This window comes from Toxotes jaculatrix, chromosome 16 (assembly GCF_017976425.1).
Source record: "Toxotes jaculatrix isolate fToxJac2 chromosome 16, fToxJac2.pri, whole genome shotgun sequence".
NCBI lineage: Eukaryota > Metazoa > Chordata > Actinopteri > Toxotidae > Toxotes > Toxotes jaculatrix.
Window position 1 is genome coordinate 5,200,439 of NC_054409.1, and position 124,548 is coordinate 5,324,986.

Sequence of the window (124,548 nt, forward strand, 5' to 3'; positions counted from 1 at the left end):
ATTAAATATTATATTTATGTTGCAAAGGTCATGCACCATTGCTGCTACCACAGTCTGACCAGCCACACGTTGCAGTAAGTATTAGAAAAGCAGCCGGTTAAACAGCCTTTATAAACAATAAATCATAAACAATCATATTTAAGAAAAAAAAAAAGTAGCCATTATAAACTACCTGGAGATTCTCATCGGACTGTTGCGACCTGCTGGGCAAGGGTCACACTACTAACAAGGGGGAGGAACCCAAGCTAGCACTATTGCTAGCAAGCTAATCTGCCGACATGTGACTTGTTATTACAGTTATCCTACAGACTACAGTGGCTGCGGCTCTGTACAGGGGCATTTTACACATGAAAGAAACTTTTAAAGATTATTCTGTGGTTTGACAGTGTTTATGTTGACCACATTTATATCCCAGTTTCTCAGAACTAGCTGTGCCCTGCTTTTTCCCCTAATGCACAGAGTAACTCAGTTTTCATGTACAGTTGTGTTATGCACACCTTTGTTGAATGACTTTGCCTTTGCTGATTCTTACTTAGCAAGCCCAGCTCATAGTGGGCTGTCAAGAGTTTCCCATAAACTACCAGTCATACTAGACCAAGGCTGTTAATGGTGGATGGCACAAAAAGTCAGTTCCCTATGTGTTCAGGTGCTGTATTCCTATTAGCATGTTAGCTTAGCTACTGCTCAATGACATAAGGCCCCACATGTGTGGCATCTTTGTTTTTTTTGGGGGATTCTTACCGCAGATGCACTGGCAGAAAGAACATAATTTCGAGGCCTTGTCTCCTGAAAATCAGGTGCAGCCTACAAACAAGAGCAGGGAGGAGGAAACACATGTTGGCACAGTCATGCAGTTCCAAAACATTAAGCAGAACAAAAGTTAGAAGCCAAATGCAAACAAGCATAAAGAGCACCGAGCAGAAAAAAACACAAGTGCAGATCAAGTTCAAAGGTTCAAAGCAGGAGGCATGGTCAAATTGACAGCCAAAAGATTTAAATGGTAATTCAAAATAATCTATCATGTCTGCTGACATCCGTTACAAAGTGCTCACAGATGTGTTAACTCCAGACAAACAGCATCCAGGCAGCACCCTATCCCTGTGAATTGTGTATTTATGAATAATTGATTGCTATAAAACATGAGAACTGAAGCTTAGAGATGTTTAGTAATCACAGGGGAAGATAATGTTTTTAATAAAAAAAAAAAATTCTCTCAGGCTCATTGATTAATCTGAACCAGAACTAAAGCTCTGTACTTTCAAGTACAGCAATCAACACCCTGCTGTGAGTCGCCCCCTGCTGTTTCTGAAAGGCACAACCCTGTACTGAGCAGTGGCCTGTAACACAAAGCGAGATTGTTTTGTTGTCCATCTGTTTTTTTTTTGGGGGGGGGGGGCTTTCTGGTGTTATGCAGCAAAAGGAAAAAAAAATTACTAGAGAAAAGTAAGTGACCAGTGACCACATGCTGTATATAATAATACTTTTTTTGGTTGTTTTGACATGGCTGGACTGGAAAACTCAGGAAACCAGGTGACCTAAAGAGAGTTCAGACAAAGCTAAACCTGGTTTGTGATACAGGCCCATGCATGATTGATAGATGTGTATGTATGTCTCCAGTCCTCTACCTGAGTGCTATTACCTGACTTTTATCTGTTCTCTATATGTTTTAACAAGGGTGTGTACCATTAAAATACTGCATTTACAATTACATTTTTTTTCTAATACTGATATCAAAAACAGGAAAATCAAAATGGCCTTAAATTTAACATAAATATAGCAGATGTTGGCAGCAACTTTATTTTATGTTGATAGTAAGATTAAATGGCAACAGGGTGAAGAGAGCAGTTCACTGCAGTTCAAGTGTTTTAGTGCCTTTCAGCGCATTGTTTCGGTTTTATATCCCACAACTTCACTGTCTTCACTCTTTGCTATTCAGTATAATCACTGTTGCCTGAGAAGTGGAAGGCACTGCCAAACTATCGGTACAGTTTAGCTGCTGTGGCTCTCACGGTTACTGCAATTCAAATGCTATTACACAACAGAGGGGGAGGAGAAAGGCGAACAGAAGCGGCAACGTAAACAACAGCGACAAGATGAAACTCACGGCCGCCTTGGCTTCTGCCTGCTTGGCTTTTTTCAGACGCGCTTTGCAGATGTCAAGATCCAGCCGTCGATTCTCCAGGAGCCGCCTCTCTTTCTACACAGGACAAGAAGGATCCAGTCAGAAACAGAGAACAAACCTTGAAACACTGGGTTTCGATCTATTTAAGCACAATAAGGAAATTAGCTCTGTATGATGAGACATTTCACAAGACATTCATCTCTTACTTAAGATGGTGTTAATATGACTGAATGTCTCAAAGCACCAAGGACTTAGTAAGTCCATTTGTCCATCAGTCAGACTTACCGATATAGTCCTCCAGTCTCCTTCCAGGAAGTTGCGCAGTGGAGTGAGGAAGGTGGCGGCTGAGGTTTGGAGGAACTCGCGCTCTGCTCCTCCCAGTTTCTTTTGGTACTCTCCAACTGTGATCAGGGTGCTGCCTAAAATCAGCACAAAACACAAATACGCACATGTACAATGAGTTGTAGTTTTGCAGACAACTGCTGCCTGACTTTGAAAAGCTCACTCATCTGACTGATGATATTTCTTGCGTATAAGAGGATATTTTGGCCTGATGGTCAAGCGTCAAGGGGTCCAACCGACATGATCAATTGTTGCAGCTTTAAGTTTTCATTGCTGGTTGACTTGGTGTTGACTGTAGTTGCTGATGGTCATTGAGTGCATTTCAATAATACACAACCCACAATCAGCTGTTACTACTGTCACAACAGTAGACAGAAGCAGCTGTTGAGATGATCCCATCATATTGTTTTAATAAGGAAGACAGCCAACTGTGTCATCCCACAGAGCAACACCAAATAAACTCATGACTCGACGCTCAATGTTTCCTGTGACTTCTGAATCACGTCCATTACACTCTTGCATTGTTTCCTGTGGATCCCTACTGTGTGGTTAAGGTGGAGTCTGCCAATAATAACGAAAACGACAATTCCTGAAGGAAAACACTGAACAGTGAATCACTACAGCTGAATAAATCCGGTAAGTAAACAGAATCAAAAACAGAGTTTAACATAATGAAACTCTTCAGCATTCTAACTTTAAAGATCTTGTCCCAGAAAACTGAACCTGACCCCACATGGTTTTGGAAAACGTCAACACTTTCAGGTACAGACTGACGGGTTTTATGATTGTGATCATTACATCAACATAGGTGCTGTTTACTTCCATGAGAGCTTTTCAGAGGGCCTTTTAATGGTCTGTAAACTATATAATTACAATTGAATTCCTTCAGAATTACATCCCGGCCCCTTTAATACTTCATCAGGACCAACAAGAGACAGCAGCGGCAGCAGACAATGATAAGACAATAGCTCACAGTCTCACTGACTGAAGCAATATCAGTTTCAGGGACAGCTCCACTGACCATATGGCGTCGCTGGTCCAAATTCACTGGCAGCTTCCAGCATGTACTGGCCCAGCAGTTCTGCGTTGGTTATCTTGGAGGGAAGCTTCTTGTCCAGTTTGTCATAGATGAACTCTTCTATTCGAGCACCTGCATGACAAGTGATAAAGAGCTCAACTTTTGTACATATTAAATCAACAGGATGAGAAGCTTTTAGCTGCTTTTGGTTTGCTTTTAAACCTTTAATGTGAAAAATACAAAGGAAGCTTTCATTGACCTTCATTGACAGTAACTTAACAGTGACTGGAAGAAAAAGGCAACTGATAGGAGAGAATTAGTGTTTTAAATTGTGTGTCTGTTAAAAAGTGAAAATGAGTGCACCACAGTGCTGAGTATGACATTACTGCTGGTTGTTGTATAGATGAAATTAGCTGTTGCAGATATGTACATTATGCTAAGTCTGACACGTGAACCAATTTAGTACAGGTGATACAGTGTTCATTAATTTTTAATTACTTTATTGATCCCTCCTGGGGAAATTACTCTCTGCATTTTGCCCACACCAAGTGAACGGAACACACACACAAGCATGCACATGCACTAGAGACGCTGGGGCAGGGGGCTGCCTAGTGAGGTGCCCGGGGAGCTGGGGTGGATCGTTGCCTTGCCAACAACAACAACACTGTTACACTACCATACACACCACCCTCTGTCCTTCTAACTTTACTCTTACATATTGAATATCAGTGGATTATCTGTAAGAGGAACTAAATACGACATGTTTTATTGAGGTTATTATTGCTATAGAATTTTTAAGTCTACAGTTTTGTCATTATAATACATACACAATACAAAATGAGTTAAAATGAGTCTGGGTGTGACTCTGGTGGACTTTCACGATGCCTGAGCTGCTTCATTTCAGGTTTAATTGCTGCTATTTTAGCATATCCAGTACACCTGAAGGCAGCACTGGCTGTGTCCAATCAAGCAAATGCTGGTGGGTGTGGTCCTACATACAAGCTCATTAGTAATTCAACACCTGTCTGTATCTATCAGTCCGTACTGAGTGTGTATTCACTTTAGTTTCTACCTTAACCATATTGTTGCACTTGTGTGTGCTACACCACACACAGTAGGTCATTTGACTGAGCAGAGGGAGTTCACACAGTCTTCCCTTACACAGCACTTTGGCAAATGAGTCCAAGACTTACCTGTGTGGTCAACTGGAGCGTGGAAGGAGACAAATACACAGAGCAGACTTTAGACATTAACACCAGAGTTCATTCTGAACACGTGTAACTGTTTGTGTACAACCAAGAGAAGTGTTGTGCTTATATCACAGAACGTTTGTGCTGTGTCTGTGCTGCAGTTTATGCACACGTGGGTGGATCAATGAAAGACACAGGACATCCAAAATTATTTATATCCAAAACATCACCATCATCATCATTTGTTTAAGCTGCTGCAAAGAGGAATTATGAGACAAGTCATACAGATATTTATCATATATTTATAATATATATTTCTGCATGTATATGTGAAGTGGTGCATTTTACAATCACTTCAAATTAGATGATACTTTTTTTACATTTTCATAATTTTTGTTACTTATTCTGTTAAATATTTGACATAAAAGCTTGATGGTTCTGAGACTCCATATGGGATAATAATGACGGCGGTTGTGAGGAGATGTAACGTCTCGATGGGAGGTCATGTGTCTTTCTACAGACTGAGCAGGACTTACTCGGGTTGGGCTGCAGGAGCGCCTCTGTTTGTCTTAAGATCTTTTCGGTCCAGTTCTTGGTGCCATCGGCCCGAGTGATCAGGTTCTCTAAGTGAGGATCCAGCTCCGTTTTCTCAGCCTGGCCCAGCTTCTCCTCTGTGAACTAGGGGGACAAGTCAGGGCCATGAGTGCACAATCAGGAAGATAACTTCTGTTACAATGGACGTGTACGTGTACTGACTTGTTGGGGAACATGTAGACATATGTAGGTTTGAGAGTGCTACTTTAATATGTTGGTATATAGATACAGATTATAGCCAAAAACACATTACATAAAAAAAATACTTAAGTTTGTCTTTGTCTTTAGCCATGCTAGCAGCCAGCAATATTTGTGGTTTTACTGATGAAATAGTTTCAACAACCACTGGATGAATTGTGATGAAATTTGGTTCAGACTCAGGATGAATTGTAATCACTCTGGTGATCCTCTGACCTTTCACCCAGTACCACCCTACCCTACAAAACTAACAAGATTCCCATCAGCTCGAGCTGTATGCTGTTTAATGCTAATTAGCAAATGCTAGCATGCTAACATCCTAAACTAAGATGGTCATGTCATCGTCTACCACTTACCTGGGCCCAGGTCACGGGGGTGACTCCCACCAAGTCCACAATGCAACCCCGAGAGACTGAGTCTCTTGCTCTATCAACTGTGCTAACCAAGCAGCTAAACTAAGATGGTGAACATGGTAAACATTACACCCACTTCAAATCACCATGTTAGCACTGTCACTGTTAGCATGTTAGCAGGCTGATGTTTGCACTGACTCAAATCACCACTGTGCCTGTGTACGGCCTCACAGAGCTGCTAGCATGGCTGTGGGCAAACATGTCCACTGAGTGGGACACTTTACAGAAGAAGAGACTTGTCAGTGTTCTCTGGGGGACAAATAAACCTCCTTAAAAAAATTTTTAAGCTACAAATAAACAAATAGTTCAAACAAGTAAAAGCAAAAATAGCCTTTTGGCTAACTCTGTGACCTTTACAGAAGTATTAATGTATACTGTCCATGTTAAATAAACTGATGAATAAATAAATTAAGTACCCTCTACATGTAGATGGTGGGAAGATACACATGCATGTCTCTTATGTTTACCATTGTTATGTCTTCCCCTTTGAGTGGTAATGGTGGGTTAAGTGTGACGGTTTGGGAACTGGATAGACCACCAGGATGGTCTGGCTCTGTCTAAGAGGGTGACTGAATTTCTCTCTGGCTGCCATGTCTGACTGACAGAAGGCAGCAGCCAGCTGGACTTTAAAGAGACAGATGACTGATGAATTCACCATCACTGTCATATACCAGCTGCCAAGAAGTCCCTGACTGACAGTAGCTTTGTGGACCACATCAAGTGACTAACACCCCAGAACTTCTCAGATGGCTTATAAATTCTGTCACTATGAACATATAACTAATGTTTTCTTTTATTGGTATACAACTCAAACTTTAAAAATAAGCTGTCTGCCTAACTTCTAACACTCTACCACTCAAACCCTTAAGCTGCGTCTGTGATGGTGAGCATTTTCCAAACAGTATCCTGTACAGAGCTGTCACAAATGACAGCTCTGTACAGGATGTGCTTTTGCACACACTGTGCCTCAGCATGTCTCGCCTGTACTTCCTCTTCAGGCACTGGTTTCACGGCAAATGCCTTTGGACAACCTCTAGACAGTCAATCTGAACTTTTTGCATTGATGGATTCGTCCATGGTTGATTTGGATCTTCAGATTCAAACTGTTTCTGCTATGACACCAATGAATCAACAATGCACTGGCTTCCCTGCTGTGTGAGCTTTTGGATCCTTTTAAGAGATTAATCTGAGTGGGTGATAACACTTTTCTGATTAAACACCCCTCTTGCAAAAAGTGAATACTGTTATTATTAATGATTTTATTTTATGCTTGTACAGCTGTGTCTCAGATCTAACCAACGCCGTTCCAGCTGTCATAACAGTCCTGCATTTCTTTAATACAGGCTGTCAGCCTAAAATGGGAATTTGTTGCATGCCCTTGCAAGAACTCCCTTGAAAAATCGTGTATTTCAAAGCTTTCTTGCTAATTGGCACAAATATGTTAATGATACAACATGACCGTAGACTGTTTACTTATATATGGGGAGTTTAGATGAATTCGGTATATAAATGGTCAACCTATGAACCCTAATGATTCGTAAGAGGGTGTAGTTCTGTTTTTACTAGTTATACGAAAACAAAAAATTAATTGACAGTTTTTTATGTATGTATGAAACAATAAAATGCCTAATGCTCCTGCTGTACCCATGAAGAAGCCTGTCCCTGTTGTTGAAGGAGAGTAGGGTCAGCTTGTGTCACATGGGTAATACACTCGATCACAGCCATCAATAATGGATCGAGGCTTGACGAGCCTTTATCGGTTTACACCGCAGGGCCGCGCTCATCCAGATCCTCCACAAAAAATACACAGTAATAACATCATACACTGCTTTGAGTGTGTGTCTGTTTGTTGAACAAATCGATCATCATGGCCCCACAGCTATTTTATTTCATCCACGCAGGATGCAGTTGCAGTGTGACGGGGGATCAATCTACGTTACAGCCGGAGGATGCTCGGTCTCTGCGGGGATCTGAGCCTTACCTGCACAGCCCGGGTGAAGAAGACCCCTGCATCGGATGCCAGTTTTTTGACGTTGAAATCCATGGTGCCGCGCTGAGCTGGGCATACAGGCAGGGCTTGTTTGTTTCCCCGTAGAGGAAATCCTCTGGATCAGCTGAGATGATGTAGCAGCAGCGGACGCAGGACTGGAGCCGTATAATCCGCTTCGTGGACAATCGGAAATCTGCTCTCCGCCCTGCGTTTAAAGAGCCCACAACACCGAGCTGCAAGTCACGACTCCACCACCGCCCCCACCGTCACCCTGCAGCGTGTCCTGTACCTCCACCATGACCACTGGGTTATGGGTACATCCATTTTCTGTCAGCTCTTCTCATATACACTATATCCTCAGTGCAACAAACAGTCCTTTGTTGCACATTCTTGTGTTCATTCCACATTGTTTCTCTCCTAAAATATAAATAAATAAAAATATATATACTGCATGACCACATAGATACATATACATAGCACACACTTATATACTTTTTAAATAAAACGTTTAACCATGGTTATGTTTGCCTCTGTCGTATTTGTGTTGTTCAGTGGTGACCCTTTGTAATAGTAGGCTCAATTGGGTCTTTTGTTATGAGTAAAATATATATATGTGTATTGTATGTAGCTTAAGCTGCATTCAGTTGCCAATTTTATCCTGCTATCATCAGAATAATGTTCCTCAGTAAAACAGGTCTTGTGTGTTTGTTGATGTCTACAGTTAGAGCCTACTTGTAACCTAAGAAGGCAAACCCAGGGAAAAACAAACAAACAAACAAACAAACAAACAAACAAAAGTGTCAAGTTCAAGCACCTGAAGTGCACTGATGTTGCACTGGGAGATGTATTTTCCTCACCGCTCACCACTGACTTCATTAGTTAGTATACACAGTTTAACAGCCTGCAGTGAAAAGAGGAAAAAACAAGTCAAGAGAGCCATTTTTTTCTTCTCTTTTTTTTTTTTAACCACTCCATTTTTATTGCTTATTCATACCTTTACACTAATGGCCTGGTTCTATTTAGATCAGGAAAAAATGGAATTCCACACTGTTTTGGATCAAATGTTCTTCACTCAGTTTTGGATTACACTTATTAGCAGTTACAAAAGAAAATCAATAACAGAGTGCTGACAGAGCTCAGAAACAATACCAAATTAGAAGCTGAAACTCGTTTGTGTCACAGCAGTTCTCCCGAAGCAGTATCTCCACTTTTAACATTTTTTTTTTAATTTCAGCACATACATTTTTTATAAATAATCAGGAACAGTCAACACTCCACAGTAGCTACCTGCTGTCACTGAAGACATTATTTCTTCAAGAAAAGCACAGATTGAAACAATGACTTCAAATCAGAGAGAATAAGTGTCAGAGATTGTGATGAAGATGTGTTGTTAGTTTTTAGAACATAAAAACTAACAACAGATTTAGTTTGGACCATATTTGAAATCATGGTAAATCCTCGTTATGCTCACACACATCTGAATCCCAGACAGAAACACTGAGTGAGTCTCTAAATAAAGCTCTTCATCTCATACCTACGTGAACATTAATTTTCACCATGACTGTGAAATAGCAATAAAAACAGAACTGTACCAATCAGATTCCCATAAATCACACAAAGAAAAAAAAAAACTGTACATGACAACCAGGAAATCAGGTCAGTGAATAAAACCCAACACAACTGATATGAAACAGCTTAAAAAAAACAACAAAACAAAACAAAAAAAACAAAAGCAACAACAAAAAAAAAACATCAGTTAGGCATCACTCATGAACATAAACTTGAACTGCTTTTATGTAGGAGACGCAGAGCGACACACTGTACAAGAGGCTGATACTGGGAACCAGCTGGAGCTACACACTGTGGTGCCAGTGTATTATCATTATTATTAGAAACCACTGTGCAATACGTCGGAGCTGTTTCATATAAACCAACACATTTTTTTTTTACAGCTAATGGGGAAAATGACTGTCAATGTACGATCCTTCACTGGAAGGAACTTTAAGGTCTCAGAAATCCGTGGACCAGGAGCACAATGAAACATCACCACCAACCAAATCCTGTAAATCAGCATCAATCAGCTCTGTGAAGCGAGTCATTAATCCCTGCTCAAACCGTTCATTCAGATCCATTTAGGTCGTTTTTGACAAAACAAACTGAAGATAGGTATTGTTAACATATTTTTAAACAATTAATAGTTAAAAAAGGAATAGATGAACAACAAAAATAACAATTGCTCAAAACATGTAATGAGAACTGTCAGTGCAATTAAAGAAGCCCATTTTATGTTTTTAATTTTTTTTTTTTTGTTCCTGAAGTGGAGTCACCTCAGCCTCCCTCATAAAGAGAGCTTAATACATGTGGGACATCAGGGCCAAGACACAGACTCTCCACCCCATGTGCCAACTACCACCTGTGGGGGAGCTCACCTTCCATACCATCTGGTATAATTTGCTGTTATTTGGACATAATATCCAAATAATAGCATTGAGTCAGTCCCTCCAATCTTTAATCTTATGAATGAAACTCCTGAAAGGAAAGGTGGTGGTGTTGCTGTAATATTTAAAGCCTCGTTTTAGTGTGTGCAGTTGAATGAGTGATCTTTAAAGACAAATACTGATTCAGTTTCTGTTATTCAACTTGTACATGCTCCTTATGTGTCAAATCATACACAACAATGACGCTACGCAGATGACACTCCGATTTACTCATTCACCAAGTGACTATGGTCCCTTGGATTCACTCTATCAGTGCTTAGAACAAGTTAACAGCATGATTCAATTTAATGGCCTTTAATTAGATAAAGATCAGGAAATCATTGTATTTGGCGACAAAAAGGAAAGAATGAAAGTTATTGTTCAGGTTCATTGCAGAGCTATCAAGATGATTTCCAGGTTAGAGTGTTTTTATTGACTCAGCTCTGAGATTCAAGGCAATAACTACATCCGTATTTTACCATCTCATGACCAGACAAAAACTCATACATGTTGTCACCTGCAGCAGGACCTGACTATTGTAACGGTCTCTTGTCTGGTTTTCAGAAAAAGACTGTTCATTCAGAGCGCTGCTGCCAGAGTTTTAACAAGGAACCTGGAGAACCGAGCACATTACCGCTGTTCTTAAATCTTTACAATGGTCACTTTGTCATTTTAAAGTGTTGCTGCTAGTCTATAAATCAATTCATAACATGGGGCCAAAATACACGTGAGTTAAGAGAGTTCTGTAAATTTAACTTGGAACATATTGTACAAGCAAATCTCAAAAAGGTAGAGAAGTTAAGGATAAGACTACGAAAATGTATTTGAGTGACGCCAAACATGTTTTGGTAATATGCATGTAAACATATGTGTAAACAAATGAGCTTGCGTACAAGAACATACCTGTAAGGTCACAAATGAAGTGAATGGAGTTAGATATTGATTTGGGTTAATAAAAGGATGGAGTCAAGTTAAGCTTAAACAGGTTGGGTAAAAGGAAGAATGAGAGCTGTGATAGCTTGAGCAGAAATCGGACCTGCTAGCAAAACGCTGAGTACGGATTCCTCCAATATTCACAGTCAAACCACTGAAGCTGTTCATCGCTCTCCCTCCATGTGAGGATGGCAGCTTATTTTCTGAATTACTTCCTGAACAGATCATCCCAGTTTCTTTTTTTTTTTTTTTAAACATACACGTGAATGCACTATTTTATTTTTCTCCCATCAGCTTTTCAAGAGAAAGGTGTTTGATTTATGTGAAGCAGTTACTTAGCAGCATGTTGACCTACCAGTAAAAATGATGGGCCATCAGGTGATGTTAAAGGATCATTGTTTCTTTCAACCTTGTCTGTTTTATTATCTAGCATCATACCTGACCCCCCCGGAAACACATCAAAGTGTGTTTCCAGGTCCAGGTGTTGGGGAACCTGCTTCTCATCTGCGAATAAGGTGAGAGGCTAGGGCTGTCACGGTGTGGGAACTTCCCCTGTGGTGAATTACGGTGGTTCAACAATGCGATGTTTAGTATTAGCGCCTGTTTTTTGTTTGTTCTTCATATGTCCTGATTTTTGAGCTTTATAAGTACGTTTTATTGTTATGCTATTTTTAGGTACGTGGTTGCTTGAAAATAACAAAGATGACACAGTTTTAAAACAAATTAAATACTTGTTTATTGTGCACTCGTCTTTCCAGAGGTGCCATGCTGCCAAGCAGTTTCTGTTCGGGATAAGGCAGAGTGCGACACAACACACACAACTGTTAGATTACTATCTTTACAGATTATTTCATCTCTGGAGGGTGCTTTCGTGCTGCACTCGATTTCCAAAGGCTAGAGAAAACGGCACGGACTTCTCCAGTTATGTTTGTAAATTGGCAATCTGCCATTTTGTGACTCTCACTGGCTCAGCTCAGTACGCGGGGTTCGACAACACAGCTTATTTTTGGTAGAGAAAGAGTCAAAATGGCTGCCATCAATTTCATTCATCAGAACATGAGAACATGATTTCATTCTAGAAATATTAATCAAAGTATCAGATGTCTAAGGGGTTAATATTCAATACGCACACACACACACACACACACACACAAGTGTAAACCAAGAAGGGCCTAGCCTCAAACATCAACATAGCGGTTGCAGTGGTTGCTTGCCACCTCCTGTAGCTGGTTTGTCAACAGCGCTTCAATATTGCAGTTATTGTGACAGCCCTACTCAATGCACCAGGCTACATTAGCCTCTGCTAGCATAACACATCTAAATCTCTGAATGAGCCATCCGTGATTAAGTTGAATTGTGGGTAATGTAGGTGCAAGGTTTTTGACAAGGAAGAGAACTGCGTGGAATAAAAAAAAGAAAATATCGCTGCTTTTGCTGCATCGATTCTGAACCTGGCTCCAGGGATTTACTCCCATTCAGACACCAGAGCATCGGTGAGGTACAAATGATATCAGGTGATAAGGTCTGGCTCAGTGTGAATTCCTCTTCATCCCACAGGTGTTGGATGGGATTAAGGTTGTGCTGGGTTCTGTGAAGGTCTGTCAGGTTCTTCCGAATCAAACTTGGAAAACCATTTTTTTTTATGGAGCTGGCTTCGTGCAGTGGGGGCGTATAGTGTCCCCATACTTTTGGCCATATTGTGTGTTTTCTTTGGGGGTTTTGGCCTCTTTCATAGCTGAAGCTCAGTACTGCTTCCAGTTAGAAGAATCAACAGAATCAGGTTAAAATGCCAGATAATTCAAACTAAAAGCAAGGTTGAACTTAATCTAAATGATCCTTTAAAGAACAAAGAGTCTGCAGGATTTCTTAGACAATATCTGAATGATTGGGTATTCTGTATATAGTTTCTTAGCACTGACCATGTATCAGTCAAAGCTAAACAAATTTAAATAAAGAGTAAAGTCATGAGTGTTTACAGTTATAAAACATAGAGTAAAAGGATGAGACAAACAGATTATTTACATATTTAACAAAGAAGTCCATCATTGTGCCACAAGGTTTGGGAAGACTCCCCTCCCGTCAACATCGGTGTGATGCTTCTCTGCAGCCTACACACGTAAATGGCTAATATTCACTGTACATCCGTCCGCAGCTCAGTGGCCTCCATGAGCATGAATGAGTGTGAAAGAGCAGTGTGAGAGCTGAGACCTCTAATGGCGGTGCGGGACACTACGCGGCCTTTGAGCCTTTCGTTCCAAGTTAACAGTTTACGGTAAGTGAGCTCAGGAGGGCTTTAATTTCCTTCCACTGAGAATTAAGCATCACTCCGACTGCTTTGTTCTGTCGTTAAATTTGTGATACACACACACACACACACGCACGCACACACACACTGAGTCACCCACCCCCGCACACCCGTCCTAACAGAAGAGATGCTCATTTGCAGCCAAGGTAAAGCACCCTCACAACAAAACACCATGCACCACATCTTAAATCCTATGTGTCATATATTAAAGTTTTGTCCAAACTGCTGCGGAGAGGGTCAAAGACACAGTTCTGCTCTACGAAATAATAAGAATGATAAGAGAAAGAATAATGCACACAGATTGACCCATGTGGTGATGACAGAAGGCAGGGCCTTAGGATAGGTTTGCTTGATGTTTGCTGGGAATCACGGCTCCTGTGAGGTCAACCTCTTTGTCCATAGTTTACCTCCTGTCCATGATTCGTTTCCATGGGGTCTTCTTTGAAGTTTGCACACTGCTCCATTACTTTCCTAAAATAATGAAAACATTTTACAAGTTAGTTAAAGATTCAGATGAACTGGTTTAGTTCACTTAGGCGGGTGTGAAAGCTGTTAGTTACTGGACTGAAACACCAGGCTTAGAGCATATGAAGAGGTGAGTCTTCTTCTAGTTACTCTTCCAGTTTTCAAAACTCACAGCAGTATCATAAAACCTGCCAGTGGTCCAACAAACATTGTTACTCATTTAAGAAGGCCATGTGTGTGCTGGCAGTAAAATAACAGAGAGGAGCTGTCAACACCAGACAAGTAACACTAGTGTAAGAAGCACATGCTACTCCTAACTGCCCCCTAACCCCTGCTGTTACTGAAGAGGGGGGGTGCAGATTAATAGATATACCTTTGAATATAAAGATCCCGGGGCTAAAACAATTGAATTAACATCTCTGTGACTGGCTTGGGCCTAAGACTTTTAATCATTCCCTTTGCTAAATGAAACAGAGAGAACCTGAAACCAGGAAACTCACATCTTCTCACTGCTGGATGACTGGCCTATGACTAAATCATCAGCACTAGAATTAGTCTTATTTATGTATAAGAGAGAGCTGTCGGTCATACCTGGCCATCTCCTTGGTCTCTGGATGAGAGCTGTCCAGTTCCAGGACTTTCTCAAGAAGATTTATCCCTCCTTCTTTTATCAGCAGGGGACAATACTTGCTTGCTGCATGCAAAAAATGAATGGAAAGACAAAGAGTGAGAATTACACATAAGGAAATTAGGAAGAACAGTAGTAAAGAACTAGTAAAGAAAGGCAACACGTGTAACTGATTAAAAGAAAAAAACAACAATTATAAACTATAAACTATTATAAATCTGTCAAATTATGGCTTGAAAATTATGATTTAATTGATACAGAAACATAAGCTTTATACAAATGACCAGTACTGGTATCAGAGTCTTAAGAACACCTCTGAGGATGTGAAAACTAAATGTGGAGCCCTGGTTGGAAAGCCCTCAGAGCAGCAGATACTCACGGTAAACTGACACCAGGTTGTAGAGAGCCCATGTGGCCCAGTGTTGACTGACTGGGGAGATGCCCTGGGGCAGCAGTCGCAGGATGGGCTCGAATGACCTGAGAGACCAAGCTCAGTTTAAAAATTCAGATCGTCACAGTACTTATACGAACATTCAGATGAAACAGTAACTCCTTAATAATATGTGACATGTGACACAACATCTTTATCAAAAATATTACAGCCTATACTAGTGTGATTAAAAATGTCACCTGGTCCGTCCACCATTTTGGTTCAGTTCTTCATGGATCCCAGAAGATGAACCGTACAGACTTTAGTTATCCCCTGACTTTTTGTCTAAAGCCAACTGTTGGATGGTTTGCAAGTCAAAAACTGACTTGATAACATGCTAAAATAATATGGTGAACATGGTAAACATGATATCTGCTTTACTTCAGTAAAGTTAGCATTGTCCTTGTGAGCATGTGATAGTAGAGCCTCACAAAGTCACCAGTGTGGCTGTAGACTCTTACGAACTGATCACTGGCGTTTGATACAACTTTAATAAAGACACACTGTAAAACCGAACCTGTAGTTGATGTTGCGGCGTGAGCTGACATCCCAGCTCTGGATGGCATCCCACATCTTGTCCATCACCGTGTCTCTTTTTGGCTCTTCCATCGACCAAACCTCCGGCCCGTCGAACATGATGTGTGACAGCACGCCGCATGCGTTGTACGACACCTCGATCCCGTCTGCCTTGCTGTCCAGCAGGTTACTGTCAAAGCATCAAAGAGTTATCGGACGAGAGGTCTCACTGTTAAACAGTCCTCACAAAAAAAGCAGAGCAAAAACTTCCGGTTCAACTACAAACACTGAATTCAGGAAAGCTGTTGATGTTTAAAAATAATTTAGAGGCATTTCACAGTTTATCTGTCTCTTGTTTGTTTGCTTCATTTAATTTAACACAGCATTATCGTGTGTGGGCGAGGCTGTGGTGGGGCTCTGTGCTCCAGTGATGTGACAAAGGCGCAATTATTATGTGTCTTGCTCTGTCAGCCCGTTGTCATGGAGTCATTGCTACGGTACAGTATGTAACAGTATGTGATCTTTACTGAGGGTTTGCTAATTAGATCAGATCTGTTTAAAGCCCAGACCCTTTAGTGTTCCATGGTTTGCTCAGCTGTGTGTGTGTGTGTGTGTTTGAGTCTGCAGGAAAAGTAAAACACGAGCTCTGTGTCAAACAGAGCTTCTGCTGGGTCCTTAGTGTTTTATAAATGACAGGTACATCAGAAAGGTCGAGCAGAATCATTCACTGGTGTCAACCATTCTCTTACCTGAATACAGTGATGAACTGCGGGGTGAGCAGCTGTGGCCTCAGAGCTCTGACTTCAGCAACATTTCCCAGAAGGCCAAGCATGTTGCGGTGAAGCTCCTGCTTGTCTGGAAACTCCTGGATTAAAATCATACAGCAAGGTCATCACACAGTGGAATGATGTCTAAACTCGTACAAACCAACATTTTTTTTTTTTTCAAACAACTGAATATATTCAGGTCCAGAAAAGGACACCACCAGGACTGTGGACTCACCTGTAGACACTCCAGAAAGAGGCTCATTCCCCGACAGTTGAGGAACATCTGGCAGTTGTCGGGTGTCTCATCAGTGATGTTCCACAGGGCGCTCCAGGAAAACTCCATCACCTGGTCACACTGAGGGGAAACAAGCACACACAGCGTTTGTAGAAAGAATCTCCTTACATCCCATTTTAACCACGTACATTGCAATCATCATTATTCTGCATTTCAACAGTGAATAGACTCTGAGACAATGTCAAATGAGATATGTCCTAGAACTCTCCAAAATAAAGTGCTCCTCAGTACTTAATATGAGATTTATGTCTGTAAAGCATTAAAATTTAAAACTGAAAAGATGCAGCGGAGCAAAACTCACCGTTCTATCTTGTAGCTTCTTCTGAATTAAATTCAACATTGTCTGAAAATGAGAAAAAAAGAATAACGTCAATTATGAAACAAAACTATAATCAGCAGCTGAGAATTGTCTGAGGGTGTTTTCAGACAGACAGCAACACTACAGCAAAACAAGGAAGAGTCTCCATCCGGACGCACCTGCCACAAACAGTATGTTTATACAGTCCCACATGGTATGAGTGCTTGTACAGATCTGACCGAGCAGCACAATGCATAGCACAGCTGCAATATCAGTGCATGAAGCATATTTGGTGGGTTATACTGCATCTGCATTATTCTGCACTTTTTGAGTCCTCTGCAGCCAAACACACACACACACACATACACATTCCACTGCACCACCACTGTGGTCTCACTGAGCCTGAAAGCTCCCTAACACAGTGAAATAAAAGCAACAACCATTGCAACAACATGAAACCTGAAATTTCCAACTAAGGCTAACTGCATGAACAAGGATGTAAAAGACTCTGTGACCCATCACAGCGTCCTCAGTTTTGTTCTGGGTTGTGTCTAATGCAACATGGCTCCACATGGTGAGGTGAACAAGAAAGACACCAGATCACGAGACTTCATCAAGATGGAAGAGAGGACAAGAGTAGAACGTGAGTCTAAATACAGTAGCAGCAGTGGTCAGGAGGTACAGGAAGAGCCATACTACCTCTAACAGAAGCCGTCCTCTGCCTGACGCCACGCAACTATTCACTGTTTACACAAGCTTGCATTGAAAAACAGATGAGTAAGAGCGTCTGACTTGGCACAAGGATCATCAGTGAAAACTAGGGTAGGGTTGCCATTACCTTAACAAATCCCATCTTCCCCACAGCCTCCTTATGATGGTTGTCCACCTGACAGACCAAAGCATTGCAGAGGTGAACAGCGATTCTCTGGATGGACTCATCCTGCCTGGCTGGCTCCAGGATTTTCAGCAGCAGCTGGTTGACCCGACTGTACTGGAACTCCAGCTCCTCTGGAATACTGAAGTTACACAGGGTCAAGCAGCAGTTCCTCTGGACCTGGTGTGGATCACGGAGCGGATGTGAGGTGAGAGAGAGGACGGTGAATAACTCTGAGTCTGACGATCAGAACGGTGTAGATCAAACAGGCCCAAAGAGCTGATCTGATCATAATTATCTGATAAGCTTTGATTAAGCAGTGAGAAAACTTCATCCATCAACTATATAATAAGCTAATGTGTTATATTTTTCATAACACCATTTTAAGATTTCAACATTAAAGAACTACACTTTGTGAAGCAAAGAAAAAAGAAGCCAAACCTCCCAAATGTTAAATGTGGTGTAGATACCAAGCAGGTAATGAGGTCATAGAGTACTTACAGTGACCTCCTGGTACTGCTCCATTCCATTTAGTACCACTTGAATGACCTCTCTGCGCAACCTCATGCTCTGGTCACTGCGGTACTCTGTGTTGGTCAGGTAGAACAGAGCGGCGCTGCCGGTCACCTGGATGCTCTTATCATATTTATGGCACTTCAAAGCTGCTATGACGAGCTGGAACGAGGACAGAGAGGTCGTCAGAGAGCTGTGACAAAGTGTTACAGGCATAACATGCAGAATCGTTTTTTTTAAGGCAGTCGAGGATACCGCCTCCCGCGAAGAAACCAACTTCAACTTAAACTCATCGTACTTGCAAAGCTCGAAGCAGCTGGCTGCAGTGCTGTATCCTGGCAATGTCAAACAGCTGATTGATGGCTCTGTGGGCCAGCTCAGGGCGAAACTCTGTGTAAGCCTCGATAGCATTCAGGACCTGGTCTTCATTCTTTGATCCAGTCACCTGAAAAAGGTCAGCAACACAGATTGAACCCACAAAACTGAAGCTTAGCACTTAGCACTTTTTAGTTACTTTTAAATCATTGTTTCTCCAACTCACACCTTTGACACTGCAGGTCATGTTTCTAAATATGAGAATAAAATACTGTAATGCAACAGCAACAATAGGAATAACTGGCAACATCTGTATCGAGTTGCAAATTATACTTACAACAAGTCCAAAAGTCCAGGAATGGACTCCAAAATAAATATTAACAGCCTAAAGACTGAACTGTGTGTCCGGCCTGTTAGACCATCAGTACCTTATAAGCAGGGATGTGTGTCACATTACAGAGGGTGGTGTCATATAAGCCCAGAAACTGCAGAGGCCTCTTCAGCTCCTGGAAAGGATAGATGCTGCTCTTACACGGCTCAATGCTGAAAGAAAGACAAAAACAACGTGGCTTATTAGTAAGTTCACCTGATTCTAATTATTATTTGATACGTCCAATGTACGCTCTACAGTTGGTTACCCACCTCGGTCGCCCCATAGCTTCGTCAAAGTGTGGCACTGTGCAATTGTCCAGCATAATATGACCTGAGATGTCCAGTGACACCAGATTGACCAGACGCTGTACGACTGCCGTCAGGATTTTCCTGGTCATCTTACACTTGGAGGTCCGCCTGCTCTCCCGCGAGATGTCAAGATGCCTGAAGAACAGAGTGTGTTTTTAAATTATCGATGATTATTCAGTTTTGCCAGATATAAAACCTGGTTTTGTCCAAGAAGTTGAAAATCAACAAAACGTAAAAAGTGGGTGAAAGTGGAGTTTCTTACATGCTTAAAGGATCTGACTCAAACCCCATATTTTACACTGACCGTACAATTTGAGGCAGCATGAAGTTGTACATAATTCTTGCAGAACAACAACCACATCATCATATATAAAGTGTCTATTGTGACTGCTTACATTGCAATGTAATGTGGTGCTTTGTAGGATTCTAATGCTCTATGTAATATGCTTCATCCTGTGCTCTCCCTCATGCAAACGTATGAATGTTCTGCTGACTGGTGTTAAAGATGGGTTACGGAACCAGGACACTGCACTCTGACACTGCAGTGGCTGCTGTGAGCTAATCTACAGCAAACATAAAGGAAGGAGGCCACTGTACAAGAAGAAAGCGAGAAATGTATTGTTTTCTACTTGCTTTTCTTTTTAACTTTCTGATAACCAGTGTGTTTTTGAAGGAGACAGGAAAAGGAAGTGATTAGGTTAGGGGGTAGGACAGAGCAACCAGCCCACTGTTGACAGGCGGTTGAGCACAGTCGGGACAGGCTGCAGTGTTGCAAATTTTGGCTCCTGGTCAATAACAGGACACAACAACAGGCCCTCCTATCCTGACATCCACTCCCAAGTGGATTCTCACCATTTCTCAGTGACTTTTATGGTCCTCACTAAACTGAATCATTTCATTTTAACTTGGGTGAATGACAAAGCTACAAAGAACTAAAAGCCAGGACATCCTTACCTGAGATTAACAAGCTCCACCACTGTACTGACCAAATCCTCTGACAGGTCCACATTGTAGAGGACAAGAGAGGCCAGTCTGTCTTTCCACTGGGTGAGAAAAGCTGTTCCCAGCAACTGTACATTAGACAGATCTAGTGAGGTGAGTGACTTCAGGGGTTTGAGCAGGGTCTCGGCGTCCACCTCGTCAGGCAGGCCACCCAGGTTGAGCAATCTGAGGCGGTTGAACCCCTGGAAGTTAAAGTCCGTCTCTAAAGCTTGCCTAGAAGCGGGGCTCTCCTCCTCCTCGTCATCGGTGTCTTCGTTGCAGGCGAGTGGGGCGCCGCCCTTCCTGTAGAAGATGTGGCTGCAGCCAAAAAGACAGAGAGACACCAAGGTCTCGCGGAAGCAGGTCAGCGTTTTCAAGCTGCGGGATGACAGGCTGTTGCAGTAGGTGAGGTGGAGCTCAATCAGGTCCTGGTAAAACACACAAACGAAACAATTACTGAACATCGAGGGTTAACCTACACTTAATCGCAATCTCTGTGAATGATATGATTATAATGATAACAAAATTAGTTATGGCTGCATTAGTTGCAGAAAGCAATAAGAAAGACATGCTCTTGTTTTTGGGGATGGCAAATTCCTGCACACACTGGATTTATCTTCCCACAGAGCAAAGGACAGGGGATTTGACAAAGCCACAATTCAGCATCACACGTGAAGATGTGCTGACAACCTGCCATTTTGTCTTTCTCCATGGTACATCAAGGGACTTCTTCACAACCAGCAAAAGCAATTTGTGCACCTTCCTTCAAATAAGTTATAGAAATGCAAACCCATGCTGATGCTTGGGAGCAAAACATTTGGTTGTGTGGTGATAGGTGATTTTGTACTAATTAAATCTCTGGACTAGATGTCTCTGTCTCCTAGGTGGACAGGACCGTTCCAGGTGCTGGTGAGAAAGGTAACAACATAAAGCACCAACAGCAAATGCAGCAAATTCATTTGTGTATGTACAAATGTATGTGAAATGTAAGTGAAACTAGGATTTGAGTACAGTAACTTTCAAGTAACTTAGTAAATATTACTTGATATTTATATATTTACATAAGATAACACTTTATTGATCCCACAGCGGGGAAATTCACTTGTTAGGCAGCTCACAAGCAAAACATATATATCTATATTATACAGCTTCATATATATGTCTTCACACTTGTTTTATCTTGTCTTGGTTATGATGGTAGTTAGTGTCATGACCAAAAAGGTGCAATCTGCATGGAAATGTTTTCTTCTTTAAGTCTTAAACTAGTATTAGGCTGGGTTTCCACAGGTCACTTGCAAGCTGACCCAAAAAAACACAAACAAAGGAAAAAACAAACTGTCCCTAGGAAAGCTGTGAAGACACTGATAGGGTCTAGCTGGCCCAGTCTCCAGAGCCAGTTGCCATATCAACCAAGGTCATAAAGATATCATGGAACAGGACTCTGGTCTAGGGAGGGAACAGTCATAACACAGGGGCCCTTCAGCTCTGGGACAAACTGTTTCCTTTTGAGACTCTTTATATATATGTCGTGATTTAGGTGAATGTATTTCACTGTTTAGGGTTTGGTATCCAATAGAATCTTCACACATATATGGCTAAGTGATGTGGTCACAAAAGAATATCCTTATTTGGACATGTACTAAGTTTTTTTATGAGCTCCCCATGGATTTAATATCTCCTGCAAGGAAGATTACTAACTGCTAAATAAAAGCTCAAGGAGGAATTCAAAGGTCTGTTTTGTGAACAAGGAGGTTATTTTATGCCAGAACAACTTACAGAGATGTAGTTTAATGAATTTTGCTGAATGCTGACATTAAAATATTCTATAAAATATAATAATAGCCATTATATGTTGGCTAGCGAGATTACTGTGACAAACCTAAACTGTCCATTATAATCAACCACTGCACTGTAAATCTCTGTGTATTCACACCTGTAGTAAGTAAAGCAGGTCAACACTCAACCATGAAGTTAGAAGATTTCATACATTCATAAAAACATTTACAGTTTGGTTGATAACTTGAAAATTCTCCTTTGTTTTCATTTTCAAACATAAGATTTTGATAATATGATTGTTTGTGCTATGTTGTCTCACACAGACCACTTGAGTTACTGTGTCTCTGTTGTTTAGTCAGTACGTAGATCATTATTATAACCTGAAAGGTTGTAAAAAAAATTAAATAAAATTAAAGGTTTCTTTCATTTTTTTTAAGTGAATGTGATGTACTTTGAATGTTCAAGTTTTCTAGCTGAGATTCTCCACAGAGGTGAACTGGAAAGGAAAAATATCCTGCTAAGGGTGTCCTCAGCTTATTCTGAAAAATTAGTAGGACTAATTTGTGGAATCCTACCTGTTTCCTAATGGCCTCCAGATCTCTGTCACGCACAAAGTCTTCTCTCAGCTGTACCCTGGTCAGTCTGGTGCTTCGAGGGTCTGAGAATAGCTGGAAGAAGCTCTCCTCTGGTTCAAAGTTACTGTCTGTGTGGACCAACTCCATATATCTGTTTCAACAACCAAAAAAAAGTACAGACTCAAAAGCCCCTTTTCAGACTGCAATGTGCAACATCTTAACACAGAAAAGATGAAAAAGACTGAAAACTCAGAAATTAAGGTAAATATTACGTACGTGTTGACCAACTTGTCACAGATTTCGCTGGGAAGGAAGATGTCTGAGCGTAGGCAGACCTTGTTCCTGAAGCCCTGGTAGCACATGGTCTTCCTGAGGTTCCTCAGGCAGAAGACCGTTGCTAGAGTCATGAGGCTCTCTGGGTTGTCTCCTGCTTTGGTTGCCATGTTAGCCTCTTCTTCTCCGGCTCAGATCAAAGACAGGGCAGTGCAGGGGACCTTAAGAGGCAAGCACTAAACACAGTCAAGAGTTAGGAGCAATTTGTTTTCAGAACAAATGTGAATAAAAACAGTGCACATGTAGTCCCTGTAATCATAAATGCTGCTAAGCTAATGTCTCCTCCATTTCTCCACTATCTCTGACAATCACTGCAGGTAAACATTGATGTTTTAGACTTAGACTTGTTTCAATTGTCATTCAACAGACACACCGACAGTGTATATATTACACGAAATATCAATACCTTGGCTCACAGTGTGGTGGACATACAAAATACAAATATATTCACAGAATATAGAGTATAAAATGTAAGATGCTGATATAAGAGTTAAAGTGTCAAAAAGAAAGAGTAAAGACAGGTTAATATATCCCCTTTTAGCTAGGGACAACATGACAAAGAAAAATAAATAAACCCACTACACTGAGGCTCATACAATGAGTAAGAGACTTAGCAATTAAAGAAAAGATGTTCAATCCAAAAAAATCTGTGAAACGCCAAAGACATTAACTGGACGTTGCAGATAACTTATAATCTATAATGCATTTCCTGTGCCAGCTTTATTTTTTAGTTAACTGATGAACATACAGCGGTTGAAAGGCCTTACTGCCACCAGAAACCAGTCCATATTTCCATTTTTGATCACCTATTTGCAGGTATTGCAGACCTTTGCATACTTAGCCAAGTTAGCTGTCATGCCTATGGCTGCCTACTGTTAGCAACTATTGTTACCTATTTTACAACAACTTCTTTCAACATTAATAACAAAATTATTTTATAGTGCTAATATTACTCTGAATGGCTCCAGCTGACAAGCCGAAGCTAGTAACCCAGGTTGCTCTGTGTTTTGGTTGATACTACGTTAGTTTGTTAGCTAACCACATAGCAATGTATCCTGAGGGAGACATCAGACTGTTACTAAGTTAGCAACCTAGCTAGCTAGCTAGCTACACTGTACAATAATTTACTTTAACAATACTAACGCTTCATAGCTACTAACAAGCAGAGAACAACTGTTAGCCTACTCACTCACAACAACCCAAAATTCCAAAGAGCCACACTTGTTACTCTAAATTAAGCCTTCATTTGCCGATACGGTGTCAGCAGTGCACTTCAGCGTCTAAATTAGGTTGTGGCTAACGTTGACTTTCCCTGCTATGATGTTAGCTAAGTTAGCTAGAGGGGCTAGCGCTAGCTAAAAGCTGCGTGTGCAAATGCAGGCTACAAACAGTGGTCAGCGTTGTTTGAATGCATGGCTCCTCAGCCATTACACTACCTTAGCTTTCGCCAAGGCTATGTGTCCCGATGACGGCGAGAAATTGAGTTATTATCACCAGTCTTCACTCATCTGATTTTCCTTTTCGTCCGATGTCAACAAACAGACTCCTCCTCCTCCTACTTCTTCTACTCCTCCTCCCCTTTTCCTTCTTTTCCTCCTGTCTTCCTCTTCCTCTTCAACTCTCATCCCAAGTTGCTATTTTTACACTCCAGCAGTACAATCTTATTATTCCGTTCTTTGAGTCACCGATAAGAAAAACTCTTACTCTAGTTTAATTATCCCATACATTAGCCTATTGCTATTATTAGTGGTAGTGGTAGAAGTAGTGTATGAATAACTTAACTGTGATACTAATAAAGTAAATGGATGCAGACTTTTTTCCCCCAAAGCCACACATACAAAAGATTAGTGCCTTTGTAACATTTGTCTTTAGACAACCTTTATTAAAGTCTTTTTTTTTTTTAGTCAAACCTGCTTACAAGAAGCTCAAGTGGGTTCTAGTTGTTCTCAACATGTTTTATCCTCTTTGTCTAACTGTGAATTTGTTCCAGATGTTACACAGTATGATATCAATTACTAATCATGTGGACCTGTCTTGCAGATGTGTCAAAATCTGTAGGTAGGGGCCCCAGCAAGCACACTGAGCTCCCCTTATCCAGCCACGTCAGTGTCCTCACCAGAACCTTTGTGACATACACTTTACGGGCAAGGGTATAAATGCTAAAAATGGAGAATCACATTTATGACAACCATGCAGACACACATGGTAAAAGGTCTCTTACTCACAGCACTGCAATACGAGAAGCATCAGACAGTTATATCACACGTAGTGCATGGATATTTATGACTATGTGTTTTCAGGCAGTGTGGCATGCAAATGGCACTGCAGCTGTCGAGGGGAGAAAGAAAGTGTTAGCTGGACTGTACTTATGTCTGCTGTGTGCCAGCAGATAATCAGTAAATAATGAGTTACAGAAAAACCATTTAGATATGAGGCAATGTCATTAATTAGACCTGCAGGGATAAATTAATGACAGAGTTTCAGATCAATCAGCTAAATATGCACAGCCTCAGATGCAAAGCAGTGCATATACAGTAGACAGTAACTGACTCATATATTCCTTCCTTCCTTCCTCCTCTTCATTCATCACACAGGGTGACTTACTTGCAGCAGCAGACTGACTCACTGTACAGCATAGTGACACTGCTCAGGTGATGCAGTTTTTTTCTTTTTAGAAATACAATAACACAAATAAAATGAATTCATCAACATCTGCCTGTTTGGGAAAAGTTCACGTAGAACTGCACATTTACTTGAATTCTCCAAATGTTTCATGTATATTTTGAAAATCTTCGAAATAAGGAAGACTTTAAATGAAACCTGCGTTACTAAGTGGTCCCTGAGGAATGGATTAAAGGAAAGATATGATAAGAGAACGATCTGAACACACTGAGCCCACTCACTGACGGGCAGGTTGACTCTGGATCCAAACAGCGGCGTGGTATCTGCCCACAGTGTTGTGGTGAAGACGGAAGTGATAGGAGGACTTCCCTCTGGCCAACAATTCATTCCTTTTGGAAACAGTTAAAGGAATACACCGCCGCCTGCCTAGACATGTCTACTGCGTACAGAAACAGGTGAGACATGGCTAAATCTTCGTTCTTTCCTGAGAAGCAGGACGCACGGACGGTCAAAAAAACTTGTGGTACATCATTTATTGCAGTGGCTAGCTTGCACCCTAACCGCAAAACTGACAGTAACTTCAGTGTTAGCTAGCAGCAACAGCAGCTCAGCTAACTAAACACAAGCTAAGTTAAGGTTTTGGTTGCAAAAGCATACACTGTGTACATGCTACTATGGTGTTGCTGAGTTTAAGGTGTAACATTTAATGTCTAAAACCGCGAGCCTTCAGGCGCTTTACAGGCTAACTAATTCACTAACTTTATCGTTTTAACTAGGTGCGTTAGCTCCCTGTTAGCACATCAGCTGACACATCATACTCTCTCATACTTCCTCAAGCCTTCGCTGGCTAACAATTAGCTATCACCCAGTTAGCTGGATGGGCTGACAGTGTGTTTTGTCAATGCAAGGATGAAATTAAATAAGCATTATTTAACAGTTGGACTGTCATCCTGACGATAAATTAGCTAATGACAAATTAGCCAGACTGTGCTTCTTTGGGATAAAAAACGTCCAGGGCTCAGTTTATAAAGACACGACTATAACTTGTTATTTCAACCCACAATGCAAACCTGAAATGTTAATTACAAGTAAGAGCAATGGAAAATGGTTAGCTGCATGTTTTGCAGTGTCATTTCCCCCCCCTCATGTATTTACCATCCCATACTGTCTTCCATCTCAGCCCGTGATAAACAGGTTTTGTTCTGGCTCGTCATCAAGCCAATAGGCGGTGATCTGTCTAAGTGTAATTTATGTTTTAATAGGTAAATGAATGTAAACAGGCTGCAGGTCCTTTGCAAATGGCCGACGACACACAAGACATACAGTAACTGAAAAAACTATAGTTTTTGTGGTAGAACAAAGTTTAAAGTTTAAATTACACAGACTATAAATCAGGGGTTTCTAATATTTTGTCCACTGTGGTTAAAGTATTGGCTGAACAGGTTGTTATATTCTTAGAATTACAAAATGATCTCTGTCAAGTCAGTGAATAGAGAGGTCACAGCGAGTTGTAGTTGCAGTGTGTGCTGTTGTCTTATTTGTTTTCAGCTGGTAGTTACAAAGCAGCATAAAGCAAAGCAAAGTATACTAAAATGGTATTCCCTAAAAACTATTCCTTTAAACTTTCCATCACTAAAGCTTTGGGACTTTAATCCAGAGAAAACGTCTTTTCTTTCAGAACATGAGTCAACAATAATGACTTGACATTATTGGCGTATTAGTTTAAGAGGTGTTTTGTTACAGAGCAGTAATGCAGTAATTGTCTTGATTCTTGTTTCAGGATACAGGAGTTCAAAGTAGCCTTGAGTGAAGAAAACATAAACTTGAAGGCACTGAGGGAGCTGTGCTTCAATGGTAATTTTCACACCATGATGTATTTTGTGCTGATAATGTTAGTGTAGTATGATATTTTTACTGTCCTGTGCTTGACTCTCCTTTCCTGTATTCTACTCAGGAGTCCCATTTGAAGGAGGCATACGAGCGCTTTGCTGGAAAGTAAGTTGAAAGCAAAGAGCACAGGATGAAATATAAGGTGGTAGGAAATCAGAAAGCTATGAAGGGGGCATGTCTATAGATAGGATTGTGTATGACATGAGACGCACCTTAAAGTCTGTTCTGACATGGTTAGAAAACCAGTGAAGGGAATCTAAAACTGGTGTCATGTGGTCAAATTTTCTGGGTTTAATTACAGTTCTTCTTTTCTTGTAATCAGGACCAAAATTCAGCTTTGCCACATAGATGAGAAAAGTGGGAATGGATACCATGGCTTCATATAATTTGGCTAAGACATGAAATATAAAGAGAGAAAACCTCTTGGGGTATTCCATATTTCACATGAGAAAAAAAAACTGATGTAGGATTATTGTAGGAAACAGTGTTCTTTAAGATAAGTAACACTTATATTATCTATTGTACATTTAACTGTATGGGCTTGTAAAATGTTTTGATTTGTGTTTTTCACGCATGGTTTTTCCAGATTCTTCTTAATTACCTACCTCTGGATCAGACATTATGGGAGTCTTTCCTCAAAAAGCAGAGGTAAGTGGAACACGTAAACATCTGATCTGTATGCAGTATGCAGTATACAGCTTGTATCCATACTGCTCTTCTTTTATTTTCTCTTTTTTTTGCTACTAATAATTGTTACAGATGAGTGTTTTTAGATCCAGAATTTTCCTGGATATGAACAAGTGTTTTATTGATTAATGGATTAAATGTTTGGTCAATAAAAGTTTGGAAAAAAGTAAAAAAACAAAACAAAACTTTGTCCCGTGTTTCTCACAGGGACGTGTACTCCCAGTTCTTGAAAGAAATGATCATCCAGCCTGGTATTGCCAAAGCCAACTTGGGCCTTTCCAGAGAAGACGTGACTATGGAGGACCACGTGAGTGAAGTCTCTCTTGAATAAAATGAGGCCTCATTGAATAAAAGATACATACTGTGTGAAGTCGAGTGTAGGTCAGGAGTTTGTTTATGAGGCAGGTTTTAAAGAGGCAGTGGGTGGACGGTCAGTGGCCCGGGGACACTCAGCACGAACACACAGAGCAGAAAGTGTCGACTGTGTTTAATAGTAAAGGTCAAATATACACTTGTGTGATTTGACAGTAACTGTTTAATGTTTGTTTGGGTAAATGTTTAACCGTGTTTCACTACACTACATCACTACATTCATTTCCGTTTTTTTTTTCCTTCTCAGTAGCTCAAGCACTCCTTCTCACACTGTTTAAACTCTCATAAACCACAGCCACCAGCAGAATTTATACAGTGCAGCACAAGCCTTCAGCAGTTAGTACCACCAGAAGTCCATAAATCACTCAAACCAATCAGCCAGCGTCATCAGAATTTGTCAAGACAAGTCGGTTTTATTTATTTAGCACTGAGTCATAACAGACGTTATCTCAGGACACTTTCACTTTTCACAATTTAGTTTCTCTTTTTGGTTGTTTTTCTTGCACAAACCTTTGCATTTGTTTGTGCTATAAATACCATTCAAACGTCAAATCTTTTTTTTTTTTGTGTTTGTGGTTATATTACAGTGGTTGTATGATAATTTTTAAAGAGCCTAATTTTTGTAATTGAAGTCTACGAGAGGAAGGATCCAGCTCAGTTCAAACCCACTCGCCTTTCACAGCCTCTGACATACGTACTGCTACAGATTTCATTCCAACTGTAAAATGCTCACCACACTTTGAGCTTTCAAAGCCCAAAAGTCTGAGACCACATTGAAAATCTCTCATATTTTCTCATAAACCTTGAAATAATCAGAAAGTCTGAGGATTCAGAAACATTTAAAAACACAAGAAGTTATGTCCTGTAAAATGAAGAAGGAATATTTAAGATTGTGCTCTATTTTTAGGTCAGCAATCTAATTTAAGCTAGTTTGGGGCATAAACCTCCTTTGGATCAAAGGTTTCCTTCAGTCGAAGCGTGACTCTCAGATGGGTTGATTTGATTTACTCATCAAAGGCTCATTCAAGTTACTCCACTTGGAGCCAGTGTTCACCTGTTATAAATAACTCACTAAGGAGCACTGTGACGGTGGAAAATGGCATCAGAACAAAGTGATGGTGTCCGAGGTCAAATTGGATTCATACTGCAGCAGGATAAAGACGCAAACACACCTCAAAGCTTTTCAAGGACTACTGGAAGACCACAGAAGACAGAGGACTGTCATGGACTTTCCTCCACAGTCACCAGACCTCAACCCTCAAAAATGGAAAAAATGCAAAATAGAAGTATTTTGACTAGTGATCTCAGACTTTTGGACCCTGCTGTAAACAAACTTGTTCTCTGTTTTCTGTGCATCTGCCCCAGTATGTCTTCTATTCAAAGTAAGCATCTTAAGTAAAGTGTAACAAAGGAACATAAATAATCTAATTAGAGTTTTTTTTTTTTTCAGCCTCTAAATCCAAACCCAGACAGCAGGTGGAACACCTACTTCAAAGATAACGAAATTCTGCTTCAGATCGACAAGGATGTAAGGTATTACTCTTCCTTTACTTCTGTGAGTTTATTCTAGGTATGTGATGATAAAAAAATACCACAGCCCGACACTGTGAGACTGTACACTCTGCATAAGACCAGGCAGTTTTTTCCATAAAGAAAAAGAAAAAAAACCCAGTAGAGTGTGTGCTTGTTTCTAGGCGGCTGTACCCAGACATGGCGTTCTTCCAGCGTCCCACCGAATACCCTTGCCAACTTATCTTGGACCCTCAGAATGATTACGAGACGCTGCGTCGACGCGTCGAACAGACCACGCTGAAAGCACAAACTGTAAACCGCAACCGCAGTGGAGTCACCAACGTAAGTGACCATTCATATACATATTGGTTTCTTGGTGGCACCACTTTCTGGTATAAATGAATCTGCTGTCTCAGGTCAGCTCTCCTGGAAAGGCCTTGAACCTGTATCCATCTAATGAATACGAGGTGCTGCCCAATGGGAGCGAGGCACACTGGGAGGTGGTGGAGCGGATCCTCTTCATCTACGCCAAGCTCAACCCGGGGATTGCCTACGTACAGGGCATGAACGAGATCGTCGGACCCATTTACTACACCTTTGCCACCGATCCCAACAGTCAGTGGAAAGGTCGGTAACATCCGAACAGCAAATTTCGAACATTCGTGACGTTTCACCCGCAGGAAATAAATCGCATCCCTTTCATGATTCCCGTCTGCTTCACTGTCCAGAGCACGCTGAGGCAGATACGTTCTTCTGTTTCACCAACCTGATGTCGGAGAACAGAGACAACTTCATCAAGAGCCTGGATGACTCTCAGTGTGGCATCACCTACAAGATGGAGAGTGTGTACTCCATGCTCAAAGACAAAGACCTGGAGCTCTATCTCAAGCTGGTGAGGTCAAGCCCACTTCCTGCTCCTTCTCTTCTGTTTCGATTTTTTTGTTTTGTCTATAAATCCAGAGCCCAGTGTGGTGTCTCCAAATGTCTTGTTTTGTCTCAATAGTCCAAAACCCGAAGATAAACTGTATAGTTGAGACAAACAATTAATCCATTGTTAAAATAGTTTTTTAAGGCATTTTTATTCTGTAAACATTTAGTATATCAGATAAAGGAATAAAGGGAGAGATGGAGGGAGGTAGTCTGACTGCATTGGCTTTGCTATTTCCTCTTCATCCCCCCCTCATTCTTTTTTCTTTCTGTCCACACAGGAAGAGCAGAACATCAAACCCCAGTATTTCACGTTCCGCTGGCTGACCCTGTTGTTATCGCAGGAGTTCCTCCTTCCAGATGTCATCCGCATCTGGGACACCCTGTTTTCTGACGAGGACCGATTCCACTTCCTCATCCTGGTCTGCTGCGCCATGCTCATGTGAGCGTTTCAGATCGTGCCCCCTGTATTTTCGCCCTCTGACTCTCCCTGTGAATCACGGTTTGTGTTGCTTTTGTGTGTTTTCAGACTCATCAGAGAGAACTTACTGGCAGGAGACTTCACAGTGAATATGAGATTACTGCAGGTAAGCCTTCTGCGATACACAGTGAAAGCTTCATGTTCACACAGCTGACATAAACTGACTTACACAGACAGATTTAGTTTTTATTTTTTGGTGTCCCTGGTCTTCCTGTCAGGATTACCCTATCTCAGATGTCCACACCATCTTGACCAAGGCCAAAGAGCTGCAGGAGAACTCCTAACCTGTTTCGGGTCTTGTCCTCCTGCTTTCTCCGTCTCCTCTCAGATGTGGTAGGTGGGAGCTCAAACATTAGAAACATTGTCATGTCAAACATGTATCGTGTGAGGACTTGATCAGTGAAGAGCCTGGACAGATGTGTTGGGGGAGGGGGAGGGGACCAGCACACTGTTTTTTTTTTTTTTTTAACTTGACGTCTGATGTTCTGTGAGTGGGGACTGCTGCGAAAACCTGGAGGACATGCCGGAACTAGGGGCCACTCGCTTCTCTGCGCATTATGGGAAAAGGCCGCCTTGGTACACGGCCCCCCTGCTCCTCCTCCTCCTCCTCCTCCTCTCACAGCCACCTCTCCCACGGAAACGCGTCGCGCTCAGATAACGGTGTTCGCACCGAACATCCCAGGGAGAGGGAGCTTCATTAAACCTACACTACCGGTGATAGTTTGAGTTTAACGGAAAATCCCACTGCGATCATGTATGAAGTCAGATTGAGCGTTTATAATTGGGATGAGCAATAGTGCATGTTTGTTCTCTAAGGGTTTATTATTATTATTATTATTATTATTTTTTTTTTTTTTAATTTTTAAAATCTGAACCTTTTTAATGTAATAAAACATGTATGCCTTAGCTGTTTAATGATGTGAAACACGAGACAGTATTTCTGGGTATATATTCTGTCTGGTAAAGTAAATATGAAGTGAAGGGCCTGACCTGTTGAATATTTTATAAGTAACTTTCTGGGAAAAAAAAAAAAAAAATCATTATTTTGCTTGTTGGGCCCATTGGAAATGTTGATGAATTTCATTCATTCAAATGTTGAATGTCATTTGACTCCGACAGAACAAAATTCCTATTGAAAGAAAGGCGACAGCCATCAGAGGAAACTGTGGTGCTTTTCACAATGAACATTATTTGCTGAGCTTTTTCCAACCTGATTCCGCACATGTCTCTATAGTAGTTTAAGTACAATACTTTGTTACTGACCAATGTGTTTTTACTTTTTTTTTTTTTAATCCTTTGAGAAATACAAGCATGTTTTTCTACATTAGCTGAAGAAGCTGAAGTTTTAAACATGAAATGATTTTTAAACACAAACACTTATAAAAATAATCTAAAATTGGATTAACCTTTCAGATTAACCTTTAAGTTAAGGCTGATAATGTTCAGTGTGAAACACCAGCACAGAGCTGACAGAAAGCACTGATTCCCATCTCTAATATCCACACGCTGCGCACGCACCATATGACCTATGTGGAAGATTGATCACGGCTCGATTAAGCTTAGATTTTGACATCGATGTAAATTTGTGTCTCCGAAACTTAAATCTCCCACTGCTGTCATATCCAGTAACCAGCCTGTAACACAAGGTGGTCTCAGAAAGCAGTTAATGCATATGAAGGCATTTTAATGTAAACATTAACCTGAACAGGGACGAGAGAGAGGTCACGGTAACTCACTCAGCTACGTACATCTTCCAAACATGACCTGAAATGTACAGAACAGTACGAGACGCCATTTCCAGGGCAACTCAAAAGTAAAGTATTTCTGTATTGTATATATTTTTTTTTAATTTTATATGCACTCCTTTGAAGTGGGATGGGGCATTAAAAAAAAAAAAAGTCTTGAATTTCCCCCCCCCCCCCATCTGGTTTTTCTGCTACAGAAGATCACATCAAATCTTACTTGACCATCTGACTTGTCAAAACACACTATTGAAGCATTGTCTTTAATATCATTGAGAGTTGTGTGTGTGTGTGTGTGTGTGTGTGGAAGCTCTGTTTACATTTAACATACAGTATGTAACAACACAGTGCTTTGAAAATGTTTTAATAAGCTGCTTAAAGAACATTGATTTGTGGCGAGTTTGCGTTAGAAGTGCTCTTTGATTGAAAACTGAGAGGGACAGTTTTCTGAATCGGGTCGAGTTAAAACCTTGTTCAGCGTCTTATAACCAATCAGAAGAGCTGATGCTGTGTGGTGCCATCATTGGCTCTAATGGCACATCAAACCAAAAATGTCCTTTTGATCCTGTTGTATTAAAAAAAAGAAATCTGAAATCTCTCATTTCCAAACATTCAGACCCTTTGCTGTGTCACTTCCTAACTGCGCTCAGGTGTTTTGCTTTAACTTTCCTTGTGATGTGTCTAGAACTTGACTGGACTCCACCTGTGGAAAACTGGACTGATTGGACACAGTTTTTTAGAAAGGCACACACCTGTGTATGTGAATTCCCATAATTCTCATTGCATATCAGGACAAAAAACCAAGCCATGCAGTCTGAGGGGCTCGCCGTAGACCTGTGTGATAAAATTGTGGCGAGGCATCAGGATCTGGGCAAGAAGAGTCACAGAGGTGATGATGATGATGATGATGACAGTCACTCTGATAGAGCAGCATCCTCTTAACTGGCTTTTCATAGAAATCTAAATCCAAACAGTGATAACTTTCTCAGAATATTCTATTCAGTTTGAAGAGAGAACGAGCAAACATTCTATTTTTTTTTTTTTTTGAGGGACTGTTTAATGACACATGCTTCTCTTTTTAATGTGTATTTATTTCTATCCTGATGGCTGTGTGTGCGTGTGCGTGTGTGTGTGTTTGGGGGGTGGGGGTTCACTATACTCTGTGTCTTATGTCAGTTATTTGCATGGTTCCAATTTTGTAAGCACATTTTTTTTGTAATGTCTCCAGTGTTAAGACTTGTATAATATGTTTTTACATGTTTGCAAACGTGCATTAAAATGAATGATTGTATAAATCAAACGTCTTTCACGGTGTGAAGTGGTGTGATTGAACTCAGAGGAAATACTCCTGACTCAGTAGTTTTACTTCTGTTACTCTGTTTATGTTCTGTTTAAAGTGGAACAGGCTCGTCGTCGCCCCTTGTGGTCTTTGTGGGGGTTACTGCAACCCCAGTACCTGTGGGCGTCTGCTCTCTCTAGCATCATGATAACACCATGCAGATGCTGCACTATAGCAATTAAAACAAACAATCCAGCAAAAGCAAGAAACACATGCAAGGCTGGGGAAATAGTTTGTAAAAGAAGAAACATGATTGAGTCTTAATAAAAACTCATAAACAGTTACACAAGCACACCCACACAATTTTTACCCACATACAAGTATACCTCTTTACCAACCAAGCCCAAAACATACCATGATTAAATCTGTATTTGCACAAGTATTTGTAGAGCATATCTCATGAATGTACCAGCACTGTTTCAATGTTTCACAACGCAATATATAAGTGAAGATTATGTAGGGTTACAATCAGCCATGCCAAATAACAAACATGGTTTTCTATTATCATTATTCTTATAAATAATTCAGCATCTTTTAAGCTATGGAGTATTTAGACTTGTTTTAGGATCGCTTACGATTCATAACACAAAATATCAGGCCAAGTATATCGCTGTTTCCTACAACAATCAGACGTGTCAAATAATATAGCCTATGTATTTAATATATATATTTAATATTTGTTTTTCATTGTGTCAGCTTGAAACCATACAAACATGTAGTGTAGTCGGACAAGAATGTGCATGGCGAATCAAATCCCAAACAATTCATGAACCACTAAATGACACATCTTGATTGCACTTCATTTTATTGACCACTAGATGTCCTACTCGAGTACTTTGTCATTGAAGCCTCGGGTAATGAACCATTTTTTTTTTTTTTTGAAGCAGGTGTCGAAGCTTCAACAAAGTAGTGATGTGTCGGTCGCGAATGAAACGGCTCTTAGAGTCGGCTCCTACGGAGCCCCTCTGGTGACATTGGATAAAAAAAAAATAATGCGTGGCCACGAGATAGTAACGCGTGGCCACGAGATAGTAATGCGTGGCCACGAGATAATAACGCTATCTCGTGGCCACGCATTAAATATCTCGTGGCCACGCATTAAATATCTCGTGGCCTCGCGTTATTTTTTTTTTTATCCAATGTCACCAGAGGGGCTCCGTAGACTCCTGATTGGGAGCCCTGTTTTGTTTTTTTTTCTCTCCTCTCTCTGGTTCGTCATTCACGATGTCATTCACGCTGCAATAGCCCGGTTACGGACTCAGCATTCATTGCTATCTCGGGTTATAAAATAAACATATATAAATAAAAAATACATTAGTAATTAGTAATTAATTTAATCAACAAAAAATCTGAAGAGCAGATTGGGAGCCGAAAGAGCCGGAATTTCCATCACTAACACAAAGCCCCGATCAGCCATCACTAACAGACTCAGTGCTGGAGAGGTTTATAACCCACTGCAAGGTAAACTGGTAAACTTAAGTCTTTAAAGCTGAAATAATTAAACCTATATTGGTACTGTGTCAAATAAAGTAATAGTTCAACAACCTAATATTGAAATAGAAAGCAGTTTCTATTACTTGCTTTAACCATTAAACTTAAGCCCCCAGAAAGCAGCTGGCCACTAAGGCTGCCCGTAAGAGCGCCCCGGCCACCGGCGGTGTCAAGAAGCCTCACCGTTACAGGCCCGGTACCGTGGCTCTTCGTGAGATCCGTCGTTACCAGAAATCCACGGAGCTGCTCATCCGCAAGCTGCCCTTCCAGCGCCTAGTCCGTGAAATCGCTCAGGACTTCAAGACCGATCTGCGCTTCCAGAGCTCCGCTGTCATGGCTCTGCAGGAGGCTAGCGAGGCTTACCTGGTCGGTCTGTTTGAGGACACCAACCTGTGCGCCATCCACGCTAAGAGAGTCACCATCATGCCCAAAGACATCCAGCTGGCTCGCCGCATCCGCGGAGAGAGAGCTTAAATTCGTCTACTCCACTCACCACAACAAAGGCTCTTTTAAGAGCCACTTCACTCTGCACTAAAAAGCAAACTTCTCTGCAGCTGCTGTTTCATTTTAATAATTTTAGTTCAGTGTTGTGATAATGCTTAAGTTTAAGGTCTTTTAAGAGCCACACACTCATTTCTGATAAAGGCACAGCTCCTCATGTCTCCCATTTGTCTTGAAAGTACATTAACTACAAGTAACATTTCGCACGCATAAATAAATAAGTAAGTGTGGGTAAAATATAAGTGCAGTAAATCTAGCTAGTGAAAAGCTAATTTGTAATACTGTTCTTCTATGTAACCCCCCCTTATTTCCTCTTGTTGAGGAGCACTTCTCAATTATAGTAATATATTATTGTTTCATCATTATTGTTTTTATGTGTAACTTGCATTTTATAATTGCTGGTATAAAACAAGACTGAGAACAAAAAAATAAATAAACTTACTTTTACTTTACTTTAAAAATGAACTTACTGTACTTATTGCAACCAAACTACTACCTGAACCTACTGGTCCTGTGTTTTAGGAATTTTTTTTTTCTTGTTATTCAAGTTCATACTTCGGTATCTGTATTTCTGACCTGAATGAAAATAGTGATTTTCACACAAATGTGTTGCACTTGAAGGTTTCTTTGCTTTCACCTCATCATGTGAAGTCTATGTCTGGTTTTTGTCTACCAACCACTGTCTTTTTCTGTTCTTGCCTTTGCAAAAGTGGCAATCATTATTTTCTGTAGCTCTGTTACTCTCCCTTATTAAAGCAATAGAGAATTATTTCTGGAAATTGACTGCTATCATCACAGATTATTAGTATCAATATTACAAATTAAAAACAAAACCATTACAGGAGGAATCAGCTCTTCGTGGACAGATGTGTGGCTCTTAAAAGAGCCTTTTAGCAGGATTTTAGAGAGTGAGAACAGTTCACTTCTTCTTGGGTGCTGCGGCCTTCTTAGCTTTGGGTTTGGCTGCCTTCTTGGCGGGGGCTTTCTTGGCTGCAGGAGCCTTCTTGACCACCTTCTTGGGGCTCTTAGCAGCCTTCTTGGGGCTCTTGGCTACTTTCTTGGCTGCGGCAGGTTTCTTAACCTTCTTGGGGGATTTCTTAGCAGCTGCTGGCTTCTTGGCTGCCGCTTTCTTGGGCTTTTTGGCCGCTGCGGGTTTCTTGGCGGCGGGCTTCTTGGCTTTAGGAGCGGCTTTCTTGACCGGCTTCTTAACCTTAGGTTCAGCCTTCTTGTTCATCTTGAAGGAGCCGGAGGCGCCGGTGCCCTTGGTCTGGACCAGAGTGCCCTTAGCCACCAGGGCCTTGATGGCGGTCTTAACGCGGGCCTTGTTCTTCTCCACATCGTAGCCTCCGGCAGCCAGAGCCTTCTTGAGAGCGGCCGCTGACACGCCGCTGCGCTCTTTGGATGCGGCCACGGTTTTAACGATCAGCTCGCCGACGCTGGGGCCGGCCTTCTTCGGCTTGGAGACCTTCTTCTTTGCTGCTTTAGCCGGCGCGGCGGCTGGAGCGGGAGCTGGAGCAACTTCTGCCATTATTTTCTCTGAACTTAGTGTCGACAAAGCAGTCACAGTCACTGAGTGAACTATTGAAGAGCTCGGAGCAGGAGGCGGTACTTAAACACACCATGAGAACCGTGGAGACTCAATCCAGCCCTGGCTCCTCTGTGCAGTCTGATCCCCGCGACACTTGTGTTTTCTCTTCCCCGATAAAACATTCAAAAATCGCTGTTGGAGAGGAGCTGAAGGCTGACAGTGAATGGAGCCGATAGCGGACTTGTTTCTCTTCACATTGAAGTCATGAAGAGCTCTGATGCTCTCTGCATTTTCTTTGTGGAGCCTCCAAACCTCACCTGCTCACCGTAGAGTCCAGCGCTGTTCACCGGCTTTTCCCACTCATTTCTCCTCTAAAACGATTTAAAATGAACCAGAGTTTCACCAAAATCCGTTTTCCAGCTGCTCCACATGTTTGTTCAGAGAACCGAGATAAAAACAACCACCTGCTGATGATCAGTTTATAAGAAACTGACGTTATTCTGCGAGCAGCAAACACACAGCTGACGGCCGAATACATAATACAAAGTCCAGCATCACACTGTTGGTTCTCTTTCTTTTTTAAAAAAATAAAAAAACAAAAATTTTTATGTCTCACTTCCAGTGTTTGATCATGTGTATTGAGGTTCAGTGTCTTCACTGTGATCACTGTACATTATGTAAGTTCAACAGTCAGTCTAACAAAGACTGGATCCAGATGTTGCTGGGATACAGCTGTGTGTCAGCGGAACAGGTCAGTTTTACTCATCTGAAAATACTTCAGAGAAAAGGAAAAGTAAAGAGTAAAGTTCAGACTGATCTTTGCTGAGTGTTATGAATATTTCACAGCAATGATTTAGTGTCATAAACATATCACTCAGTGTGTAGCAGTGTTGTATTGAGTAAGATTTAAAGGATCTGACATCCAATCATTCATCAAATATGCTGAGTTCACATGAGCTCATTTTCATAGAAAACACTGATGTGAACTAATAGATGTCAAATTAAAAGATTTATTATTCTTATTTATTATTATATAAGATTTATCATTTTTCACTGATGTGAATTTTTTTTTTTTTATAAATAACTGTTTCAAAACATCAACATTAAATGTATTCAAGTAAACTATAAATAATCAAACATCAGTGTCAATAGATATTAATTATCCATTTAAAGCACATTTTGTGTGTGTGTATCATTCACTGTCCCTCATGTTGTGTCATGTTGGTATAGATAGATAATTCATTCATTACTGGGCAAAAAGATTGACTCTCCTGATACTGTTTGCAACCATTATCACAAACTGACCAACTTGTTGTGATTCCACCTCACTCAACATCCAAATATATCAGTATTAACATCACAGAAATAAGCTGTATGAGTGTGACACTATTTCTCTGAGCTTCTCATTGTGTGTTGTAAATGTGTAAATAGAATTTAATAAAAGGTAGTATTGGGACAGAAAAAGTTTGGTTCATAAAACATTCAGTTGAGAATGAATTTCTCAGACTGAGACATTCAGTCTTAGTCTAATAAACTTTGCAACTACAGTTCTGAGGCAACTGGACAGCGATGAAGAGTTTGCACTTTCAGATAAAGTGTGTGGCTCTTAAAAGAGCCGTTGGATTGATGAGAGTGAAGCAGCACAGCTGTTTACTTGGAGCTGGTGTACTTGGTGACAGCCTTGGTGCCCTCGGACACAGCGTGCTTGGCCAGCTCACCGGGTAGCAGGAGACGCACGGCGGTCTGAATCTCCCTGGAAGTGATGGTGGAGCGCTTGTTGTAGTGAGCCAGACGAGACGCCTCAGCGGCGATGCGCTCAAAGATGTCGTTAACAAACGAGTTCATGATGCTCATGGCCTTGGAGGAGATACCGGTGTCGGGGTGGACCTGCTTCAACACCTTGTAGACGTAGATGGCGTAGCTCTCCTTCCTGGTCTTTCTTCTCTTCTTGCCTCCCTTGCTGGCCGTCTTGGTCACGGCTTTCTTGGAGCCCTTCTTGGGCGCGGACTTCGCGGGTTCTGGCATTCTACTGACTTCACGTTACAGCAAACGATGAATAAGTGAGTATCGTAGGGAACGACTCTTCTTATACAGGCTCCATGCAAACACTACTGTGTCATTCCCCTCCTGTGATTGGTTGGGCTGCTTACTGGATGGCGCGCGCGCGGGGAGGCAGGGGCGGGCGGTTGTGCTACAATACCGATTTTATTTCCTGTCATCTCGTCACGTTCATAAAGGGAGTCTTTGCATTGTGTTGACTTTGTAGCGTGATTGTGTCCACACAGCCTCTAATGTGAAGAACCAACAGTGAGTTTGAATAATGGGATTTTATACCAATAAAATGCATCTGACTCATGTAGATCCGGCACCACTTGAATATCTATATCAATAAACTCAGTCTATTAATTTTACTCATTTATTTTTTTACATTATAGTTTAACAGTTGCATTTCAATAAACCAATTCATCACCCTCTGAGGACAGTGATATAGATTGGAGTGGGTAAATTAGCATAAAAAAAATCAGTGATTTTAATATAAAAACCCAACAAATGGCAGAAGAATACATGTTATAATAATAACAGTATCTCTTCTGTATAATAATTACAATTACTATTATTCAGAGCATTAGAGATTTGCTGTGGCTGATCTGTTGGTAGACTTTCTGTGAGAGCTGTAGATTCATGGAGTTGTTATATAACAGAAAAAAAAAGATGTAAGTGGTGAATGTCCTGTGATTGACTGTACTGACAGTGAAACACAACAGCATCTCATGATGGACTGTTACAGAGCTCAGAAGGTCTGGGACACATTCAAACGTCTCTATATCACGTTGGAGCAGATGCACCATTATTATGAGAGACTGTGATTGACAGTGATATGTTGATGAAACACATTGTTGACATGTGGAGCATAAGATCCAAATCATCAGCTTCCCTAATGGTACATTGTGATGAACCACAGATAGTTTATCAGCAGTTTATTATTACTGATGCATTCATTTTTAAATAGCATTTTAATGTAGCTGGTGGAGATGGAGCTCATGAATTAAAAACTACTGTACTAACTACCATAGATATTTGTCTAATAATGCTGTTACCAAATATGAAGAAGTTACGCCATCTCTAATGTCATGTACCAGTTTTACAGAGGGCAATGGCCTAATTTTTTTCAGGAGATATAGACTAGCTGCAGCTTCATTACGTACAACCCTTGCAGCAGACACCCTGTCTAATTTTGAAACTAGGCTTAAAACCTTTTTTGTTTGACAAAGCTTACAATTAGTTGTAGTTACAGTTTTTTGCTATTATGACTAAACCTATAGTTAGTCACTATTATTTCTATAGACACTGTTACAGTTAAGGATAAAGCCCTATTTATGCTGCTATAGGCCTAGGCTGCTGGGGGATTTCCCATGATCCTCTGCACACAACCTCTCTTATTTCTCTCTCTCCTCAGACCCACTCTTACATTTCTTAACCTTTATTCCATGTCATTAACTCTGTGTCCTCTCTTCTAACACATTACTATGTTTAATGTTCCACTCTGCTACAGATAAATTTTGGATTAATATTCTGTGCAGACAGTAATGTAAATAATTACCAATCATGACAGCTTTTTGCTTCTGTGCTGTGTTTCCTATCATAACTGTAATCTGCTGAGCACACAGTATCCACTAACTGCTCTGTAATCTGAATGCTGGCCCTCTAACATTGTCCACTGCCAACCCTGTTTGTATCATGTTTTATATGCTGCACGTCCTTCTCCTCCTCTCCTCCATTCCCAGCTGTCCTGTCTTTCTCCTTTTCAAGACACAAGATCAATGTGTTGAAGCAAACTGAGTTTGGAAGGAAAAGTCTGATCTAAATTTCATATTTTCCTCAGTCAAACTGTGAAATCACGTCTTGTTGCATGTTTAAAATTCTTCCAGAACCACTTTTCAGCTCTGACTGAAGCCATGTTGGATGTTTGCTGTTGTGATCATGAACAAAATACACACAATCATTGCTGTGAAATATTCTCACTCAGTCAATCTGAACTTTACTCTTTACTTGTTTCTGTTCTCTACAGGAGAGCATATAGCATGTTGATATCATGTTTTTCTCCCTTGAAGTCTGTTGCAAGAAGTAGATCATTTCTGTTACTTTTTCTCTCTGTCTATTGCAGGAAGTGAATTTATGTTCAAAGTAAAATTAGGATTGATAACTCATTGTTTCAAAGAATTGTGCTACTACCATGTTTGCATTTGTAATTTGTGCAGTTAGTGACTTCATGCAGATCAACTGAAGACATGAGGAGCTGTGTCTTTAACAGAAATGAGTGTGTGGCTCTTAAAAGAGCCTTTGTGTTTGTGGTTGGCAGGAGCCGCAGCTTTACTTGGCCTTGGCGGGCTTCTCGGTCTTCTTGGGCAGCAGCACAGCCTGGATGTTGGGCAGCACACCTCCCTGAGCGATGGTCACTCCGCCCAGGAGCTTGTTGAGCTCCTCGTCGTTACGGACGGCCAGCTGCAGGTGGCGGGGAATGATACGGGTCTTCTTGTTGTCGCGGGCAGCGTTTCCAGCCAACTCCAGGATCTCAGCGGTCAGATACTCCAGCACAGCAGCAAGGTACACGGGGGCGCCGGCACCCACACGCTCGGCATAGTTGCCTTTGCGCAGCAGCCTGTGGACACGACCCACTGGGAACTGGAGCCCAGCGCGAGAAGAGCGGGTCTTTGCCTTGGCTCTGGCTTTTCCACCGGTTTTGCCGCGTCCACTCATTTTTACTATAACGTATTCTCTACTTTTATAGAAAATGTGCTGCAAACGGAGAAAACTCTCCTTTATATATCCGCAGAGCACGCGGGAGGTTGGTGCTAGACCAATCAGAAAAGAGGCTCTCAACAGAGAAACAGAGGGCGGCCTGCTATGAATTTGAGCGGCACTTTTCTCTAATAAGCAGCGGCTGCTCGCTCCTATAGGCGGTGCTGAGCTCCACGAGGAGCCCCTCACCAATCAGGAGCCGCGGCTCTGAAGCAGCGTCACTATTTCGCAGCCGGTCCCACAGCTTAAAAGCAGAGACTCGCTTCTACTCGCTACTACATTTTTTCTGTCCACAGAAAGAAAAGGAAGAAGCGAAAATGGCAAGAACCAAGCAAACCGCTCGTAAATCTACTGGAGGCAAAGCCCCCAGAAAGCAGCTGGCCACCAAGGCTGCCCGTAAGAGCGCCCCGGCTACCGGCGGTGTCAAGAAGCCTCACCGTTACAGGCCCGGTACCGTGGCTCTTCGTGAGATCCGTCGTTACCAGAAATCCACGGAGCTGCTCATCCGCAAGCTGCCCTTCCAGCGCCTGGTCCGTGAAATCGCTCAGGATTTCAAGACCGACCTGCGCTTCCAGAGCTCCGCTGTCATGGCTCTGCAGGAGGCCAGTGAGGCTTACCTGGTCGGTCTGTTTGAGGACACCAATCTGTGCGCCATCCACGCCAAGCGAGTCACCATCATGCCCAAAGACATCCAGCTGGCTCGCCGCATCCGCGGAGAGAGAGCTTAAGTCCTGCCCTTCACCTCACCACAATAACGGCTCTTTTAAGAGCCACCTCAACTGGCATTTAAGAGCAAAGTTTTCTGCTTTTGCTGTTACATTTCCTTTCAATCTTGCAAGTGAAATGAAAAAAGAAAATATAAAAATAATTTAATAAGTAAAAGGCGAAGTGCAGTCTAATCAGATAAACTTGATTTTCAGGGATTTCCTAAAGTTGTTAAAAGTAGCAGAGTAAAATACTCTGAATCAACACATCTTTGATTGCTGTTTGACACAATGTTCTTACTGTGGAGTGGATCTACTGCATCACCAGTAAACTGTTAGAGAGGAGATGCTGCAGCATGTGCTCCTGAAAAAACAATGGTTCAAGTATGTTGGTAACATTAAAATGTGAGGCCTTTTCCATATCACATGTACACAGCTCTCTAAGTCCTACTCCATCTCCACCTCAGTTACCTTTGATCTTGTCATGCTTGGTCAGCATCACTGTGGTGGTGGGGGCAGGGGAACATGAAGCTTTCATAGTAAGTCTTTTTCATTGTGACAGGTTGGTATGGTCCTGGATATAACTGCATCAGTCTGATCATGTTTTCACTCAATGCACAGCTCTGTCTCCTGTCTGCACAACAAATTTGCTTTTGGGGACCAATTTGAAACTTTGGCTTTTAAATCAAACTCACCACTGAGTGTTGGTCGGTTGGTCCTCAGGAGCAACAAAGGAAAGAACCTCATTCTACATTCTTTATTTTGTTCATTATTTTTGTTGAATGTTGGAAAATCTATAAAGGGGTCCTTCACAGATCTGGATCTACTTCAGTATATTTTAATTCCAATGAAAGAACTGAATTATATATGTTATGTGCAATATTTGAGTACACTGGAAAGCACATATCAAAAAAAAAAAAGTTGTAGCCAACTGTCTGTCTGCCAGTGCTGATGGTAAACCAAAGATCTATTCATGAAATGTAGTGAACTTATGTCCTTATGTCCTTATGTTATTCCTGCTCAGCCAGAACCATCTGACTTCCATACTGCAGAGCTGCATGAAGAATGGGTTGTGCCACACACAAGGTCACAGGACGTCTGAATGACTCCTCGTTTGACATGGACCACATTCAATGGTCTGCAGTACTATCAGCTAGATAATCTATATCTGCTGGAGAAAAATTTAGGCCATTGCCCTCTGTAAAACGTGTACATGGCATTAGAGATGGCGTAACTTCTTTATATTTGGTGACAACATTATTAGACAAATATCTATGGTAGTTAGTACAGTAGTTTTTAATTCATCTCCACCAGCTACATTAAAATGCAGTTTTAAAATGAATGCACCAGTAATAATAAACTGCTGATAAACTATCTGTGGTTCTAAGAGATGATTCACAGCTCTCCTTCTGGATTTTACTTCAGTGACAGTGTGACTGCAGGACTTTGACTTGTATTTACAGTGTTTGTTCTGTTAGTTTTTTATTGAAGTCAAATATAGAAACACTTTTTCATTTCCACCCCTGGATAAAACTCCTGTGGAGCTCAGACAGTCTGACAGGAGTCCTGCTGTCCCTGATTCATGCTCTGGTTCAGGTGGCGCTAATGCACCAAGCAAGTTGATTTTCAACGGCCACCTCTGTTTTCTATCACGTCCTCAGTCATGCTTTGAATACTGCGGCTGTTAGCGTTAACTTGTACATTTTTACTGAGCAGTGAAAATGAGCGGAAGAGGCAAAGGAGGAAAAGGACTCGGTAAAGGAGGCGCTAAGCGTCACCGTAAAGTTCTCCGTGATAACATCCAGGGTATCACCAAGCCCGCTATCCGCCGTCTGGCTCGTCGTGGTGGTGTCAAGCGTATCTCCGGCCTCATCTACGAGGAGACCCGCGGTGTGTTGAAGGTTTTCCTGGAGAACGTTATCCGTGATGCCGTCACCTACACCGAGCACGCCAAGAGAAAGACCGTGACCGCCATGGACGTGGTGTATGCCCTGAAGAGGCAGGGCCGCACTCTGTACGGCTTCGGTGGTTAGACTCATTCATCGTCAGCAAAACAACCCAACGGCTCTTTTAAGAGCCAAACACTCAGTTATTAAGAGTTCACATTTTCAAAACGTTGTTTAACGGTTCTGTTGTTTTTCAATGTTTCATTTTAATACTTCAGAGTCATAAACTGCCTTCGTGAACATAATATCAACTTACATCATATCAACAAGGTGACACACACTCATCCATGGTTTAGCTCTGTACGTAGTGTGTTTATTCAAATTCTGTTCTCACGTCACAACACACCATTTGGGATGACTTGGATCTTATCTTCTGCTCCACATGTCAACAATGTGTTTCATTAACATACCACTGTAAATCATAGTCTTTTTCATGATAATATCTGCTCTCACACATATCACAGTGAGTTGTTTCACTTCTTTGGTTTGGATTGAATCTTTTCGTATACAAAACATGTCAGTTATTGTTCAGCTCTGTGATATCTGAATATGCCCCAGTCCTCAGCTCTGTAACAGTCCATCAAGAGATGCTGTCCAATCACAGGACATTCACCACTTACATGCTTTATTTCTGTTATGTAAGAACTCCATGAATCTACAGCTCTCACAGAAAGTCTACATACAGATCAGCCACAGAAAATCGCTAATGCCATGAATAATAGTAATTGTAATTATTATACAGAAGAGATACTGTTATTATTATAACATCTATTCTTCTGCTATTTGTTGGGTTTTTATATTAATGTTTTAATGTTTTCACATTTATGCTAATTAACTCACTCCAATCTATGCAGAGATGATGATGTTTTTTAACAAAATCTCCACGTGTCAGTTTGTAAAACTGACCGAGAGCTATAAGCACAGAAAGGCTATTTTTAACCTGCTCCCAGGCTCAACTTTTTATTAATTAATTTATTTACTTACTTTTTACATCTCTGCTCTGATCCAAACTCCTGTTTTATTGGGATTTTACTTTTTAGTCCTGAAGCTCGTTGACAAAGAAGGATGAACAGAAACACGACCCTCCACTTTCAGACGTTAAGCAGCTCAACCAATCACAGGAGGGGGATCGCACAGTATAATTTGCATGGAGCCTGTATAAGAGGGGTCGTTCCCTTCTAGAGTTACTCATTCGTCGCTTTAATATTTGCAATCAGCAGAATGCCTGAACCCGCAAAGTCCGCGCCCAAGAAGGGCTCCAAGAAAGCCGTGACCAAGACGGCCAGCAAGGGAGGCAAGAAGAGGAGAAAGACCAGGAAGGAGAGCTACGCCATCTATGTCTACAAGGTGTTGAAGCAGGTCCACCCCGACACCGGCATCTCTTCCAAGGCCATGAGCATCATGAACTCGTTTGTTAACGACATCTTTGAGCGCATCGCCGCTGAGGCGTCTCGTCTGGCTCACTACAACAAGCGCTCCACCATCACTTCCAGGGAGATTCAGACCGCCGTGCGTCTCCTGCTACCCGGTGAGCTGGCCAAGCACGCCGTGTCTGAGGGCACCAAGGCTGTCACCAAGTACACCAGCTCCAAGTAAACAGCTGTGCTGCTGCACTCTCATCAATCCAACGGCTCTTTTAAGAGCCACACACTTTATCTGAAAGTGCAAACTCTTCATCAGTGTCCAGTAACCTCAGAACTGTAGTTGCAAAGTTTGTTACAGACTGTAAAGTTAAACTATCGTAGAAAGCCTTTAATGTTTTAAGAACCAAATGATGGGTCATATCACATAATCACAGCAAGTCGGTCAGTTTGTGATTGCAAACAGTATCAGAAGTAGAGTCAATCTCCAAGTCATAAATGCTTCACTGTCTGTTCTCAGGACTGTGATGAAGTTAATAGAGGATATGGAATATGATCTGGATATGACTTGTCCAGACCATATTAGTCATTATCTAGGAGGTAATGAACAGTTCATCAGTGTCTGATTTTATTTCCTGACAAATTTCTTGATTAATTGTTCATTAACCCTAAATTCACAGCTGAGCTGCCCAAACAGAAACTACTCATGTATAACTGACTGAAACAACAAAGACACAGTAGTTGACAAAGTCGTCTGTCATTTCTTTATCATCATATCACAATAAGTTCCTTAACAGCAAATCAGAGACAGCAGCTTTCCAATTGTAACATTTAACATTTTAATCACATTATTCAGGCCATACACACACATCAATATGTACCATGTTCTTTTCTGATGCATTAATGATGCAGATGACTTCAAAAGATTTAACCATCTAATCTGTGTGGAAACTTTTCAATTTCAAATTTCAATGAACACAAACTACTTTTTACTAAACTCACTGAGTATTTACACATTTACAAAACACTCCCAATGTGAAGCTCGGAGGAACAATGTCCTGCTCATACAGTCTATTGCTGTGATGTTAATACTGTTTGGATGCTGAAATATAAATGTGGAACATTAATGTTGATGTTTTGCTCAATACAACACTGCTACACACTGAGTGATACATTTATGACACTTAATCATTGCTGTGAAATATTCATGACACTCAGCAAAGATCAGTCTGAACTTTACTCTTTCCTTTTCCTTTTCTCTGGAGTATTTTCAGATGAGTAAACACTGACCTGTTACACTGACACACAGCTGTATCCCAGCAACATCTGGATCCAGTCTTTGTTAGACTGTTGAACTTTTGTTTTCTTACATCATTTACAGTGCTCACAGTGAAGACACTGAACCTCAACACACATGATCAAACACTGTAACATGTAAACACGTATTTCTAAATATGTCCAATAAGCTCCAGCATCATCAACGTCAAATGTTCCCAGCTCTGATGGGGAGTCTGGCTAAACTGCACCATAAGCCTCGGCCGTCAACTGTGTGTTTGCTGCTCGCAGAATAACGTCAGTTTCTTACAAACTGATCGTCAGCAGGTGGTTGTTTTTATCTTGGTTCTCTGAACAAACATGTGGAGCAACTGGAAAACGGATTTTGGTGAAACTCTGGTTCATTTTAAATCGTTTTCGAGGAGAAATGAGTGGGAAAAGCCGGTGAGCAGCGCTGGACTCTACGGTGAGCAGGTGAGGTTTGGAGGCTCCACAAAGAAAATGCAGAGAGCATCAGAGCTCTTCATGACTTTAATATGAAGAGAAACAAGTTCGCTATCGGCTCCATTCACTGTCAGCCTTCAGCTCCTCTCCAACAGCGATTTTTGAGTGTTTTATTGAGGAAGAGAAAACACAAGTGTCGCGGGGATCAGACTGCACAGAGGAGCCAGGGCTGGATTGAGTCTCCACGGTTCTCATGGTGTGTTTAAGTACCGCCTCCTGCTCCGAGCTCTTCAATAGTTCACTCAGTGACTGTGACTGCTGTGTCGACACTAAGTTCAGAGGAAATAATGGCAGAAGTTGCTCCAGCTCCCGCTCCAGCCGCCGCGCCGGCTAAAGCAGCCAAGAAGAAGGTGTCCAGGCCGAAGAAGGCCGGCCCCAGCGTCGGTGAGCTGATCGTTAAAACCGTGGCCGCATCCAAAGAGCGCAGCGGCGTGTCAGCGGCCGCTCTCAAGAAGGCTCTGGCTGCCGGAGGCTACGATGTGGAGAAGAATAAGGCCCGCGTTAAGACCGCCATCAAGGCCCTGGTGGCTAAGGGCACTCTGGTCCAGACCAAGGGCACCGGCGCCTCCGGCTCCTTCAAGATGAACAAGAAGGCTGAACCTAAGGTTAAGAAGCCCGTCAAGAAAGCCGCTCCTAAAGCCAAGAAGCCCGCCGCCAAGAAACCCGCAGCGGCCAAAAAGCCCAAGAAAGCGGCAGCCAAGAAGCCAGCAGCTGCTAAGAAATCCCCCAAGAAGGTTAAGAAACCTGCCGCAGCCAAGAAAGTAGCCAAGAGCCCCAAGAAGGCTGCTAAGAGCCCCAAGAAGGTGGTCAAGAAGGCTCCTGCAGCTAAGAAAGCCCCCGCCAAGAAGGCAGCCAAACCCAAAGCTAAGAAGGCCGCAGCACCCAAGAAGAAGTGAACTGTCCTCACTCTCTAAAATCCTGCTAAAAGGCTCTTTTAAGAGCCACACATCTGTCCACGAAGAGCTCATTCCTCCTGTAATGGTTTTGTTTTTAATTTGTAATATTGATACTAATAATCTGTGATGATAGCAGTCAATTTCCAGAAATAATTCTCTATTGCTTTAATAAGGGAGAGTAACAGAGCTACAGAAAATAATGATTGCCACTTTTGCAAAGGCAAGAACAGAAAAAGACAGTGGTTGGTAGACAAAAACCAGACATAGACTTCACATGATGAGGTGAAAGCAAAGAAACCTTCAAGTGCAACACATTTGTGTGAAAATCACTATTTTCATTCAGGTCAGAAATACAGATACTGAAGTATGAACTTGAATGAATAACAAGAAAAAAAAAATTCCTAAAACACAGGACCAGTAGGCCTAGTAATAATGATGAATATTAAAATGTGCAATTGTACAATATAAGTAGCCTCTACTGTGCATTTCTCTTCCCACTTTGCCTTTACTTTCATTAGACTTTTCTTTTTATTTTACATCTCACGCTCTCCAACGTGAATAAAATAGTCTCCCTATCATGATTTATATCACTGCTTGAATGACATTATGATTATGTAAATATTTACAGCGACTGATGAACAGTCAAATGAGATGTTGAATGAATGTCTCTTGCTGAAAAGAAAATCTGATGCAGTACTCTCTGCAGCTGACATGAAAACATCAGGATCATGAGGAGTAAATAAGATGTAAAGTGTATTCACACTTCAGCACACTGACTTTGTATCACTCAGTGTGTAGCAGTGTGGTAGGAAGATGTCTGATGTCCAATCATTCAGCATATATGGTGAGTTCACATGCTGAGTGTATTTTACAATGATGCCAAAGATCCAGATCCTCTGAGTAGGACCATGCTACCAAGACTAACTGTATATCCACTGATATTTACTCTGAAATTTCAGTAAACAGTTAATGCTGAGTGATTCAGGGAAGAAATTATGCTCTCATTACCTGGATGTGCACATCCCTCTGACTAATCTAATAAATAGGACTGTTATAACAAAGTCCAATAAAGTACTGTCACAGTCAAGATGAATAATTTACTGGTGTAAAGAAATTAATCAAACTGTAAACACTGGTGCTTTTATTGAAAAGGAAACCTCAGGCAGCAAGTGTAGTGGCATGTAGTTTCTGTTGCTAAGCTTTGTATGTTTCATTTTAAAAATCATTTACACGTACATTGCAAAATGACTGTTGGTCAGTCAATCTTTGTTCCTCTCTTTCTCTTCTCCCTCTTCCTCAGTCATTCACAAGGTGAAGCCATCAGTTGTTGTTTCTGACAGTCCCTAAAAAAGAGAGAACGTTGTAATGCCAACTTTTAAAATCTCTGCAATAAAAATAATCTTTTCCACTTATATCTGATCCACAAATGTGAATTTTTATCTGCAGCCACTGTGGACCATGAGGTTCTATACATAAAGCAGCCTCAGTGGGCCCACTTTGACTTATAACACATCCATTGTCAAAAATGTGCAAAGGATTATAGGGTAATCAGTAATCCTATCAGATCATTGTCTAATTACTTTTTTGGTGTCTTTGATTGACCAGTGAGATGTGAAGAAAAAAAAAAGAAATTCATCCAAATCTTGTCTCTGCATCAAGAACTAATAAGGATTAGAGAAACCCATGTCTTCTCATTATAACCCTAAGAACGAAATTAATACACATCAACTGTGCATTACTGATTTTGTATTTTAATTTTGTTATATTAACTAAAGGTAATAAAGTACAAGAGCAGGAGCAAAGGATTTTGCTTTTTAGTGCAGAGTGAGGTGGCTCTTAAAAGAGCCGTTATTGTGGTGAGTTGAAGAGCAGGACTTAAGCTCTCTCTCCGCGGATGCGGCGAGCCAGCTGGATGTCTTTGGGCATGATGGTGACTCTCTTAGCGTGGATGGCGCACAGGTTGGTGTCCTCAAACAGACCGACCAGATAAGCCTCGCTAGCCTCCTGCAGAGCCATAACAGCGGAGCTCTGGAAGCGAAGGTCGGTCTTGAAATCCTGAGCGATTTCACGGACCAGGCGCTGGAAGGGCAGCTTGCGGATGAGCAGCTCCGTGGATTTCTGGTAACGACGGATCTCACGAAGAGCCACGGTACCGGGCCTGTAACGATGAGGCTTCTTGACTCCACCGGTGGCCGGGGCGCTCTTACGGGCAGCCTTGGTGGCCAGCTGCTTTCTGGGGGCTTTGCCTCCAGTAGATTTACGAGCGGTTTGCTTGGTTCTTGCCATTTTATTTCTTGCTCTTCTTTCTCTGAACAGAAGAAAAGTATAAACAAGCGAACATGAGTCTCTGCTTTTAAACTGTGGGACTGGCAACGAAATGGTGACGCTGCTTCAGACCTGCAGCTGCTGATTGGTGAGGGGCTCCTCGTGGAGCTCAGCACCGCCTACAGGCGCGAGCAGCCGCTGCTTATTGGAGAAAAGTGCCGCTAAAATTCAGAGCAAATCATCCCGCGCGCTCCGCGGATATATAAAGGAGTGTTTTGTCTGTTTGCGGCACAGTTTCTCTGAGTACAGACAGTAGAAATTTAATTCGAGTTAAAATGAGCGGACGCGGTAAAACCGGTGGAAAAGCCAGAGCCAAGGCAAAGACCCGCTCTTCTCGCGCTGGACTCCAGTTCCCAGTGGGTCGTGTCCACAGGCTGCTGCGCAAAGGCAACTATGCCGAGCGTGTGGGTGCCGGCGCCCCCGTCTACCTGGCTGCTGTGCTGGAGTATCTGACCGCTGAGATCCTGGAGTTGGCTGGAAACGCCGCCCGTGACAACAAGAAGACCCGTATCATTCCCCGCCACCTGCAGCTGGCCGTCCGCAACGACGAGGAGCTTAACAAGCTGCTTGGTGGAGTGACCATCGCTCAGGGAGGTGTGCTGCCCAACATCCAGGCTGTTCTGTTGCCCAAGAAGACTGAGAAGCCCGCCAAGGCCAAGTAAAGCTACTGTTGCCAACCACAAATACAAAGGTTCTTTTAAGAGCCACACACTCATCTCTGATAAAGATGCAGTTTTTCTTGTTTCATGTTTATCTAGATAAAAGAATTAACTGCAGAAATTATGCAATTATATATTGTTCAAAGAGTAACAAACTTGTAAAGTTTCAGATTTAGAAAACTTAGCTCTGTGTCAGAGGTAAGACAATGTGTCTAAGGAGGGAGGGAGTGTTGAAAGAATGCACAAATTCTAATTATATTAATTAGTATGTTGATGATTAAGAAATATTACTCAGCCAACGTGTATATAAGAAACTTCTTTTCAGTTTCTGTAAATAATACATGTTTGTTCACACACAGCTCCATGCTTGCTTGGTTCAATATTGTATATACTGCTCACACTGTGTATATTGTCTTTTTGTTTATAGTATTTATTTTCCTAAGGTAGATCTTGAGTGTTTATATTTTTGATTTTTTTTGTGTATTCTGGGTGCCTGTGTCTGTCCCTTTGCTGCTGTGACAGATGCAATTTCACCATTGTGGGTCTAATAAAGATGTATCCTTCATCTATTGAGTGGTTAAGGAGAACAAAATAAATAAATACATAGATTAATAAAAACAATTGCAGGAGAGTATCAGCAATACTATCAAAATGTTTTTCTCACTAGAATAGCTCCCCTTTTGTATTTGCCCCCCCATCCTGGCATTATTGCTGAGATGGTCCTCATAACTAGTTTCGTATTGTGATATGTAGTATTGTTTTCTGCGACCTCCTTCCTTGCATTAAAACTGCAGACGCATACATATCATGCCCATTAGAGACATACAGAAAAAAAACATTTTTCCATAGTCAGGTGTCAGCTGTCATTCCTAATAAAGTCATCATCTGTCCTACTGCTTGTAGCAGTGCCGCTTTACTTACTCGCTCCAAGTGAGAGGGTGCCACTGATATGCTCCCCTGGGATACAGCTCTCCCCAGACATTCAACTTGAGGCTGGCATTATTGCCATTTAATCTGGGTGACTTTATGTCCCCCCTTGGCTTAATCTCTGCAATGATAATCATCTAACGTTGGAGAACAGATCAACAAGTCAACTAACATACTGTATCAGTGTGTTGTTTATCATTAGGCCTTCAAGATACTGTCTTAGGATCAGGTTAAACACATGAGGACCGTGTCGAAAGCCTTGAGAGAGCCTGGTATAGCAATACTGCTGGTTTCTGTAAGTGGAAGCAAACAAATGTTTGGTTTCTGCAGCCAGTGGAATACTAACTTTGCCAGTCTCCAATTATGTCATTTACAGTACATGGGTCATGAACCAAGTGGTATTTAGCATATAGCAACTTGATAAACAAAGCCAGAACATCACAAAACTTGATATAACATGATATAACACAGCGCATTCAAATCATAGCTTTTATTACTAGAAGGAACATTCAGCCATCAAGGTTTAGCTGTATTCTAATTACAACCAATTAAACAATGTTCAGTTTCCTACCTAATGATTTAATACTACAGATTTTGTTTTTGTAAACAGGCTCCTTTTCAGAGTTGACTTTCTTACTTTTATCAGCAATTTCAACATTACTCTGCCTTGCTCAGTGTTTGGCTCTTAAAAGATCTGTTGTGTTGTTATTTTGTTGATGGCAAATAAGTTCAGTGAGACATCTGTTTGATATATGCCTTCAACAAATCCAGTTTTCTGCACCATCTGCTGAGTCAAACCTCTACAATGTGGTGACCATCAAACACAAAAAGGAAACTGTTGGAGTAAGAGTATTTTCAAGTCCACACAGTCTCTAATGTGAAGAACCAACAATGAGTTTGAATAATGAAATGTTATACCAATCAGAAATTTTATACATGAGGCAGAATGCATCTGTTATTTTGTTGATGACAAATAAGTTCAGTGAGACATCTGTCTCATGTAGATCCAGCACCAGTTGCACATCTCAAGTGCAGTCTAATGACAGCACCATGTCTTTACCCACAGTGAACAGTAAAATTACATCACATTTTACTGAACCAACTGATAACCCTCTGACAACAGTAATGTGATGGTGGTGATGTGAGAACAGCAACTAAACAATAGATGTGTATGTGGATAGAGTTCACAACGGGAGTTAAGGCACTGTTTGTGGCTGTGCAGTGTTTTTATGAAACACTGTAACAACGTAACATTCTGAGAGCTTGTTTATTATGAAATATTGTAAGAAAACACATAACGTTCTAAAAATCTATAGAACAAGCGAATGTGAGCTCTTTCTGATCGAGTGTTTGGCTCTTAAAAGAGCCGTTGGGTTGTGTTCGATTGCTGACAGTAAATAAGTTTAACCACCGAAGCCGTACAGAGTGCGGCCCTGCCTCTTCAGAGCATACACCACGTCCATGGCGGTCACGGTCTTCCTCTTAGCGTGCTCGGTGTAGGTGACGGCATCACGGATAACGTTCTCCAGGAAAACCTTCAACACACCGCGGGTCTCCTCGTAGATGAGACCGGAGATACGCTTGACACCGCCACGACGAGCCAGGCGGCGGATAGCGGGCTTGGTGATACCCTGGATGTTGTCACGGAGAACTTTACGGTGACGCTTAGCGCCTCCTTTACCGAGTCCTTTTCCTCCTTTGCCTCTTCCGCTCATTTTCACTGCTCAGTAGAAATCTACTCAATGTTTCTAACTGTTAGAGTCACAGCTATTCAAAGCCTGACTGAGGACGTGATAGAAGACAGAGGCCGGTGATGATAAACTGTTTGGTGCTTTTTGGTGCTTTAGCGCCACCATCTGATCCAGAGCATGAATCAGGGACAGCAGGACTCCTGTCAGACTGTCAGAGCTCCACAGGAGTTTTATCCAGGGGTGTTTTGACTTCAGTGAAAGTAGCAGAACAACACTAAAAAAAAAAAAAAAAAAAAAAATACAAGTCGAAGTCCTGCAGCCACAGTGTCACTGAAGAAAAAACCAGGAGGAGAACTGTGAAAAGTTTAAGTACTCATTATCCATAATGGTCCTTTTTCAGTCTTATAAAACTGTTTTAGACATTGTTGCAATATCAAATCAGAAACTTATATCTAACTAACATACCCCTGTAAAAAATTGACAGCAATACAATGTTCCTGGTGCAGGCCAATACCTCAAAGTTCTTGCAAATCATGCATATAAAATTAGTCTGCTGCACCACATGCTTATCAAACAAGAATACAGAGGGTGCAGAGTCCTGCAAAGAATATAAACATAAACAAATGCCAACATGTCTCTTATGTCTTGGAATTGCAGGGATCCAGTCTGCTTTTGATTGTGGATACAGGGTCAATTTTGAGGCCCAATCTGTTGCAAGTGGGGCAAGTCCTGCTTGCACCTTTGCTGTGGGCAGATTTGTGATGGGTCACAGCCATGCTACTGTCATTAGAAACAGGTCTGGGAACCACCTAGACCTGTTTCCCCCTCTATGATGGACAGACAGAGTAGATGATTTTTTTCTCTGCTGCCATCGCCAAGGACAAGCGCATCATTCAGTCCGCTGAGTGGGTGATCAGCTGCAATCTGCCATCCCTTCAGGACCTGTATACCAGCTACCCTAATGAACAAGGCCCAAGACCCCCACTGACATGGACCCCGCCCCCTGAAAGAAAAGAGAAGCTATACTACACAGCTGTTCATGTTGTACAAAGATATTCTGTATACAGACACACAGTCCATCAGAAAACCCATTTACACATGTCAAATAGAAAAGGATTTGTCTTTAAAGGAAGTGAGCGGGGACAGCTCAGGACAAACAAACGTGTCTGAACTACATTATTACTTTATTGTGACATTTGAACATGTTGCTAACACATTTTAAAATGACCCAGTAACATTTCTATACCTCTTCCTATGTGGATACAGTCTGAATACACACAGGTGTGTGCTGTATCTACATTAATGGATACAGCACACATAATTAAGAAAAAAAACAAAACAACCTTGATTCATGTCACATATCTAATAAAATATTTTTACTCCAAAATCAACAGCCTGTGAGCAAAATTTCAACAGGCACAAAGATCCGACATGTCAGATTCAATGCAGTGTTTTCCTCACATCACAGTGATTGTAAACTGATGGAGGGCCACGTCCTTATGACAGCAGGCTCTCCCTCTGATTCAGTTTAAATGTCCTCATCTCCTACTGGCCTCTCCTAATGCCTTTCTGCATAAACCACCCTATACTGTTTAAAGCTAAAGCATTTAAACCTATGTTATTGTGTCATATCAAATTCTTGTTAATTTAACAATTACATACAAAACTGAAAAAGAAAGGATCAAGGATCAAGGATCAAGGAACTTTATTGTCATACCAGGACATTTACATGTTATGGTACGAAATTAGTACTCAGGTCCCAGTTTAAGCCATTCAGAGCCGTGAACAAAACACGGCTCTGAAAGGGTTATAATAAAGGGCTTAGCTCTAATTATAATTAAAAAAAAGGACATTTTTTTATTTACAACACCATGTAATATTTAAGTCATCAACTGTGCATCACTAGTGTTGTATTTTGATTTTGTTATATTAAGTAAAGTTAATAAAGTACAAGAGCAGGAGCAAAGGATTTTGCTTTTTAGCGCAGAATGAAGTGGCTCTTAAAAGAGCCGTTGTTGTGGTAGAGTAGAGCAGCAGCAGTTTAAGCTCTCTCTCCGCGGATGCGGCGAGCCAGCTGGATGTCTTTGGGCATGATGGTGACTCTCTTGGCGTGGATGGCGCACAGGTTGGTGTCCTCAAACAGACCGACCAGGTAAGCCTCACTGGCCTCCTGCAGAGCCATGACAGCGGAGCTCTGGAAGCGAAGGTCGGTCTTGAAATCCTGAGCGATTTCACGGACCAGGCGCTGGAAGGGCAGCTTGCGGATGAGCAGCTCCGTGGATTTCTGGTAACGACGGATCTCACGAAGAGCCACGGTACCGGGCCTGTAACGGTGAGGCTTCTTGACACCGCCGGTGGCCGGGGCGCTCTTACGGGCAGCCTTGGTGGCCAGCTGCTTTCTGGGGGCTTTGCCTCCAGTAGATTTACGAGCGGTTTGCTTGGTTCTTGCCATTTTCGCTTCTTCCTTTTCTTTTTCTGAACAGAAAAAATATAGATAAAGACGAAGCGAGTCTCTGCTTTTAAACTGTGGGACTGGCCGCGAAATGGTGACGCTGCTTCAGAGCTGCGGCTCCTGATTGGTGAGGGGCTCCTCGTGGAGCTCAGCACCGCCTACGGGAGCGAGCAGCCGCTGCTTATTGGGGAAAAGTGCCGCTCAAATTCAGAGCAGGCCGCCCTCTGCTGCTCTGCTGGGAGCCTCTCTTCTGGTTGGTCCATCACCAACCTTCCCGCGCGCTCCGCTGATATATATAAAGGAGGGTTCTGTCCTTTTGAGACATAGTTTCTATGAAACTAGAAGACAAGTGAAAATCAAAATGAGCGGACGAGGCAAAACCGGTGGAAAAGCCAGAGCCAAGGCAAAGACCCGCTCTTCCCGTGCTGGACTCCAGTTCCCAGTGGGTCGTGTCCACAGGCTGCTGCGCAAAGGCAACTATGCGGAGCGTGTGGGTGCCGGCGCCCCTGTCTACCTGGCTGCTGTGCTGGAGTATCTGACCGCTGAGATCCTGGAGTTGGCTGGAAACGCCGCCCGCGACAACAAGAAGACCCGTATCATTCCCCGCCACCTGCAGCTGGCCGTCCGTAACGACGAGGAGCTCAACAAGCTGCTTGGTGGAGTGACCATCGCTCAGGGAGGTGTGCTGCCCAACATCCAGGCTGTTCTGCTGCCCAAGAAGACCGAGAAACCCGCCAAGGCCAAGTAAAGTTGCGGCTCCTGCCAACCACAAATACAAAGGCTCTTTTAAGAGCCACACACTTATTTCTAAAGACGCAGCTCCTTATTTTAATTTTTTTCTTCAGTATTGCTGGTGAGTTTAGAAAGTACTGTAACAACAATAAATCTAAATGGTGTTTGACTAAAAATATGTTTTGTGTAAAATTTAGCAAGGTAAGAGGGAAAAGGAGTGAGGAAAAGTTGGTTTGGTCTGGTTCTAGAAAAAAGGCTAAGGTCCCTGTGCTTAAAGGTAGATCAGTTCTACTTGAGCACAGGAGGTGATGATTTTTTTCATGAAAGAAGCTCATGAACTGAGAGCTATGACTCTTTCATCCTGGCTACAGTGCTGAAGAGAAACCTGGGGTTGTTTTCTATTTTCCTCCATTAATGAAGAGTAACAGGCTGCTCTGGCATCACAGAGGGCTCAACTATTATGTTCTAGGCCAGGCTAAGCAGGATTCTTCCAGTTTGGTGGAACCAGGTGGAGGATGTAGTTAAGACAGTGAGTGGGTTTATTTACACTCTGAGAGAAGACAGTTAAGTCTAATACTGAGATAAGCACAGTGCTAAGACTTACTGTCAGTGTCCACATGAATATTGAAATCACCTACTATAATTTCTTTATCTGTACTGAGAACTAAACTAAAACTCAGAGGATTCACATAGAAACTCAGAGTATGGTCCAGGAGCATGGTTACGCTATAGCAAATAAAATTGTAATGTTTTGAGTTATAACTGAGTTTAGCTTTAGGGTTGATTAAAAGACTTGAGCTGAATGGCTGCCACCCCACCTCCCCAACCAGAGCCTCCAGGAATGTGAGCATTACAGTGACTGGGAGGAGTGGATTCATTTAAACTAACACAATCTCATGCCACAGCCTGGATTCAGTGACACAGAATAAGTCAAACTGATAATCTGAAATGAAATCCTTTACTAAAACAGATAAGGATGACAGAGATCTAATGTTCAGTAGTCCACATTTAATCCTTAATTGCCTTAGTAGTGATTTTAATTTTTATTAAGTTTTTATGACTAACTTCTCTGATTGCTTTTGATTTAATAAATTTAGGTGGTCGGGGGACAGACAGTGACTGCTCTAAGGGAAGCACAGAGAAGTGTGTACGACTGCAGCTCTGCCTCCTGGTCTCAGCTCTGGGTTGTTGTTGTGGACTAATAATAAACTAATAAGTGTAATGTCCATCTTTCTGATGTTAATGGAAGAAACTAACAATTAGATATTTAAAAGAAATAAATCATTATTTTAAATTTTGACTCATTCAGCAGCTGAACACACTCCACTTACAGCGGAAATCAAATATTGTTCAGAGAGTTTGTCCCACACAAATGTGTTGCACTTCTTTGCTTTCACTTTCTGTCCAGTTCATCTCAAAGCAGCTCCATGAGGTTTAGGTCTGTAGGCTGTGCTGGTCTTCATCATGTGAAGCATCTATCTGGTTCTGTTATCTTGTTGTAAGATGAAGCTCTGACCAACCAGTCTTATCTTTTTCTCTGTTCTTATATTTCCACCAGAAAGAAGAGAAAATGTCCTAACTTAGCTGATGACTTCCAAACCCTCTGTACAAAGACAGTGTTGGTCAAGTCATCAGCTAAAGTTGGGACAGCTGTAGGAACTGTTTACATTAACTTTGAAGGCTTCATTTACTTCCATTGCTGTGGGAAGTAAAGCAACTGTTTAGTACCTGGACAAGGTCTGTTTTCTATGAAATTATTCAACTCTATTCTCCATTCGATTTTCCTTGTAATAATACCACAACTGTAGATTTATTACTTTTATTATTGTTTTGCATGTATTTCTATATTTATGGATGTGTAAAGTGTCTTGTACATAATACATAAGTTGTTCTTCAATATAACTTTTCCCCTCTTATTTCATTTTCTCTTGTTAAAAGGGGCACTTCTCAATTATCTTTAATAAATGATTTTCATCAAAAAAGGCAAAAGCAAGTAAGTTTGTAAGTTGGGACAGCTGTAGGAATTGTTTAAATTTGAAGGCTTTATTTATTTCCATTGCTGCAGGAAGTTAACTCTTTTTTTATTTAAAAAAAATAAATTTATTTTTATTGTTGTTTCTATATATTTATGGATGTGTAAAGTTTCTTGTATGTGCAACTTTCATTTTATTCTTGCTGGTGAAACGATTGAGAACTAAAAAAAAAAAAAAAAAAAAAACCTCAAAAGGAAAACTAAAAGCCCATTCATGTGGATTTATATATTTATGAATGTCTTGTCTTGTATGTCTAATTCACTTTTTTTTTCTAGTGCAAAACACAAAAAAATGTAAGTTCATTTCTTTAAAAAAATGAACTTACTGTACTTATTGCATCCAAATTATAGTAAACAAAAATAGTAATGTTTTGTATTCAACTTACTTTTATTTAATTATTGAACATTATGATCCCAAGTGACTAGTACTGATATTTGTGATAATATTCAATAAGGAGGAATCAGCTCTTTGTGGACAGATGTGTGGCTCTTAAAAGAGCCTTTTAGCAGGATTTTAGAGAGTGAGGACAGTTCACTTCTTCTTGGGAGCTGCTGCCTTCTTAGCTTTGGGTTTGGCGGCCTTCTTGGCGGGGGCTTTCTTGGCTGCGGGGGCTTTCTTAGCTGCAGGAGCCTTCTTGACCACCTTCTTGGGGCTCTTAGCAGCCTTCTTAGGGCTCTTGGCTACTTTCTTGGCTGCGGCAGGTTTCTTAGCCTTCTTGGGGGATTTCTTAGCAGCTGCTGGCTTCTTGGCTGCCGCTTTCTTGGGCTTTTTGGCCGCTGCGGGTTTCTTAGCGGCGGGCTTCTTGGCTTTAGGCGCGGCTTTCTTGACCGGCTTCTTAACCTTAGGTTCAGCCTTCTTGTTTATCTTGAAGGAGCCGGAGGCGCCAGTGCCCTTGGTCTGGACCAGAGTGCCCTTAGCCACCAGAGCCTTGATGGCGGTCTTAACGCGGGCCTTGTTCTTCTCCACATCGTAGCCTCCGGCAGCCAGAACCTTCTTGAGAGCGGCCGCTGACACGCCGCTGCGCTCTTTGGATGCGGCCACGGCTTTAACGATCAGCTCGCCGACGCTGGGGCCGGCCTTCTTCGGCCTGGACACCTTCTTCTTTGCTGCTTTAGCCGGCGCGGCGGCTGGAGCGGGAGCTGGAGCAACTTCTGCCATTATTTTCTCAGAGCTACGTTTCGACTAAGAGCGGTCTGTGTCACTGAGTGAACTATTGAAAAGCTCAAAGCAGGAGGCGGTACTTAAACACACCATGAGAACCGTGGAGACTCAATGCAGCCCTGGCTCCTCTGTGCAGTCTGATCCCCGCGACACTTGTGTTTTCTCTTCCTCAATAAAACACTCAAAAATCGCTGTTGGAGAGGAGCTGAAGGCTGACAGTGAATGGAGCCGATAGCGAACTTGTTTCTCTTCATATTGAAGTCATGAAGAGCTCTGATGCTCTCTGCATTTTCTTTGTGGAGCCTCCAAACCTCACCTGCTCACCGTAGAGTCCAGCGCTGCTCACCGGCTTTTCCCACTCATTTCTCCTCTAAAACGATTTAAAATGAACCAGAGTTTCACCAAAATCCGTTTTCCAGCTGCTCCACATGTTTGTTCAGAGAACCAAGATAAAAACAACCACATACTGATGACCCGTTTGTAAGAATCTGACGTTATTCTGCGAGCAGCAAACACACAGCTGACGGCCGAGGCTTATGGTGCAGTTTAGCCAGACTCCCCATCAGAGCTGGGAACATTTGATGTTGATGATGCTGGAGCTTATTGGACATATTTAGAAATACATGTTTACATGTTACAGTGTTTGATCATGTGTGTTGAGGTTCAGTGTCTTCACTGTGAGCACTGTAAATGATGTAAGAAAACAGTTCAACAGTCAAACAAAGACTGGATCCAGATGTTGCTGGGATACAGCTGTGTGTCAGTGCAACAGGTCAGTGTTTACTCATCTGAAAATACTCCAGAGAAAAGGAAAAGTAGAGTAATGTTCAGAGTGATTTTTGCTGTCATGAATATTTCACAGCAATGATTGAGTGTAATTTGTTCATGATCAAAACAGTAAACATTTAACATGGCTTCGGTCAGAGCTGAAAAGTGGAAATTTAAACATGGAACAAGAAGTGATTTCATAATTTCACAGAGTTTTGTCACTCAGTGCGTAGCAGTGTTGTAGTGAGCAAGATTTAAAAGATCACATGTTGAGCTCATTTTAATAGACAACACAGCATGTCATATATTTAATATATAATAATATATTTTATTTAAAATAAGTTTCAAAAAACAATGTTGCCAAAACATCAACATTCAATTTATTCAAATTACAAGAACAATCAAAAAAACATCAAGATCAGTGTCAATACATATTTTAATTATCTGTTTAAAGTACAGTTTGTGTGTGTGTGTGTGTGTGCCAGGGTCATTCACTGTCCCACAGGTTGTCATGTTGATATTGGGCAGAGATTCACTTCACTATTAACCACTAACAAACATTTTACATCAGTTTCATCATATTAATCCACACTGTACAGAGCAGAGTGGAGACTCACCCACTGACAGAGCTAATGAGAACAGCTCTTCCTCCTACAATCTGTGAAAATCTGTTGTAATCATTTGTTAAATTTATATTTATAATGCAGGCTGAGACAAGTTCTGCATTTATTCCCCTGATCTAACCTAAAAGCTCTAAGGGATCTATACAGTGATGAAGAGTTTCCACTTTCAGATAAAGTGTGTGGCTCTTAAAAGAGCCGTTGGATTGATGAGAGTGCAGCAGCACAGCTGTTTACTTGGAGCTGGTGTACTTGGTGACAGCCTTGGTGCCCTCGGACACAGCGTGCTTGGCCAGCTCACCGGGCAGCAGGAGACGCACGGCGGTCTGAATCTCCCTGGAAGTGATGGTGGAGCGCTTGTTGTAGTGAGCCAGACGAGACGCCTCAGCGGCGATGCGCTCAAAGATGTCGTTAACAAACGAGTTCATGATGCTCATGGCCTTGGAGGAGATGCCGGTGTCGGGGTGGACCTGCTTCAACACCTTGTAGACATAGATGGCGTAACTCTCCTTCCTGGTCTTTCTCCTCTTCTTGCCTCCCTTGCTGGCCGTCTTGGTCACGGCTTTCTTGGAGCCCTTCTTGGGCGCGGACTTTGCGGGTTCAGGCATTCTACTGACTCTGGATGTTACAGCAATGAATGAGTTACTGTAGAAGGGAGCCACTCTTCTCATGCAGACTGCATGCAAACGCAACTGTGTGACCCCCCCTCTTGTGATTGGTTGAGCTGCTCACTGGCTGAAGGTGGAGGGCTGTGTTTCTGTTCATCTTTCATTATGAATGAGCCTCAGGAGTAAAATTAGAATCCCAATAAAACAAGAGTTTGGTTCAGAGCAGAGAACGACAATTGAAATACTCATATTCATCTCAAATAGGAAACTACAGAATAGATAACATAGGTTTAAAAAAAATGGAAAAGAGTTAACATTAACATTGTCTAAAATCTTCATCTTATCCAAACAAATATTCTCCATTTACCCAACAAAATTAAATTCAAACTAAACAATGTGTAAACTTGATTTGAGACACAAGCAGAGAAGTGACTACAAGAAAAAGAATGTATGAAAGTAAAGAATATGGGGGTTTAGATGCAGTAGAGTTTGGTAGCGGGTTAAAAGTAGCATTTGTCAAATATGCAATCATATCTCTTGAAATGTTCTCTGGGTTGGAGAAAAAAAAAGACGATGCACATCAAGCAGCCTAAACATAATTTTTGTTAATTATTATTATTATTATTATACAAGAGGATCCTGTGAAGTTTTTTGTTACAGGTGAAACGGACTAATGAGGGAAAGATTAGAGCGTCAAGGTGAGGCTTCACCTGTGAGGAAACTACAAAGATCATGGTCCTTCTTACAAACAGACCCATGGAGATTTTGTTACAAAACATCAGCATCTATGCATAGACTGGAGTGGAATAACTGGCATTTAAAAAGAATAATTGTAAATAATTTTAATATATATAAATACACATTATAATTATATAATTATATATATATATATATATATATATATATATATATATATATATATATATATATTATCTCTGTTGGTGGACTTTCTTTGAGAGCTGTAGATTCCTGGAGTTGGATGTAAGTGATGAATGTCCTGTGAAAATAAAACGCAACACAACAAACTCTTGATGGACTGTCAGAGAGCTCAGGAAGTCTGGCACATATTCAAACTCCACATGAAGTTCAAACTGTAACTCAGTGTGATATGTGTGAGAGTGGAAAAACAGATGCATCATGATTATAACAGTGATGTGTTGATGAAACACATTGCGAGGAGGAAAAGGTTTAGATTTAAATGATCAGCTTCCCTGACAAAAAAACTAATGATAGTGATGTGAGAGCAGCACTTACAGAACACAGACTGTGTACAGAGATAAGCTATAGATGTGTGACACCCTCTGGATGAGTTGAGACGTTAATAAAAGGAGTTCTGACAACATTACAATTTGTGACTGTAATGTTATTATGAAACAAAATTATTGTTTATTATACACATTGTAACAACTTGTTTAAGAAAAAAGGATGTGAACTCTTCTTGAATAAGTGTTTGGCTCTTAAAAGAGCCGTTGTGTTTGATTGATAACGATAAATGAGTTTAACCACCGAAGCCGTACAGAGTGCGGCCCTGCCTCTTCAGAGCATACACCACGTCCATGGCGGTCACGGTCTTTCTCTTAGCGTGCTCGGTGTAGGTGACGGCGTCACGGATAACATTCTCCAGGAAAACCTTCAACACACCGCGGGTCTCCTCGTAGATCAGGCCGGAGATACGCTTGACACCACCACGACGAGCCAGGCGGCGGATAGCGGGCTTGGTGATACCCTGGATGTTATCACGGAGAACTTTACGGTGACGCTTAGCGCCTCCTTTACCGAGTCCTTTTCCTCCTTTGCCTCTTCCGCTCATTTTCACTGCTTAGTAGAAATCTACTCAATGATTCTAACTGCGATAGTCACAGCTATTCAAAGCCTGACTGAGGACGTGATAGAAGACAGAGGCGGCCATTGATAATGAACTGTTTGGTGCTTTAGCGCCACCATCTGATCCAGAGCATGAATCAGGGACAGCAGGACTCCTGTCAGACTGTCTGAGCTCCACAGGAGTTTTATCCAGGGGTGGAAATGAAAAAATGTTTCTATTTTTGACTTCAGTGAAAGTAGCAGAACAACACTGTAAAAAATACAAGTCTCATTGTGCTGAGGACCAGTCTACATTCTCATATAGGGAGATTTGACATACTGGACAATAACTATTTATGTTATAAGTGGATTATCAAGTGTCTCTACTTAAACGATCAGACTCTTTTTCTTTGTCGTTTTTAAACTTGCTGAACTGTATGAATGTTATTCAACATGTTACACAGCCAAGGCCACATTTTAGATCCTGTTAACAGTAAACTAAGGTCAACTTGAACAACCCCAAAAACCTTCTTCTCAACCATCTCATTTATCCTGCATTTATGAAGGCTAGCAATATGTCTAAGAATCTCCATTCATTCATGCATCCATCCTCCCTCCATCCATCCAGTCATTCATTCATTTATTTGAAATGAAGACTTAGTTAACATTGCAAATTATTCTCTACCGATCAGGCATTTGGACCAATCACAGAACTGAGACCGCGCTAGTCACACACACTTGTTTGTTAATGTGCATCATGTTACAGTATCACACTGGCCAATTCCACCTCAGCTGTTCTTACATGGGAATTAATGTAACAGTAAAATGTTGTATATGCTGATGGCTACATGTGGTTTCAGATGTGAGTGGTCTTTTGCATCTACAGTAACAGATATTGTCTGAGTCAACTTTCAACATTAATTTCCTCAGTATTTCAAAGGAAATGGGAGAAGCACAAAGATTTATTCACATTTGAAACATGAACCCAAACTGCTGTTTGTTTGTTTTTTTTTTAGTTGATCCTTGAGATATAGATGCTCTGAAAAGTCTGGGATAAAGGTAGTAAACTGTCAGTAGGTGAGTTTACACTCCATTTACTACAACTAGTGAATGCCCTGCCATTTACTTACATAAAAGAATATACAAAACATAACTTGTTTTTGTATTTGTACAGTTAGAATACTTTACAGGTGTAGACATGAGGAGCTGTGCCTTTATCAGACATAATTGTGTGGCTCTTAAAAGAGCCTTTTCTATTTCTGGTTGGCAGGAGCCGCAACTTTACTTGGCCTTGGCGGGTTTCTCGGTCTTCTTGGGCAGCAGAACAGCCTGGATGTTGGGCAGCACACCTCCCTGAGCGATGGTCACTCCGCCCAGGAGCTTGTTGAGCTCCTCGTCGTTGCGGACGGCCAGCTGCAGGTGGCGGGGAATGATACGGGTCTTCTTGTTGTCGCGGGCGGCGTTTCCAGCCAACTCCAGGATCTCAGCGGTCAGATACTCCAGCACAGCAGCCAGGTAGACGGGGGCGCCGGCACCCACACGCTGCGCATAGTTGCCTTTACGCAGCAGCCTGTGGACACGACCCACTGGGAACTGGAGTCCAGCGCGAGAAGAGCGGGACTTTGCCTTGGCTCTGGCTTTTCCACCGGTTTTGCCGCGTCCACTCATTTTAATTAATATTAATTTTTTGCACTCTGAAGTCAAAGAAACTGTGTCTCAACCAGACGAAAGCCTCCTTTATATATCCGCAGAGCGCGCGGGAAGGTTGGTGCTAGACCAATCAGAAAAGAGGCTCCCAGCAGAGCAGCAGAGGGCGGCCTGCTCTGAATTTGAGCGGCACTTTTCTCCAATAAGCAGCGGCTGCTCGCTCCTATAGGCGGTGCTGAGCTCCACGAGGAGCCCCTCACCAATCAGGAGCCGCAGCTCTGAAGCAGCGTCACTATTTCGCAGCCAGTCCCACAGTTTAAGAGCAGAGAGTCGCTTTCATTTAACTATACATTTATTCTGTTCAGAGAAAGAGAAGGAATAAGCAAAGATGGCAAGAACCAAGCAAACCGCTCGTAAATCTACTGGAGGCAAAGCCCCCAGAAAGCAGCTGGCCACCAAGGCTGCCCGTAAGAGCGCCCCGGCCACCGGCGGTGTCAAGAAGCCTCACCGTTACAGGCCCGGTACCGTGGCTCTTCGTGAGATCCGTCGTTACCAGAAATCCACGGAGCTGCTCATCCGCAAGCTGCCCTTCCAGCGCCTGGTCCGCGAAATCGCTCAGGATTTCAAGACCGATCTGCGCTTCCAGAGCTCCGCTGTCATGGCTCTGCAGGAGGCCAGTGAGGCTTACCTGGTCGGTCTGTTTGAGGACACCAACCTGTGCGCCATCCACGCCAAAAGAGTGACCATCATGCCTAAGGACATCCAGCTGGCTCGCCGCATCCGCGGAGAGAGAGCTTAAACTGCTGCTGCTCTACTCACCACAATAACGGCTCTTTTAAGAGCCACCTCACTCTGCACTAAAAAGCAAAATCCTTTGCTCCTGCTCTTGTACTTTATTAACTTTAGTTAATATAACAAAATTAAAATACAAAATCAGTAATGCACAGTTTGATGACTTTTCTAGCAAAAACAATAGTTTACACACAAGTAATGTGTATTAATTTCGTTCTTAGGGTTATAATGAGGAGACATGGGTTTCTCTAATCCTTACTCCCTTATTAGTTCTTGATGCAGAGACAAGATTTGGATGAATTTCTTTTTTTTTTCTTCACATCTCACTGGTCAATCAAAGACACCCAAAAAGTAATTAGACAATGATCTGATAGGATTACTGATTACCTTATAATCCTTTGCACATTTTTGACAATGGTTGTGTTATAAGTCGAAGTGGGCCCACTGAGGCTGCTTTATGTATAGAACCTCATGGTCCACAGTGGCTGCAGATAAAAATTCACATTTGTGGATCAGATATAAGTGGAAAAGATTATTTTTATTGCAGAGATTTTAAAAGTTGGCATTACAACGTTCTCTCTTTTTAAGGGACTGTCAGAAACAACAGACTCACAGCAACAACAACTGATGGCTTCACCTTGTGAATGACTGAGGAAGAGGGAGAAGAGAAAGAGAGGAACAAAGATTGACTGACCAACAGTCATTTTGCAATGTACGTGTAAATGATTTTTAAAATGAAACATACAAAGCTTAACAACAGAAACTACATGCCACTACACTTGCTGCCTGAGGTTTCCTTTTCAATAAAAGCACCAGTGTTTACAGTTTGATTAATTTCTTTACACCAGTAAATTATTCATCTTGACTGTGACAGTACTTTATTGGACTTTGTTATAACAGTCTTATTTATTAGATTAGTCAGAGGGATGTGCACATCCAGGTAATGAGAGCATAATTTCTTCCCTGAATCACTCAGCATTAACTGTTTACTGAAATTTCAAAATAAATATTAGTGGATATACAGTTAGTCTTGGTAGCATGGTCCTACTCAGAGGATCTGGATCTTTGGCATCATTGTAAAATACACTCAGCATGTGAACTCACCATATATGCTGAATGATTGGACATCAGACATCTTCCTACCACACTGCTACACACTGAGTGATACAAAGTCAGTGTGCTGAAGTGTGAATACACTTTACATCTTATTTACTCCTCATGATCCTGATGTTTTCATGTCAGCTGCAGAGAGTACTGCATCAGATTTTCTTTTCAGCAAGAGACATTCATTCAACATCTCATTTGACTGTTCATCAATCGCTGTAAATATTTACATAATCATAATGTCATTCAAGCAGTGATATAAATCATGATAGGGAGACTATTTTATTCACATTGGAGAGCGTGAGATGTAAAATAAAAAGAAAAGTCTAATGAAAGTAAAGGCAAAGTGGGAAGAGAAATGCACAGTAGAGGCTACTTATATTGTACAATTGCACATTTCAATATTCATCATTATTACTAGGCCTACTGGTCCTGTGTTTTAGGAATTTTTTTTTTCTTGTTATTCATTCAAGTTCATACTTCGGTATCTGTATTTCTGACCTGAATGAAAATAGTGATTTTCACACAAATGTGTTGCATTTGAAGGTTTCTTTGCTTTCACCTCATCATGTGAAGTCTATGTCTGGTTTTTGTCTACCAACCACTGTCTTTTTCTGTTCTTGCCTTTGCAAAAGTGGCAATCATTATTTTCTGTAGCTCTGTTACTCTCCCTTATTAAAGCAATAGAGAATTATTTCTGGAAATTGACTGCTATCATCACAGATTATTAGTATCAATATTACAAATTAAAAACAAAACCATTACAGGAGGAATGAGCTCTTCGTGGACAGATGTGTGGCTCTTAAAAGAGCCTTTTAGCAGGATTTTAGAGAGTGAGGACAGTTCACTTCTTCTTGGGTGCTGCGGCCTTCTTAGCTTTGGGTTTGGCTGCCTTCTTGGCGGGGGCTTTCTTGGCTGCAGGAGCCTTCTTGACCACCTTCTTGGGGCTCTTAGCAGCCTTCTTGGGGCTCTTGGCTACTTTCTTGGCTGCGGCAGGTTTCTTAACCTTCTTGGGGGATTTCTTAGCAGCTGCTGGCTTCTTGGCTGCCGCTTTCTTGGGCTTTTTGGCCGCTGCGGGTTTCTTAGCGGCGGGCTTCTTGGCTTTAGGAGCGGCTTTCTTGACGGGCTTCTTAACCTTAGGTTCAGCCTTCTTGTTCATCTTGAAGGAGCCGGAGGCGCCGGTGCCCTTGGTCTGGACCAGAGTGCCCTTAGCCACCAGGGCCTTGATGGCGGTCTTAACGCGGGCCTTGTTCTTCTCCACATCGTAGCCTCCGGCAGCCAGAGCCTTCTTGAGAGCGGCCGCTGACACGCCGCTGCGCTCTTTGGATGCGGCCACGGTTTTAACGATCAGCTCGCCGACACTGGGGCCGGCCTTCTTCGGCTTGGAGACCTTCTTCTTTGCTGCTTTAGCCGGCGCGGCGGCTGGAGCGGGAGCTGGAGCAACTTCTGCCATTATTTTCTCTGAACTTAGTGTCGACAAAGCAGTCACAGTCACTGAGTGAACTATTGAAGAGCTCGGAGCAGGAGGCGGCACTTAAACACACCATGAGAACCGTGGAGACTCAATGCAGCCCTGGCTCCTCTGTGCAGTCTGATCCCCGCGACACTTGTGTTTTCTCTTCCCCGATAAAACATTCAAAAATCGCTGTTGGAGAGGAGCTGAAGGCTGACAGTGAATGGAGCCGATAGCGGACTTGTTTCTCTTCATATTGAAGTCATGAAGAGCTCTGATGCTCTCTGCATTTTCTTTGTGGAGCCTCCAAACCTCACCTGCTCACCGTGGAGTCCAGCGCTGCTCACCGGCTTTTCCCACTCATTTCTCCTCTAAAACGATTTAAAATGAAGCAGAGTTTCACCAAAATCCGTTTTCCAGTTGCTCCACATGTTTGTTCAGAGAACCGAGATAAAAACAACCACCTGCTGACGATCAGTTTGTAAGAAACTGACGTTATTCTGCGAGCAGCAAACACACAGTTGACGGCCGAGGCTTATGGTGCAGTTTAGCCAGACTCACCATCAGAGCTGGGAACATTTGACGTTGATGATGCTGGAGCTTATTGGACATATTTAGAAATACGTGTTTACATGTTACAGTGTTTGATCATGTGTGTTGAGGTTCAGTGTCTTCACTGTGAGCACTGTAAATGATGTAAGTATCAGTTGAACAGTCTAACAAAGACTGGATCCAGATGTTGCTGGGATACAGCTGTGTGTCAGTGTAACAGGTCAGTGTTTACTCATCTGAAAATACTCCAGAGAAAAGGAAAAGTAAAGAGTAAAGTTCAGACTGATCTTTGCTGAGTGTCATTAATATTTCACAGCAATGATTGAGTGTCATAAATGTATCACTCAGTGTGTAGCAGTGTTGTATTGAGCAAGATTTAAAAGATCTGGCGTCCAATCATTTATCAAATACAGTCCCTGACAAAAGTGTTGTCGCTTATCCAAGTTGTAGGAACAACAAATAATGACTTGTAGTTGATCAGTTGGAATCAGAAATGGCTTATTTGAAAGGCAAAGCCCTCTTGATTATGCTTATTATACCAAAATAAAGTTTTGTGTCATGCATTGAGTTTTACCATTTAATTAGAATTAGGACAGAAAGGTTAGATTTTGCTTGTCGCATACAAAAATAAAGTGCACTAGAAATGTTACTTTATTTTGAACATACAAACATGCTACAATAACATCACAACATAAAGTCATGGTGCCTTGAAAAAAAAGAATATCGTGTATGACTCCAATGAGCTTGGAGGTCTGCATCCATACATCTCAGCAATGACTCAAATAACTTATTGATAATGTCATCTGGAATGGCAAAGAAAGCAGTCTAGTAGGACTCCCAGAGTTCATCAGGTTTAATGAGTTACATCTTCCAAGCCTCCTCCTTCATCTTACCCCAGACATGCTCAATAATTTTCGCATCTGGTGGCTGGGCTGGCCAGGAACTTTGATGTGGAGGCTTAAGTATGAGAAGGAGCGCCATCCTGCTGAAGAATTTGCCCTCTCTTGTGATTTGGAATGTGATGGGCAGCAAGAATTTCTTGATAGTTCAGGCTGTTGATGTTGCCATCCACTCTGCAGATCTCTCGCACACCTTTACTGGATGTAACCCCAAACCACGATTTTTCCTCCACCAAACTGTTTTCTGGTTGAATCTTCGGTCCATGCGGGTTCCAACAGGTCTTCTGCAATATTTGCAGCTATCGGGATGCAGTTCAATGGATAATTCATCAGAAAAATCAACCTTCTGCCACTTTTCCACTGTCCATCCTTTCTGCAAGCTGTGGGCCTTGGCAAATGCAACATAATTTTTTTGTTGTCTTCTGTTTAATGCTGGTTTGTGAGCACTAATTCAGCCATGGAGACTACTGACTGTCAAAGCAACAAACAGTCCTCATGAACAGTTGTCATATAGAGTGCCTTGACCTGGGCTTGTCATGAGAGTCACAAGTTTCTTTTCCTTATCATCTCCACTTGACGTTTGGATACATTAAACATGTCTGCCACCTCAGCAGCAGGCTTAGTTTTCAGGCTCTTGATGATCAGCACTTTGGTCTGTGGTTGAAATTTTGGCATGTTGTCAGGTCAAGTTGCACTTCACATTTCTTGTAACAATTGATTGATTAGAAATAAAGTTATATGCCATTTTAAGTTACTATGTCCTTATGCAACAAGACTTCTGTCAATGACTGTATGATGAGTTTGCATTTTGAGCTCATTTTCATAGACAACACTAATGTGAACTTATAGGTGTCAAATTAAATCTCTGCTTTAGTATATTTAAATTCAATGCAATTCAATACTTTTTTATTGCTATGAACTTTTCAAAAAACAATTTTGCCAAAACATCGACAAGAATTCCACTTCACATAAGTTCAGTTCATCTGGATCTTAAGGATTCACACTGATGTGAAATATTCCACATTTATATTTCAGCACCTCAATATATCAGTACTAACATCACAGCAAAAGACATAACTAATATAACTTAACTATAACATAACTTATCAGCTAATTATTCTTGACTACACCCTATGCAATTTTGAGTTTAGCAAGTTATGTTTTTTCTTTTACATGACTCAGCATTAAACATCTGTATTTAACTTAAGAGGTCTAAAGCATCTCAACAATGATGAAATGTTTGCACTTTCAGATAAAGTGTGTGGCTCTTAAAAGAGCCGTTGGATTGATGAGAGTGCAGCAGCACAGCTGTTTACTTGGAGCTGGTGTACTTGGTGACAGCCTTAGTGCCCTCAGACACGGCGTGCTTGGCCAGCTCACCGGGCAGCAGCAGACGCACGGCGGTCTGAATCTCCCTGGAAGTGATGGTGGAGCGCTTGTTGTAGTGAGCCAGACGAGACGCCTCAGCGGCGATGCGCTCAAAGATGTCGTTAACAAACGAGTTCATGATGCTCATGGCCTTGGAGGAGATGCCGGTGTCGGGGTGGACCTGCTTCAACACCTTGTAGACATAGATGGCGTAACTCTCCCTCCTGGTCTTCCTCTTCTTCTTGCCTCCCTTGCTGGCCGTCTTGGTCACGGCTTTCTTGGAGCCCTTCTTGGGCGCAGACTTTGCGGGTTCAGGCATTCTACTGATTGCGAATATTACAGCGACGAATGAGGTACTCTAGAAGGGAACGACCCCTCTTATACAGGCTCCATGCAAATTGTACTGTGTGATCCCCCTCCTGTGATTGGTTGAGCTGCTCACTGGCTGGAGAGGGAGGGTCGTGTTCCTGTTCATCCTTCATTATGAACAAGCCTCAGGCGCGAAGCTAACGCAATTAAAAGAAGCACCACGTCAAAACGAAGAAAGGGTAAAAAAACGAGAAACAAAAATACTAATTATGAGGTGAAAGTTAACAATTTCAAAGATTTTCATTTTTTTCCAAACTTCTCTTCCTATGAAATATTCTCCATCTATGCAACAAAATAAAAACCTAACAACTACACTGTGTAAACATAACTTCGGACACAACCAGACAAGTGACAAAAACTAAAATTAAATAAAATTGGGGTTCATGTGCAGTAGAGTTTGGTAGCAGGTTAAAAGTAGCCTTTGTCTGTGTTTCTGTGGTCATATCTCTTGAAATGTTCTCTGGATTGGAGGAAAAGAAAAAGCAAAACAGTCTGACAAATTGAGAGATTTTGTTACAAAACATCAGCAATGGAGTGAATTAACAAACAATCAAAAAATTTTAGTGAATTTAATAGAAACCCCAACCAAACCAAACGGAATAAATGAAAATCTTTCAGAGAGCATTAGAGATGTTCTGTGGCTGATCTCTGTTGGTAGACTTTCTGTGACAGCTTTAGATTCATGGAGTTGCTATAAAACAACAGAACTACGGGATGTAAGTGGTGAATGTCCTGTGATTGACTGTACTGTTACAGAGCTCAGGAAGTCTGGGACATAGTTTAATGTTTTCACATCACATTGGGCCTGAACTATATTGCAATGTTTTGTCTATGAGAAGATTCAACCCAGAGAAATGAAGCAACTCAGTGTGTGAGAGTGGAAAAAGTAGCATGATTATATAACGGATTGTGATAGTAACATGATGATAGAGTTGGATCAGCTTAACTATTTGAGAAGACATTAATAAAATGAGTCTTGAAATGTTAATGTGAAACATTTTCACAGTGTAACAATTAAGTGACGTTTTGAGAACATGAGCTCTTTCTGAATAAGTGTTTGGCTCTTAAAAGAGCCGTTGTGTTCGATTGATGACGGTAAATAAGTTTAACCACCGAAGCCGTACAGAGTGCGGCCCTGCCTCTTCAGGGCATACACCACGTCCATGGCGGTCACGGTCTTTCTCTTGGCGTGCTCGGTGTAGGTGACGGCGTCACGGATAACATTCTCCAGGAAAACCTTCAACACACCGCGGGTCTCCTCGTAGATCAGGCCGGAGATACGCTTGACACCGCCACGACGAGCCAGGCGGCGGATAGCGGGCTTGGTGATGCCCTGGATGTTATCACGGAGAACTTTACGGTGACGCTTAGCGCCTCCTTTACCGAGTCCTTTTCCTCCTTTGCCTCTTCCGCTCATTTTCACTGCTCAGTAGAAATCTACTCAATGTTTCTAACTGCGACAGTCACAGCTATTCAAAGCCTGACTGAGGACGTGATAGAAAACAGAGGCGGTCATTGACAATGAACTGTTTGGTGTATTGGCGCCACCAGAGGGACAGCAGGACTCCTGTCAGACTGTCTGAGCTCCACAGGAGTTTTATCCAGGGGTGGAAATGAAAAAGTGATGCTATATTTGACTTCAGAGAAAGTAGCAGAACAACACTGTAAAAAAATACAAGTCAAAGTCCTGCAGCCACAGTGTCACTGAAGTAAAATCCAGAAGGAGAACTGTGAAAAGTTTAAGTACTCATTATCCATAAAAACATTCTGATTTTTTTGTTTTCATTCTTAATCTGAACTCGCAATTGTAAAAATGTGGCATTTCATCCATCCCAGACTCAAATGCACTTTGCACTCCTGTGTGCTTTGTAAGCCTTGATGCAGACTCTGTTGGAGAGGAAAGATAGTCGAAGTGGTAAAGAGATAGATCAGATGTTCTTGAGTAGATTCACCATGTTCATGTGCAACAATCCTCTGCCTTGTTAAAGGGCTTGACTGTATTCCTTTCCAGTTTTAGATGCCAGAGAATTCAGCATTCAGCCATATTTCTTATTTAAACCACACAAGGGAACCAAACTACACAGAAAAACTCACGTCCCCTCTCTCTTTTTCTGCCTGTTTGTAAAGTGATGCATGTTCAACACAGTTATTTCACGTGGCCAATCCGTGAAACTATGTTATGATGAATGCAACAGAAGACGTCCCGTCCACAGCCTTTGGAGCCAATAGGAAGACGTGTCGGCGCACTGGGTCGTCCAGTCCCCGCCTTCCCTCCGCCCGTAGCCTGGTCAGTGCTGCTTGGCCACCGCTGACTGACGGAGGTAAGCTAGGAGTCGCTCAGAACTACGAAAAAAATAAAACGATAAAGTGATGGCGCAGTCTTCTTTTTTAATATCACCAGACCACACACAAAAGCTTATTCGGTTTTTTCAGAGTTGTAACGATACGCTGACGAGGTTGTGCCTGTATTTCAACAGATTCACCACAACATAAACACACTAGCAAAGAGTGCAGTGGCTGAGCTAGCTGACGTGAAGTTTGATACTTGAGACTCTGCTTCAATCTTCACAGCTTCGTAGGCCTCCTCTGCCTCATATAACGGTCCGTTACCAGGAGCTCCAGAGAGTTTACCAGGCTCCCAGGAGGAGGCGGAAGAGTGGGTGAGCTGTGTCCACACATGAACGAAACGAGGCCATAGGTAATAAGAGATTGGTGGCACAGCAGAAAATCTGAGTTATGTAATAGTGTTTTATTTACTTCTTATAAAGAGCTCCTAAGTTGTCCCCATGTGTTGTTGAAAGTAACTATTCACATATTGTACTTGCTACTTTAGACTTTGACTCCACTACATTTATCTGACAGCTGTGGTTAGCAGATTTAGATTTTACACAAAACATACAAACAGTAAGACTGTTTGATGCAACTGTAATAGTAATCCAATATCTTCACAAATAATAATATTACACTGACAGGAGTGACTCTGCTGCATGATGTGATACTTAAAGTAAATTTGGTTCTGTACTGCGTTTTCTATGAAAGAGAAAACCAGGGAAAAGTAAGCCAGTTACGCCGACTTTATTGTAAGCAGTTCCTCAGGCGGGTTGTTCCAAAGTTCAAGTTCAACGTTAACTTTCTTGGGACGGTCAGCAGCTGGTTAACAGATCTGTACCTTTAGTGTAGAGAGAATTAGTTTCTTTGAAAGAGACTGAAGAGGAAAGAATCCTGTTGAGATCCTTTTTACTACAGAGTGATAAGTAAGTACTGTGCATGCTTTGTGTGCTAGTATGACTGGTAGAGTAGCACATGTAGTGTTTGCTGACTTAGCAGGTTGGATAGCTGTCATAAGTCATGAGCTCTAACAGGTGCATTTGATATGTTAACAGTGTTGACCATTTATTTAGTGTTTTAAATTGTGGCTCTGTCTGAAATTGTCATCACCTTTTGATGAGGGAAGGTAAATACGACGTAGTGATGACAGCACAGACCTCATGAATGTTGCAGCATGCTTCAAACTAAATACTGCTCTGATTAATGAACAGTTTTCTAGGTACTCTAATCTTGGATTAAAGTTTAAAATAAAGTATTTTTAAAAATATTTTCCGTTTTTTGAATCTGCTTAATCTGGGGTATGACAAAAATGCAAATGTATTTATACAGCATATTTCAAAATAAAGTTACAAGATGCCTTGAGCCAGGATTAAAGCATTTCAGGATTACAATGAGGCAGATAACACTCAATTAAAAACACTTCAAAAATAACATTTTTAGCAATAATATCTGATAAAGACAACAATAATAAAGCAGATAAGATAGGTAGGTGATAAACTGTGTGCTACCTTTAATTAAAAAAAGTCTTTTTAAAGATAACTTTTGAGAACTTTCTGATCTTTCTGGAAAGATGTTACTAATTCTGCAGCCTCAGATCTTCAGGTAGGGAACTCCAGAGCTGAGGGAACCTTGACTGCAAAAGCTTAGCCTCCTTTAGTTGGGGACTTAGAAACAGCCTGAAGGGTCCTGCCCGAGGATCTGAGGCTGCGCTCTTGACTTGTACGGGAGCAGTTACTTATCAATATAACTGGGAGCTAAACCGTGAAGAGCTTAAAGCATAAAGTAGGACTACACAAAAAAAGTTAATTCCTATGGTGTACCAGTTTTATGCTCTTCTGTTGTATCTTGTATTATGTAAGATTGTGTAACGTTCTCCCTTCACAGGTTTGTACGATGCAGTACTGCAGTACTCGGGGTGGGGTCCATGGATGGGACTTCCGGGATGTGCTGTTTTCGGGTTACGCTCCAGATGGGGGGATGTTTATGCCAGAGAGCGTGCCTCTGCTGAGCCCAGACACCCTAAGGTGCTGGAGGGGGCTGCCCTACACCAAACTGGTGGTGGAGGTTGCCTCGCTGTTCATCCCCACTCAGCTCATCCCCAGACAGGACCTGGAGGGTGAGCTGGAGAAATGTTCACTATGATCATTACATGTAGTTGAATATTAAGATGTATATGAAGGAACACCATGATATGACTTCTGGCTTTGGTTCAGCTTGTTTTAGCTCATTAACTACACATCGCATTTTAGAAAATGTCTTTTTTTCTACCATGAAAGAAAAATATTCAGTTGCATAACATGCAAATTGAAGTCAAAGGAAAAGAAGTGTGTTAAAATAAACACGTTTACAAGGAGAAAAGTCAGAATAAATACAATAAATGGAAATGAAGTGAAAGTGTTTTATCCTCCCTTTCATCTTTCTCCCTGTCCCAGTCCTGGTGGCAGAAGCCCTGTCTAGTTTCTCAGTGCCTGAGGTGGTCAGAATCGCCCGACTGAAGGGGGGTCTGTCAGTCCTAGAGCTCTTCCATGGAGAAACTTTGGCCTTTAAGGACCTGGCTATGACCTGCACAGTGCGTTTCCTTGACTACTTCCTGCGAAAAGAGAATTGCAGAGCTGTCGTTCTTGTAGGTAAGACCTCTCGTGCTCAGTTGTCTTTGGTCTATTCAGCTCTAATGTTAATCATCTTTTGTCATTAATTTTTGATCGCACCCATAAAGAGAAATGGCAAACGGTACATGCATCATCAAAGATCAAGGAAATTTTACTGTCATATCAGTACATTTACATGTTATGGCACCAAAAGCCATGTTATGGCTGAAGGTAAAGAGGCTGACAGTCATCACTGTAGTAATCATGACGTTTATTAGCACATTCATGCTCCCTAGAGGATGAACCCCTTTGACTTAGGTGATTATATGACCTAAGCACCAAATGTAAATTCAGACTTTATACAAAATATGATCCGCACTATCATAGATAATAAATGTAATGAATCTGATTCAGTCCATATGTGGCTTCCCTCTTCAGGTACATCAGGTGACACAGGTGGCTCAGCCATCCAAAGCGCTAAAGGTCTGTCTGGGTTGGACGTGGTGGTGGTTTACCCCCAAGGACGCATCACCCCAGTGCAAGAGAAACACATGATCACCTGTATGGAAGATAACGTCCACGTGTTTGCAGGTAAACCTAAAGAGGCCAAAAAGCCACAGTTGTGTTCTCGTAAGAATTGTTCTCAGTGAAATCTGGTGGTTTTTCTTTTTTTTCTTTTTACTGTCCTGCCTCTGTAGCGGATGGCAGCTCGGATGACATAGACCAGCCTCTGCGCCATCTGTTTGCTGACCAGGAGCTGGTTAAGTCTCACGGCCTCATGAGCCTCAACTCAGTCAACTGGTCTAGAGTCATGATCCAGCTCGCCCACTTCATCTATGCTTACCTGGAGCTCAGTGGTATGGAGCAGAATGAGGCAGATGCTGCCTTGCCTGAGCTGGAGGTGGTGGTGCCCACTGGAGGGGCAGGAAACATTGCAGGTAGGATAATTGCTGACTAACATTAAGTCTGTGAGCTGGTTTGGGAGTTAGACAGAATCTAACAGTTGATTATTTGAGTAACTGCTTCAACACTAATTTCTAATGGATCCATATAATAAATGTTCCAGAAACAAGGACGTCAGTCTGAACATGGATCTGTTCAGTTATATGCGCTCATGTATTACTTTTGTCCAAATGATTTTACCCTGTGAAGACACTCTCCTCGCTCAGCTAAAGGCTTAATGTAATATTTTGTTATTATGGTGGTGTGATCAGCTGGAAACGTTTGTCTCGAGCCCTGATCTTTCTTCTTCTCTCTCTCTCTGTTTCTCAGCTGGGTTCATTGTAAAGCAGATGGGATTACCCCTGAAGCTGGTGGCCATGGTCAATTCTAATGACATAGTTCACAGGACGGTAACCAGAGGTGACTTTTCCATGGCAGCTGATGTCACTCGAACTTTGGCCCCTGCTATAGACATCCAGGTACTACAGTTCCACAACTTTCTAATTGTAACAGCTGCGTATATCAGTGAGATTTTTAGAGACGTCACTTTTAATTGTTCATCCACACATGAATTTCTATACTAACAGTCTGGCTAATGGTTGGTGAGATATCTTGTTCTGGACCAAAGTGTTGGGCAGACAGTTGACTGACCCATACGACCACATAGGTCTGGGCATAAACTCATTATGGCCACTGTGTGTGTGAGGCCATTACAAGTTAAAAGTTGCATGCTGTATCCCTCTGCTTGACTTCTGGCCTGCAGGACCCGTACAACATGGAGCGAGTGTTCTGGCTGCTGTTGGACAGAGATGGAGCTTCAGTCAAGAACATGATGGAAGAGTTTCAACATACACATAGACACACTCTGCCTGAAAACCTCCGCAAGCTGGTATCAGTCATTCAACATTTACTGCACCTCATGTATACATCCAGATGTGCTCACCTTCTGTGTGTCTATCCCCATCTACCATCGTACATACTTTTATGTTCTTTCCATTTGTTTTATTTCTAGTTATCACACGTTCTATCAAGTGGAACAGTGACTGATGAAGGGATCCTTGAGACCATGAGGAGGTGCTGGGAGGAAAACCAGTATGTGCTGTGTCCTCACACAGCTGTGGCTGTGTGGCTTCACTACCACTGTCCTCCCAGCCCTGGACTCAACAGGTCAGACATACTCTATTCATTTACTTAGCCACACACACACATAAGACATTTCTAGCTTCAGTGTAAGACGTGAACCGGCAGGGTTCCTCAGGTCATCTAACCCAGTGAAGGGAATAAAGCTGATGACATACCTTAAAGAAACAGGTGCACACTTGCTGCATTTGTCTTAAATGTCAGCTGAAATTGTGCTGACCAAAACAACAAACGCTACAATAGAGGTGATGTAGCTAATGTAGCATGTCAGCATACTTGCAGTGGTTACTGTCTTAAAAACTAGACAGATGATCTAAGAGTTCCCTCAACACTTACAGTACCTTCAAACATCATTTCTATCTCTATGAGTAAAACAAAAATTCTAATCTAAGAGATATTTTAGTATCAAAGTGACCTTTCACACTGTATTTGCAGGTGTTACATTGCGACAGCATCTCCAGCCAAGTTTCAAGCAGCGGTGCAGAAGGCTGGACTGACCTTTGACCTACCTGAGGCGGTGCGGGCGTTGGACAAGTTAGCCACTCGTTGCCAGAACCTGGAGCGGAGTCCGGACTGGTGCAAAGACTGGGAGGAAAGACTGAGAGAGAAAATCCAGTCTGTGAGCTCATCCAAGAACAACACAGGGACTCACTAGAGCTGATTATGACAGATGTTATTATACTGGAATACAGGGTTTTACTTCAGAAATCCTCAAACTGTGCATGAGTGAGGTCAGGTGACTCAGCAGCTTGTCCTTGATCAGTGCATTTCCTTATCTGTATGTGGTAAATGATCTTGATGGCCAAGGCGTTTTTTTCGGTCTCTTTGATGGACTTTGGTCTGTGTAGCTGTTTTTACAATGAGGGTAACAGAGCAAGGAGCTTGTTTCCTACATCTACCACAAGTTACAAGAAACCACAAAGTAATGTAACAGAAGCACTGAGAACAAGGATGTTTTACGCACTTGTGGATATCTTATCTTAAAAGTTATTAGATGCCCTTTTGTGCAGCGTTGGTTAGTTTGACCCAGATCCATGTAAAAAATGCACCCTCAGCAAAATTAGATGTTTCTTTTTTTTCCAAAACAAAACATAAAGTCATCAGACAAATTTTCTTTTTGTGGACAACCATTGCACTGAGGTTCGTAAACCTCTTCTTATCTCAAAGGTAACGTTGAGATTATGGATGCGTTTGTTTAGGTAAATTCTAAAACGTACAGAGACCTCTGTCAGTCATGAAAGCCTGGGCTGCTGCTCTCAGTACCAACACAATGCACAAGGCCTTTTCCGCAGCAGACACTGACTTGCCATAGTGGAAAAAGCAAGTAAGCTGTGGCAGGGAGTCACATGCACAATACCCGAGCCCTACCTATGAGTTACTTTCCAGCACTGATGTTATAGATGTTTTTAGCTACGTCTGTGCCGATCCTGCTATGACAGGTCAAATTGTCTGCCGTTCATAAGGTCTGTTGTGTGTAATATAAATTACTGATACAATGATTTAAAGTTGCTGTTTAACTTTCAGGAGGCTGAGTGTGTTAATTATTGACTGCTGTTATCTGCACCTTTGGTGATGACACTATCCTTTGATCAAACTACCAGCAGAAGTTGAAACTTTGTGGTTTTGGTGTCAGTCAGATTCTGCTCTGCCCAAAATATAATCTGGCAATACATTTAGATTGTGTTATATATGTGTTGAATTTACCTCAAATGTTTATGTGATAAATTTTAAAGTCTAGAGTAATTTAACATGTTCAACTTATGTAGTAACTGGTTTCTGCCTTGAGGTGGCACCCAGCTCACACAAGGCATCATTACGTAAGACAGGAGGTTTTACTGACTGCCGATGCCGGCAGTACCACGTCCAACAGAATGTAACCAATATCACTGCTACCCTTTATTTAGATTGTAATGATATTAGTAAACTTCTAAATAAGTGTCTGAGTTATACAAGCAAATAAGCAAAAGTAAAGAAAAATAATTAATCAAAAACTGTAATGCGTTTTATTACGTGACCGTCTGTCCCATTGTTGACCAGTTCTCCCAAACTGAATTGTTGGATTTCCGAGGAATCCTGAACGCAGCACGAGGTTTGACAGCTAGGCAGCCAAAAAACATGGCGACTGCTAGCTAGAGCAACCAGGCTACACCTGCGTCTTTTATTACTATTGTCAGCAGCCAGGAAATAACCAGGGCCGGGGAGGATTCACAGAAACACACGGTGGACCTCGCTCATTTTTTGCCATTACGGTTTTTGTTTATCCCAGCTGTTGTCCGGTATGTGAAGGCGGTTTGTGGAGGCAGACCTGGAGTGAGCGGAGACAACAACAGTGGGCTGAGGGTGGACTCTTTCTGTTTGGTTTCTTCACCTGTCCGTCGATATGTCTCACAGGTAAGACATTGTTCCACTCTTAGACATGTTATTCCTGCGTCTGCTCATTTCTCCGTGTCTGTTCTCAGCGTTGTTTTAACATACGCCTGTGTGACCGTCAGCTGACACGTCGCTCCTGGCTGAATTTAAATGGCACTCAGAGATAAATGATACGAGACGCTTTTGTTGTGATAAAAGACAAGGACATGAGTTAGCTTAGGTGTCCTCCTTAGAGAGACTCGGGGCTGCTGAGACTCCGGACAAACAGCCATAACGTGGAGTTTATATTTTGACCCATACACATTTGTTTCTCAGAGGTCTCTCACAGTAATTGTATTTTTCAAACACAAAGAGCCAGGCTTGAATATCATGAGAAAGCCACTGGCATTCGCAGCATCCTTTGTTTTGTTTACAGTGACCTGTACACAGACTGGAATTGTGGCTCCACCCATGGGTGATTGATTTGACATAATCCCCTTCTATTCATATTCGTAATCTCATGCAAAACAGGAGACAAAATTACATTATGAGCTCGACAAAGGTGTAGCATTCAAGGTAGTGGACTCTGCACTGCGGAACAGGGAAAGTTTGGAAGCAGTTCTCTGCTTCAGTCATTGATTAAACTTGTTAATTGCAGATTCCAAAAAAGCCAGAGGTGTCTGTGAATTTCAGAGTCTCTCTTCAGAGATGGACCGTTGGGGGGACCACTGGGTGGGAAAAACAGATGGGCTCTGCAAAATTGCGATGGACATCAGTACCAGTTTTGTACCAGTTGAGGCTCGTCACAGAGAATGCTAGGGATGCTTCTCATCGGTAGGAGCTTTGAGACACTGTCGAACTTTAAGGAATTATGAAAAGAGCCAAATACAGAGGTCCTCAAAGAAAAACCTGCTCCCACAGAACCTAACTTCACACAGAGTGATGAAACTTGCTGTAACATCACGATAAGAATGTGAATGTACTTTGCCCAGGCTCGAACTCCACTGTCTATGAATCTTTGAAGACCTGCGGGTCACAGTTCACCACCATTTCCCATCCAATCCAGTAGCATGGATTGGAAATTCATGAATTCAGATTTAGCACAGGCAGATCCTAGATGATGATTGATACTGAGAGAGAGAAAAAGACGGGGGAGGAAAGAGAACATAGGACAATGCAGGTTTCATGATGACAGCAAGATTAAAAGTAATAAAAGGACAATAGTATGATTAGTAATAGGACTAATAATAACAATTAATAGGACCAGTAATGGGGGCAGTAGGTGGCCCACAGCAGCAGATCCAGAGACTACAGCTCTGAGGGCAGATGAACCTGCAGAGAGCAACAGCAGAAGAGAAGAGGGTCGAGACATACCCCATTTTCTGAGTAAAAAAAAATGAAATATATTTGTAAAAAAATACATATACTGAAGATTGAACTTATATTTTACATCCCTACTGTACATGAAAGACCAGTAGAAGCTTGGAACTGTTTTGCAAGCGTGTGCCTCCATCTCCTTTTCTGTCGAAACATGAATGAACCGGTGAGGTTCCTGCAGGTCGTCCTATCTGAACAGATCGAGTCTGTTGCAGCTGTTCAACACACTCCGTGGCATCTGGGCGGAGACCAACATTCCACAGTGAAATACCAGGCATGTTGCAGGTTCCTAGACCAGGCCGATGAAGGAAATGTTGTGTAGAGACAGGAAGTGCTGTGGCCCCTGAGATTGTGGTTCATGGTGAAATATGCTTTTTTTTCTGGTTTATAATGTCAGAATCATTTCAAACATGAATCTTGCTTCCTTCAGCCTCTTCATGTGACCTCTCTGCAGGTAATCTCAGGCCTCTCTGTGAACCAGCCCCTCACTCTCTCCTAATCCCCACCCTCTGCTGATGATGTCATCACCACCACCAGCGAAGCCCTCCGCTACCTCCCTGTCCCCTGGGTCACACCTGCAACCCTCAATGGCCCTGGACTCCCTGTCCGTGTCTTCCCTCCTGTCTGGGGATTTGGACGATGAAGGAGATGGAGGGAGAGGAGAAGGGGGCGAGGAAGGACTCGGAGACCTAGAAGTGAACCCATACGATGGTTTGCCCTTTTCTTCACGCTACTATGCTCTGCTGGAAGAGAGGCGGCAGTTTCCTGTGTGGAGGCTCAGGCAGAGCCTGCTGGAGCACCTGGAGAGCCACAACATGGTGCTGCTCAGTGCGCCTAGTGGAAACGGGAAAAGCACCCAGGTAACCAGGGATCACCATCAGGGCTACAAGTCAAATCACATGTAATCACTAATAGCTGAAGTTCAGTACGTGGGAAAAGTTAGATTCTTAGAATTAGAATTGTAAGATGTCCATAGCACTGATTGAAGGGGATGGTCTATGAGCAAAATTATTTCTATACTACTGCCAAGTACTGATTTCAGTACTGCTATAAAATAGTATGTTATTCAGAATGTTACTTTGCTGAATCTGATGTGTTTTTTTTTTTTTTTTTTTTTTTTTTTTTTACAAAACTTGTCATTAAATATGTTAAACGTAGCAGTGCATTTTAACACAAACAGCTGCATTTATACAAAATCTTTAAATACAGTGTAAACTTAACCAAATAAATCTCATGTTGCTTATGTTCAAATACATTATCAGCAAAATGTACCTTAGGTGGACAAAAGTACTCATGCGAAAAGGGCCTTTCTACCACATAGTAACCAAAACAGTCCTCATCATTAGATCTAATGCAGGGCTTTGATTAAATATTTATTCAAGGTGAAGGTTTCTCTAGTCATCCATGGAGGGCACTTCTGTCTCTTGTTCATTGCTGGAACATGTCCACACCTACAGTGCTGTAAGCCATGAGGATAAAAACAAGGATGAAATGGCTGATGGTTGTAGATACAGTCTTGACGTTGTTTTTAACTTATGAATGTATCTTATTTCTTACGGTTTAAGGCATGCTTCAAAAAACTTGGAAGGTTTAAAATCATCCTGTTTCCTCCTCTTGACCTCTGTCTTCCTCCTGTCCTCCCTGCAGGTCCCACAGTGGTGTGTGGAGTACGCTTTGTCCTATGAGTTTTCCCAGGGCCTGGTATGCTGTTCCCAGCCTTACTCGGTGGCAGCAGTGAGTCTGGCCCTCCGTGTGGCCGATGAGATGGACCTCAGCCTGGGTCTGGAGGTGGGCTACAGGGTGTCTCACGATGACAGCTGTACACCTGACACCCTGCTAAGGTGAGGAGGAATGGAAACTGAATACTGGATAATAACAATCTGATTATTTTACCCAGTAACTATGTCCAGAGAGAAATTGTTTGTCCCTGCATAACTATAGTTTCCTTCTCTTACAAACTAGATATAACATGTTAATTACTGAGTTTTAGAGGTGATAGAAATATCTCATCCAATCCCATCGACCCCCTTTTTTTTTTTTTGGACCTTTTGGACTTTCTGAAACTGAAACTAAACTGCATCGAAAAATATGATTAGCTTTGAAAAATCAACCATTAACAGACCTCATGCTAAGAGCCCCTTTTCTGCCTCTAACTTCCTGGAAGGAAAACACCTGAAAACGTTTGCTTTTGAACACCTCAGTCCTCCCTGGGGACTGTTTGGGCCTAACACAGTTCAGTCGAGTGCTAGTACAACACAATATCACTATTCAAAATGTGCTTGGCCACATGCTTTAGAAAACCGTGAAATTAGTTTTTCACTGCTGTCGTTTTTATGACCTCACTGCTGATCTGTATCAGACGTGATCATGTCCTCCTCCCCAGGAGTGATGCAAATGACTTCACTGGATTTCACCTGTTTTGTATGATAATGCTCTTCCTTTTGCTTACAGCCACACCTTGACTCTTTGTTCTCTTACCTGCAGTGGCAGTAAAAGTTTTATAGCAGTGCTCTTTTCTGCAGTGTAGTCACTGAAAACTGATCCCTGTGTGTTCATCCTGCTCTTTCAAATGATGAAATAAATAAACATACACCCAGAAGCCTCACATCCATGGCTTTCTGCCACTTAAAATGTCACTTTATTTTTTGTTTCCATGTCAAAGGGCTCTTTTCCCTTGAAGCAGGGCACAAACAGAGGCAAAAGTTCAAGGTGCAACCACAAATGGGCTGGATGAGCAGTTGTTTTTGGCAGTATTGGTGACCACAGGCGCTGGCACAAACCAGGCCCAAACCAGGTGTAATCCAGGCGCAGCCAAGCTCAGATGGGCACAGCATGGAAGAGAGGCTCAATATAGAATCAACAAGTGCAGCTGGGGCAAGTTTCAGTAATTACCAATCATATGAGCTCCTTTCATCCTCTTTAAAAACAGCAACAGACTGAGGTCTCTGTGACAGATCCTCTGTCAAGTATCTGGAGTTCAAAAATAATCCTTTACAACATATACATCATCCCAAATATGCTGTGAGTGGTAGAATAAACAGGTAGCTGATGTACAGGAAAATTGATTTAAACTCTGTGGTTCTTTATCTCTAAAGTACAGTAGGTGTTTACAAAGATCTTCTTTTGTCTGCATTTGTGATAAGAGATGATCTGAGCAGGTTTTGGAACTGACATTTTACCTGCGTGAAAACAAAGTCCAAACAATTTTTTCTTTCTTTGACAGAGCTTCTGGCCATTGATTTTGTTTTTTGTGGCTTTTCTGTTGCTGTCAAAGTGATTAAAAATATGGGAAACCCACTTGTCTAAAACAGTTTTGCTTCTTCCATTATTTATTCTTTCGTTTCTCTCCCCAGGTTTGTCAGTGACACTCTTCTGCTAGAGGAAATGATGTCAGACCCTCTGCTGCATCAGTACGGCGTCGTGGTGTTAGATGAGCTTCAGGAGCGCACCATGGCCACCGACGTTCTGCTGGGCTTGCTGTGTGACGTCTGCCGCCAGAGGCCGGACAACTTTCGGGTGGTTCTCCTCACTCACCCGACGCTGGCACCTCGCCTCTCCGACTTCCTGGGACCCTCTGTCCCTCACCTCTCCCTTGACAGCCTGTTAACTGACCCCACTGCCGGAGACCAGGGGGAGGGGGGCGGGGTCGAGGAGGACAGGAAGACTGTGGAAAAGAGCAGGGTAGAGACATTGTATAGGGAGATTTCACCTGGGAAGGAACCTGTGGCTGCTGCCTGTCACATGGTGCTGGATCTTCATAGAAGAGGAGAGGAAGGAGATGTGATGGTGTTTTTGGCCAGTGCACAGGTACAAGTTTTATCCTTCATATACCTCTGAATGCTCTGAAATTCTTGAAGGATAGAGAATAAGCCCACATACAAATACTTTTTAAGATTTCCAAAAGATCAGAAAAAGTCAGTGAGGAAGGGTTTATTGTGGGTGGATCAGCTGCCAAATGATTGGTCAGATCTTTCTGAGACAATGAAGTAGGGCAGGTAAACAGAAATGCACCATACAGGGCATAACAGGAAACCACACAATAAGACCTGTAAGTCAGGACTTAAAGGTCCAGCCCTCAGTGTTGTGGAGTTATAAATATGAACAATGTGCCATTTTTAATCAGTGAAATGATGTAACAGTCATCAAAGGACTGATGTACTGGAAAAAGAAAAAGAAAACAACAGTGGTAAAATATCAGTAGTAATAGATTTAGTTGTTTTTGTGGTAGGAATTTAATCATAATTCGTTGTGTCCTTTTGTGTTTTTAACAAAAAGAAAACTGGTCAAACCAACAGTCAGTCTGTGCTGCACTGTAGAGTTTCACCTCCTTTGTCTCCTAGAGGAGTGAAACGAGGACACCTCCAACTGAGAGGTTTGCATTGCAGGTGTCTGGTGTCCTGGTTCTCACACACACACACACACACACACACACACACACACACACACAAGGCAAATGACTGTGTATAACGCGCAAGCACAATATGTCTGTCTTTTATTCTCCTTTAATGTCCAAAACTATCTGTACATATTGACCTTCAGTGTATCAAACACTCTCGTGCAGTTTAACTCCCTTTTTGTCAACATCACCACACCTCCTGCTGCTCGACTCCCTGTCAGTGCTGGTTTCCATTTAAGACAGAGTAGCATTTGTGCTTAGCTGAGGCTAGATTTCTGAGTCAAACACTTCTTAGGGTTTCACCGTGTCAGCTGAAATAAACCCTCACAAGGTTTTAGAGTCAATGTTTGAAAAAGAGGATTAAAACATGGACGCTCCTCTTTGCTCTTATTCTTCCATATTTTGTGTAGGAGATAGAAGAGTGTGCGGCCCTACTGGAGAAGGAGTGCATAGCTCTGAGTCCTCAGCTTGGTCCTCTGAGGATCCTCCCCCTCCATGCTGGGCTGGGTGGGCTGACCCAGCGAGTCTATGAGACCGACCCTGAATCTTCTACACTGAGGGAGAACAACAGCTCCGATGGCGTGGATGGCAGCTCGGTCCTGGGAGCCAGGGGCCCAGGGGTCAAGAGGAAGGTCATCGTCACCGATACGCTCTCAGAGGCGTCCTTCTCCTTGCCAGCCATTCGCTATGTCATAGACACAGGCCTTCAACTGAAAACTGTGAGTTTATGATCAGCACTGACAAAATCTGAAAAAAAAAATCCTGCTTGTCTACTGTATATCTGTAAAACTAAATAATATTTTCACTTAAATCAAATGTTAAGGTTGTAATGTAAAAAAGTTGACATTACCGTGTCCATGGTGGCTTCATATCCTGCCTCAGGTTTACAATCCACAAATAAGAGCAAACTCGCAGGTCCTGAGGATGATCAGCAAACACCAGGCTGACATGCGAGCTCAGAGAGTCAACAGCCACCTTCCAGGTAGGTCAAAGGTCATTGCTGCTGTTCTGGTTGCTTTTCATTTATTTTCAGTCTGCCTACCTTTACAAAAGCAAATAAGCTCACTGCAGGTCATTTAATGTTCATTATAGGCAACTTGTCTGTTGTTTCAGTAACTGTATCAGATTGTTAATAATCAGTATTTCACTGTATCTTCTCCGTGTTGGTCTTTAGGGCTCTGTCTTCGTCTGTACCCCCAGTCTCTGTATGGTGATGGGATGGGGGAGGCTCACTGTCCAGGGGTGGTGGAGGAAAACCTCAGCCACTTGGTGCTCTTGCTCAAGAGGCTTGACATTGCCGACATGGGACAGTGCAAATTCCTGGACAGACCAGGTACCTTTATAAACTACTTTGAATGACACTTCATCACAGGATTTACAGACAGTTCAAGATTTAAAAGTTGAGGAGATTCATACCACTCTAATATTTGTACATTAAATACTATGTAAGGGTATAGCCAGCAGCCTGTTAGCTTAGCTTAGCACAAAGACTTTAAAGGGGGCAAACTGCTAGGTTGGTGCGGTCCAAAGGTAACTAAATCCACCTAAGAAACTTCAGGTTTAAAATAAAACACGCAAGTTTTATTTTGACTCAGTCCTGCACACATGGTCCTGCTGCCCCTGATATGCACTAGAGCACCATATGTGAATTAATCGGCCACTGAAAGTAGTCCCCCAGCAAACAAACAAAGATAAGTTCCTCCTGTTTGAGATAAGAACAACAGGAACCAGCTGTTTTTGATGTGACTGAGCTATTTTAAAAAATGAAACTATATGTTCTTGTCCCATTTTTAAAGAGTCACATCTCCGGTAGAAACCAATGGGTTTGGGGTTGTGAGGTAAAGAAAGGGCAAAATAGTCCAGACTGAGACATCTGTCTTTTCATGGGATTTGTTGACAGTAATAAAAATATAGAATAAAAACAGATTTATTAAGCCCATTTAAGGTGAGCATTGGACTTCCCCTTCTTGCTCATTCCCATATTTCTCCCGCTCCTTCACCTCTCCTCTCCCTCCCTTCCAGCCCCTGAGGCTCTAATGCAGGCCTTGGAGGACCTGGACTACCTGGCAGCACTGGATGATGATGGTAACCTGTCAGAGGTGGGCATCATAATGTCGGAGCTGCCACTGGAGCCGTCCCTGGCTAAAGCCCTGATTGCTGCCTGCGAGTACGACTGTGTCGATGAGCTGCTCACCATAGCTGCCATGCTCACAGGTGACTAGAGAAATGTGTATTTACTGTAAATTAGGAGGAGAAATCCGATCAGTGAAGTGAGAACAATTACAAGATCAACTCACGTCAGTCAGAATACAATACGACTGATGAACACATGACCTTGGCACAATGAAAGGCATTGCCATGGATGTGTCAGTAATGGCTAACAACATTTATTTTACCACGTTTTCACATCTATTTATGTAATGTATGTTTTTTCTTTTGTGTTTTTTTTGTGTAAATGAACATGTGATCTGGTCTTTGTCTTGTTTCAGCACCTTCCTGTTTCATGACGGCAGAACCCAGCAGAGAGGAAGCTGCAGTCACACACTGGCGACCTCTAATGCACACAGAGGGAGATCACATGACTCTCATTAATATCTATAATGCCTTCATAGAGCGTATGTACTGTTCAGCCTCCATCACATACACACATTGTTAATTACAGGGTCTCAATGATGATGTAATAACTTAATATCAGGTGCTCTTAGGGCTTAGCAGGAATATGGAATGTGTTTTAATATTAGCAGTATTAGCATTCGCCAAACAGGAAGGATTACAGTGTTTTGGTTTTGTGTTGTTGCGTCACAGTAGGAATACCTTAATCACACAGAATGATGCGCACATGAATTATTACATGGTCCGTGTCTGGTAATTGCAGATAATCAGGACGAGGCGTGGTGCACGACAAACTTCCTCAGTCACGCCTCCTTACGCCTGGCTGTGGTGATCAGGGCGGAGCTGCTGGAGGTGATGCAGCGAATAGAGCTTCCTGTTTCTCCTCCTGCCTTTGGATGCCAGGACAACTGCACCAATATCAAGCGTGCTCTCATCTCAGGCTTCTTCCTCAAAGTAAACAACCTGTTTTCTTAAACCTCTACAACAGAAATTTCATCAGTTGTCTTGTCTTTTAATTCTCTTTATTTTTTAAGTTTTTTTTTTTTTTATATTTATGGTCCAATGTTTATACTGTACTGTGTGTCTTTTGATATACACACCAAATACATGGATCGCCAATATGTGTGTGTATACATGTATATATTCTGCATATATTTTCAGCAGGAGCAGCCAGAACCAAGAATAAGCCTGTGTGTGTCATTACTAGCACACTGGAAATATGACAAGACACCACTCCACTCTATAAATGAGTGGATTGTGTTATGGAACATGGAACCTGAAAAAACTACAAGAAATACTCCACAGGGGCTCAAACAAGACATTTTTCCTGTCTTACTTTGAACATAGTTGTGGATCAATGCATCAAGTACAGACTCCCTGAACCCCTCACCCTCCCAGTTTGTGTGTGTGTGTGTGTTCCAGACTCTCACTAAAATCTTTAGCACATCTTTCTTTGACGTTACAATCCTTCGCTCTTCGCCCCGTCTTTTCTTACTTTGAGCTCATGAGAAATTCTCCTCTCTTCTTCTTCAGGTGGCTCACGATGTGGATGGCTCTGGTAACTACCTCCTGCTAACTCACCGACACGTGGCTCACCTGCATCCCTTCTCTTCCTACCTGTGTCGCCAGCCGTGCCCTGACCCCCCCAGCTGGGTCCTCTACCATGAATTCACCATCTCCCGCGATAATTGCATCCGCATTGCTTCCGAAGTCCACCCCCAAATGTGAGTCCCAAGTGTGAGCTTATGGTTCTGGGAGGACAATTTAGGTGTACGACTTAGTGCTGATTGGATTTTTAATCTGCGCATTTTTAAATTTTAGATGATTTTTTTGATCAAACAGTTGAACATCCATCGTCATGTGTTTGTGATGAAGCAGGACTCAGTCAAGACACAAGTTAGTGTCTTGGAACTGTAGAGGTGTAAATTGAACTTTCGACAGTACTAGGCTAGTTGTTTCCCCCGTTTATAGTCTTTCTGCTAAGCTTGGCTATTGCTGCAGGTTAGCACGGAAACAACTCCAAACTATCCAGGAGCTTTGCAATATCTCAAAGTTAGTGATTGAAATTTTCAAGCGTTCAGCCTCTTCCTATGCCTTGTTACATTTCTGTAGAAACTTAATTCAAACTTTAGGCAGGTCACACATTAGTTCAGCTCTTTCACACCCTTCATATATGTCTGTAATCTGAGGTCGACTTTCACTCACATTTCAGGCCACACATAAAGCTGTGTTCTTCGACTCATGTACACAATATGACACATTTAAACTTTATCCACTGCTTTACACTACAGTTTGGATTCTTCCTCTCTTTCCCATTTGTCCAACTCGTAGTACGACTTCAACTGCTTCTTCATACAAAGTCAAGCCAGCAGTGCAGTTTAGCTTCAGCTTTTCTAGAAGCAGTCCCGTCGCAGTTTTTTTTTTTTTTTTAGAAACTGTATTTTCTAGTTAATAATTTTTTCAGTTCATTCATGATTGTTTCAATCAAGTGTACAATCCAAAAGGGTGAACTATTCCTTTAATATGAATATTGCATCCTCCAAGAGTCACTGACATTTAGGGGTTTTATTATGGTCTTTAAAGAGCCAGTACTAACTCTGCATAATAATCCACTAACATCCTCAGCGCACCTGTGATTTCCCCCTGCTCTCTCTGCTGTAGGCTTGTGGAACTGGCCCCTCAGTACTACCTGGGAAACCTGCCGTCGAGTGACGGCAAAGAGCTGCTGATGGAGCTGAGGCAGAGCCTGCAGCCCCACGGGTACGAGCAGGACGGAGGGTCGGACGAGCTCAGCAGGACTGACAGAGACGCTGACGGAACGGGAGAGATCCACAATCAGTCCAGCACCGAGCTCTGTGCTGTCCAGTGAGGCGGATCTGCTCAGGAGAACACGGCTGTCACTTTACCGCTCGATCTGAGATTTGGTACTTTTAGTCTCAATCTGAATTAGTCTGTGAAATCTCATTTGAGGTTCAATCGTGTTGATGTGCAATTTTCAATGGACTTTTACTGAAAACACTAATGTACAGTGAGGTTTTTGTTAACGTCCTCTGGACAGTGGCTTTGGAAAATATTCAAACCTTTTCATTTTCTCCATGTTTTGTTTTGCTTTGTCTTAACTTTAAATTTTATTTTAAACCCCTTTTTTTTATTTAATGAGGGATTTCTATGTTTCTAAATTATTTTACAAAAATATTCTACAACTTGTCACTGTGTCTTTGTGGGGTTTTATATGGACACTGATGACAAAATATATTTTTAAATTGAAAACAACAAAAACTGGAAGAAAGTGAAGGGGATGCAATACTTTATCAAACCACTGAAGGGTCACTTTTTTGTTAAAACACTTGAGATTCCTATTCAGAGCAATACATACTGATTCAGCAAGCTGAAACACTGTTATTATGCGACCTTTGACCTTGATATAAATGCCATTCGTAGCAGTGGACCGACGAACACGTGGCTTCTCAGGGCTCACTGTGATCTGCAGCAGTGATGCGCAGAGCTTCTATTTTCAGCTTTTTGATACACTTTGTAAAATGTTTGGATTTTCCTGCTTAGATCTCCATTCTGCCGCCTTCTCTCTGACTTTGTTTTAACAATGAAACGTCTTTGTGTAAACTGGATTCTTATGTCCTGTTTAATAGGATGTATCTGCTGATACAGAAGGAGCTTTAAATAAAAGTGTGGTTTTTCATGTCTGAAATATCTTAACGGAGTGATTTTTTTTTTTTTCTCCTCGAGTAGCTTCACCAGCCTCTCTTCCTCTCTGCCTGCCAGATTCTCCCAGCGGCGGCCCTAACATCGTTCCCACAGCCTATAAAAGTAAGTTTTATTTTTGTAATGCCATCTCATTGTAAAGTCTGTATTTATAACTAATAGTTAATAATAGTATAGTTAACTAATAATCAATAATATAAGCAACATAAAGAATCTAAGGGGTCACTTTTGTCGGGATTACTTTGTATATCAGTGATCACAGCACATGTTGTGACTCCACTTTTATTGTAGATACTGTATATGCAACATGTTGTGTTACATCTGCACGTGTCAGTTTACAGTGAACGGTGTATCATCAGACACACGGGTGGTTCAGAGACTCAGCACGGGGGCTGGGTGCGGTGCTTTAGAGGACCTGCCCTCAGAACAGAGCTTTTAACGACAGAGGAGCGTTAGCGGTGAGGGTGACTACTTCTTGCGGAGGAGGTCTTTGATCCCTTTGTCAGTGGGAGGAGCTGCTGGCAATGGGCTGGTTCTTCAGAGCGGCGTCCCTCATAGTGTGGTACACCTCCTCATTCTGCTTGAACATCTTCAGCTCCATCTCAGTCTGCGTGCGCATGATCTGCAGGCAGGACGATGAAAGATCACTCACAGTGTTGAACTTATAAAAAAAATAAATAAAATTGTGCTTAAATATTAAGACTTTTTGCCAAACATAAAAGGAAACTGCTGTGTCACGAACCTCCAGGTCTCTCGTGATAGCGTGGTTGGGTCCATGGGTGACCATGAGGATGCCATAGGCCTTGCAGATCATGCCATGGCCCGCCTCTATCTGCCCGGCATGCCAATGGGTGACGCCTGCCCGCATGATGGCCATGCCCAACTGGGCGTTGTTGGGGTGGTACAACTTCCTGTTCGAGAGAAGGGGGAAAGAAGAATAAGTTACAGGGGATCCAGTGGAGGATCAGTTTTTGTGAATCAGCGACACAAAACTCAAGAGCAGTTTATTAGTTCGCTGGTAGATCAGGGAACCACAGGTCCCAGAGTTAAAAACAAGTTTATACATGATCATAATAAGTGGGGATTGATTGATTAAAATTATAGGTTGAGGATAACACGGATCTTAAAGTATAGAGTATATGAGATGCTTGGAAAAGAAATGAACGTGAATACTTTCAGATGATGTCCCCCAGAGGACAGCAGTGCCAGTGTCTCATGGTTTATTCATGTGACTGTGGGAGGACATGCAGTTCAGTGGATCAGTGTCACCTCACAGACTCTGGTGTCAGATCTGGGCCCCAGGCCTTCCTGGGTGGAGTGCGCATGGGTTTCCAATGTATGTACATTGGAAACCCATGCTTTGAGGACAATGCATGTATCTTGTTTTTTGTTCATACTTTTTATGATATGAGGAGTTGCCATGTAGATTGATGGTGAAATGGGGTGATGAACCAGTAGAGGGATTTGCTATGAGAGTTGCTATGGGAACTTTGTATGGAGTTTCTATTGAAATAAATGGGACATGGAAAGTTTTATATCATTTCAATAAGTTACAGTATCCCTCCATGACTCTGTCAGCACTCACATGTATCCCTCCACCATCCTGCGGGAGCAGTCTGCAGCCTCAGAGAAGGACTTTGTGTACGAAAACACCTCGCTGGCAACGCTAAGCACACGCAGGCGGTAGAGGTGAGTGTCAGCCAGGACATTCTCCTGCTTCCCCAGACACTCCTGACACAGCCTCACCACCTGAGATAGGACAGACAAACAACAGAGCTGAGATTTGTTGGACAGAAGAACGAGGGGAAAAAACACAGTGAAGAATGGAGAAGGAAATGGAGAGAGGTGACAGCAGTGTGGCGTACCTCTTGGTAATTGCCCTGAATACGAGACTTCTCAATCTTCTCCAGACACTCTTTACTGAAGTCAGTCACCTCCTTCACCTTATCAGCAGAGGGCTGAGAGTAAAAACACAACCACAAGGAAAAAACTAAGGATTAAGAAACAAAAAAAACACATGTATCCTTCTTCTGGAGCGAAATCTCCCCGTGTCCCCTCACTCACTTTGTTCCCCTCGCCCCCTGCAGCAGCCATCATCAGGTCATCCTTGATGTGCTGGCTGCAGTGCTCGCAGGTGCACTCAAAGTGGTACTGCTCCTTGAGCTTCTTCTGGCGGTCAGCGGACAGGTTGAGGAAGTCCACGTAGCTGACCGTCAGCTCTGCACCCTCTGGAATTTTCTCCAGAGCTCTCAGCTCGATTCTGGGGGAGAAGGAGGGCCTGATGGGGTCTGGTTCTCAGGATCAGGATTAGCATAGCATAGAGACTGAAAGCATGGGGAAAGTGCTATAGGCTGTACCTGTCCAAACACAATAAAACTCTACCTAGCGATGCTTCTAAAGCTCAGCAATTAACTCATTCTGTATCTCATTTGTTTAATCTGTACTGTCTGGACTGTCTCTAGGAACTGAGGAAGTCACTGTCCCAAGAAACAGTCTGAGCACATAATCCCAAACCTTTACCTGTGGTTTTCACGTCACCTTTCATTAGTACGAAACAAACACGTTTAACTTGCATCATGGCATTGCATTAACTGACATCATGATGATGTAAATGTGCCAGATTTAGCCAAAAGGCTGGTTTCCCTCTGCTGTTAAATAGAAATAAATTACAAACATTATATCAGATTCACTGATTAATCTTATAATGTTATTATGTTATATTGGTAGTGATTGTTAAACCCACTACACACAGCCTCATCAACTGACAGGTGAGAAGCTGTGATACGTACCTCCTCTGGGAGTGGAGAGCAGAGCTCAGAGCTGACTGGCTGCAAAGGAAAGTGACAGTGAATGTATATGTTACAGTGGGTTGATATTGAGTTTTGTTTTTAAGTCAGTATGGTCCACATGGTGAGTAAAAATCAGGTTTTACTACTGTGCTTTATGTTGCAGCTCACATACTGATAATCCCTAAATAATAGGTTCAGTTACATTATCACAAACTAACCAACGCACACAAAACAGGAGCCCAGGTTGTGTATTCCAAGAATACTGGGACTTTCTAGCTCCTTGAGGACATAATATGTCTGCCATTCGAAAAAAGGTCAAGTCTTAAGAATCTGTGTATGCACGATCATATTTGTAATATATAATATATATATAATTATACATAAACCTTAAAAATCTTGTATTTGACATTCAGTTCATTTTACAGGAGCAGGAGCTTAGACACGTACTTGCCATGGTTGAGGATGACAGTGCAGTTAGGCCAGCAGTCATGGTTAACCAGACACAGGTTGGGGAAAAGACCCACACCAACAGCCTGCAGGCCTCGCTGATCACTCAGTGTGAATGCATTACACTTGATCTATAGAGACACAGAGAGAGAGTGAGAGGAGGAGGAGGAGGAAGTCACGCATGAAGGGAGTCGACATGGGTGAGACTAATAAAACATGAGTTTATTTCTAAAGGTGTCTTTTCCGGTGTAGTTTAAAGGTTTAATTTGCAATTTGCTGATAGAATTCAGGAACTACTTGGGAATAATAATCATGCATAAATGAAGCATTCGCACTAACAATGCCAAAGATGTGTGAGATGTAGTCGACAGAGTGCTGCTTCCTTCCGTAAGACCAGTATTCCTGGAAGCTGTGCACGTCAGTCTTGAGCTGCTTGAGGTCTTCCGCAGGCAGGTCGGCGACGTGGTCCTCCAGCTGTTCCACTGAGATCAGCTGACTGTCTGACACGATGCCTGTGTCCTTGTGCATGCGCCACAGCACACGAGCTGCCAGACTGTGCAGGGGGAGATATCCATCACATATGAGCCTGTTAGTGTGTCCAGCACTGATTCAGTCCTACACGTACGACAAAAGAACAGTTTAGGCAGTAGGCTTATTTGTAATCCATCAACGTGTGTGAACCTTCTGAAAATAAATCTCATTGATTGATTTGTTCATTCATGTATACCCGATTCCATGTGCAGGACAATCAAGACTCGTGGGCATGACACAGTGTACAGAGTGTTAGAATCTCTTGGAAGAGAAAGGCAACGTAAAAATTCTCATTTCAGATCAATATGAACCAACGTAACTAGACACATCAATCATAAAAAAGCCCAGACCTGTTCTTCCTCAGGTGCCCCTAACCTGATATTCATGGAGTCACTGAAATAACTGGAAATCACCATGGACACCATGAACATCCACATCAATCTGGCCAGTAGCTGAAATACCCTGAGGCCAGTGTGCAGTCTACATGAGTGCACTCTGGCCCTGAACTTCTTGATGTGGCTGTTTGGATGAGGTTTTCTTATGTGGGCAAACCTATAGCCTATTCCTAACATAGATGTGATGATCTATCAGACAGGACCTTTTTTACCTTGTAGTAATCGATTCACCAGAGAGTCATTGATTTTTTTTTATGCCTACTCAAAAGCAAATTCAGTCTCACACAGATTTGTATTTCATTTGTGTCCTGCAGCATCCTCAGGCAGGAGGGACAGTTTTCCTTACCGGACGTTCTCGGTGGGCGCCTTGCCAATCTTCTTGATGGCTCCGCACTCCTGCTTATGTTCGTCCCAGCATGCAGTCTGGCAGGTGCGGTCACAGTAGTGGGCAAACTTGCACTGAGCGCAGCGATGAAGTTTGGCCTGACGTCGGAAACAGCTGTGGCACACTTGAGAGGCCAAACTGAGGGGCAGACAGACAAAACAGAAGCTTTACAGCTGCACCAAAACAACCAGAATACAGTCTTTACCATGATACATCAAAACCTTACAATATATTTGCCACAGATAGAAGCAAGTCGTGTTTTAGTCACTGTGGACAACAAGAAGGATGCCATTTCCAAAAAGTGCTCTTCAATATATTTTACAGGAAAATGTCAGTTGATTGATTGATGGCAATTGATTATTCACTCTTCCAGTTTTGTTTCCTTCACATTTAAGTTTAGATTTTCATGACTTTGCTGTTCTTTAACCTCCAGAGAAAGGCTGAATAACATATAGTATTGGATTATGATTATAGTTTGTTGCAGTCATGTATGTATGTGGTGTCCATAACATGTATTAGTTAAAGTTAAAAATCCTTGTCTGCAATTTATTATGAAAATCTGTTGTTTCCTCTCTCATGTCATTATGTTTAGTAAATGGTGAAAGTATCTCAGTTTACAACAAAGATACAAGTTGCTTCCTGTAGAGGCCAAGATGGCGGTCGCATAAGACACCTTTTTACAAAGCAGAGTCTCAGTTTGTGCAGAGACTCTGCTCCATGTTGACATGATTGTGTCACATCATTCCTGCAGATTTATCAGCTGCACATTCAAGCTGCCAGCCTCCTACCACATCCTAAAGGTGTTCTACTGGATTCAGGTCTGGAGACTGGGGGAGGCCTCTGAACTTCACTGAACTCACGGTCATGTTCATGAAACCAGTTTGACACGTTTGCTTTGTGACATGAGGCATTATCCTCCTGGAAGTAGCCATTAGAAGATGGTGAACTGCTTTTTCATCCAATTATCTAATGAGGCAGCAGTGCAGTAATTGTATGAATAAAGTAGGTGTATAGGTGTTCCTGGTAAAGTACTTGACAAATGTACATCCCAGTAGAAAGGCATCCAAAGCCTCTCTAAGTCTAGATAAAATTATCCTCACCATGTAGTAAAGATACCAAAACAGAGACCTGTTGTGTTGCAGTGGTTTTGTGATTTCACTGGAACTAAATTAAACACACATACATATTGAAATACAAAATTAGCACAGCTCTCTCCAAGTGTTTCCAGAAAAGATAAGAAATTTAAATCCAGATTTGCAAACATGATTACACTGAACCACATTTCCTCAGCTGCTTGGATGCCGACAACAAACAGAAGCCTGCAGTGTGTGAGTGATCACACAGGTCTCTGCAGACAGCCGCATGTGTCTGTGTGTGTAAACAATTTATTCAGCAGCGTCTACTTTGCCTGTCCAAAGGGACAGTGAACAGACTTGTTGATGCTTGTAATGATTGTTGGAACGCAGCGATAATCTCACTCACTTACATAATGCATTTCCTGGCCCCTTAACCTAACCTAAACCTGATTCTAACCTGAACCCTAAATCCAAGTCTTAACACTCAAACTGCCCTTTGAAGTTGGACAAAGTAATATCTCACAGTGTGGAAATATCTGCACTAGTTTCATTTGTGCACACAAATACAAAAGACATGCACATACACACAAACACACACACACTAGCTCTCAAGGACAGCTAATGTCTTACATTATGCAGATCATCTCAGTGCATACCTGCTGGGTTGGACGCCCTCAGTGAGCCAACATCCTGTAAGTAACTAGCTCTTAAAAGGCTCGAACACTATGCTACCAGATCTGTGTCTAGCATTCCAGCTCATGGACATACCAGGCTGCATTCAGTTTTAATACCCACACAGCTATTTTACAGAAAAGGGCAGAATACTGTGTACACTGCATGCTCTCCTTTCCAGAACGCAAAAACTGCAGCTACTACTACGAATAACATAAGATCTCATTCATAAAAAAAATGTCAAACTAAGGGGATTCTACTGCCGACTACTTTATGTCAGTTGGTAATTACATGTCTGAGCTAACAAATATGACAGAGATCCCAGAGGTTCCGATCTTGGGCCCCTTCTGTTCATCACCTACATGTTCCCACTGACTCAGACATCAGAAAAGCACAAAAGATCTGAGCATAATGTGATTCAGAAAGTTAGTTGAGAAGCTCATTGCCACTCTCATAGGGCCAGGAGTCAATAAGCTTAGCATAGCATAAACACAAGAAGCAGGGTAAATGGTACTTGTTCCAGTACTTAACTCACCTTAACCACAACTTGTCATTTTTGGACCTCTGAGAGATTGTGTAAATCAGTGAGCTTCAGACATGCTATTATGTTTATATTTGAACTTAGGACAGAGCCAGGCTAGCTGCTTCCCCCTGCTTCCAGTCTTCATGCTAAGCTAAGCTAACAGCCTGTTGACTCCAACTCCACAGTTATTAGTTATCTCAGTGCAGTTGTGAACTCTGACCTCAGTTTTAAAATTTATGTTAAAACTTTAATGTGGACTCAGACGTCTGCAGCTTTTTCTGAATGCACACTATCCCAGTCCTCACTAAGACCAACAACATGGACCACATCAGTCCAGATCTCAGGTCTTTGCGCAGACCTCCTATATGTTAAAAACTGATTTTAAAATACCAAGTACAAATCTCTAAGACTGATGTTTTCCCGATTTTTAATTTAAGAAATCAATTTGAAAGCTTGCAAGTTATCAGAGTCCTTTTGCTTGAGCCTGCTTGCTCTTGAAAACTGAATCCAAAAGTATGTCATGCTCAAGTTCACATGACACCTTGACAGTCTTCTCACTGCTGGTGTCATGAGAATTTGGGGACCTAGAGATTAGGTCACAACCCAGAGAAGGTTATGGAAGCCTGATCTACTGTCCACAACACACCTGCACTGTGTCAACCAGATCTGCAAAGACATGCTCACTGAGAAAAGATCAACCTGTCCATCTGGACTTAAAACCTACGATGACAAGGAGGCTCGTACCTGTCGAAGACTACAGCGGAGAAGCTGGGCTCGGCGAAGACCACTTCCCCAGCGCTGAGCTCTTTGGTAGCCCTCAGGCCACGACCTTTCTTCCCTGCATCAAACAGTGCAGCACTCTCCATGTTCCCCACAGTCATTGTACTGGCCAAACAAAACACAGAGGAGACAGAGAGGAAGGCGAAAGTGGCTGAGGGTGGGACGGGCTGAGGGGTAGTGCAGCAGGGAGTGTACAGTTCTTATGAAATTCTCGCCAACATTCAGGAGCACTGGCCCCCTCTCTCCTTAGCCCGACCCCTGTCACAGCCAAAAATAAATTCACCCCCTCTAGGGCTTATACCACCTCCCCAGACTATGATGGGGGGGTGAGCCGGGTGAGATGAGAGGGGCTGTTGGAGAGTAGGGGGAGGAAGCAGAGGTAGAGGTGGTCAGTGGGTGTCGTCCCCTTGTTTGGGTTGGTTCCCCCTGTGATATTTTGGTCCATAGCAGCTGTAACTGTCTGTCAAAGGCACATGACAGGAAACAGAGCTGTTCACACGGGATCAGTGGTGGCATCTCTGCTCTGTTTTGTTTTGATTTGTTCTTTTTCTTTTCACAGCGCAGTGGATGTGGTTACGTCTTGTCACTTTCATCCAGCCAGTCAGCCTTTAAAGCTGCATCCATTGTGTTGTCGCCGGCGATAGCCAAGGCCGAATGTGATATATGAAGAATACTTGTTAATACTAAAGAAGGATGTTCTTTAAACTTTGCACAAATGTTGACTGTGACTCACGGATGAACTGATTAGATTGTGGAGGTCAGAGGTCAAAGGTCAAGGACACTGTGATCTTTTGTAAGTTTTGCTTGTGAATGCCCAACACTAACCTTCCGGAGTACGATTCACCTCGCAGGACTGTTCTCAGACGTGCAGGTGCTGGACTCCCTGACACCGACTTCCTGCTGTACCTCCACATACAGTCCACTGACAAGTGTAGAGTAGAGGTGAAGACTCACTGAAAACACTGAGATCTTTGTTATTACAGTAAAAGAGGAGGGGGGAGTGGAGGGCATTATGAAGAGAGAACCCTCTCAATCAAAAAGGTAGATATCAGTTTATTTCATATTATTATAACTGTTCCTCTTTGTCTTCAAGTGTTTTTTTTTTCTTAGAAAGAATACAGGAGAAGACAGTAAATGAAGGAGAGATGAGAAAAGAGAATTGATGTGATGAATCTCATGTGTTAAAAACTTGATATTGTCCATTTGAGTAAAAGTCCAATTGACTTAAATTGCCTCATTGATCTTAATAAATGTCCTTAAAATCATCGTGTAAGCCAACAGTTCATTCATTCATTCATTTTCTACCGCTTAATCCTGTGTCAGGGTCGTGGGGAAGCTGGAGCCTATCCCAGCTGACTATGGGCGAGAGGCGGGGTACACCCTGGACTAGTCGCCAGTCAATCGCAGGGCTGACACACAAAGACAGACAACCACACGCACACACCTACGGGCAATTTAGAGTAGCCAATTAACCTATCCCTTGCATGTTTTTGGTATTGTGGGAGGAAGCCGGAGTATCCGGAGAGAACCCACGCAGGCACAGGGAGAACATGCAAACTCCACACAGAAGAGCCCAGACCGGTGTTCGAACCTGGAACCCTCTTGCTGTGAGGAGACAGTGCTAACTGTCGCCTCACTGCACAACAGTTTTCCACTAAAATCAATTTATGCTTCGAATAAAAGAAATGACAAACTCATAAATGAATGTATTGGATTTTAATATCATATAATTATATTCAATCAATAAATGTCCTACATGCAGTGTTTGGAATTTCAGTCACATGCAGTTTATGACACAACTAGTGTGTTGCCCAAAAATCGTTTTGTGCATAATTTGAGTTTGTAGAAAAATAGAAAGAGAAAAAAAAATGTGTGTTTACAGGTTCATAAGGAGTTTTTTCGTGTTAGAGTTAAACAGTGAGGCTTTTATTTCGACACTTTAAGTATCTGAACTAAAGGAAGCAACTCTTCTTCGGCGGACCCGAACAGGAAATGCTAGCCTAAAAGCATAAACTTTGAAGCTAACAATTCTCACGCAACGTTACCTGTGATATGTCGGGCTGATCCCTCAGAAAGCACCGACAGTGAGTATATTGTGTTTTCATATGTGTTAATAAGTTAAATGCAGTGAGTTTGATAACTTTTTTGACGTTTGGATTTATCGATAAATGAATGAATGAACGTGACGTTACGCGTTAGTCATATGAGCGCGGAACGCTAAACAAGCCGGTTTATTGAATGTTTCTTCTCTGTTTTCTGTTATTACTTCTAGTTTAACTCCGATTCAATGTTGTCCCTTCAAGTAAATAAAGGAGCAAGTACGCTCGTTTCCTGGCTCTTGAAAAGGAGTTTCGCTGGCTGTAAAGTTTATGCCTAAGTTAAAAGACAAAAAACTCAATTAAAAAAAACCCTCAGTGTTGCTTTCATTGATTTACTTCTGAAATATACAATATCGAGTTTACAAAACTGATTTGGATAACAGCTTGAGATAAACACAAACAAAGAAATAATTTCACATTAACACGTTCACCAATCAGCCGAAATATTGATTATCTTGTTGAGGTGGCACCTGTCAAATCGACTTTGACGAGGGCCAAACTGTCATGGCTAGATGGGTCAGGGCATCTCCAAAATGGCAGGTCTTAGCACCATCTGGTCCGATCCCACAGAAGAGCTACTTGGTGGGGAAAAAAAAAAAAAAATACTGGCTATGACAGAAAGCTGCCAGAACCCACAGTGCATTGCAGCTTGGCATGGGCAGTCTGACCCAAAGACCAGCTGACCCCCTGTTCACCACTGAAAGTACCTACAAGGATATTACTTTGACATATAGGCTACCGCCTACCTCAACATCTTGCAGATCAATTAAACTCCTTCATGGCAACTGTATTACCCAATGGCAGTGGCCTCTTTCAGCAGGTTCATCCATCCTGCCACACTGCAAAAATTGTTCAAGAATGGTTTGGGAACCCTAAAAAAAGTGCAAGGGGAAGTCAGATCCATGGAGGCTCCACCCCGCAACTTTCAGGACTTAAAGGATGTGATGCTAATATCTTTCTGTCTGATATCACAGGACAACTTCAGAGATCTTGACGGACTGGGGCTGTTTTGGCGGCACGAGGGGGAGCTCCGCAATATTGGCAGTTGTGGCTGATCGGTGTGTATAAAAACAAATAATACATTGAGGAATGTGTGACACATAAAGTTACAAAGTAAGGCGGGAGATTAAGCAAAGAATGAGAACACAGATTCAGTAACAGTTACCCCAGGATCAGAGAACAGCTTCACAGATCTGGTTTAAGGTCCAGTCATTTGTATGTCTTTGTGAAATTGGTGCTTTTGAACGCCTGGTGATGATTTGCTGTTCCTGACAAGCTAACATGCGAGGATATGGGGGAACATGCACACGCTAGTCATTCGCAATAGCTCTTGAATATTGTCTATTTTTTCTGTACTGTGCACTTAACTCTCCCTTGTATTTTCTCCTCTGAGCTAGCTAAGTTGCTATGTGTCAAACAGCAAACTTGTTTACCGTGGTTGCTAATGGAACAATGAGTTCACACTGTTTAGACGTAGACATACTGTCTCAGAACTGTCAGCAAACCATTCCTCTTGTGGAGCAGTTTATAGACCAGGAGAGGAGGGTTAAATAAAATAATGCTACATAGATAATAAGCTACAATGGCTCTGAATTATCCAGTTCTTTATCCCCAAAGGTGAAAACTGCCCTTGGTCAATGGTGCAAACCTGTGTGTCAAAGCTGATCTCAACATTAAAGATTCACCTGGAATTATCTTCCCCTCAAGAGCAAATCCACTGATTTTGGCAGAGTTATCAGAAGTAAAATCTGGACCAGCTCTTTTTACTTCAGTCCATTTTCCAGATTTGAGAGTTGCATTTTTTTTTTAATTCAGAGTTAACCACATACGTCAGTAAACCTCCTTCATAAGCATGGTATTCCAGTTGGTATTGACTTTCATTCAGCCCTGAGTATTATTCAGCCTCAGACAGGTCTACTCTGACAGTGGAGTGATATGTTATCATATAACAACCATTCATTTCCATAGGTGCCAATAAATGTACACAATTTCTAATACTGCTGTGTTTAATTTCTTATTAAACATAAATGTGTGAATATGTACTACCAATTCATACTGTCTGGTTTTAAAACTTTTGCCACAAATTAGGGGAGCTACTCTAAAATATGTCCACGTATCCCTGGCAACTGCATGCATACAACCCAGGGTATGAATAATTCTGGTTAGGAACTGTTGATCTAAACCACTTTATTTGGTTTAGATCAACAATACACACAGTTTTGCACAACAAAACTCCTTTGGGGTTGAGGACAGTTTCTTATAAGGGTCTTAAACTCTACTTGAGACACTGTGTATGAACATGGTCTTTCCAAATACGTTTGACCTAGGTGAGACTGTATTTTGGTCTAGGATTTTTGTGCTGTTTTGAAATTATGTGGTCTTTGTGAGTCTTAGTGTTTCCTCCTTGTGCTAGTAACTGGGAATTAGTGTTCAACTAAAGAATGATACTGATTGGTTTTCTTATTTTTCACTTGCTCAATTTCCGCAAACAAATTTGGGTGAAAAAGTAAGAAAACATTTGTGAATGAAAGTCATGTGTTGTAAATTACCATTTTGACTGATGACCTGTTATGGCCTGAAACATCTGAAGTAAAAAAAATCAGTTCAGTGGCTTCCTCCTACATACTCAATGTTTTGCTGAGGCATTGTCCAAATCTGACCGTGGAATGCTGAGAATGAAATGGCTGAGGGAAAATGTAAATGACCCGAGTATCAATTAAAATCAAGGCACATAAAAATAATTTGGTCCCAGTGGTTAATGCCTGTAGGGGCTGCTCTGTCTAGAGGTCGCAGATGTCGATGTGAGCTCCTGATGTGTAGTTGTCATCCAGCAGCAGCTTCATCAGTTTGGCACAGGACTCCTCGCAGGTGAGCAGCTGACCCTGAGCAAACATGTCTGAAAAAGACTTCCTGATATTGGGGTCAGCTGTTTTGGATCTGGCCACCATCTGCATGTCTGTGTCCAGAGGTCCTGGTTCAAATACAGAGGAAAGAAAATAACATTGTGTGTGTGTGTATAGAGAGAGAGAGAGAGAAAGAGAGAGACCTAAATTGGTCAAAATGTAAACCATCAGATATTAAATAATAATAATCATATGAATAAACACAGCTAAAATATATGACCATGAAATTGTAATAATCCAGTACAGTTTAAGCTCATTATTATGAAATGTTATTTCATTCTGTATTAGACAATATGTTCATAGTGTGTCATTTGTAATTAATACACATAGTTTTTATTTCAAAATGTGCTTTTCCAAAGTTGGTTTCTACTTTACTATGGCATTTTCCACTGATTTCTTAATTTATCACAAACCCTTCCCAGTCAAGGCAAACAGGGCAGAGCCAGTTATATGATTGACTGTTGCTTATGTCCTGAAAGAGTAAAACACTCAGTTCTTTTGTTATTAATTCTTTTACTGTCCAGATAAAGACCAAGTGGTTTTAATTTTGTCTTGGTTTTCTTTAATCTATTTGGATTTTTTAAATTCATATTTCTATGTTCTAATTAAATGTCAATTACTTACTTGGTTATTTTATTGCTTACTTCCATTAATTTTTTTATATTGCAATTAAATGTGAATTACTTTACTGCTTTTTACTTAATAAGCTGCGAAATCATTATGTATTTTACTACCCCTTTATTACTGTTAAGTCAATTAATAATGGCTCTTCAGGTCCTCCGTATTTTCACAACATTTTGTTTTAAAAAGACGGAGGCAACTTTAAGAAAAATAAAAATGCTACAAGTAAAATCTGGCACTACTAGTCTGGTGTGATCCAGTATCACCAAACCTTTAGGAATAACCCTTTCAATTTCTCAGCTTCAGTCTCTGTCTGACTGGCTTGACTTGAACATAATGAATATTCCCCACCTGGAGAGTAGTTGAGCACTCGTAGGTCCGGCTCCTCTTGTGCTAGCACCCTGAACATCATCTCTCGGGCAGCCTTGCCGGTGCAGTACAGAACCCAGGAGCAGAAAGGCTGCAGGGCGCACAGCGAGGAGATGTTGATCACGGTGCGTCGCAGACCCGGACGCTGCGGAAAAGCCTGCAGGACGCGGGCGGTGAGGCACAGGGAGGAGCTGACATTGAGGGACAGGTAGGAATTCACCTCAGCCATGTCTGTGAAGCTTTTGGCGTAACGGGACACATCACCCAGAGAGGCTGGGAGGAGAGGGAGAGTAGTGTTACTGGTGTATTTCCGTCAACTAGTGTTATGTAAATATCCTCAGTGGGGCCAATAAGATTACATAATTAAAGCAGGGTTTCACTCAAATTCTGCTTGGGGCCCCCTAAAAGGCTGGGCCCTGCTCAGAGTTAAACCATGACGACATGGTTTAAATCAGACGCCTCTGCAAATACGCAGGTCAAGAGCCTTTAAGGACTGGCTAACCCAAATTACCTCAGTCTATCTGTCCATTCAAACAGGTTTATTTGTCCAGATTTCGAAATGTATCCCTCTCAGAGATTTCAGCTTTCCCCTCAATCTATAAAATGACAAATGGCTTCTTCCTGCACAGCCAGAGTTTTGCTTCAGTGTTTTGTGTTTCATTATTTGTTCACAGCTATGGATCTCAGACCAGCTCTTTACCCACCATGTCTTTTTCGAAATGTATTCAGTCTCATTTTAAAGCCTGTATGGTTTATGCATATATATGGATGATATGGTATATATACATACATATATATAGTTTATATCTGTGCTTAAGTCAATCAGTGTAGTTGACTGTGTACATATGTATGTATTTCATTTGTATGTATATATACCCACACATATATATGTATGCCATGTAGTATATCTATATCTAAACATACATATGTATATACACATATTTATACAGTATGTGTGTATGTATATATGTATGTATGTATAATATATGGCTGATCTGTATATCAGCCCTATTTTGCTTTAAAACTGAAAGCTTCTGTTCAGTAATGAAAACCAGATCTTGTTCATGGTCGTTCACTGACCCTTGTGCATCATTAGCTCAGGTTTCTTCTTACCAGCGTTGTTGACCAGTAGGATGTGATCTATATCCTCAGAAAAAGACTCCTTAGAGGTTCTGACAACGTTCTCCAGTCCTTCAGTCTGACCCAGATCTGCCACCACACACTCAACCACCAGACCCGCTCTACCTGCCTCCGACTCGGCCAGCTCTGCCTGCAAAGAGCGCAGGTCGTCGGCGGAGCGGGCCACCAGGACGAGCACCGATCGCGGTTTCACGAGTCGAGACATCTCCCTCGCTATAGTCCGGCCGAAGCCTCTGGAGGCTCCGGTGATGATGCACAGCGCCCGGCCCAGGTCTCTACGCTCGGTCGACGACATGGTTCTGAGAAACAGAGAGAGAGAGGAAATCCAGGCTCGGTGTGTGTGAAGCAAGGTCCGGAGCTAAGCGATTTTCTGCCAGCTGCTGCAGACTGTTCTTCTTCACGGGATAAAGAGCTGGAAATCCACTTGTTGCCTTGTCGCCATCTCTCGGCTTTACACCAGTTTTACACGCGTGCTCTCAGAGCATTCATGGGATCACCGGAGGGGAAAAAATAATAATTACATAAATAATTAAATAAACTACAGACATTCCATCGTAATTATGACTAAGCGTGTCCTGTTCATATCTCGACATCATGAGATCCAAGGTCATAAGTACGAGATGAGTCACAGTTAGGAAAAACGCCTCAAAGGTTTTCCCATTACTTTTTTAAATAACACAGATATATCTCTTATGTTACCACACACCTGTCCTTCACTTCTTCTTCTTCTTCTTCTTCTTCTTCTTCTTCTTCTCCTTTTTCTTCTTCTTCTTCTTCTTCTTCTTCTTCTTCTTCTTCTTCTTCTTGCTACTAGGAGAAAGTTCGATTATATGTTTTCACGATTTAGGTGAAATTACCCTTTAAGTACATGTACTTTGTTAGATGAACAAAAGTAGGCTCATTTGGTTAGTGTGCTGTCTGTGTAGCTCTACAAAACTACCTCATCATCCTCTGTCTGTGCTGTGTGATCAGTGAGTTGACAAACACACACACACACACACACATATATATATACATATATGTGTGTATATATATGTGTGTGTGTGTGTGTGTGTGTGTGTGTGTGTGTGTGTGTGTGTGTGTGTGTGTACGTAAAAAGTTAGGGATATTCAACTTTCGGTTGAAATTTATGGAAAATGTAAAAAGTTCATGCTATAGTGATATTATATCATGAAAGTAGGGCATTTAAGTAGAAGCATGCAATGGTAATTTCTTCATCTCAAACAATTTATTGAAACAAAAGCTAACAACCGTGGTGGGTATACCACAACAAAAAATGTCAGTGTCTCAATAACTTGTCATGTGTCCTTGAGCATCAATTACAGCTTGACAACAGCGTCTCATGCTGTTCACAAGTCGACTTAATGTCTGCTGAGACATGGCATTCCACTCTTTTTGAAGGGCTGCCCTCAGGTCATTGAGATTCTGGGATGCAGGGTTATGACCCTCTACACAACGCCTCAGCTGATCCCAGAGGTTTTCTATGGGATTCAGGTCTGGAGAAAGTGCAGGCCACTCCATTTGAGGTACCCCAGCCTCCAGCAGACGTGCCCTGATGATGCAACCTCAAGGAGCTGGGGCATTGTCGTCTATGAAGATGAAATCAGGCCTGTGTTGCTCATGCAGAGGCACAATGACTGGATTAATGATGTTCCCATCCCATCCCCCTAAAGGACCCTCACACATGCTCCCTCCGCCCTCCAGCAACATAAACTCACCTTCTAACATGCACACACACACACACACACACACACACACACACACGTTATTTTCTTTCCTCTGTATATTTACTTTGTGTTTTATATTTTTTCATAAGTGTTTTTTTTTTATGTTTGTGTTATTCATATGTGTGCCTTTAAACCGGGAATGTCACTATTTCACTATGTCCTCATAATGACAGTAAAGACTCTTGATTTTTGATTCTTGATTCTTGATTGAAGACGATGACGCCTGTGCCTGGTGGTGTGGTCAGGTACCTTTGCGGGTCGTCTAGCATGCAGACCATGCTGATGTAAGCAATTTTGAAGCGGGTTGAGTGGCATTCATCATCTGGTTCTGCAGGGCACTGTTCACAATGAAGTGGTCATCAGCATGGGATGTGACCAAAGGACGTCCACTTCTATGCCTTTCTGTGGCTCTTCCAGTCTCTCTGTGTCTCTGTTGCAACCTGCTGATCACACTCTGTGACACTCTAAGCTCAGTGGCAACTTCCCTCTGAGAACATCCTGTCTGAAGCCTCTCAATGGCCAGGTACCGTTGATCAATTGTTAGGTGCCGTCTTGGTCTCATGATGTCAAAATGTGAACAGCATGATGAAGAGGACTGTTTAAATACAAATTGTAATTGAACCAGAACATTTAGTGGTTGATTCATGGATCAGACACTTTTTTTTTTTATTGTCCTCATTCCAGATGATGTTGTTTTCTATTTTCCATAAAAACGTCAGTGTTATGTATTTCATGTAATTGTGATGGCTATCTTGGCAGTCCTTTGCTTTCTGGGGGTCCAAGCCTATTTTATGTATTTCAGCACCTGCTGGAAATTAAAATAACTAAAAGATGATAAAACTGTCTGTAGAGCTATTGGCTGATTGAATTTTATGAAGGTTCACCAGTGCGGGCAACACATTTCACATTACATGGAGTAATTTTAATATACTGATTAGTGGGGGTCTAGTTAGTCAGTCTCGCAAAGCCTTTTGACTTCCCTGTTCTGTTTGTGTCTCTCATCCACATTGGCTCTTACCGGAGACATCAGCTTTGGAAAATGGATCATGAATAAGTTAAATAATTTCCTAAAACACTAGTTTTAGGCACTATTTTTTTTTTTAAACCAAACATTACTCAATCAAGAGGAAATAGTACAAATAGTGGTTTGTGTGGGATTGAGTCAAAAGTGTCAGGAGTTTTCATTTCATTCATTCATTTTTTACATCCACATGTCCACATTCTGGGCTGTAGTATGTGTCTCTAACCTTTACAGTAACCACACAGAGGGATGATCTGTTCAGATAACAGTGGTGCTCTCAGTGTGTGCACTGTGTGTGCTCCATGTCTGGGGGCATTTAATTTGATACACCAGCGTAAAAACAGCCACTGGACTGAACAGACACTACTCAGACAGAGCACACTGCAGCATATGAGCATAATTTAGGAAATGCATTGGTGTTATTTAATCCACCAAAACGACCCCTGACATTTTGAGTAAAAGAGAGAAAGGAAGGAAAGGAAAGGCTTTTTTTTCTGTTTATTCCACTGGAGTTATAATAAACCAAAAACTAATACAACTGTTTTCACAAAAAGCTATTGAATTTCAGTCACGTCTTGAATACCTGTCTCACACCTTCATAATGAAATCAACACGTATTAAACACCCAACATATTCACTTGTCTCGTATCTACAGTAAATGAGCTATGTTGGTAAAAAGTTCACACATGCATTTGCAATAATAGGTGTGAAAAAGAGTCTGTGATGATTCTGTATCACTGAAACATAAAAATCATAAAATGTCTAATACACTTGTTATAACCACAATATTAACCAGCTACTGTTGGGAAAATATAGATAAAATCGGAATTTAAGTTGATGTAATCATGTCTTGGTGACAAAATGGCAGAAGTCTGACTATACAATTTCTTCACATAATATTACCTTTAACTTCAGTTAAAGGTAATATAACCCTAACCCTCATCCACAATGCATGGGAACCCACTTTCACCTCAACCTCTACATGAGGGTAAAATGAATTATATTTTAAAATATTAATTAAAGTAGTAAACATACAAAACAGAAACTACCGGCCCTATTTGAAACACATGACAGAAGCATAAATTAAGGGACTTGTTCTTTGTAATTGTGGGTGAGAGAGGAATGTAAGAAATTCATCCCTTACTGGACATGACAAAAGAGGAATGTTAACAAATCCAAAGTGTGAAATAATGACAGTAAAACTATGGTGGACAACAACACCTCATAATTAGGCCCTCACTCCCGAAAAACAGAACCAGCCGTAAGTGTTTGTATGTGTTGACAGATGTAGTAGATGTTGAAACTACATGTTAGATTCACTGTGAGCACGTTTATCATTTTCAAAATCACTATCCTGGGAGATGAGCTTGTAAGGTTTCTTCCTCTCCTTCTCCTCCAGCACAGAGTTTCCCATCTCCACGTCTTTGCTGCGGAGCTCGTGTCGAGACAAGAACTCAACGATGCCGGCTCCGATCGAATCCCCCAGAACGTTGGTGGTGGTGCGGAGACGGTCCCTACACCCCAGCAGAAAACAGAGAGAATAAAAAGGGTGAAAAAGTGGGAAAATATGTTTGGTACACAGATAATTCAATTGTATGTCAGGTGAAATGTGGTCAAATCATATTCACACAGAACAAAGCAAAGATTTTAAAGATTAAAACAGTTTTGCAAATCTAAGCTATGCTACTAAAATTAAAATTATGATTTGTCTGTTAAAGCTGCTTCATACTCATAACATCCATCCATCCATCCATCCATTTTCTGCTGTTTCTCAGAAGTAGCGGTGGCAGCAGGTTAAGCAATATAGTCCAGATGTCCCTCTTCCCGGCAATACTTTCCAGTTCCTCCTGGAGGATTCTGAGCCTTTCTTAGGCCAGATGAAATACATATTCTCTCCAGCATGTTCTGGCTGTACCCCGGGGTCTCCTACCAGTCAGACGTGCTGGGAAAACCTCCAAGGGAAGACCCCCGGGAGGCATCCTGATTAGATGCCTAATCACCTCAACTGGTTCCCACTAGAAACTTGCTCCCAATCCAAAGGGCACAAAGCATTTTCTGGCTTAGAACTGTGGCCTCAGACTTGCAGGTGTTGACTTTCATCCCAGCTGCTTCACATTCAGCTCAACGCAGTGCATGCTGGAGGTTGAGACATTTGCTTGATTTAATGATGTAAGCCTGAATTAAATAGTAATCTTGCTTCATGAACCATAGATGAATTTGATATATACTGTAATTTCACTTCAGCTCTGAGTACAAAATCTCCTCAATGAAACATAATTAACTGGAGTAAACCTGACTTGACTGGTAAAGTTGCTTTATGAACAGTCCTCAACTTTAGAACGTATACATTTCTGTCAGAGGATATACTCTCTTCTATTGAGAGTGAGGAGGGCCTGGGTTAGCAAGGCTTCATGAAGACAGGCCATTCATATTTGGTCCATCCTAGTTAAAGGAGAAAAGGGTTTCTTCTTATTACCCCAGTTAGCTGAGTAATTTCTGGGAAGGGTATTCTAATTGAAATGATTAATTTGGGAAACCTAATTATGTTTCTATGTTAAAACTCATTGCAAAAAATATTCAATACAAAAGGGAAGATGTAGAACAAGACTCCAGGGAGACTGGAGAAGTGTGTCACTAGGTGGTAGTAGATACAGAGCTGCTTTTGACCTTTAAAATGACAGAGATGATTCATGTAGGGATGTGAGGTACAGTTACAGCTCTTCACACACTGTGTGTTTGAATGGATGTTATACTCTATTATTGTTCGCAGGTTCAAGCTACTCACAGAAACCAATCAACTGCAATGATGAGAGTGATGTCATCAGTAGGAAGTCCAACAGAGGTTAGTACAATCACCATGGTGACCAGGCCTGCCTGAGGGATGCCAGCAGCTCCAATGCTGGCTGCAGTTGCTGTAATACTGGATTGGAGAGAAACACGCAGACAGATTAAACAATGCCTGTTACTGCTGGGACTTTTATTATTTGCAGTTTCTTCTTTAAAAAAAATAATCTTACCTTATGGTGATAATCTGACCGAAGTTCATCTCCATATTGTTGACCTGAGCAATGAAGATGGCTGCCAGCGCTTCGTACAGAGCTGTCCCATCCATGTTGATGGTGGCACCCACAGGCAGCACAAAACGTGTGATTCGTTTATCAATTCTGTTGTTTTCCTCCAGGCATTTAAAGGTGACAGGGAGGGTGGCTGAGCTGGGACATGAAAGAACAAAACAGGTTTAAAAAAAATCAGTTTGAACAGTTTGATAAGCACAGTTTTTAAGGTTAATTGCTCAGTAGAAAACTCTTTGCGTTAATGCTCATGATTCGTTCAGTAAGCTTTTAACCAGGAAGTCATGTACCATGAATCAAAGCTGATCTGAGTGATCTGTCTATGTTAGACAGAATGTATATGTTACCAGGTTTGCTAAAGTCCTGATGAACCATGGTAAGGGATGTAAAGATAAACCCCTACATATCTGAAAATGAATGGGCAAGTAATGTTAACTTTACACGCTTCCACACTTGAATGCAAGCCCCACAAATAGCTGTGGGGGCCTAACAGGACAATCCAACAAGTATACTGACACTTACCAAACAAGACATGGTTCAAAGGCCTATTTTCCAACTTTTTACAGAGCTAGGCTAGCTGTTTTTTCCTATTTCCACTCTTTCTGCTAAAACAATTGTGATTCATTGGTTGAAGTGTGGTAGTGTTGGACACGACTCACCTGGAAGAGGTCCCCAGAGCAGTTACCAGAGCTTGCAGGAGCCCAGCAATGAAGATAAAGGGGTTCTGCCGAGTGATGACAAAATAAAGAGTGGGAAGAATGAGAACAGCATGGATCAGTAAGCCAATGATGACTGTGATGGTATACATGCCCAGTTGGCCACCCATCTGCGTCAGATCATCCATCTCCACTATCTTTCCTGCTATGAGGAACAGGATACCAATAGGAGCATACCTGAGAGGAGAAGAGGAACAGTGAGTTATTGGACAAAAGTGTGGTGGTAACATTTGCTCGACAGGAAACAGCTCCCCTGAAAGTGAAGTCTTACCACATGATGATGGCAACCAGGCGCATGATTGCTTCATTGAGGCTGTCAAAGAAATCCCTCAGGAGCTGGCCCTGCTCCTTCATATTGCCAATTATCAGACCAAAGCACATGGAGAAGACCACCAGCCCAAGGGCATTCACCCCGTTCACCTGACCCGGCACTGGGATCACTTCCTCGCGGGTGATCTCCATAATCTCCTGGGTGCCATTGGTTGAGTTGAAGAGGGTGTCATTCACTGTCACTGTCACATGGACAGTTCTCTTTCCATATTTGGTTTTGAACTGGAGAATGACAGAATTAAAAATCTGAGGTTAATCCAGAGGGGTTTAGTACTAACCTCAGTTAGTTGAACTTTTTTTTTTTTAATGTATGGATCAAAAGAACTAAGTGTGATGATAAAGGTGCTGCTCTTGGTGATGAACCCACGGAAAATACTCACTCAATTTCACAGTTAGCCTCAGCTTTGCATATTCTAGTCAACTTTTGATCATTTTGTATTTGATGATTGCATCTATTCCAGTTGTATCAACCTTATTTCCTTGTTTACTGTTCTCCGCCTGCCCAGCAACAAACAGCAGCCAGTTTGTCAATCTGGCAGCTGGTGGAAATCAAACCACAGCTAAAAACAACCTGGATGAATATTGGACTTACATTCATCAGGCTGCCAAAAACTGTTAAAACAAATATCTAATGTTGCTCTGAGTCTGCTTGATGTGTAAAAAGCTAACTGTTTGCCAGCACCAACCAACACATTGTGAGTGCATGTGTGTCAGAGGAGGGTAGCTAAACACTAATGGCAATGAAACCTGTCTGAAAATTTGTGAGCTGTCAATCTTTGGTCAGACAGGGGCCTATTTGAATTAGGCTGGGTCGGCCCAGAACCAATTCAGGCCAAGCATTCTACCCATGGCTTTTCCTCTTGCACACCATCAGGCTCAAATTTACAGTTATGCACAAGAAAAGTCAAACTCTAATGGGCAGATAGCTGAGCCCACTTGTGCTCTTCAGAGGACATACTCTGAGGATACACACTGCACAGTATTAGCACAGATCACTTCCACCAGGGTGATCTCCATAACCTCCTGGGTGCCCTTGATTAAGTTGAAGAGGGTGTCAGCCTTGCTTATTAGATATGACATCCTCTCAAAGATATCATTATACTGTTATGGACGCTCAGGCTGCTGGGGGGTAATGAACACAGCAGAGGCTATGAGCTGCCAAAATATTACTCGTTGTAAGACTTCATGGATACAAGGTAACATCAATCCAAGCAGATTTAGTAGATATTAATTGGAAGAGCTCACCTGCTGCGTGCAGGCTTGGACCAAGTTTGGTGGAAACATATTTCTGAAATGGGAAATCAAAGTGATTAAAAGATGATGATGGGCATTGATGATGAATATCATTGTTCTCACTTCCTCACTCATAAGCAGGCTACCTGATCAGATCTAAGAAGGCATCAGCAGGACTGACTTGCTCTATCGTCTGCTGCTTTCCAAACTCATCTTTTGATCCTTTTCCTGGATGGATGATGAGGACGATTATGATACCAATGAAGACTGCGATGAAGGTCGTGGTCATGTAGTAAATCACAGCTCTCATGCCCATCTTTCCTGAGGCTTTGCTGTCCAAAGCTGCCATTCCTAATGGACAGAGGGTGGAAATGCTGTTGGAATCTGAGTATTAAGATGTGTAAAAAAAAATATTCTGCACAAACAACAAAGCTCTGTCAGTACAGATTTATGTGGTGAAGTCTTTCTTTGCCTAATAGTTTAATTCTTAATCAGTGCTGTTGCAGTCCAGCCAAAAACCTAAGTACAGAGGCTAAACAGGATTCCCAGGATACATTTCAGTGGAAACAGCCAATCAATCACACAAAGATTACAAAGATTACTCTTTGTAGAAATCTGATGACACAATTTGTAGCTTAAATCAGTTCAGTTTTAACGTCTGAGTCGGTTTTTGATGATGTCACCGGATATAAGGCAGTGTTTTGTTCCCTCCTTGAAGATAAGGTGTTATCTAAAGCTGCGAATCCCACCTCTGACTGACTTTTTCTCTGTAGCAACTAAGCTCAACAAGACTTAAATGTATTGTAGAATTTAGATCCTTTTCCAAATTGAAAATGAAATCAAAAATGAAATGATTGAAACTGTGAGAAAAATACCTGTGGAACCAGCAATTCCTTGTACACAACCACATATGGAACCTAAATCCAACCATTTCTCCTAATAATGTTATTTCTCTATGGTATAAACATTTTCTGATTTTATTAGCAAGTACAGCAAGTCAATTTAAAGGCTTATTTAGACCTGAATGGACCCTATTGTGTTTCAGCTTTTCATAAAGATGAATATAAGAGACTAAATACAGAATCACAAAGTGAAATGAAAGCTACTGGCAGAGGGCACTGCCTTGAAGAATGTGTGAAGTTATGTTCCACTGCTGCAAACTGTGGGAACAGACCTGTGCAGTTAGAGGCCGCAAGGATGAAGCAGCTTCTGTAACTGATCTGAACCAAGTCTCCTCTCTAAATGAATCTCTTCATCACCAAGCTGGGGGGCGAGGCTGGCCTCCCCAGTGATCGCTGGCTTGTAAAGATGACCTCCCTGTGAACCACCTCTGCTGAGATGTAACGGCCATTCTTCCATTCAGCAACAAGCGAACCCAATTTTTTATATGTTATTGCACCTATTTGCAACACTGTTGACCTTTTTATAATCTGACAAATACTAAGGGTTGTGTCTCTTAAATGCCACCAGTTACCATAGCTCCAGTTTATTACTACATTTTAGTCATAGATTTCCTAACCCAGGTAGCTGGACCTGATGTGTACTGCATGTCCTTACTTTTTTTTGTAAAACACAGGCAAAATATCATTGTGTTATTTTTGAAAAAAAGGTTCAGTTTGGGAATATGGAGACTCTTGGGTGGATTCTTCTACTTTCAAAATAGGTTACAAAAATGGGCAAAGTTACTCTGGTCTGGGGTTGGGTTTAAGCAACTAAAGCAGCCTGGTTAAGGTTAACATGTTGTGTCTAAAGTCGCTGTGAACTTTTTCTGTATTGAACCAGACCACGATCTTTCTCTGACCTTAACCAAGTGATGTCAGTCTAAATAAAACTATTAAAAAAGTATGATGTCTTTAAACATTTTTTGGACACATTCAGTATCAACATGTTTGTGACCTGCAAGGTTTCCTTATCAATTTGGTATGATGCTTAACTGATCCAGAACTGTGGTTTCCAGTCTGGAAACCACAGTACCTTCTTAAGGGATCTCAAGATAAAAATGAAATGACAATGATATAATGTAAATTTATGCGCTTGGCAACTTGCAAATATGTTGACACTGAACACATCAATAAAATTTTATAGACAAGTTAATCATATATGTCTATTTTTTTTTTTATCCTAAATGAATAACAAAATAGGAAATAACAAGAAAAAACACATTGCTGCTACAAAACTTAATTTTAGCCACATTAGCACCATGGCTGCAGACATGGCAATGCTAGATGGTCATCTAGAACCATCAAAGGGTCAGAATATTAATTTGAAAAGCTTGAGTTTGCTAGTGTAAATGGATTCATGGCTGTGTGAGCTCAGCAGCTGCTGTGATTTAGGTTTTCTAATCCGTGTCAACTTGAAAGTTAAGCATGAAGGTTTGTTCTTGACCTTGAAAAATAAATAGCAGTGAGACCAATCCATCCTCAAAACTATTATCCCCGGGGTCGAGAAGGAACTTGCTTAATTTTCAGTAACATTTCAGTTCAGTCAAAGCTCTAAAGAAGGATTGATAACAAGTGCCTAAATGGCTAATTTTACAGTCATTATCATTCCTGTGTGAATAAGTGGTCAGTGTCCACTGCACATATACATACAAATGGGACCATAGAGGAAGGTTTTAGTCCAAGTAGCCTGCATGTCATTTGTTTACTGTCACACTGTCATTTTAGAGTGTGACCTGTTCGGATTCGTTTCAGATATTGGTCACAAAACATTATGTGAACAGACTAAACAAAAAGATCAGATCTCATAAATAAATCATAATTTAGAATTAAATCCCGCATCCATTGACAGATCAACCACAAATACAGTGTGACATAATATGTGAATATGTTGTACCTGTTATTAGACTGGAGATCAGTAAGGGCAGAACAAGCATCTGAAGCATTCTCATCAACAGCTCTCCAGGGAAGGAAAAGTACTTCACTTCTCGATAGGTCATCTTATAGGGGCGGAGCGCGAATCCCAGGACAATGCCTGCACAGAGACAGTAACAGGTTGGGCCTGAATATGTGTGTCCACACTGCATTGACAAGACTTGGACTGAATGAGGTCTGAGACATTTCCATTTAGCTTGCAGAGGGATACACACCTACAATAACTGCCCCAACTGTAAAGAGCACAAAGGCGTTCTTCTTGAGGAAAGCCTGGACGTCCTCTTTGGAGATCTCCTCCACTTTCCTTTTTGCCTTCATGGTGCGTATGTGAATGCCTTCCCTGATACGCTGCATCCTGCTGTAGTAAACCAACATATGTCCATTACTGAAAATGGAAGGTGCATGGAGCTGCTGGTAAATTCATGTCAAACTCAGGCGACTGCAGTATTTATCAAGAAACATTTGATATAAAAGGAACAGTACGTATCTTTTCAAGTCTGTCTTACTACAATACTCTTATGTCTATATACACATTAAAAGAGTTAAGTCACTGTAATTATCCCTGCTTTTAATACAGACTGTGAAGTGCTGCCTTACAATGTGAGCTAGTGGAGATAATATCCACAGTCCTCATTCTGTGCAAAAGATTCATCTGAACTGACTAAAATGAGGCTTCAGCTGTCAGATTTAGACAATTGAAACTTTTTGCTAAGCCTGTGTAGGGATGGTTTGTTTCTGGATCCATTTCACTACCCAGGGTGTCCTCAGACTAAACGTGAAATGAATTTTCGCCTCGCTGTAGTGGGTATTCAGACCGAAAATATTCCCTGTGCTAAAAATTCAAGAGACTTTGGAGATGCTTGTTGTTTAAGGTACTGACAAAATGATGAAAAAGGATCCAGGAAGTCTTAGCTTGAGTTAAAATTTGAGGGTTTAATGGATGCCAGAACACTATTACTACACTACTGCTTTATCTTTCATTGTGAGGATTGTGAGGTAAAGAACAGAAATACAGCTCTGATGTCACAAAGTAATGACTTTGACTGCCCAACAGTCAAACAGTTGGGCAGTCTGCATTGGCAGACAATGTCAAATAACTCGAACTAGCTGAGCCAGGTTCAGCTTTTTGAAACTGTGGTCACATTCAAATGAATGAGCGGGCTGCGCTCATTCATTTGCGCTCAACTCCATTAGGTGAACTGTAATTGTTGATACAGTTCCCACCCTGTGGAACAGCACAGCTCTTTGATGTTGTCCTAAACAGTCCAATAATGGAAACTATATGTAAATGTTATCATGAGCAGCAAAGCCTCCAATAATGATACATAATGAACAAAAAAATGTTATAGACCACTAAAATCACAAGCATAAATTATAATTAGATGAATCCATTTCTTTGCTATGCGGGAAAACTTTGGCGCCACCTTATCTATCAATTAAAACAACATGTAACCGACGTCTTACTAAAGAACAGAAAGAGATGTTGTTCACCACATACCTCTTTGGGCTGGTGTTTGTTCTTCAGTTAACACTGATGACGGTCGACCCAGCAGGCCTGTGAAGCAGCAGGGTAAGGAGTGCAGGCGTTTTGTTGGAGCTTCTGGGTTTCAGGAGGACGAAGTGAAGTGGAACTCTAAAGTGAAGCACTCTCAGTGTGCGGGAAAGAGTTCTCTCCTGCACCTACTGTAATTGGAAAAGAAGGGCATGGAGGGGTGGGTGGTGGGCGACAACCAGAAGAGAGACAGAGAGAGGGAGGGAGAAAGAGACTAAGAGGACAGGTTAGAAAATGGTCCTCCCATAATAACACTGTTAACCCTGTGACACAGTTTCAGGTAAAGCCCAGGTGGATGAAAAACTTTGTTGAGAGTTGTTATGAAACTCATCATGGAATCATTTGCTTGGGGAACGATTCGTCTAAAATGAGATGTCTTCCTCACCTTTCATCTCATCCTCTCCCATCTTCTTTTTCTCATCTCACCTCTTCCTCCCTCTGCTTTTTACTTGCTTTAACAGAGTCTTTACACTGCAGAGAAACATGCAGAATTGTTTCAGGTATAAAACAATAACCAAGCTTAACTGATGTGCATCGTCTCACTGGGGAAGTGTTATAGTTTAAGGTAATTCCACAGAGTAAATGACACACCACAATTAGCTAAAAAAAAAAGTAGAACTTGTGCTGTAAGACGTGACCTCACTGTATGGAAAAATATTCCCTGGTGATGTTGAATATAATTAGTGAAGAATACCCCTCAAATCAGGTCACATAGTCTTTCACAAACACCAATCCCCAGGCACCGTCACTCTAATGAATGAAATATATCTGTAGATGTTTGTTAGGGATCCAGACAACCTCAGAAGTATCTACTTGTGTACATACTTTTTGTGGACTTTAATATATCTTACTTTTAGACCCTTTAATTTCTTAATTCAGTCTAGTACAACAGCTCAGACAGTCAGCTTCACAGAAGACTCCAGAGGGCTGTCATCATGTCATCCAAAATCATTGGCATCCCACTTCCAACAATAAAATCCTTTTACTGAAAAGGAAAAGTAAAAAGCATAAAAAGAGAGCATAAAATAATCTTATCTCCCATCGACTGCCCCCTAGTGGATCAGTATGTAACTGTTGCACTATGTGCGCAGTATTATTGAGATCTGATGAGGTTGTGTTGTGGTTCTGTGACAGTGTCAGTGGAAGCGTTCTGATACACACTATCCCAAAGTCAATGTCCATCAGCTTAGCTGTTTGATTTTGGATGGATTCATAAAGTCCATGGTTTAGGACAAATCCTCATGTGTCTGATGACCCTCTGACCTTTGTGTACCATCGTCAAGAAGACATTGTACTCAAGAAATATCCACATTTAATGAGCCTTCAAACTCACTGAGCAGATTCGTATTTCACAGATGATAAAGCTCTTTCCATTTAAGACAATGGGCATTTCTCTCTCTGCTGCCCTCTGATCAAAATGTCAGTTGTGAACACAAGACATCTCATAACCTAATAGGTATAAAATTTGAATTTAATGACCTGATTACATGTTTAGCTGCATGTCTCTCTATAATGGTTTTATTGTAGTGTTCAATGAATAGAGGTCACTGGTTATTTAGATCTAATTTATTGGACATATGGGGGTGAAAATCTAAAAAAACAGCCTTGGGTTAAGAAAATTAAAGGGTGAGAAACTGATTCAGCAAGAATGAGGCAGAAGATTTGTTCAGTATCTTGTCATGTTCACAGAATCAAGGTATTCAGCCCTGTTCCAAACACTAGACAGCTTGTTATGCTGTGAGAACAACGTCCATAAGAAACTGCATGTTGACTCCTGCACTGCCTCTTCTTAAGAGTGTGCTCTTTCACTGGATTTTTATCTTATACACAAATGATTGCAGAAACAATTATTATAACAGGCATGTGTGGAAATTTGCTCATGACTCACTGCCACCCATTTAAATAACAATAAATCGGAATCTCCTGAATGGAGAGTTTGATTCTGACACAGGGGTACTTCATTTTGGTTAACAATGCAGGATGTCCACGGGTTGATATTGTGCTTTAGAAGTGGAAAATTCCCAGTCAATTAAAGTAATTAGTCAAACAGCCAAAATCCAACTCACAAGCAGCGGACCTGGGGCTTTTGGGGACCCTAGGGGTCTGATGAAGGCCTGACCCACTGCCTCACAGTACATGTAGGATGTGCTTTATCATTACATCTGTGTGTGACTGTGTACAGAATAAGCCCAGCATGAGGCAACTGTGTACCAACAGTACCTCGTGAGGTAGCGTAAACTGTTGTTGCCAGTCTGTGAAAAACTGTTAACCAAACTTTTTTTTTAGCAGAAAAGCAGTCAAAGAAAGGTGCAAAGTTACAGGTATAACTTGAAATTAAGCTTGGTCAACCTAAAGCCAACCAACCAAATGTTTTTGCCAGTCTATCTGAGCCAACTGCCAACCCTTCTACTCTAATTTATAACAGATTCAGAGGGGCTTATGGCCTGATTTGATTCTATTAAAGCTAATGCTATAGGCAAGTTCTTAGACCCAAGAGAAATTACCAGACATCAACTCAGTTTCCTTGGTGTAAGGTGTCTTTCTTTTTTTAAATTCTATTCAATTTTATTTATATAGCGCCTTCCACAATCAAAATAGTCTCAAAGCGCTTTACAGAGACCCAGAGCCTGACCACAGAGCAAGCATTTAAGGCGACAGTGGCCAGAAAAAAAATCCTCTTTAACAGGAAGAAACTTTGAGCAGAACCTGGCTTAAATTGGGGACCCTCCTGGCGATGGCTGGACTGGGTGAAAGGAGGAAAAGGTGTCTATGG

General features: G+C 41.8%; 20 protein-coding genes and 4 pseudogenes across 22 annotated transcripts in view; 10 read left to right on the plus strand and 14 right to left on the minus strand.

Moving 5' to 3' along the window:
- LOC121195298 (endophilin-B2-like) overlaps nt 1-8,015 on the minus strand; it is an 18,607-nt gene extending 10,592 nt beyond the window's left edge. Inside the window, exons 1-6 of one of the 2 annotated variants that reach the window (XM_041058684.1) lie at nt 7,859-8,015; nt 5,209-5,350; nt 3,486-3,614; nt 2,408-2,541; nt 2,105-2,197; nt 742-804 (exon numbers count right to left, since the gene is read on the minus strand). In XM_041058684.1, the coding sequence (XP_040914618.1) occupies nt 742-804; nt 2,105-2,197; nt 2,408-2,541; nt 3,486-3,614; nt 5,209-5,350; nt 7,859-7,921 (624 nt within the window). In that variant the 5' untranslated portion in view covers nt 7,922-8,015. The remainder of the gene's footprint in view (nt 1-741; nt 805-2,104; nt 2,198-2,407; nt 2,542-3,485; nt 3,615-5,208; nt 5,351-7,858) is intronic. The other variant, XM_041058685.1, reaches the window with a different exon arrangement.
- Nucleotides 8,016-11,454: 3,439 nt separating this feature from the next.
- On the minus strand, nt 11,455-24,595 carry zer1 (zyg-11 related, cell cycle regulator). Of its 2 annotated transcripts, none has more exons than XM_041058985.1 (16): nt 24,466-24,595; nt 22,973-23,205; nt 22,697-22,847; nt 20,319-20,773; nt 19,326-19,499; nt 19,112-19,226; nt 18,667-18,813; nt 18,357-18,530; nt 17,820-18,035; nt 16,985-17,026; nt 16,624-16,743; nt 16,371-16,486; nt 15,623-15,811; nt 15,055-15,152; nt 14,639-14,741; nt 11,455-14,053 (listed from the first exon to the last, which is right to left on the minus strand). In XM_041058985.1, exons 2-16 carry the CDS (start codon nt 23,137-23,139, stop codon nt 13,966-13,968), a joined length of 2,355 nt encoding a protein of 784 aa, XP_040914919.1. In that variant the 5' UTR covers nt 23,140-23,205; nt 24,466-24,595; the 3' UTR covers nt 11,455-13,965. The 2 variants fall into 2 exon arrangements, with proteins under 2 accessions (XP_040914919.1, XP_040914920.1); XM_041058986.1 differs by having other exon boundaries at nt 22,973-23,190; nt 24,466-24,586.
- A 1,301-nt stretch (nt 24,596-25,896) lies between these two features.
- On the plus strand, nt 25,897-33,446 carry tbc1d13 (TBC1 domain family, member 13). Its single transcript, XM_041059568.1, has 12 exons — nt 25,897-26,106; nt 27,432-27,505; nt 27,606-27,646; nt 28,128-28,189; nt 28,436-28,535; nt 30,051-30,133; nt 30,295-30,454; nt 30,529-30,739; nt 30,841-31,004; nt 31,321-31,481; nt 31,569-31,626; nt 31,739-33,446. Exons 1-12 carry the CDS (start codon nt 26,084-26,086, stop codon nt 31,802-31,804), a joined length of 1,203 nt encoding a protein of 400 aa, XP_040915502.1. The 5' UTR covers nt 25,897-26,083; the 3' UTR covers nt 31,805-33,446.
- Nucleotides 33,447-34,069: 623 nt separating this feature from the next.
- LOC121195786 (histone H3.3-like) lies at nt 34,070-36,566 on the plus strand. The gene is made up of 2 exons (XM_041059449.1): nt 34,070-34,151; nt 36,202-36,566. Exons 1-2 carry the CDS (start codon nt 34,070-34,072, stop codon nt 36,564-36,566), a joined length of 447 nt encoding a protein of 148 aa, XP_040915383.1.
- Nucleotides 36,567-37,174: 608 nt separating this feature from the next.
- Nucleotides 37,175-38,137, minus strand: LOC121195873 (histone H1-like). The gene has a single exon (XM_041059569.1). It carries the CDS (start codon nt 38,119-38,121, stop codon nt 37,513-37,515), a length of 609 nt encoding a protein of 202 aa, XP_040915503.1. The 5' UTR covers nt 38,122-38,137; the 3' UTR covers nt 37,175-37,512.
- Nucleotides 38,138-39,771: 1,634 nt separating this feature from the next.
- On the minus strand, nt 39,772-40,146 carry LOC121195874 (histone H2B 1/2). The gene has a single exon (XM_041059570.1). It carries the CDS (start codon nt 40,144-40,146, stop codon nt 39,772-39,774), a length of 375 nt encoding a protein of 124 aa, XP_040915504.1.
- Nucleotides 40,147-42,482: 2,336 nt separating this feature from the next.
- LOC121195495 (histone H2A) lies at nt 42,483-42,879 on the minus strand. Its single transcript, XM_041058994.1, has one exon. The coding sequence runs from the start codon at nt 42,877-42,879 to the stop codon at nt 42,493-42,495; it is 387 nt and encodes a 128-aa protein (XP_040914928.1). The 3' UTR covers nt 42,483-42,492.
- A 344-nt stretch (nt 42,880-43,223) lies between these two features.
- Nucleotides 43,224-43,657, plus strand: LOC121195984 (histone H3). The gene has a single exon (XM_041059740.1). The coding sequence runs from the start codon at nt 43,239-43,241 to the stop codon at nt 43,647-43,649; it is 411 nt and encodes a 136-aa protein (XP_040915674.1). The 5' UTR covers nt 43,224-43,238; the 3' UTR covers nt 43,650-43,657.
- A 967-nt stretch (nt 43,658-44,624) lies between these two features.
- LOC121195980 lies at nt 44,625-45,658 on the plus strand (annotated as a pseudogene).
- A 1,131-nt stretch (nt 45,659-46,789) lies between these two features.
- LOC121195989 (histone H2B 1/2) lies at nt 46,790-47,167 on the plus strand. Its single transcript, XM_041059745.1, has one exon. It carries the CDS (start codon nt 46,793-46,795, stop codon nt 47,165-47,167), a length of 375 nt encoding a protein of 124 aa, XP_040915679.1. The 5' UTR covers nt 46,790-46,792.
- A 1,737-nt stretch (nt 47,168-48,904) lies between these two features.
- On the plus strand, nt 48,905-50,461 carry LOC121195960 (annotated as a pseudogene).
- A 1,021-nt stretch (nt 50,462-51,482) lies between these two features.
- LOC121195787 lies at nt 51,483-65,393 on the minus strand. Its single transcript, XM_041059450.1, has 6 exons — nt 65,101-65,393; nt 63,708-63,732; nt 57,257-57,673; nt 54,930-55,149; nt 52,218-52,599; nt 51,483-51,915 (listed from the first exon to the last, which is right to left on the minus strand). The coding sequence occupies exons 1-6, from the start codon at nt 65,391-65,393 to the stop codon at nt 51,483-51,485; spliced, it is 1,770 nt and encodes a 589-aa protein (XP_040915384.1).
- LOC121195973 (histone H2A) lies at nt 58,023-58,409 on the plus strand. The gene has a single exon (XM_041059729.1). The coding sequence runs from the start codon at nt 58,023-58,025 to the stop codon at nt 58,407-58,409; it is 387 nt and encodes a 128-aa protein (XP_040915663.1).
- Nucleotides 60,842-61,616, minus strand: LOC121195966 (histone H1-like). Its single transcript, XM_041059720.1, has one exon. The coding sequence runs from the start codon at nt 61,582-61,584 to the stop codon at nt 60,958-60,960; it is 627 nt and encodes a 208-aa protein (XP_040915654.1). The 5' UTR covers nt 61,585-61,616; the 3' UTR covers nt 60,842-60,957.
- Nucleotides 63,209-63,583, minus strand: LOC121195979 (histone H2B 1/2). Its single transcript, XM_041059735.1, has one exon. It carries the CDS (start codon nt 63,581-63,583, stop codon nt 63,209-63,211), a length of 375 nt encoding a protein of 124 aa, XP_040915669.1.
- A 1,017-nt stretch (nt 65,394-66,410) lies between the features above and the next one.
- Nucleotides 66,411-67,054, minus strand: LOC121195974 (histone H2A-like). Its single transcript, XM_041059730.1, has one exon. It carries the CDS (start codon nt 67,052-67,054, stop codon nt 66,668-66,670), a length of 387 nt encoding a protein of 128 aa, XP_040915664.1. The 3' UTR covers nt 66,411-66,667.
- Nucleotides 67,055-67,419: 365 nt separating this feature from the next.
- On the plus strand, nt 67,420-67,832 carry LOC121195968 (histone H3). Its single transcript, XM_041059723.1, has one exon. The coding sequence runs from the start codon at nt 67,422-67,424 to the stop codon at nt 67,830-67,832; it is 411 nt and encodes a 136-aa protein (XP_040915657.1). The 5' UTR covers nt 67,420-67,421.
- Nucleotides 67,833-69,212: 1,380 nt separating this feature from the next.
- LOC121195958 lies at nt 69,213-70,476 on the minus strand (annotated as a pseudogene).
- A 2,623-nt stretch (nt 70,477-73,099) lies between these two features.
- LOC121195788 lies at nt 73,100-73,676 on the minus strand (annotated as a pseudogene).
- Nucleotides 73,677-76,539: 2,863 nt separating this feature from the next.
- Nucleotides 76,540-82,455, plus strand: thnsl2 (threonine synthase-like 2). Its single transcript, XM_041059691.1, is given in 10 exon segments — nt 76,540-76,824; nt 77,783-78,014; nt 78,331-78,525; nt 78,925-79,077; nt 79,185-79,424; nt 79,759-79,907; nt 80,192-80,317; nt 80,441-80,595; nt 81,004-81,181; nt 81,184-82,455. Coding segments are annotated over 9 exon segments (1,530 nt in total). The 5' UTR covers nt 76,540-76,824; nt 77,783-77,791; the 3' UTR covers nt 81,295-82,455.
- A 218-nt stretch (nt 82,456-82,673) lies between these two features.
- Nucleotides 82,674-94,703, plus strand: dqx1 (DEAQ box RNA-dependent ATPase 1). The gene is made up of 12 exons (XM_041059672.1): nt 82,674-82,959; nt 84,749-85,154; nt 85,942-86,135; nt 87,648-88,101; nt 89,101-89,409; nt 89,573-89,672; nt 89,865-90,023; nt 90,713-90,904; nt 91,180-91,305; nt 91,566-91,756; nt 92,336-92,526; nt 93,464-94,703. Exons 2-12 carry the CDS (start codon nt 84,810-84,812, stop codon nt 93,669-93,671), a joined length of 2,469 nt encoding a protein of 822 aa, XP_040915606.1. The 5' UTR covers nt 82,674-82,959; nt 84,749-84,809; the 3' UTR covers nt 93,672-94,703.
- An 85-nt stretch (nt 94,704-94,788) lies between these two features.
- smyd1a (SET and MYND domain containing 1a) lies at nt 94,789-102,357 on the minus strand. The gene is made up of 10 exons (XM_041059693.1): nt 102,085-102,357; nt 99,031-99,207; nt 98,098-98,311; nt 97,759-97,889; nt 97,312-97,350; nt 96,587-96,782; nt 96,388-96,480; nt 96,108-96,271; nt 95,265-95,433; nt 94,789-95,144 (listed from the first exon to the last, which is right to left on the minus strand). The coding sequence occupies exons 1-10, from the start codon at nt 102,219-102,221 to the stop codon at nt 95,025-95,027; spliced, it is 1,440 nt and encodes a 479-aa protein (XP_040915627.1). The 5' UTR covers nt 102,222-102,357; the 3' UTR covers nt 94,789-95,024.
- Nucleotides 102,358-104,537: 2,180 nt separating this feature from the next.
- On the minus strand, nt 104,538-109,626 carry spra (sepiapterin reductase a). Its single transcript, XM_041059710.1, has 3 exons — nt 109,226-109,626; nt 108,095-108,385; nt 104,538-107,190 (listed from the first exon to the last, which is right to left on the minus strand). Exons 1-3 carry the CDS (start codon nt 109,545-109,547, stop codon nt 107,000-107,002), a joined length of 804 nt encoding a protein of 267 aa, XP_040915644.1. The 5' UTR covers nt 109,548-109,626; the 3' UTR covers nt 104,538-106,999.
- Nucleotides 109,627-113,303: 3,677 nt separating this feature from the next.
- Nucleotides 113,304-120,577, minus strand: LOC121195945 (excitatory amino acid transporter 1-like). Its single transcript, XM_041059692.1, has 9 exons — nt 120,439-120,577; nt 120,186-120,323; nt 117,497-117,701; nt 117,363-117,405; nt 116,059-116,339; nt 115,731-115,964; nt 115,018-115,212; nt 114,786-114,920; nt 113,304-113,514 (listed from the first exon to the last, which is right to left on the minus strand). The coding sequence occupies exons 1-9, from the start codon at nt 120,575-120,577 to the stop codon at nt 113,304-113,306; spliced, it is 1,581 nt and encodes a 526-aa protein (XP_040915626.1).
- Nucleotides 120,578-124,548: the final 3,971 nt, after the last annotated feature.

What these genes read in the sequence shown, in the direction of transcription:
- zer1 (XM_041058985.1), bottom strand. Translation starts at nt 23,139, where the DNA reads ATGGCAACCAAAGCAGGAGACAACCCAGAGAGCCTCATGACTCTAGCA. An exon ending in AGCTGCTTCGAGCTTTGCAA is followed by an intron (nt 18,531 to 18,666) that starts GTACGATGAGTT and finishes TCCTCGTTCCAG; the next exon opens with CTCGTCATAGCAGCTTTGAA. An exon ending in GGAAGATGGGATTTGTTAAG is followed by an intron (nt 17,027 to 17,819) that starts GTAATGGCAACC and finishes TCTCATTTTCAG; the next exon opens with ACAATGTTGAATTTAATTCA.
- tbc1d13 (XM_041059568.1), top strand. Translation starts at nt 26,084, where the DNA reads ATGTCTACTGCGTACAGAAACAG. An exon ending in ACGTGACTATGGAGGACCAC is followed by an intron (nt 28,536 to 30,050) that starts GTGAGTGAAGTC and finishes TTTTTTTTTCAG; the next exon opens with CCTCTAAATCCAAACCCAGA. An exon ending in TGGAGCTCTATCTCAAGCTG is followed by an intron (nt 31,005 to 31,320) that starts GTGAGGTCAAGC and finishes CTGTCCACACAG; the next exon opens with GAAGAGCAGAACATCAAACC.
- LOC121195786 (XM_041059449.1), top strand. Translation starts at nt 34,070, where the DNA reads ATGCAGTCTGAGGGGCTCGCCGTAGACCTGTGTGATAAAATTGTGGCG. An exon ending in GGGCAAGAAGAGTCACAGAG is followed by an intron (nt 34,152 to 36,201) that starts GTGATGATGATG and finishes ATTAAACTTAAG; the next exon opens with CCCCCAGAAAGCAGCTGGCC.
- LOC121195873 (XM_041059569.1), bottom strand. Translation starts at nt 38,121, where the DNA reads ATGGCAGAAGTTGCTCCAGCTCCCGCTCCAGCCGCCGCGCCGGCTAAA.
- LOC121195874 (XM_041059570.1), bottom strand. Translation starts at nt 40,146, where the DNA reads ATGCCAGAACCCGCGAAGTCCGCGCCCAAGAAGGGCTCCAAGAAAGCC.
- LOC121195495 (XM_041058994.1), bottom strand. Translation starts at nt 42,879, where the DNA reads ATGAGTGGACGCGGCAAAACCGGTGGAAAAGCCAGAGCCAAGGCAAAG.
- LOC121195984 (XM_041059740.1), top strand. Translation starts at nt 43,239, where the DNA reads ATGGCAAGAACCAAGCAAACCGCTCGTAAATCTACTGGAGGCAAAGCC.
- LOC121195989 (XM_041059745.1), top strand. Translation starts at nt 46,793, where the DNA reads ATGCCTGAACCCGCAAAGTCCGCGCCCAAGAAGGGCTCCAAGAAAGCC.
- LOC121195973 (XM_041059729.1), top strand. Translation starts at nt 58,023, where the DNA reads ATGAGCGGACGAGGCAAAACCGGTGGAAAAGCCAGAGCCAAGGCAAAG.
- LOC121195966 (XM_041059720.1), bottom strand. Translation starts at nt 61,584, where the DNA reads ATGGCAGAAGTTGCTCCAGCTCCCGCTCCAGCCGCCGCGCCGGCTAAA.
- LOC121195979 (XM_041059735.1), bottom strand. Translation starts at nt 63,583, where the DNA reads ATGCCTGAACCCGCAAAGTCCGCGCCCAAGAAGGGCTCCAAGAAAGCC.
- LOC121195787 (XM_041059450.1), bottom strand. Translation starts at nt 65,393, where the DNA reads ATGAGCGGAAGAGGCAAAGGAGGAAAAGGACTCGGTAAAGGAGGCGCT. An exon ending in AAGAGGCAGGGCCGCACTCT is followed by an intron (nt 63,733 to 65,100) that starts GTACGGCTTCGG and finishes AAAGATGAACAG; the next exon opens with AAACACAGCCCTCCACCTTC. An exon ending in CCGCACTCTGTACGGCTTCG is followed by an intron (nt 52,600 to 54,929) that starts GTGGTTAAACTT and finishes GGTTGGCAACAG; the next exon opens with TAGCTTTACTTGGCCTTGGC.
- LOC121195974 (XM_041059730.1), bottom strand. Translation starts at nt 67,054, where the DNA reads ATGAGTGGACGCGGCAAAACCGGTGGAAAAGCCAGAGCCAAGGCAAAG.
- LOC121195968 (XM_041059723.1), top strand. Translation starts at nt 67,422, where the DNA reads ATGGCAAGAACCAAGCAAACCGCTCGTAAATCTACTGGAGGCAAAGCC.
- dqx1 (XM_041059672.1), top strand. Translation starts at nt 84,810, where the DNA reads ATGATGTCATCACCACCACCAGCGAAGCCCTCCGCTACCTCCCTGTCC. An exon ending in ACACCTGACACCCTGCTAAG is followed by an intron (nt 86,136 to 87,647) that starts GTGAGGAGGAAT and finishes TTCTCTCCCCAG; the next exon opens with GTTTGTCAGTGACACTCTTC. An exon ending in CAGGCCTTCAACTGAAAACT is followed by an intron (nt 89,410 to 89,572) that starts GTGAGTTTATGA and finishes ATCCTGCCTCAG; the next exon opens with GTTTACAATCCACAAATAAG.
- smyd1a (XM_041059693.1), bottom strand. Translation starts at nt 102,221, where the DNA reads ATGACTGTGGGGAACATGGAGAGTGCTGCACTGTTTGATGCAGGGAAG. An exon ending in TCCGCTGTAGTCTTCGACAG is followed by an intron (nt 99,208 to 102,084) that starts GTACGAGCCTCC and finishes TCTGCCCCTCAG; the next exon opens with TTTGGCCTCTCAAGTGTGCC. An exon ending in AGGATGGTGGAGGGATACAT is followed by an intron (nt 95,434 to 96,107) that starts GTGAGTGCTGAC and finishes TCTCTCGAACAG; the next exon opens with GAAGTTGTACCACCCCAACA.
- spra (XM_041059710.1), bottom strand. Translation starts at nt 109,547, where the DNA reads ATGTCGTCGACCGAGCGTAGAGACCTGGGCCGGGCGCTGTGCATCATC. An exon ending in CCTACTGGTCAACAACGCTG is followed by an intron (nt 108,386 to 109,225) that starts GTAAGAAGAAAC and finishes CTCTCCTCCCAG; the next exon opens with CCTCTCTGGGTGATGTGTCC. An exon ending in AGTGCTCAACTACTCTCCAG is followed by an intron (nt 107,191 to 108,094) that starts GTGGGGAATATT and finishes TATTTGAACCAG; the next exon opens with GACCTCTGGACACAGACATG.
- LOC121195945 (XM_041059692.1), bottom strand. Translation starts at nt 120,577, where the DNA reads ATGCAGCGTATCAGGGAAGGCATTCACATACGCACCATGAAGGCAAAA. An exon ending in GCCTTCTTAGATCTGATCAG is followed by an intron (nt 117,406 to 117,496) that starts GTAGCCTGCTTA and finishes TTCCCATTTCAG; the next exon opens with AAATATGTTTCCACCAAACT. An exon ending in CTGGTTGCCATCATCATGTG is followed by an intron (nt 115,965 to 116,058) that starts GTAAGACTTCAC and finishes TTCTCCTCTCAG; the next exon opens with GTATGCTCCTATTGGTATCC.